Source organism: Coregonus clupeaformis, chromosome 15 (assembly GCF_020615455.1).
Source record: "Coregonus clupeaformis isolate EN_2021a chromosome 15, ASM2061545v1, whole genome shotgun sequence".
NCBI classification, from domain to species: Eukaryota; Metazoa; Chordata; class Actinopteri; order Salmoniformes; family Salmonidae; genus Coregonus; species Coregonus clupeaformis.
In genome coordinates, this window is record NC_059206.1 from 44,362,731 (window position 1) to 44,506,909 (window position 144,179).

General features: G+C 42.7%; 4 protein-coding genes across 4 annotated transcripts; 3 read left to right on the plus strand and 1 right to left on the minus strand.

Annotated features, from left to right (window-relative positions):
- Positions 1–18,433: 18,433 nt before the first annotated feature.
- Positions 18,434–20,270, plus strand: LOC121582365 (heat shock protein beta-1). The gene is made up of 3 exons (XM_041898099.2): positions 18,434–19,180; positions 19,336–19,399; positions 19,662–20,270. Exons 1-3 carry the CDS (start codon positions 18,793–18,795, stop codon positions 19,819–19,821), a joined length of 612 nt encoding a protein of 203 aa, XP_041754033.1. The 5' UTR covers positions 18,434–18,792; the 3' UTR covers positions 19,822–20,270.
- Positions 20,271–35,283: 15,013 nt separating this feature from the next.
- On the plus strand, positions 35,284–41,166 carry LOC121582359 (serine/threonine-protein kinase TAO3). The gene is made up of 8 exons (XM_041898092.2): positions 35,284–35,688; positions 36,798–37,034; positions 37,234–37,362; positions 37,479–37,682; positions 37,848–38,087; positions 38,278–38,490; positions 38,604–38,786; positions 38,871–41,166. The coding sequence occupies exons 2-8, from the start codon at positions 36,849–36,851 to the stop codon at positions 39,030–39,032; spliced, it is 1,317 nt and encodes a 438-aa protein (XP_041754026.1). The 5' UTR covers positions 35,284–35,688; positions 36,798–36,848; the 3' UTR covers positions 39,033–41,166.
- Positions 41,167–51,480: 10,314 nt separating this feature from the next.
- Positions 51,481–53,041, plus strand: m17 (IL-6 subfamily cytokine M17). The gene is made up of 3 exons (XM_041899464.1): positions 51,481–51,559; positions 51,941–52,089; positions 52,303–53,041. The coding sequence occupies exons 1-3, from the start codon at positions 51,502–51,504 to the stop codon at positions 52,777–52,779; spliced, it is 684 nt and encodes a 227-aa protein (XP_041755398.1). The 5' UTR covers positions 51,481–51,501; the 3' UTR covers positions 52,780–53,041.
- A 17,370-nt stretch (positions 53,042–70,411) lies between these two features.
- LOC121583281 (calcineurin B homologous protein 3-like) lies at positions 70,412–82,759 on the minus strand. Its single transcript, XM_041899463.2, has 8 exons — positions 82,469–82,759; positions 75,791–75,860; positions 75,442–75,522; positions 73,229–73,368; positions 72,076–72,137; positions 71,870–71,977; positions 71,691–71,738; positions 70,412–70,958 (listed from the first exon to the last, which is right to left on the minus strand). The coding sequence occupies exons 1-8, from the start codon at positions 82,530–82,532 to the stop codon at positions 70,881–70,883; spliced, it is 651 nt and encodes a 216-aa protein (XP_041755397.1). The 5' UTR covers positions 82,533–82,759; the 3' UTR covers positions 70,412–70,880.
- Between the last annotated feature and the right edge of the window lie 61,420 nt (positions 82,760–144,179).

The window sequence follows — 144,179 nt, forward strand, 5'->3', positions numbered from 1 at the left end:
TCGGGCTGTTCATGAAATTGAATGGCCTCTGCTCTATATTACTGCTGGAGGCTATGAAGAGAGTGGAATCATTTGAATGACAAACTTGTCAGAACAGCTTGCACTTGGTGAATGTACTTAATCCATTACAATATCAAAATAAATGTTTATTTCCACATTATCAGTATTAATGAGATTTCCTTGCTGAAGGCAACAGTTACCCTGAATAAATGGAATTCATAATCTCCAAGGTGATGGATGGGCCATCACTGTTAGTGTCACTTCCATGTTGCCATATTTCTGCGAATGTGGAGGTAGCTGATAATAAAGTATGTGGGAACAAGTTGAATGTAGCAGATTTGATTACATTAGCTGTGCTCAATGATCTTACTTTATTTCCCTTAGATAAGATATTGAATAAATGACACATTCACATGCAAATCTTGTCTAAATCTTTAAAACCTAATTGAATATATTAGCATATTTTCAGCTACATTTGGAAAGCTAACATGTGATTTGCCAGTGTGGTGTAATTGCATCTTCTTGCCTTTGTGTAAGTGAGCAGAGCAGTTTGGCATAAGCTTTTTGTACTCTGAATCCCTCTTTACAAGAGCAGTAGAGGGTCATACTTACGAAGTTCGCTGTTGTGCATCTTCAGCCATGCCTCTTTTGAATCAGACTAAACTAAACTGTCAAAGTGATTAATCCAAGCAATAATTATCACACAAAAATAAGTCTCTCAGTATTTCTAAGGGGGAGTTCATTAGCTATTCACTGGTAATTACATATATCATCATTGTGTTTTAATTCAGAGTCAGGTTTTTGAGTCTGAGAACTATACCTCCCACCAGGTCTGTCTCAAGGGGGCTCTCTGCCCCCAGAGGTTACCAAGGCAACTAACTGACTCCCAGGTGGCACTGTTATGATCAATAATGGATATTGTACATAAATCTAGGAGCTGAGAGACAAAATGTGACTGGAAGGTGGGCATTTGATGCTAGTTCCTACTTAGTAGGGCCGTTTGAATTTTTTGTTTTAAACAACAAACGGGTATGTGATCTGTAGGCCTAAATATGAATAAAACTGTTAAATTATGAGCCTTGTTTAGCCAAGGTGAAAGCACTGAGCTATATAGGGAGAAAGAGAGGATCCTTTCTGGCTTGCCATGATTGGCTGAGATAATGGAGGGACTGGACATGCCAAGAGATGAGTCCTGAGTGGTCATGTCACAGGTTTCTGTCTATAACAGAATGGGGCCTTCCCTGGTCAGAATAGATAATCTTGCTACATTTTTTTAAATATAAAGATATAGCTATGGACTAAAGGTCTTCTCGGGTCCCGAAAAATGAGACCCGAACCGAAATGGACCCGTGAAATTCCCACGCAACCCGACCAGGATTATTATTTTTTAAATTAATACCTGACCAAATTGGATCCTAGGTGGACCAGATCCATCTCGAAACATGTCCAAAATGAGAGCAACTCAGATCCAAGTTGGGTCGGGTCTGTATTGGACCCAAATGGATCCGCAATATTTAAAATGCAGCTTTATTGCCGTGCAAGCCAGCAAAATGTATTTGTCTGGCAGTGAAGTATCATGAGTGCATTTTCTGTGTATCATGAGTACATTTTCTGTTGTATCAAAAATAATGGATGTGTGGTCTACAGCTTAGTATTTTTATAATGGCATCCCTATAGTTTGATGGAGAATATTATGAGGTTTTCCTTATTTCTGTTGACCAAATATTTGAGTTGGAGGATTTTTTTATGTGAGGCATGATCGCGTGCCAGACAGAGCATCGCATAATTCAGTTTTGTCTGTAACCAAATATTCTGTATTCTTTTACTGTGTGCAACATGAAAATCTAGCCTATTTAACTGTTTTGAAAAAAATGACATCTGCATTCCTGTGTCATTTCCAACAATTGGGATTACAGTGCCTTGTAAAAGTATTCCTCCCCCTTGGTGTTTTTCCTATTTTGTTGCATTACAACCTGTAATTTAAATGGATTTGGATTTCATGTAATGGACATACACAAAATAGTCCATATTGGTAAAGTGAAATGAAAAAAATAACTTGTTTCAAAATATTCTAAAAAATAAATAACAGAAAAGTGGTGCATGCATATGTATTCACCCCCTTTGCTGTGAAGCCCCTAAATAAGATCTGGTGCAACCAATTACCTTCAGAAGTCACATAATTAGTTAAATAAAGTCCACCTGTGTGCAATCTAAGTGTCACATGATCTGTCACATGATCTCAGTATATATACACCTGTTCTGAAAGGCCCCAGAGTCTCCAACACCACTAAGCAAGGGGCACCACCAAGCAAGCGGCACCATGAAGACCAAGGAGCTCTCCAAACAGGTCAGGGACAAAGTTGTGGAGAAGTACAGATCAGGGTTTGGTTATAAAACAATATCCGTAACTTTGAACATCCCATGGAACACCATTAAATCCATTATTAAAAAATGGAAAGAATATGGCACCACAACAAACCTGCCAAGAGAGGGCCGCCCACCAAAACTCACGGACTAGGCAAGGAGGACATTAATCAGAGAGGCAACAAAGAGATCAAAGATAGGAGCTGCAAAGCTCCACAGCGGAGATTGGAGTATCTGTCCATAGGACCACTTTAAGCCGTACACTCCACAGAGCTGGGCTTTATGGGAGAGTGGCCAGAAAAAAGCCATTGCTTAAAGAAAAAAATAAGCAAACAGGTTGTAAGGCAACAAAATAGGAAAAATGCAAAGGGGGGTGAATACTTTCGCAAGCAACTGTAGGTCTACATGGTTTAGTATTTCGTTATGACAATACTATAGTTGGATGAAGAATATTTTGATGTTTTCAGAGATCCCTTTTTTTTGTTGGACCAAATTCTTGAGATTAGAGGATTTTTATGTGGGGATTTTAGGATGCTAAAAACAGTCAGCGATGGCCTAGCGATTAGTGCTGTGTGTTGTAAACATACGTAAATTGTTTTTGGTAGGCTATTTCGATTTCTAACTCATATTAGCCTAATATCTTTTGTTCTAAATTAAATATAGATATATATCCTTTATATAATTAGCCTATACAGCCTTGAGTTTGGTTTGGATGGGGTTGATAGAAAATGAAGCTGAGGTCAGCCGGGTTACAACAGCCTCTCTTATACCAATTAAAAACTATATCAAAGCCTTTCTTACAGCTTTTGAAAACTACAATAAATGTGTTGATCCCTGGCTATTGCCTGCTAAAAACGACTGGCTAAAGAGATTAATACATTTGACAGATGATGACGATCAAGACGCAATCTAGCACTGAATGATACATCTCTATTATAGATGGGAGTTATACTGAAATGCCCCAGTGTTGGTGGTGCTAAATAACCACCATCAATCACAAAGGAGACAGATGGCTTAACAGCCCAGCAGTTATGAATCAACCATATAGTGATTTTAAATGAGAACATTTGAATAACTTGAGTTACATTTTACTGGTAGTAGCACAGGCCAATAGAATAATGTATTATATTCTCACTGTTGTGTCTAATTAATGCATCACATTGGAAAAAGAGGATGACTTGTCAGCTCCACGGTTTGTAATGATATTCCTGATCAGCTCACTCACAGTTCAAGGTGCTGATGAAGGGTCTTATGTTTTATTTTGTGAAGTATTTCATCTGTATGGCAGCTAGAGCCATCTGCAGGCAAAGCTTCCACAAAACAGCCTTATTCCTCAATGGTAAAAATAGGATCCAAATAAATACACAGGCACTGTTAAGTGAATTAATCAGCGGAGGGCAAGCCTGCAGAAATGTGTTAACGCAATGACCTTTGCTACCATTACTCAACAGAGATGCCTGTAATGCAAGTGACTGAAAGGTTATGGGACACTGGACTGTTGAGCACAAACCATAACTCATTTAAAGAAAATAAAAAAAATATTGGATGAAACATTACATTTGGCCTTAATGCTATAAACCCATAGAAACACATTGAATAGCACATTCATACATGGTAAAACAGATAGTAAAACATTTAAGTAACAGGAAGTATGTTTTGAAGTGTCTGTCCTATATCTGAGAGATCTAAGAAAGATCTAGTGCAGTTGCAAAAACCATCAAGCGCTATGATGAACCTGGCTCTCATGAGGACCACCACAGGAATGGAAGACCCAGAGTTACCTCTTCTGCAGAGGATAAGTTCATTAGAGTTACCAGCCCAAATAAATGCTTCACAGAGTTCAAGTCACAGACACATCTCAACATCAACTGTTCAGAGTGGACTGTGTGAATCAGGCCGTCATGGTCGAATTGCTGCAAAGAAACCACTACAAAAGGACACCAATAATAAGAAGAGACCTGATTGGGCCAAGAAACACGAGCAATGGACATTAGACCGGTGGAAATGTGTCCTTTGGTCTGGAGTCCAAATGTGAGATTTTTTGCTCCAACCGCTGTGTCTTTGTGAGACGCGGTGTGGGTGAATGGATGATCTCCGCATGTGTAGTTCCCACCGTAAAGCATGGAGAAGGAGGTGTCATGGTGTGGGGGTGCTTTGCTGGTGACACTGTCTGTGATTTATTTAGAATTCAAGGCACACTTAACCAGCATGGCTACCACAGCATTCTGCAGCGATACGCCATCCCATCTGGTTTAGGCTTAGTGGGACTATCATTTGTTTTTCAACAGGACAATGACCCAACACACCTGATGGAGTGCTGCATCAGATGATCTGGCCTCCACAATCCCCCGACCTCAACCGAAATGAGATGGTTTGGGATGAGTCGGACGGCAGAGTGAAGGAAAAGCAGCCAATAAGTGCTCAGCATATGTGGGAACTCCTTCAAGACTGTTGGAAAAGCATTCCAGGTGAAGCTGGTTGATAGAATGCCAAGAGTGTGCAAAGCTGTCATCAAGGCAAAGGGTGGCTATTTGAAGAATCTCAAATATAAAATATATTTTCATTTGTTTAACACTTTTTTGGTTACTACATGATTCCATATGTGTTATTTCATAGTTTTGATGTCTTCACCATTATTCTACAATGTAGAACATAGTAAAAACAAAGAAAAACCCTTGAATGAGTAGGTGTGTCCAAACTTTTGACTGGTACTGTATATATTTATATAAAATTAAACTCAGCAAAAAAAGAAACGTCCTCTCAATGTCAACTGTGTTTATTTTCAGCAAACTTAACATGTGTAAATATTTGTATGAACATAACAAGATTCAACAACTGAGACACAAACTGAACAAGTTTCACAGACATGTGAGTAACAGAAATTGAATAATGTGTCCCTGAACAAAGGAGGGGTCAAAATCAAAAGTAACAGTCAGTATCTGGTGTGGCCACCAGCTGTATTAAGTACTGCACTGCATCTCCTCCTCACGGACTGCACCAGATTTGCCATTTCTTGCTGTGAAATGTTACCCCACTCTTCCACCAAGGCACCTGCAAGTTCCCGGACATTTCTGTGGGGAATGACCCTAACCCTCACCCTCCGATCCAACAGGTTCCAGACGTGCTCAATGGGATTGAGATCCGTGCTCTTCGCTGGCCATGGCAGAACACTGACAACCCTGTCTTGCAGGAAATCACGCACAGAACGAGCAGTATGGCTGGTGGCATTGTCATGCTGGAGGGTCATGTCAGGATGAGCCACATGAGGGAGGAAAATGTCTTCCTTGTAACGCACAGTGTTGCGATTGCCTGCAATGACAACAAGCTCAGTCTGATGATGCTGTGACACACCGCCCCAGACCATGACGGACCCTCCACCTCCAACTCGATCCCGCTCCAGAGTACAGGCCTCTGTGTAACGCTCATTCCTTCGACTATAAACGCGAATACAACCATCACCCATTTACATTTACATTTACGTCATTTAGCAGACGCTCTTATCCAGAGCGACTTACAGTTAGTGAATACATATATATTTAAAAAATAAAAAATAATACTGGCCCCCCGTGGGAATCGAACCCACAACCCTGGCGTTGCAAACGCCATGCTCTATCAACTGAGCTACATCCCTGCCGGCCATTCCCTCCCCTACCCTGGACGACGCTGGGCCAATTGCCCATGAGTCTCCCGGTCGCGGCCGGCTGGACAGAGCCTGGATTCGAACCAGGATCTCTAGTGGCACAGTTAGCACTGCGATGCAGTGCCTTAGACCACTGCGCCCCTGGTGAGACAAAACCGAAACTCGTCTGTGAAGAGCACTTTTTGCCAGTCCTGTCTGGTCCAGTGACAATGGGTTTGTGCCCATAGGCGACGTTGTTGCCGGTGATGTCTGGTGAGGACCTGCCTTACAACAGGCCTACAAGCCCTCAGACCAGCCTATCTCAGCCTATTGCGGACAGTCTGAGCACTGATGGAGGGATTGTGCATTCCTGGTGTAACTCAGGCAGTTGTTGTTTCCATCCTGTACCTGTCCCGCAGGTGTGATGTTCGGATGTACCGATCCTGTGCAGGTGTTGTTACACGTGGTCTGCCACTGCGAGGACGATCAGCTGTCCGTCCTGTCTCCCTGAAGCGCTGTCTTAGGCATCTCACAGTACGGACATTGCAATTTATTGCCCTGGCCACATCTGTAGTCATCATGCCTCTTTGCAGCACGCCTAAGGCACGTTCACGCAGATGAGCAGGGACCCTGGGCATCTTTCTTTTGGTGTTTTTCAGAGTCAGGAGAAAGGCCTCTTTAGTGTCCTAAGTTTTCGTATCTGTGACCTTAATTGCCTACCGTCTGTAAGCTGTTAGTGTCTTAACGACCGTTCCACATGGGGACTGTTCATTAATTGTTTATGGTTCATTGAACAAGCATGGGAAACAGTGTTTAAACCCTTTACAATTAAGATCTGTGAAGTTATTTGGATTTTTACGAATTATCTTTGAAAGACAGGGTCCTGAAAAAGGGACGTTTCTTTTTTTGCTGAGTTTATATATAATGAAAACAACACACTCTCGCTCACACACATACCCCTAGCAGTATAAACAAAACCAATGCAAGTCAGTGAAGAGTGAGGCATGCTACAGCTAGTGCTCAAAGATGACCTATTTTGCATACCCCACTCTACCATGAGACATCCATGCACACCCACATGTGCGTATGTCTGTAGTATGTGTGTACACACGTGTGCTTGTGAGAGAGGGAAAGAAAGATGGAGAATGTTGCAGGAGGGGGTCGCAGTTCCGGAGCAAACCACTAGGTGTCATCCTCCAACAACCGTAAGCACCTCCTCACTCACAGTCTGGACTAATCATTATCCTATTGGTGTCACCTGTGTACCTGTGTATTTATGCCCTCACTTCCCTGTGTTCCCTTGCTTTGTTTTCTCTGTTAGTTTCCCGATGCCAAACAGTACTGCTCAGTGTCTGATTGCGAGACGTATGTACAGGTACTTGAGAATTGTTCTCCCTGTTTCATTGTTGTTTTCAGTCGTAGTTAGTATTTCGTATGTTTGCTGTCAGCCTGTTTTTGGAGACCAATTTGCTCCTCCTTTATTTTTTAGTGACAAGTCTGTTATTTTGTATCCTGGTTTTGGGACCACCAGTAAAGATCCTTGTTTCACCAGCTCTGCCTACTGCCTACTGTCTATCCTGCACCGCACCTGGGACACACCAACCCATACAGGAGAATGCTGTAGCATGCCTCACTCTTCATTGACTTCGATTGGATTAGCTTTTACTGTATAATATATAATAATATGCCATTTAGCAGACGCTTTTATCCAAAGCGACTTACAGTCATGCGTGCATACATGTTTTTTTTTTTTTGTGTATGGGTGGTCCCGGGGATCGAACCCACTACCTTGGCGTTACAAGCGCCGTGCTCTACCAGCTGAGCTACAGAGGACCACATACTCTAGGAGTGTGTGTGTGTGTGTGTGTGTGTGTGGATTTCTTTAGATATTGTTTTTATATACAGTATATTGGTCCAGACAATTAAAAAAATTTGAACATGTTTAAGATCTGAGAAAAATAGAAAATGCTGTAAAATGACTCACTCTCCAGTCTCCAATTAATTTGCTTATACTGCATATACTCTAGGGGCGTGTGTGTGTGAGAGAGAGTGTGTGGCTTTCTTTACATATTGTTTCTATATATGCAGTGCATTCGGAAAGTATTTTGTAACGTTACAGCCTTATTCTAAACAGGATTAAATTGTCACCTCCCTGACCAAGGCCCTTCTCCACCGATTGCTCAGTTTGGCTGGGCGGCCAGCTCTAGGAAGAGTCTTGGTGGTTCCAAACTTCTTCCATTTAAGAAAGATGGAGGCCAATGTGTTCTTGGGGACCTTCAATGCTGCAGAAATGTTTTGGTACCCTTCCCCAGATCTCTGCCTCGACACAATCCTGTCTCAGAGCTCTACGGACAGTTCCTTTGACCTCATGGCTTGGTTTTTACTCTGACATGCACTGTCAACTGTGGGACTTTATATAGACAGGTGTGTGCCTTTCCAAATCATGTCCAATCAATTGAATTTACCACAGGTGGACTCCAATCAAGTTGTAGAAACATCTCAAGGATGATCAATGGAAACAGGATGCATCTGAGTTCAATTTTGAGTCTCATTGCAAAGGGTCTGAATACTTATGTAAATAAGGTATTTTTTGTTTTTATTTTGAATACATTTGCAACCCTGTTTTCGCATTGTCATTATGGGGTATTGTTTGTAGAAAAAATAACATTTAATCAATTTTAGAATAAGGCTGTAGAAAAAATCAAAGGGTCTGATTACTTTCCGAATGTACTGTGTGTGATATATATATATATATATATATATATATATATATATATATATATATATATATATATACTGTATATACACACTGAGTATACGCTGCTCTTTCCATGACATCAATCAATTTTATTTTATATAGCCCTTCTTACATCAGCTAATATCTCGAAGTGCTGTACAGAAACCCAGCCTAAAACCCCAAACAGCTAGTAATGCAGGTGTAGAAGCACGGTGTAGAAGCACGGGCTGACCAGGTGAATCCAGGTGAAAGCTATGATCCCTTTTTGATGTCACCTGTTAAATCCACTTTAATCAGTGTAGATGAAGCAGAGGAGACAGGTTAAATAAGGATTTTAAGCCTTGAGACAATTGAGACATGGATTGTGTATGTGTGCCATTCAGAGGGTGAATAGGCAAGACAAAATATTTAAGTGCCTTTGAACGGGGTATGGTAGTAGGTGCCAGGCGCAACGGTTTGTGTCAAGAACTGCAACGCTGATGGGTTTTTCACGCTCAACAGTTTCCCGTGGGTATCAAGAATCGTCCACCACCCAAAGGTCCTCCAGCCAACTTGACACAACTGTGGAAAGCATTGGAGTCAACATGGTCCAGCATTCCTGTGGAACGCTTTCGACACCTTGTAGAGTCCATGGCCCGACGAATTGAGGCAGTTCTGAGGGCAAAGGTGTTCCTAATGTTTGCTATACTCAGTGTATATTCAGTGACCTCCATAAGTATTGGGACAGTGACACATTTTTGGTTGTTTTGGCTTGAAATTAGACAATGACTATGAGGTTAAAGTGCAGATTGTCATCTTTAATTTTATGCTATTTTCATACATATCGGGTGAACTGTTTAGAAATTACAGCACTTTTTGTACGTAGTCCCCCCATTTCATGGGACCAAAAGTATTGGTACAAATTCACTTATATGTGTATTAAAGTAGTCAAAAGTGTAGTATTTGGTCCCATATTCCTAGCATGCAATGATTACGTCAAGCTTGTGACTCTACAAACTTGTTGGATGAATTTGCTGTTTGTTTTGGTTGTGTATCAGATTATGAATGGTAAATGAATGGTAAATCATGTACTGTGTCATTTTGGAGTCACTTTTATTGTAAATAATAGAATATGTTTCTAAACACTTCTACATTCATGAGAAAGTTACAGACGCTCAAATATCATACCCACAAGACATGCTTACCTCTCATCATTACAATAACAGGGGAGGTTATCATTTTTTGGGTGGTATGATATTTATGGCTCTGTAACTTTCTCACTCATCATTATTAACTATTCATTCACCCATGCATTTTTTTCTTGATGTATTCCAGGGGTATCACAAACAAGTCTACGCTCTTCACGTACGATTCTGAACACTTGTTGAACAAATATCTCCATGCCCCAAAACATATATATATATATATATAAATAAAAAGAACACATTTGCGTCATTAGTCCTATAATTTATATAGCAGGCAATTAAGCTTATCTCTTTGTCTGCAGTGGTGTCCTGTTGCTGGCTTTCTCCACCCACAAATGGGAAGGAGGTGACCCGATATCTCCAGGAAGCTGTGGTGAAACTGTCCTGTGATTCCGGTAATGTCCTTAGGGGGTCAGAGGAGCGCACATGCCAGGGGACTGGTCAGTGTTCTGGTGAAACCACGACCTGCGTGGCTAGTATGGACCATCGCTGAAATTAAAAGCAAAATGTTTTATAATTCTGGTACAAATGATCACTAAAATCAACAGCAAAAGTGTCTGTGCTACTACGCTATGACCTGTTATGTTACTGCAAAATGAACTCAGTAAGGCTGAGGATCAACATCATGGCCATATTTCCAGTGGGGTCACATCAACTTTATCATGCTTTATGTTTGAAATCAGTTGCTTTTCTATGTACTGCCAGTCCTGTCTTCTCTTGATTTCCCCAAATCTTTAAAAGGCGTTACTATACCACTCATCCATCACTCTGGGCACAGACATCAATTCAACGTCTATTACACGATTGGTTCAATCAATGTCATTTCTTTGAAGTGATGTGGAAACAACATTGATTCAACTAGTGTGTGCCCAGTGGGATGTGCTTTGTTTCAAACCCACCAATGCCTTTGACATGAGTTGACAGGGACAGATATGGGGGAATATTGCTATGGCAGTGAGACCAGACTGAATTTGAGTCATGAAGAGCACACATCATTGCCAATTGATTTCAATAATATTTATAGCGTAGGCTACTGTTATGCTACTGACGGTTACTGTAGCCGCTATACTGTTATTTACGTACGTGTGAGGCCCCCATCATGAATAACATAAGGGTCAAATTGAGTACCTGGAAATCAAAAATGTGCATTCTCCTTTTCAACTGTGGACAAGCCGATGATGGCTCCCCTCTGGGCACAGATGCCAATTCAACGTCTATTCCACGTTGAAACGACGTTGATTCAACCAGTGTGTGCCAAATGGGTCCCTCTTAAACCACAATGAAGTGACAGTACATGCTCTTCGTTTTGCAGATCATCTCGTGGGAATTGTGATTTGTTCAGTTATTGGCGCAATATCATCAATCCTAATGATAGTAACACTCAATCAACAGCAGGAAAAAATTAAATGTATCGCATAGTGATCTTCATGCCTTTTATTTTCCTTTACACACTTCCTCTGAAAGATACAGCTTTTATACTATATGTAGTTATGCATTCAAGGTTGTGAGCTCCATGCTAGAGCAGTTACACATTTCTGTTTTCTTTCTGGTTTTTATTTGTTCAGTGAAACTGCAGCGTCTGCGATGTCGGATGATGGACAAGATCAGATCATGTCTGATGATGGACAAGATAATATCAGCTTTTTCCAATAGACATTCTGCAGGATCCAGACATACATACCAGACATACTGGAACCATGTCGTCCAAAAATATATACCTTTGAATCATCTGTCCATAGAACGTTCTTCCAAGAGTCTTTATGATCATCCAGGTGCTTTTTGGCAAACTTAAGTCAACTTTTTGGACGAGATGGGTCCCATTATGCCTGGCGAAAACCAAACACTGCATTCCACAGTAAGAACATCATACCAAAGGTCAAGCATGGTGGTGGTGGTGTGATGGTTTGGGGATGCTTTGCTGCCTCAGGACCTGGACGACTTGCCTTAATAGAAGGAACCATGAATTCTGCTCTGTATCAGAGAATTCTACAGGAGAATGTCAGACCATCCGTCTGTGAGCTGAAGCTGAAGCGCAGCTGGGTCATGCAGCAAGACAATGATCCAAAACACACAATCAAGTCTACATGTAAATTGCTAAAAAGCAACAAATTGGAAGTTTTGGAATGGCCTAGTCAAAGTTCAGACCTAATCCCAATTGAGATGTTGTGGCAGGACTTGAAATGAGCAGTTCATGCTTGAAAACCCACACGTCACTGAGTTAAAGCAGTTCTGCATGGAAGAGTGGGCCAAAATTCCTCCACAGCGACGTGAGAGACTGATCAACAGCTACAGGAAGCATTTGGTTGGAGTCATTGCAGCTAAAGGTGGCACAACCAGTTATTGAGTGTAAGGGGGCAATTACTTTTTCACACAGGGGAATTGGGTGTTGCATAACTTTGTTTATGAAATAAATGAAATAAATATGTAATTGTTGTGTTATTTGTTCACTTATGTTCCCTTTATCTAATATTAGGTTTTGGTTGAAGATCTGATAACATTCAGTATCACAAATATGCAAAAGTAGAGAAAATTAGAAAGGGGGCAAATACTTTTTCATAGCACTGTATCTCTTTACAACCACTTCTACAGTACATTGGTCAAGAATTCCAGTACAGAGAATGACTGCCTCACCGAAAGCCTTGACTGCCTCACAGAAAACCTTTCAGTTAACTTCAGTATTATATTCTTCAATAGACACACTTCATAACTGTTTGTATGTAACCCACTTCAGCACTTTTGCATAAAGGACTCAGGTATGACTATGCCTCAAGGTCAGAGTTGCAAAAATATAAATGTGTTCTACTGCTGACAGTGAAAGTAAAGTTAATAACACCATAATGTATCTAGTTCTATAACAAAACACAATACTGTTGAGATAAAACAGTATTGTACCAAATGACATGTATATATTTGCACTTCTAACTGTAATGCAAAATGTGAATGTGCTGGCATGTAAGAATCATTTTAGTAATGATGTCTCTTCCACTACCAAACGAATAAATGGTATCATGGTACTGATTGAGTCAGGTGTGAGGTTCATTGTTTGAATGATTTATGACAGATAGGTTTTGGACTTTGTTTGAGCTGTAAAGATTAAGATGATTTATGTCACATTCATAATCTATTTACTCTGTAATAAATGGAGCCCTCTGGCATAATATTGACACACAATTCCCTACTACAGCACTACAGTCTCAACCAAAGTGCAGTAGTGGTCCACCATGTGGTTATTCTAGGAAACTGCTACCACCACTGATACATAAAATACATAAAATAAATGGTGTTTTGATGTTTTTGTATTATGTTGTTCATTTATTTAATCACATCAAATCAAACAGGACTGCCTGGCCCTTTTCCGGGGGACCCATCATCGTGCGACTCTCTTCTCCGGCCTTCACCTAGTGCACCTGACGACAAAAATATATTTATTAACGTCTTCAATATCTGGGTTGGGAGCGCGCGCGTGGGAGTGAGAGTGGGTGTCCGGGGGAAGAGCCGAGCAGCATCACTTGAGAGACCAGTGCAATCAACGTTGACATATGAGATGAATGTGTGGATGTCTTTGTATTTGACCATGTCACCACTACAGAACTCATTTTTTTGTATTTTATTTATTTCCATCGTTATTGAAAATCAATGTTACCCATACTTGCGTTCTAAATAGTAGGCATTTTAGGTATGTGAAAATATAACGTTTTATAGTATGTGACATTTCTAAAATCAAGTATGCTTTAAATGCCAGGATGTTATACTCATTTCGGCTTTTCATCTAGTAGAATTCACTGCATACTTTTGAAGAAGAGAATCGTCTTTCCAGACTCACGTGTGTTTGACAACCGCTGATAATCAGCTGATAATGAACGAATGGTGGGAATCAACGCAATTGTGCATTAGATTACGCATTCTCAGGATGGGCGAGTCTTGCATGTTGATCTGTTGCTTACTGCATTCGTCTTTACTAAACAGTAAATTCAAAATAGCATGTAGTAAGATCAGTACACAGTATATACAGTGGTGGTCAAAAGTTTTGAGAATGACACAAGTATTGGTCTTCACAAAGTTCGCTGCTTCAGTGTTATGAGATATTTTTGTCAGATGTTACTATGGTATACTGAAGTATAATTACAAGCGTTCCATAAGTGTCAAAGGCTTTTATTGACAATTACATTAAGTTTATGCAAAGAGTCAATATTTGCAGTGTTGACCCATCTTTTTCAAGACCTCTGCAATCCGCTCTGGCATGCTGTCAATTAACTTCTGGGCCACATCCTGACTGATGGCAGCCCATTCTTGCATAATCAATGCTTGGAGTTTGTCAGAATTTGTGGGGTTTTGTTTGTCCACCCGCCTCTTGAGGATCGACCACAAGTTCTCAATGGGATTAAGGTCTGGGGAGTTTCCTGGCCATGGTCCCAACATTTCGATGTTTTGTTCCCCGAGCCACTTAGTTATCACTTTTGCCTTATGGCAAGGTGCTCCATCATGTTGAAAAATGCATTGGTCGTCACCAAACTGTTCTTGGATGGTTGGGAGAAGTTGCTCTTGGAGGAAGTGTTGGTACCATTCTTTATTCATGGCTGTGTTCTTAGGCAGAATTGTGAGTGAGCCCACTCCCTTGGCTGAGAAGCAACCCCACACATGAATGGTCTCAGGATGCTTTACTGTTGGCATGACACAGGACTGATGGTAGCGCTCACCTTGTCTTCTCCGGACAAGGTGTTTTCCGGATGCCCCAAACAATCGGAAAGGGGATTCATCAGAGAAAATGACTTAACCCCAGTCCTCAGCAGTCCAATCCCTGTACCTTTTGCAGAATATCAGTCTGTCCCTGATGTTTTTCCTGGAGAGAAGTGGCTTCTTTGCTGCCATTCTTGACACCAGGCCATCCTCCAAAAGTCTTCACCTCACTATGCGTGCAGATGCACTCACACCTGCCTGCTGCCATTCCTGAGCAAGCTCTGCACTGGTGGTGCCCCGATCCCGCAGCTGAATCAACTTTAGGAGACGGTCCTGGCGCTTACTGGACTTTCTTGGGCGCCCTGACGCCTTCTTCACAACAATTGAACCTCTCTCCTTGAAGTTCTTGATGATCCGATAAATGGTTGATTTAGGTCAAATCAAATCAAATCAAATTTTATTTGCCACATGCGCCGAATACAACAGGTGTAGACATTACAGTGAAATGCTTACTTACAAGCCCTTAACCAACAATGCATTTTTAAAAGAGATTTTATTTTGTAAATTGTTAAGTAAAAAAATATAAAAGCAAATAACTAAAGAGCAGCAGTAAAATAAAATAACAGTAGGGAGGCTATATACAGGTGGGTACCGGTGCAGAGTCAATGTGCGGGGGCACCAGCTAGTCGAGGTAATTGAGGTAATATGTACATGTGGGTAGAGTTAAAGTGACTATGCATAAATAATAAACAGAGTAGCAGCAGCGTAAAAGAGGAAAGAGGGGGGTGGGGCTGTTGAGAAGCCTTTTGGACCTAGACTTGGCGCTCCGGTACCGCTTGCCATGCGGTAGCAGAGAGAACAGTCTATGACTAGGGTGGCTGGAGTCTTTGACAATTTTTAGGGCCTTCCTCTGACACTGCCTGGTATAGAGGTCCTGGATGGCAGGTAGCTTGGCCCCAGTGATGTACTGGGCCGTACGCACTACCCTTTGTAGTGCCTTGCGGTCGGAGGCCGAGCAGTTGCCATATCAGGCGTTGATGCAACCAGTCAAGATGCTCTCGATGGTGCAGTTGTAGATCCTTTTGAGGATCTGAGGACCCATGCCAAATCTTTTCAGTCTCCTGAGGGAGAATAGGCTTTGTCGTGCCCTCTTCACGACTGTCTTGGTGTGTTTGGACCATGATAGTTCGTTGGTGATGTGGACACCAAGGAACTTGAAGCTCTCAACCTGTTCCACTACAGCCCCGTCGATGAGAATGGGGGCGTGCTCAGTCCCCTTTTTTTTCCTGTAGTCCTCAATCATCTCCTTTGTCTTGATCACGTTGAGGGAGAGGTTGTTATCCTGGCACCACACGGCCAGGTCTCGGACCTCCTCCCTATAGGCTGTCTCATCGTTGTCGGTGATCAGGCCTATCACTGTTGTGTCGTCAGCAAACTTAATGATGGTGTTGGAGTCGTGCCTGGCCATGCAGTCATGGGTGAACAGGGAGTACAGGAGGGGACTGAGCATGCACCCCTGAGGGCCCCCGTGTTGAGGATCAGCGTGGCAGATGTGTTGTTACCTACCCTTACCACCTGGGGGTGGCCCTTCAGGAAGTCCAGGATCCAGTTGCAGAGGGAGGTGTTTAGTCCCAGGATCCTTAGCTTAGTGATGAGCTTTGAGGGCACTATGGTGTTGAACGCTGAGCTGTAGTCAATGAACAGCATTCTCACGTAGGTGTTCCTCTTGTCCAGGTGGGAAACGGCAGTGTGGAGTGCAATAAAGATTGCATCATCTGTGGATCTGTTGGGGCGGTATGCAAATTGGAGTGGGTCTAGGGTTCCTGGGATAATGGTGTTGATGTGAGCCATGACCAGCCTTTCAAAGCCCTTCATGGCTACAGACGTGAGTGCTACGCGTCGGTAGTCATTTAGGCAGGTTATCTTAGTGTCCTTGGGCACAGGGACTATGATGGTCTGCTTGAAACATGTTGCTATTACAGACTCAGTCAGGGACATGTTGAAAATGTCAGTGAAGACACTTGCCAGTTGGTCAGCACATGCTCGGAGTACTGGTAATCCGTCTGGCCCTGCGGCCTTGTGAATGTTGACCTGCTTAAAAGTCTTACTCACATCGGCTACGGAGAGAGTGATCACATAGTCATCCGAAACAGCTGGTGTTCTCACGCATGCTTCAGTGTTGCTTGCCTCGAAGTGAGCATAGAAGTGATTTAGCTCATCTGGTAGGCTTGTGTCACTGGGCAGCTCAAGGCTGTGCTTCCTTTTGTAGTCTGTAATAGTTTTCAAGCCCTGCCACATCCGACGAGTGTTAGAGCCGGTGTAGTACGATTCAATCTTAGTCCGGTATTGACTCTTTGCCTGTTTGATGGTTTGTCGGAGGGCATAGCAGGATTTCTTACAAGCGTCCGGGTTAGAGTCCCGCTCCTTGAAAGTGGCAGCTCTAGCCTTTAGCTCAGTGAGGATGTTGCCTGTAATCCATGGCTTCTGGTTGGGGTATGTACGTACGGTCACGTTATCGATGCACTTATTGATGAAGCCAGTGACTGATGTGGTGTACTCCTCAATGCTATCTGAAGAATCCCGGAACATATTCCAGTCTGTGCTAGCAAAACAGTCCTGTAGCTTATTAAGGTGCAATCTTACTAGCAGCAATATCCTTGCCTGTGAAGCCCTTTTTGTGCAAGCAATGATGACGGCACGTGTTTCCTTGCAGGTAACCATGGTTAACAGAGGAAGAACAATGATTTCCAGCACCACCCTCCTTTTAAAGCTTCCAGTCTGTTATTCTAACTCAATCAGCATGACAGAGTGATCTACAGCCTTGTCCTCGTCAACACTCTCACCTGTGTTAACGAGAGAATCACAGACATGTTGGCAGCTGGTCCTTTTGTGGCAGGGCTGAAATGCAGTGGAAATGTTTTTTGGGGATTAAGTTCAATTTCATGGCAAAGAGGGACTTTGCAATTAATAATCTGATCACTCTTCATAACATTCTGGAGTATATGCAAATTACCATCATCAAAACTGAGGCAGCAGACTTTGTGAAAATTAGTATTTGTGTCATTCTCAAAACTTTTGACCACGACTGTAGTTTTAGTCAGTAGTAGGATAACTAAGTGGGACTTCACCCCTTCACCCCAGGGAGTTGTGCACCCTTGGCATAAGAAATGTTGAATGGAGAGAGCCTGAGTTGTTGACATTATGTAGATAATCCCTTTCATGACCCTCCTAAAACACATTGGCGCAGGCTTATTAGATCCATTCCCCTCTGACAGTGAGTGAGGAGACAGAGAGTCGCACCCAGGGGTAAAGAATGGGCAACCCAGAGGATAGGCCTACAGGCTCTTCATATAAAAATTCCTCACTACCTCTCTATTGCGTCAATCTTTCTATTAGAACTCCATCACTCCCCTCAGATGCAGGAGCCACAGTGTCAACATGTAAGTGAATGTTATATGCCCATAGATGTACGTAGAAGTTGAAGTCACATCAAAATAACCTTATGAACATATCAGGTATCAGTAAACCATGGCTCCGACAGTGGGGTAACCAGAAAGGTCATGTTTTGGAGTTTGGGTCTGGAACTAAAAGTTTACCCCTCGTTCATACAGTAGCTGAGGAGTTGCTTAGCAGTTTCTGCGGTGAATGTACATGCTGTCCCTGCACATAGCTGAGCGGTGCGATTACTATGGAGAAGACAAAGCGCACCAGTATGTGACAAGACTGCAGAGGCCAAGCTCTGAATAAACCCCATCGTTGCCGCGCCCAGAGTCATCCACCAACTACTTGCCATTTACGTCTTAGAGCTATAAATACAGATAATTAAGATTTACCCTCTCCAGGTCCCAGGGCAACAGAGGAGCAACACCACTGCCCCAACCATGCTAATGAACTACTTCTCATCCCATGGATAAGGCTTACTGCTTGATAAGTTCTAGAATGGATCAGCTGGGTGTATAAAGGGTGTGAGTGATGCTCCACAGCGGAACAAAGTCTGATTGTCCAGAGCAATCCTTCCCACTATGACGCAGCCTTCCTGAACTGTTTGGGGGAAAATATTGCTGCCCTTTTGTGTGGTGAGGCTAAGTCATTAAACCTGACTTAGTAATTGTAATTAGACAGAGATTGGATTAAATTATCCAGTCAGGGGAAAACCAAGAGAGGAAACAGGTTTCCCCCCCCTAGTACCACTCTCGGGCCATTCTGAAGTCATGGCTGACCACAACAAGGTATTACCGCGTCCTCTTTTCCGCCGAGATGCAAACTGGGATCCTTTCCGTGAGTGGACACGGCCTAGCCGCATGATCATGGAGCAGGACTTTGGCCTCCCTCCTTTCCTGGATCCAGGCGATGTGAGCTGGATAGACTGGGCTAGGAGGAGACTGGCATCATCCTCCTGGCCAGGGTACACACGCCATGGCACTGCTCCCCCTGTTGCAGTGGCACCCCAGACCTCAGCCAGACTTCAGAGACAACTGTCTGGAGGAGTGTCAGAGATCAGGACAGGACAGGACAGCTGGAGGATCACACTGGATGTCAATCACTTCTCACCAGAGGAGATATCAATCAAAACCAAGGGGGGCTTCCTGGAGATTACAGGTACGAACGTTATTTCTCTGATCTGAGACAGCAGAATATGGTAGCAGTTTGAACATTCATTGTTACTTAAAAGGTTTGACAATTAACTGTTGAAATATTTTATAGCGGTCTCAAGTCCACACTACTTCAATTATTGTCTCAACTTATATTTTAAGGTCAACATGAAGAAAGGGAGGACGAACATGGATCAGTCTCAAGGTGCTTTACAAGAAAATACAAGTAAGTTGTAATGGTGGAATAGAAAATAAGGTCCCTCACAATGCTATGACAAAGACATACCGGCAATGAAACTAAGAACTCAAAAAATAATGTGTGGAATTGAAAGTCTTTGCTGTTGATTGCTATAGGAAGACATTCTAAATAGTTTCCCACGGTTTACTTACATTTGTAAAAACAGATGACAAGCAGTCTATTGTATCACAGTAAACAAGTCCTTGCCTGTCTGTGTTGTAAACAGATTATTGTTGTTTGTTTGTTGAAGGCTGCCCCCTGGTGTGGACTTGCAGCACGTCAGCTCGTCTCTGTCTGGTGAAGGGGTTCTCTTAGTAGAAGCACCCCTCCCAGGCTCAACCACCACCATCCTCCCCAGTGACATGGTCATCCCCATTCAGATCAAGCACAAGCAGGAAGGGAAAGAGTGAATCCAGTTGACCAGAAGTCATGATCCATTACAATTAGATGTAAAGCTTGGGGTAGAGCTTAAAAGTTGATGTCGGTGTTGACAACTTTTGACAAAAAAATTGAATTAAGTCTTGGTCATTTAAAATGACAAATGTAGTGGCTTCTATAGCTATTGAAACACCATAACTTTATTTACTCTCACTGTAACCACAAGCGTGGCATGTTTTTCTATGTATTATGTTAAATCATTTCCCACAAGGACTAGCAAAACCAAGATAAACTGAAAAATCAAGACTGTTGAAATGTACTTTCTCATTTGTCAAATTATAGATAATCTGGGAGGAAACATGACCATGCTTAAGAATGCTGGAACAGTTCTGCAAAGCATACATTTCAACGTTATTTATTTCTATGAATATAATCTCTTTTGAATCAAAGCAATAAACATTCCATGGCAAAATGACCCATATTGAGGGGGGCTGGGGCTCTTATGTATGCAGTGTCTGTCTTTGTATAAAAACTGCTGCCTGTGCACACACATTACTTACTCTAAAAACTGGAAGAATCTACTGGGAATTAGACCTGGAAGTAGTAGAACGTTTTTTAATTAGCCCAAACCAAAAGAGCTACTGTGTAAAAACAGTGTAAAGTGAAGTCATTTCCATTTTAGTTATTTATCAGACACTCTTATCCAGAGGAACTTACTGTTAGTGCATTCACTAACTGAATGCACTAGGTACAACGACCACATCAGTCAAAGTAAGTAAACTTCCTCAAACTTCCTCAATAAAGCAGGTGAGTGTTAGTGCAAGAAAGGTAAGTACAACGCTAGGGTGTGGGTTTCCCCCCATTCTCTTCTCTCATTTCCCTCAAACTCTTGCTTACTTGACCCAAATTGACCCTAAAGGACTTGGCAAATGTTCCCGATTGTGTCAATGTTGCCCTGCATTTGCCTTCAAGTTTGACAGCTTTATGATAAGAACTCTGTTTAAATACAAATCAGAGATATACTTGTGCTTGATGTGTGCTCCAAAATCTTATTTCATTGGCGTAGGCGTGTAGACACGTCAGAGGCCACAACGTCCAGTCGTCCACTAAGAGGTGTTGAAACCCTCTCAGGGCATCCCTTACAAAAAGGCATGAGTGTACACAGCGTTTGGTCAGTAGAGACGGTGAGCAACATCGATGGATACCTCCAGCCTGAAATCATCTAATGGTACTGTACAACCTCAGATTTCGGCTGAGGCTGTTAAATGTGTTTACTATGGCACCACAAAAAAATATTTTCTATTGTATTAATGAATTCATGTTAAAGACAGTGCAAGTAATCTATTCTCTGAATTTTCACATGACAGTTTTACAATGGTCTGCAATCTCTGGAAAATATTTAATCTCTCCTGTACTTGTACTAGGTGTCACATCAAATCAACAAATAGGGATTTACACCCATTAACCACTGGAAGTCCCAGGAGTGCAGTCTGTGTCAGCTGAATATCATGTTTGCATTAGTTATCCTTTCCAAATATGACTGACTATTTCTGGCAGTATAAGAATCCATAAGACTTGTGGAACCTTGCCAAGGTGTGGCCGTTTCTCTCTCAGGCTGATACAGAGAGACTCATCCATGCTTTTATTACAAGCAGGATTGACTACTGTAATGCTCTCCTGTCTGGTCAACCTAAGAAAGCCATTGGTCAACTGCAAAACATACAGAATGCTGCAGCACTGGTACTGACCAAGACCAGACGGAGAGCACACATTACACCGGTTTTAAGGTCTCTACACTGGCTGCCTAGAATTCATTTTAAGATTATTATTTTGGTTTTAAAACAATCCATGACTGTGTGTGTGTGTGAATTGGGGGCGGGGGGGGTGTGTAGCAAATATTTCACTGTTGGAAAAATGAATTGTGTCATGCACAAAGGAGATGTCCTAACCGACTTACCAAAACTAGTTTTAATGACTCCAACCTAAGTGTATGTAAACTTCCGACTTCAACTGTACATATATGGACAAGCAATGACAGAGCGGCATGGACTAAGATACAGTAGAATATTATAGAATAGAATGCAGTATATACATATGAGATGAGTAGTGCAAGATATGTAAACATTATTAAAGTGACTAGTGTTCCATTTCTTAAAGTGGCCAGTGATTTCAATAGGCAGCAGCAGCCTCTAATGTGCTAGTGATGGCTATTTAACAGTCTGATGGCCTTGAGATAGAAGCTGTTTTTCATTCTCTCGGTCCCAGCTTTGATGCACCTGTACTGACCTCGCCTTATGGACGATAACGGGGTGAACAGGCAGTGCTCGGGTGGTTGATGTCCTTGATGATCTTTTTGGCCTTCCTGTGACATTGGGTGCTGTATGTGTCTTGGAGGGCGGGTAGTTTGCCCCCGGTAATGCGTTCGGCAGACCGCACCACCCTCTGGAGAGCCCTGCGGTTGCGGGCGGTGCAGTTGCCGTACCAGGTGGTGATACAGCCCGACAGGATGCTCTCAATTGTGCATCTGTAAAAGTTTGTGAGGGTTTTAGGTGCTATGCCGAATTTCTTCAGCCTCCAGAGGTTGAAGAGGCTCTGTTCGCCTTCTTCACCACATTGTCTGCGTGGGTGGACAATTTCAGTTTGTCGTGATGTGTACGCCAAGGAACTTGAAGCTTTCCACCTTCTCCACTGCGGTCCCGTTGATGTGGATAGGGGGGTGCACCCTCTGCTGTTTCCTGAAGTCCACGATCATCTCGTTTATTTTGTTGATGTTGAGTGAGTGGTTTTTTTCCTGGCACCACACTCCCAGAGCCCTCACCTCCTCCCTGTAGGCGGTCTCGTCATTGTTGGTAATCAAGCCTACTATTGTTGTGTCGTCTGCAAACTTGATGATTGAGTTGGAGGCGTGCTAGGCCACGCAGTCATGGGTGAACAGGGAGTACAGGAGGGGGCTGAGCACGCACCCTTGTGGGGCCCCAGTGTTGAGGATCAGCGAAGTGGAGATGTTGTTTCCTACCTTCACCACCTGGGGGCGGCCCGTCAGGAAGTCCAGGACCCAGTTGCACAGGGCGGGGTTCAGACCCAGGGCCTCAAGCTTAATGATGAGCTTGGAGGGTACTATGGTGTTGAATGCTGAGCTATAGTCAATGAACAACATTCTTACATAGGTATTCCTCTTGTCCAGATGGGATAGGGCAGTGTGCAGTGTGATGGCGATTGCATCGTCTGTGGATCTATTGGGGTGGTAAGCAAATTGAAGTGGCTCTAGGGTGACAGGTAAGGTAGAGGTGATATGATCCTTGACTAGTCTCTCAAAGCACTTCATGATAATAGAGGTGAGTGCTACAGGGCGATAGTCATTTAGTTCCGTTACCTTTGCTTTCTTGGGTACAGGAACAATGGTGGCCATCTTGAAGCATGTGGAAACAGCAGACTGGGAAAGGGAGAGATTGAATATGTCCATAAACACACCAGCCAGCTGGTCTGCGCATGCTTTGAGGATGCGGCTAGGAATGCCGTCTGGGCCGGCAGCCTTGCGGGGGTTAACATGCTTAAATGTCTTAATCACGTCGGCCATGGAGAAGGAGAGGCCACAGTCCTTGGTAGTGGGCCTCGTCAGTGGCACTGTGTTATCCTCAAAGCAGGCGAAGAAGGTGTTTAGCTTGTCTGGAAGCGAGACGTCGGTGTCGTCGACGTGGCTGGTTTTCCTTTTGTAGTCCGTGATTGTCTGTAGACCCTGCCACATACGTCTCGTGTCTGAGCCGTTGAATTGCGACTCCACTTTGTCTCTATACTGATGTTTTGCCAGTTTAATTGCCTTACGGAGTGAGTAGCTACACTGTTTGCATTCTGCCATATTCCCAGTCACCTTGCCATAGTTGAATGCGGTAGTTCGCGCTTTCAGATTTGTGCGAATGTTGCCATCTATCCACGGTTTCTGGTTAGGGTAGGTTTTAATAGTCACAGTGGGCACAACATCACCTATACACTTCCTGATAAACTCAGTCTCCGTTTCAGTGTATTCATCTACCCGGAACATATCCCAGTCCGCGTGATCAAAACAATCTTGAAGCGTGGATTCCGATTTGTCAGGCCAGCGTTGAATAGTCCTTAGCACGGGTACTTCCTGTTTGAGTTTCTGCCTATAGGAAGGGAGAAGCAAAATGGAGTCGTGGTCAGATTTGCCGAAAGGAGGGCGGGGGAGGGCCTTATAACCATCCCGGAAGTTCGAATAGCAATGGTCGAGGATTTTGGCAGCGCGAGTACAACAGTCGATATGTTGATAGAACTTCGGCAGCCTAGTCCTCAAGTTTGCTTTGTTAAAATCCCCGGCTACAATAAATGCAGCCTCAGGATATGTGGTTTCCAGTTTGCATAAGGTCCAGTGAAGTTCTTTGAGGGCAGTCGTGGTATCGGCTTGAGGGGGGATATACATGGCCGTGACTATAACCTAAGAAAATTATCTTGGGAGATAATACGGTCGGCATTTGATTGTGAGATATTCTAGGTCGGGTGAACAGAAGGAGTGTGTGGAAGGAAAAGCAGCCAACAAGTGATCAGCATATGTGAGAACTCCTTCAAGACTGTTGGAAAAGCATTCCAGGTGAAGCTGGTTGAGAGAATGCCAAGAGTGTGCAAAGCTGTGATCAAGGCAAAGGTTGGCTATTTGAAGAATCTCAAATATAACATATATTTTGATTTGTTTAACACTTTTTTGGTTACTACATGATTCCATATGTGTTATTTCATAGTGTTGATGTCTTCACTATTATTCTACAATGTAGAAAATAGTAAAAATAAAGAAAAACCTTTGAATGAGTAGGTGTGTCCAAACTTTTGACTGGTACTGTATATATATATATATATATATATATGTGTGTGTGTGTGTGTGTGTGTGTGTGTTGCTTCAATGGCCTGGGCTATTGTTTGTTTAAATTCAAACCAGATTAATCTCAGTTTGTCAGTGTCAGAGTAGCCACTCATTTCAGTCATTTGTGTGGTATTAAAAAAGAGTCAGCTAATGTCTTCTGTCATGTAAATGAGGTAGAACTGCAGCAAATGTGTTTTTAAAAGCCAGATTTTATTCCAGAACCTGCTAATCCAAAAAATGCCTTTGCTCAACTGTAGTCTATACCACATTGCAAATGTTATTATGGGTTTATTATAAAGGGGCTTTTTCTTCAACAGTAAATTCACCATGCATCGAATTGCATATTGGTTCACGGATTAGTTTACAGAAAATGTTGGTGTGTTTTTTTATGATAAAAAAAAAAAAACTCAGTATATTTAGTGTTACATTTAGAAAAGGTTTATATTAGGCCTCCTGAGCGGTGAAGCGGTCTAAGGCACTGCATCGCAGTGCTTGAGGTGTCACTACAGACCTGTGTTCGATCCCAGGCTGTGTCACAACTGGCCGTGACCGGGAGTCCCATAGGGCGGCACACAATTGGCCCAGCATCAATGTAGTTCTGGGCTGATTCCTCACTGTTCTCATGATCATTGCAACTCCACGAGGTGAGATCTTGCATGGAGCCCCAGGCCGAGGGAGATTGACAGTTCTTTTGTGTTTCTTCCATTTGCGAATAATCGCACCAACTGTTGTCACCTTCTCACCAAGCTGCTTGGCGATGGTCTTGTAGCCCAATCCAGCCTTGTGTAGGTCTACAATCTTGTCCCTGACATCCTTGGAGAGCTCTTTGGTCTTGGCCATGGTGGAGAGTTTGGAATCTGATTGATTAATTGCTTCTGTGGACAGGTGTCTTTTATACAGGTAACAAGCTGAGATTAGGAGCACTCCCTTTAAGAGTGTGCTCCTAATCTCAGCTCGTTACCTGTATAAAAGACACCTGGGAGCCAGAAATCTTTCTGATTGAGAGGGGGTCAAATATTTATTTCCCTCATTGAAATGCAAATCAATTTCTAACATTTTTGACATGCGTTTTTCTGGATTTTGTTGTTGTTATTCTGTCTCTCACTGTTCAAATAAACCTACCATTAAAATTATAGACTGATAATTTCTTTGTCAGTAGGCAAACGTACAAAATCAGCAGGGGATCAAATACTTTTTTCCCTCACTGTAAGTTAGTCTAGTCATCTAAACCTTGTAGTAATCATGGCTGAATTACCAACCAGGCACGAAGGGCACCTCCAGTGGGCCCCCCTCTAGCCTTTAGGCCCCCCCCCCCGACCTTTTGTTAGTCAACCAGATTTAAATTTTAGTCATTTAGCAGACGCTCTTATCCAGAGCGACTTACATGAGCAATTAGGGTTAAGTGCCTTGCTCAAGGGCACATCGACAGATTTTTCAACTAGTCGGCTCGGGGATTAGAACCAGCGACCTTTCTGTTACTGGCACAATGCTCTTAACCACTAAGCTACCTACCGCCCTGAACATGGCATAAGTCAATGCAAAATGTGCAGACTTGCAGGAAATTAGCTTCAAAACTGCACAATTTTCTCAAGGGAACATCGACAGATTATTCACCTTTTCAGCTCAGGTATTCAAACCAGCAACCTTTCGGTTACTGGCCCAACACTCTAACCGCTAGGCTACCTGACACCTAGCAAGCTCATTTTCAGCTCATTGTATCTTGTTAGGCCATGTCTACACTTACATGCGACTTCTGCTATCAGAATACAAAAATCTCATTAGAAAGACAGGTCTAGATACACAAAAGTCGCATTGTGGTCGGATTGTGTTCAGATTGTGTGTCGGATTTCTCCTCAGTCTGGACGCAATCATGCTACCGCAAGCACATACACTGGGCGACATCACCAAGTCTCCAGAAAACTTGTATTTTAGGAGCGAGAGGCACCTTTTTTAATTAAACGTTATCCTAACCTGCTTGCAATCCCTTTAGTTTTGATAGCTAGCTTGCTGGCTAGTTACAGAGGTTAGCTGGCTAGTTAGCTACAGTAGTTGGCAACTGCCATCAAGTTGTTGTTGTGTTATTATCAGATTTAGCCTGTCCACCGTTGACAGAATGCATACTGCATTTGAATATAGCACGGAAAAAGGGAATCCAGACACAACGTGGACACGGTAGACACATTTAAATGTAGGTGTAGACGCATGACTGGTTCGGAATTCCATGATCAGAACTCCATGATCAGAATATAATATATATAATATAATTAGGCAATAAATTCTTCTAATCATTCATATCAAACATAAAAATAGACAATACATATTTGACTCATATCAGTGATGACCTTCTTTGCCTTCTCTGCATTTCTGACTTCCTGAACAGTGTCTTCCACTTCACCTTGTATCTGAACCAAGTCAGCCTCAAGCTTCTTCTTGGTGCTCAGAAGGCTTGTGTTCTACACAAATCATGTAAAGAATAAGTTCCTGTGTTCATAAAAATTAGGACAAACGTCAACAAACGGTATGAACAAAATGACTCTTCCTGAGAGTGCAGCAGTCCAACACGTTCACTGGCATCCACCAGCTCCTGCTCAGCCACTTTGCGGCCTCTCTCTGTCTGGTCCAGAGCAGCCCTCAGCTCCTCAATCTCAGCCAACATCAAGATGTTCCTGCGCTCCACCATGGCTGTCTGTTCCTTCATGTTATCCTGTCCTCTGATTGCATCATCAAGGTGCAGTTGGGCATCCTAATAATAAATAGGTTATAGACTATTTAGCAAACGTGGGAAGTCATTAAGTTATTGACTTCGTAAACACATTTTGACTGAAAAAAAATGAAGCTTAAAGTGGCAATATGTAACTTTTTGGACGACCCGATCAAATGCACATAGAAATGTGAGTTATAGATCTATCATTCTACTTGAAAGCAAATCTACGAAGCGGTATATCTGTTCTATGTGCGCTATTTCTATGCTTCCCATTACTTTTACTTTCGGTTTTGTACACCAACTTCAAACAGCTGAAACAACAATATTTTGGGTTATGGAAAATATATTTCACAGCAGTTTAGATGGTAAAATGATTCTCTACACTATACTAGTTTATTTTGTCACATAAACTGAAATTAGGCGAACTATTAGCGTTTTAGCAACCAGGAAATGGCAGAGCGATTTCTGCATAGTTCAACTTTAAGCAGCTTGTCGGTTGGCATGACTTAGCTGGATCTCCATCTCATTGAGATCTCCCTTCACCTTCTTCTTGACTCTCAGGGCATCATTTCTGCTCCTGATCTCAGAGTCCAGATTGCTCTGCATGGTGTCAATCACCCTCTGGCTGTTCCTCTTGATCTGATCCATCTCCTAATCCTTCTCTGCAAGCTTTCTGTTGACTTCACCCTTGACCTGGTTGACCTCCAGCTGAACACGCAGAATCTTGGATTTCTCATGTTCCGTAGCTTTTTATTACACAAGAAACAAAGAAGTTTGTCAGTATGGTACCGATGTGGATGTGATGAGGAGTCAGGCGCAGGACACAGAGGTTTAGTCCAACAAACTTTACTATTAGTAAAGTGTACAATAATCCATACACGACCTCGAAAATACAGAGGCGAGAAACAGTACGCAACATGCGTAAAACAAATACCATGAAGAGCGCAAAACACGCAGCTCAAAAGACACGCGGACAACAACACACAATATAACTAACACAAAACAGGGAACTTATAGGACACGTAATTAGGACACAAACAGACACAGGTGTACCAGACAGACCAAAGCAATCAACACACGAAACATACAACGGTGGCAGCTAGTATTCCGGGGACGGCGAACGCCAAGCCTGCCCGAACCAGGAGGAGGAGCAGCCTCGGCCGAAACCGTGACAGTACCCCCCTTGACGCGCGGCTCCAGCCGTGCGCCGACCCCGGTCTCGGGGACGGCCAGGGAGGACGCAGACCCGGGCGCGTGGGATGCCCATGGTGGAACTCTGTCAGGAGGGATGGGTCGAGGATGTCCCTCCTAGGCACCCAGCACCGTTCCTCCGGACCGTACCCTCCCACTCCACGAGATACTGGAGACCACTCCTCCGGCGCCTCGAGTCCAATATAGTCCGGACCCTGTACGCCGGTGCCCCTCGATGTCCAAAGGGGGTGGAGGGGTCTCTCCTATCTCCTCCTCTTGGAGTGGACCAGCTACCACCGGCCTGAGAAGAGACACATGGAACGAGGGGTTAATATTTTTGTACTCAACAGGCAGTTGTAATCTGTAACACACCTCGTTCAATCTTCTCAGGACTTTGAAGGGCCCCACAAACCGCCGACCCAGCTTCCGGCAGGGCAGGCGGAGGGGCAGGTTTCGAGTCGAGAGCCAGACTCGATCTCCCGGTGCGTACACCGGCCCCTCACTGCGGTGGCGATCGGCGCTCGCCTTCTGTTGACGGATGGCACGCTGCAGATGGACATGGGCAGCGTCCCACGTCTCTTCCGAGCGCCGAATCCACTCGTCCACCGCAGGGGCCTCGGTCTGGCTCTCGTGCCACGGTGCCAGGACCGGCTGATACCCTAAAATACACTGGAAAGGTGTTAATCCGGTGGAGGAGTGGCGGAGAGAGTTCTGGGCCATCTCTGCCCAGGGATATACCTCGACCACTCCTCCGGCCGGTCCCGGCAATAGGACCTCAAAAACCTACCCACATCCTGGTTCACACGTTCAACCTGCCCATTGCTCTCTGGGTGGTACCCCGAGGTAAGGCTAACCGAGACCCCCAGGCGTTCCATGAAAGCCCCCAGACTCTGGAGGTGAACTGGGGACCTCGGTCGGACACAATATCCTCGGGGACCCCATAGTGCCGGAACACGTGGGTAAAGAGGGCCTCGGCGGTCTGTAGGGCAGTAGGGAGACCTGGCAGTGGGAGGAGACGACAGGCCTTAGAAAACCGATCCACAACGACCAAAATGGTGGTATTACCCTGGGAAGGGGGTAGATCGGTCACAAAATCTACCGAGAGGTGGGACCATGGTCGTTGTGGAACGGGCAGAGGATGTAACTTACCCCTGGGCAAATGTCTAGGTGCCTTACACTGGGCACACACCGAGCAGGAGGAGACATAAACCCTCACATCCCTGGCTAACGTTGGCCACCAGTATTTCACGCTAAGGCAGTGCACCGTCCGACCAATACCAGGATGTCCAGAGGAGGGTGATGTATGAGCCCAAGAAATAAGCCGATCACGAACCTCGACGCGGAACGTACGTCCGCCCCACAGGACACTCGGGGGGAGTAGGGTCGGTACGCAGCGCCCGCTCGATTTCCGCATCGACCTCCCATACTACCGGAGCCACCAGACAAGACTCCGGCAGTATGGAAGTAGGCTCAATGGACCTCTCCTCCGTGTCATACTGCCGGGACAGTGCGTCTGCCTTACCGTTCTGGGACCCAGGGATGTATGTGATCTTAAAAACAAACCGGGTCAGGAACATGTTCCACCTAGCCTGACGAGGGTTCAATCTCCTAGCTGCCCGGATGTACTCCAGGTTACGGTGATCAGTCAGAATGAGAAAAGGGTGTTGAGCCCCCTCAAGCCAATGCCTCCACACCTTTAGGGCCTGGACTACAGCTAACAGCTCCCTGTCCCCAACGTCATAATTGCGCTCCGCCGAGCTGAGCTTCTTGGAGTAGAACGCACAGGGGCGGAGCTTAGGTGGCGTGCCGGACCGTTGTGACAGGACTGCCCCAATACCGGTCTCGGACGCGTCCACCTCTACTTGGAAAGGCAAAGAGGGATCCGGATGCGCCAGCACCGGGGCCGAGGCGAACAGGTTCTTCAGCTTGACAAATGCCCTGTCCGCCTCAGCTGACCACTGCAAGCGCACCGACCCCCCTTTAGCAGGGGACGTAATGGGAGCTGCAACCTGTCCAAAGCCCCGGATAAACCTCCGGTAGTAATTAGCAAAACCCAAGAACCGCTGCACCTCTTTACGGTGGTTGGAGTTTGCCAATTACGCACAGGCCGATACCCGATCTACCTCTATCTCCACGCCAGACGCGGACAACCGATAACCCAAAAAAGAGACGGACTCCTGGAAGAACAGGCATTTCTCTGCCTTGACATACAAGTCATGCTCCAACAGTCGTCTCAATACTCGGCGCACCTGGGCTACATGCTCGGCTCGTGTAGAAGAATACACTAGAATGTCGTCAATGTACACCACTACACCCTGCCCATGCATGTCCCGGAAAATCTCATCAACAAAGGATTGGAAGACTGAAGGAGCATTCATTAACCCGTACGGCATGACGAGATACTCGTAATGACCCGAGGTGGTGCTAAATGCTGTTTTCCATTCATCCCCCTCCCTAATGCGCACCAAATTGTACGCGCTCCTGAGATCCAACTTTGTGAAGAACCGCGCTCCGCGTAATGACTCCGTCATTGTCGCAATCAGTGGAAGTGGGTAACTGTATTTTACTGTGATCTGATTGAGACTACGGTAATCAATACACGGGCGCAATCCCCCGTCCTTCTTCTTCACAAAGAAGAAACTCAAGGAGACCGGAGAAGTAGAGGGCCGTATGTATCCCTGTGCCAAGGACTCGGCTATGTAAGTCTCCATAGCCGCAGTTTCCTCTTGAGACAGGGGATACACATGACTCCTGGGAAAAGCTGCTCCGGTCTGGAGATTTATCGCACAGTTCCCCTGTCTATGAGGAGGTAGCCGTGCTGCCCTCGATTTGCTAAACGCTAGTGCTAAATCCTCATACTCGGGGGGAATGCGCAGTGCAGGCACTTGGTTCGGACTCTCTACTGAGGTCGCCCCTATGGAAACACCTAGACATCTCCCTACACACTGGGCAGACCACTCCATAAGAGCCCTCTGTTGCCACGCTATGGTAGGATCGTGGGTGCTTAACCAGGAAGCCCCAACACCACTGGGTACGCAGGAGAGTCAATCAGATAGAACTGAATGATTTCCTCATGACCCCCTGCGTAGTCATCGTCAAAGCGGTGCTGTGACATCCCTGATCAGACCCGACCCCAACGGCCGGCTGTCTAATGCATGGACAGGGAATGGAACTTCTACCGGCCGAAGGGGGAATTCCTAACCTAGCACAAAATGCCCGATCAATAAAGTTCCCAGCTGCGCCTGAATCTACTAGCGCCTTATGCTGGGAATGAGGTGCCACCTGTGGAAAACGCACAGGAATACTCATGTGACCAACAGAGAGCTCTGGGTAAGTGGGGCGCCTACTCACCTGAAATGACTCCCCAGTGCGTGACCTGTTGTCCCCTCTCTCAGAAGACCCTCCCCAGCACCTGGCCGCGGTGTGTCCTCCACGGCCACAGTTGGTGCAGGGGGTGGCCCTCCTCGGGTTCTCCCTCCTCCTCTCTCTAAGCGCCAGCACCCCCGAGCTCCATAGGAATTGGCTCGGAGGTGCTGGAGGATGGAATGGACGAACCCCCACTCGGGGACGTCCGCGGGTGGCCAGCAGGGTGTCAAGCCGGATGGAGATGTCCACCAGCTGGTCGAAGCATAGGTTGGTGTCCCTGCAGGCCAGCTCACGACGAACGTCCTCTCGCAGGCTACACCGGTACTGGTCGATGAGGGCCCTCTCATTCCATCCCGCATCCGCAGCTAACGTCCGGAACTCCAGTGCGAACTCCTGTGCGCTCCTCTTCTCCTGTCGGAGGTAGAACAGACGCTCCCCCGCCGCCTTCCCTTCAGGTGGGTGATCGAAGACTGCCCGGAAGCGGCGGGAGAACTCAGCGTAGGTGATGGTAGCTGCGTCTATTCTCCTCCATTCGGCGTTGGCCCATTCCAACGCCTTACCGGATAGACAGGAGATGAGGGCGGAGACGCTCTCGTATCCCGAGGGCGCTGGGTGTATAGTAGCCAGGTATAGTTCTATCTGCAGGAGGAACCCCTGACACCCGGCTGCAGAACCGTCATATGCCCTCGGGAGCGAGAGCCGAATACCACTGGGTTCCGGCGCTGAGAGAGGAGGATTGACCGGTGGCGATGGGATGGTGTATGTGGACGTGGGCACCTCTCCACTAGCCAACCGGTGCAGAGTGTTGGACACCTCACCTAGAACGGCCTCCAGTTTCCGGATCATGGAGTCCTGCTGACTGAGCCGTTCTTCTAGTGACCAGGCTGTCATCGCTGATCCTGCTGACTCCATAAGTGGTGTGTTGTTCTGTCAGTATGGTACCGATGTGGATGTGATGAGGAGTCAGGCGCAGGACACAGAGGTTTAGTCCAACAAACTTTACTATTAGTAAAGTGTACAATAATCCATACACGACCTCGAAAATACAGAGGCGAGAAACAGTACGCAACATGCGTAAAACAAATACCATGAAGAGCGCAAAACACGCAGCTCAAAAGACACGCGGACAACAACACACAATATAACTAACACAAAACAGGGAACTTATAGGACACGTAATTAGGACACAAACAGACACAGGTGTACCAGACAGACCAAAGCAATCAACACACGAAACATACAACGGTGGCAGCTAGTATTCCGGGGACGGCGAACGCCGAAGCCTGCCCGAACCAGGAGGAGGAGCAGCCTCGGCCGAAACCGTGACAAAGTTGAACAAAATGATATACATTTTTGACTAAGCTTGCTCGGCCTATTCATGCAAATGTTTTTATATTTAATATTTCACAATATTAAAGTGTTGGACACTGTTAAACATATAGGTCATAGAAAGTAGTACCAGCAGTGTGGCAGCTTCTTCAGAAGTGGTTGAATAAGCGCAAGCCTGATGTCAGGTAACAAGTTATAGGCACAGAAGAGGAAATCACTGACTTGAAGAAGATCTATAAGTCCGTCAGGGAACACAAACATGAGCATGACAGTTAAAATAAATAGTGTTTGAGTTAAGGATTACATTTTACATTTCAGTCATACCTTATTCGGGCATAGTAATAGGTTATCCATTTAGATAGAGAATTAGAGGACTGTTTGCTTGGTTCTTAGCTCTATTGCAGTTGACTGAGGATGTTGACTTGAAATGTATTCTCTTTGATCACTGCTATGATTGTGGGTCACTGAAACCCCTGTTTAGAGACCGTTATGCTACGCTATTGACCCATCCAGTGGTTTGTTGTGACAAGCGTTGCTACTTGGGGCCTTCACATGCTCCCGGTAGTAATTTAATTGGCCATTTGTACCACAAAGTGAGTAACATAATATGAAATTGCAATATGTAGAGTAATTGTTAACACTGTGTGATGCGTGATTTGAAGGAGTCAGGCGCAGGAGGGTAAATCACAGTATACAGAGTTTATTCCGTAATCCAGTGTAACCAGTCCAGTGCGCAAAACAGGCGCATTGGAACAAACATGCACACCGGGACAATACAAAATACTGAGCTCAACCGAGCTACTAATCCTCACAATGAACAATCACCCACAAGGACAAGGGGGCAGAGGGAACACTTATACATGGACTAATGAGGGGATATGCACCAGGTGTGTGTAATAGACAAGACAAGACAAATGGAATTATGAGATATGGAGCGGCAGTGGCTAGAAGGCCGGTGACGACGAACGCCGAAGCCTGCTCGAACAAGGAGGGGAGGCAGCTTTGGAGGAAGTCGTGACACACTGTATAATCATTTTAATGAATAAGCATGCATAGATATTATACATATTTATAAATAGTGTACCTACAATTTCATTATTTATAAACATTTATAATAATTTATAAACATTATAAGAACCACAATTTATAAGCAATTATGGCATGTATAATAATTTATAAAACATGTATAAGCATTTACAATGGCTTATTCAGTAAAGTTATTGTAAAGGATAATATGTACAGTAGTTTACCTATTAGCCAGTCCTCTGAACTAGTATTAATTTTAAGTCGTTTTTACAATACTACTATTGTATTACTCTTTTATAATGACCTTGTTGATTATTCAGACATTTTTACAAATCTGTTTCAAGAATCAACATCATTTGAGCAAATTCATTATTTTAAGGAAGCCACACTAGATAATGAATGTAATCAAATAAAATGAAATGTTATTTGTCACATGCGCCGAGTACAACAGGTGTAGACCTTACTGTGAAATGCTTATTTACAAGCCCTTAACCAACAATGCAGTTCAAGAAATAGAGTTAAGAAAATATTTACAAAATAACTAAAGTAAAAAATAAAATAAAAAGTAACACAATAAAATAACAATAACGAGTAATTTGTACATGTAGGTAGGGGTAATGTTCAGGATTGGTATCGTTGTAAAGTATCCATCCAGTATTTGAAACATTGTAGTGTCTTTTTAGAGAGCTGGAGAGATGAATAGAAGGCACTAGAAACAATTAATTGGAATATATAAGAATTATCTAGCTGATTAGTAATGTCACAGGAGAATAATGCCTTGGATGGATCTGTGTTTGATTTGCATATTTTCACAGATCACATAATATATCATCATGGGAATACAGGAAAATGAATACCTCTCCAAATCTTTTTATTGTAATTTATTTGGAGGCAGGAGAGAAGGAGTGCAACAATCTCTCTGTCATTTTCCTCCTCTTCTTTTTGTCTTGATTGTCTGTGATAGGCATTGCATAATTCACCCTTTCCCACCGGATCCATTTGGTTCCTCCTCCTCAGGAAGTGGAGACGCCAGAGACAAGGACTGCCTTCAGCTGCTGCCTTCCTGACGGTGCCTGCGATCGCTCTGCGATGCCCTGTTCATTTCTAGTGAGGAGCTGCAGGCAGTAGCGAGGGACCACGCAGGGGAAGGATGCATTTAAAGCAGGATGTGTGCTGGATGCTGGGAGACACGGCAGCGATAGCAGCAGCAGCAGCGAGCACGGAGGGCCTGGGAAGCGTCCACCCCCTCTCTCTCCTCCTTTTCCTCCCCCCCTGCAGGACCATGCTTGCGTGAGGGATGAGGCTGTGCACAGGGACGCCAGGCCAGAGCTGCGGCCTACTTCTTCTCACAAGAGCCGGGCTCTCGACTGCAAGATCTGTGAACGCTTTGCCACCATCAAATCAGCATCTTTGGTAGGCAGGCTCCCTCTCCCGCTGGGAGGGTCTCTCTCGCCATCCTCTCAGCTGCACATCTGTAGTCATGGCAACCGGATCCCGTTAATAAGTGTAATTTTTTCCATCCTCAGGTTCCCCCCTCTGCTTTTATGTGTGTGTAATTGTTTGGATTTCTATCAAATCTCTTTCTATATCTGTTTATCGTGATGTGTTTTTGTTATTGATTTACAAGCTGTGTGTAGACGTACCTTTAGCATTTTCATCCCAGAATAGTAGGCCTGCAAAACAGGCTCATACCTATTGAGCTCTCCATTTGTGGCTACATACAGTATGTACGTGACAGATGTATTAGCATGAAGAACACCACATTGACATTCAAGACACCCTTGCTATGTTCATGTATGTATTTATCGTAATTGATGATGCATGTGCTATGTTACTAGCATGAAATCTGAGCTGAGCAGCCATGATCATTTAGTGAAGAGGAGCAGTGTACATTATTTCCTGCCCTGGCTAATACTATCCACAGATACTGTAGCTAATAACCCTCAAGAATGTCCACCAATTAACAACTGTGCGTGTTTGTGTGTTTGCGTGTGCGTGTGCATGTTTGTATGTGTGAAAGTTATGACAGGATTTGTGACAGGTGGTCGGTCATAGAGGCCTTTTTAGTTATAATTGATTGGACTTTACACATGTTGGACTTGAATGCTAATGAGATTATATTGAGTAAATTCTGGATGAATTTACTGTAGTTATACTACATTAAGGGTGATATTCAGAGACTGTGATCTAGAGTACGAGCAAATACATAGAACCAAATGAATACTGTAGTTACCCTTAGGTGTACAGTACATAGTCTTCGTGAGGTCTCTCTTCTCTATTTCACTTAAGGTATCCTTGCAAAGATAATCAAATATGTCAAGTTATGTGTCAGATTCACAAAGGACATTGTTCTACTATATTTTACAGTCTATTACTGAGTGCGACTAGGGTACTCGTGTTTCTCCCTTTGTGAGTCCATATTTAACATACATTTTAATTGTACAGCAGTCTTCTCAGGCCCTCTTGCTTTTCACCCCTGACTGTTCTCTCTGTGCCCTCCGACCCCTGACCCCTGTGTCCAGGTCACCAGGTAGATCCAGGAGCATGAGCAGGACTCTGAGCTGCGGGAGCAGATGTCTGGGTATAAGCGCACGCGGCGGCAGCACCAGAAGCAGCTGATCGCCCTGGAGAACAGGCTGAAGGCGGAGATGGACGAGCATAGGCTCCGGTTGCAGAAGGAAGTAGAGACCCACGCCAACAACACTTACATTGAACTGGAGAGACTGGCTAAACGGCACGCCGTTCACACAGACAAAGAGGTGAATAATGATGTTGCCTGGTAGGACAGTAGGTCCTGGTTGCTATGAATGAGATGTAAACTGAAGATGTTCCAGCCCCTTAATTATATAGCATCCTTAGCATTTTTCCCTTTCAGCATAATGTCAGAATTTTAAACAGTACATCAAAGGGAGGTGGTAAACAAAATAATTCTGGAACATTTCATATGTTCCCGTACAGATAAAGGCAGCTACAGCAGAGGAGAAGAGGATCCAGCAACAGATCATTGCCCAGCAAAAGAAGGAGCTGACCACCTTCATAGACAACCAGAAAAAAGAGTACAGGCTCTGTAAAGATAAGATCAAAGAGGTAAATGTACAAATCATTTACACATTTTTCCACTTTGTCTGTGATGAAACTGTTTGCATTTTCCATTGATTCCATGCATGACCCACTAAGCCCTGGTTCTTATCTGGATGTTGCAGGAGATGAATGAGGACCCCATTACGCCCAAGGAGGAGAAGCAGGAGCGTCTTTCCAGGCACAAGGAGACGGTGCAGCGCTCACAGGCTGAGGATGAGGCCCACCTCCTAGACCAGCAGAGGCTGGTCTATGACAGGAGCTGCCGGGCTCTGAAACGCAGGACACTGGTCAAGAGGCACGAGTTTGAACAGGAGCAAATGAGAGAGGTACAGTTCCTCTCTGATATTTAGTTTGCCAATGATGCTGATAGAATTGCCTCTAGAATTGTCACCCCAACCTCTTTTGTTAAATGGCCTAATTTGCATTGTAGAAATCTGAAGTACTGTATATTCGAAATGAAATGGGAAGATGAGGAATATGTCCCACCTCAGGAGCTGAATAAGAAGAAGACCCAGAAGGAGATGGAGCAGGCCCTGATGATCCGACAGGACGAGTCCACTCAGGAGCTGGAGCGCAGGCAGCTGCAGACGCTGCAGAGGCTCCGTGTTGAGCTGATCCGCCTGCAGCACCAGACCGAGTTGGAGAACCAGGAGGAGTACAACGGCCGGCGGCAGAGAGAGCTGCACAGAAAGCACGCCCTGGAGCAGCGGCAGCAGCCCCAGAACCTCAAGGTGCATAGAATCTATACTGCAGCTGCTGCGCTGTACATTTGGTTTAGTGTGTCTGCACATCTATGCAAAGACCCTTGAATTAAAGTCACACCCCTGGTCAGACTGAAGCTCAGCCGGTCATAACCGGCAAAATGATTGTTTCTTACTGTATGTTTCTTACGATTGTTTCTTTCTATTTGTCCTTCTGGAGATGTTGGAGATGCAGATCAAGAAACAGTTCCAGGACACATGTAAGGTGCAGAACAAGCAGTACAAAGCCCTGAGGAACCATCAGCTTGAGGTTTCTCCTAAGAGCGAGCACAAGGCCATCCTAAAGTCTCTGAAGGAGGAGCAGACACGCAAGCTCGCTGTGCTGGCCGAGCAGTACGAGCAGAGCATCAACGAGATGATGGCCTCACAAGCGGTAAGGGCACTACTCACCCTTAACCTCCAAACAGCTACACAATGCTTACTGGTACATGTATTATTTAACCCCCTCTCTCTCTCTCTCTCTCGCTTGTCTCTTTGGTCCCCCAGATGCATCTGGAGGAAGAGCAGGAAGGGGAGTGCCAGGCGTTGAAGCAGCAGCTGCAGCAGGAGATGGAGCTCCTGGATGCCTACCAGAGCAAGACCAAGGCCCAGACAGAAGCCCAACATGAGAGGGAGCTGCAGATGCTGGAGCAGAAGATCTCCTTATGCAGGTCCCACCTGGAACAGAAGGTATGTTTTGGTTATGTTGTAACACAGACTCACCTCTTTAGACTGAAACCGTCACTTATTTGATTATCACTATTGTGGATTCAGATTGAAGAGGAGCTGGCCTCACTTCAGAAGGAACGCACTGAAAGGATCAAGCAGCTTTTTGAACGGCAGGAGAGGGAGATGGACGCTTTCGATGCAGAGAGTGCTAGGCTGGGGTTTGGGAGCTTAGGTTCGCTGGACTTCCCCAAGGAGGACGACAGATGAAAATGGATGTGTGTGTGGAGGACTCTTCCCTTCTGGTGTATGGTGTAGACACATGTGCCTGCACTCTCACTGTTGACTTGACCATCGTCATCTCTACAGTGACAACGCTGGATAACCCTCTTTCTCTCTTTCTCTTTAGAGTCTTTTAGATACCACATCACAGCATAGAGCTGACATTTGCCATGGGAACTACTTTTCTTAAACTTAAAAAAATGGGAAAATTAAACAAGATTAATTCACAACACAAGTTAAACCAAGTGTGTGTAACTCAAAAGTCATGCGTTGGAGATTACAAGAATAGAATACTTATAAAAAATAAGAACGGACTCTTTCCTCCATGCCATCATCCTCCTTTTGGTATGAATTCATTAAATTCAGGAAATGTTAGTAAAGATTTGCACTTTGATATGTTTAAGTATTAACCCATCATGTTCATATGATGCTTAATGCGTATGTTACATGGAGGGCATTGTAATTGTGGAATGTGAGCTGCGGACTACACCGTGGTGTTTAGCTGCTTCTTCTTTATTTTTTTCCTCGCAGAATGTGAATAATACTGGATGTGAATACTGTAAGCTAAAAGAAGGTATCGGGACGGTGTCAGATCTTAAACAGTTTTATAGAGAGATTTTACTTAATTCCATATTGTGCATATGGTCTTTCACTTTTTAAACTATTCCGGTACTTAATTTTTCATTGTTCAGTATTTAGGATTTATTGGCATCAGTTTGATCAAGCTGTGTATTTTATCAGAATGATGAAACTCCGTAAAACTGCTTATTATTGCATGCACTTTAAAGACACATTCAGGTTGTGAAGTAAAGCATGACTGTCAAGAGATTTTAGCCGTTTGTAAATAAAAGTGGTCATTGCATTTTTGTTTTAATGCCTATTGATAAGCGCCATATTTGATATGAAAATGTCACAAATGCCTTTATTTAAGTTGTGCCTATGAAGCTGTTTTGATTTGTCGTTGTTGTTCTTTCATGTTTGTTTAGCACGGCCAATACCATTGTTTGTTCCATCCAAATTTGTGAATCATTTAATGTTCACTAATCAAAGGTGAGAATTGTGTTGTATAACTTTTGATATAAATATTTGTATTTGAGAACATAAATAGGAGATACAGAAGCATTGGTCGATTACTGATGACAGAACTTCACATTATACTTGGAAATCTGTTTTTTTCTTACAAATAGAACTGACATGGTAATACGGTAGATCAACATACTGAAAACTCGAATCACTGAAGACTTTTATCAGATTGTATAAAAACAAAGTTAAATGGTATCACAGAATTACTGTAAATGCATTTATAAAATTTTTTGCTGTCTGGTAATAGTTAACCAGGCAGGTGGTTGCTTTGTCTGGGTTGCATTCAAGTCATAGCTGTTTAGTAACCAGATGTACAATGTTTTGCAGTGTTCACTGTTGTTATTGAACATAAGGTTGCAAAATGTGCCCATTACAGTGACTGGGAAGGAAATTGTTTGGTGCTTGATTTCTAATATCACCATCAGCCTTCATAGTCCTTTGACACAGACAGAAGACCAGATTGAATGCCTGTCTGGATGTTACAAACTATTTCAAAATGTCCAGGGTTAACAGTTTTGAAAGATTGTTTTATGTTGAGATCTTGAATGCAACACTGGTATTTTGACAGTTGCCTCCAAACCCACTCCCCAGTCCTGTTCCTCATACATTGATATCATTTAAGTGATGGAAATAATGCCCTTCCAAGTGATGGGCTGGGCAAGTGAGATTAAGAATGTTGAAATATCTGACACATAAATGCAACAAAGCTATGAAATTCGAAATACATTAATAAACAACTAATATTTTAAATGTAAGAAACCCAGTACGGCATTATTTATACCTCCAGACTCATGACTTGTGGCAAGACTTCAAGTGCCAAAGTTATACAGTAGGCCACAGTTTTGGAATTATTTGTTGTAAATTACTCCTTTGAACAGGGCATATTTTGAGGTTGGAAGGTTTTGGAGATTTATTGACGAATGGTTTAGATCCATTTGCTCTTTTCTCTGGGTTGGTTGAACTTGAGACTGGTTCAAACCTGTTATGAACCAAACTGTTTATGTGGACTTATGTTATCAAAAAAGGGGACTTCCCTAAACTAAACCACACAGCGTTTCCTGTGTGGTACAGAGATGAAATAAAATAGATTCTCTTGAAACAAGAGTTCTGCATCAACATCTTGCATCCAATGTCAGTGCTCCCCTGAATGAATGTGCAATTATTTTCTCATTTCCTGTATTATTACCGTATATGCTTTACATAAAGTATACACCCTGACAATTATGTAAGAAATACAAAAATAGTTACAGCATATTAGATTCACTAGAAGTGACAGTCCATATTCCCCACAGTGCTGTGTATGTGAACTGGTGGTGAGGGAAGTTACACGGCAGTGCTTCCTGTTTCCTCAATGCCCTGTGGTCTACCATCTTACCATGCAGACTGTGTATCTGTTTGATCTGGCTGTTGGGTAAGGACACTCATATGGTAGAGGGGTTGTGGCAGATCCGGTCTACCCTCACCTGAGTTGTGCTGACAGGGATGTGGTCGTATGAATTCCCCCGGACATTTCTCAAGCGGTCAGTCATCTGCTCCCCTCCAGAAACACTTCTGAGTTGAAAGGAGGAAATGTGGATCATAATCATGAAAAGTGAAATGAGTGTACTCTTTATATATAAGTGCATGTATTCTCACATAGCACAATGACTATACAGGAACCGAACCAGGATTCATGTTATTCATATTGAGTAAAGAAAGCAATGATGTGTAGGTGATTATGACACCCACAGGGAGGTCAAGGGAGCAAGTCCACACATCAAAGTCTGAGTCAAGCAGAAATGGAGCAACATACATAATTATACATTATGTCTTAGGTTAGCAAAATGGTTCTGTTAAAAATAACTGTTTTCAGTATTGACTGTTGCCGATGTAAGACCTTTAAACAGGTTAACATTCACAAGGCCACGGTGCCAGACAGATTACATTTTAGTCATTTAGCAGACACTCTTATCCAGAGCGACTTACAGGAGCAATTAGGGTTAAGTGCCTTGCTCAAGGGCACATCGACAGATTTTTCACCTAGTTGGCTCGGGGATTAGAAACAGCAACCTTTCGGTTACTGGCACAACGCTCTTAACCACTAAGCTACCTGCCGCCCCAATTAGCAGGACGCGTACTCAGAGAATGCGCTGACCAGCTGGCAAGTGTCTTCACTGAAGTGTTCAACCTTTCCCTGACCCAGTCTGTAATACCTACATGTTTCAAGCAGACCACCATAGTCCCTGTGCCGAAGAACGCCAAGGTAACCTGCCTAAATGACTATCGCCCCGTAGCACTCACATCTATAGCCATGAAATGCTTTGAAAGGCTTGTCATGGCTCACATCAATACCATCATCCCAGACACCCTAGACCCACTCCAATTCATATACCACCAATGTTCCCTCAAATAATGTTTGGCACTAAGACATTTTTGGGTCTGCTGAGCGCAAACTTCAACGATGTGAAAATTCTGTTCAACTTCCAGCTCGCATTTACTGTGAACACTGAGGCTGTACCCGCTTTAAGTTACAGTTTCAGACAGTGGTCAAGTAGGCTACTTTGGCTATTTGATCATAATGTAGGCCTACCAGAGTGGCCTACCATCAAAAACAATGGAAAAAATGCATCCCATAACACTTTAACATGGAAATAGCTGTTCTATCATTCAGCCTACAGAAGCAGCCAATGTGTTGTGTTCAATGTAGGTCTACATTCCATGAGACTTTTGAAAAACCCCACTAAGGAATGAATATGGTCCACACACACCAACACAGTCGTGAAGAGGGCACGACAATGCCTCTTCCCCCTGAGGAGGCTGAAAAAATGTGGCATGGACCCTCAGATCGTCAACAAGTTCTACAGACGCACCATCGAGAGCATCTTGACTGGCTGCATCACCACTTGGTATGGAAATTGCTTGGCATCCGACCGCAAGGCGCTACAGAGGGTAGTGCGTACAGCCCAGTACATCACTGGGGCCGAGCTCCCTGCCATCCAGGACCTCTATACTAGGCAGTGTCAGAGGAAGGCCCTAAAAATTGTCAAAGACTCCAGCCACCCAAGTCATAGACTGTTCTAGTGGTGAATTATTATTAATGAACTGTAGAGTTTAATGGACTATGAGGTAGAACTGGGTGGTCCTCTGTAGCATCGATGATGTCGTCCCCACAGTGACCGTACGTACATACCCCAACCAGAAGCCATGGATTACAGGCAACATCCGCACTGAGCTAAAGGGTAGAGCTGCCGCTTTCAAGGAGTGGGACTCTAACCCGGACGCTTATAAGAAATCCCGCTATGCCCTCCGACGAACCATCAAACAGGCAAAGAGTCAATACAGGACTAAGATTGAATCGTACTACACCGGCTCTGACGCTCGTCGGATGTGGCAGGGCTTGAAAACTATTACAGACTACAAAGGGAAGCACAGCCGCGAGCTGCCCAGTGACACAAGACTTCCAGACGAGCTAAACCACTTCTATGCTCGCTTTGAGGCAAGCAACACTGAAGCATACATGAGAGCACCAGCTGTTCCGGATGACTATGTGATCACGCTCTCCGTAGCCGATGTGAGTAAGACTTTTAAGCAGGTCAACATTCACAAGGCCGCAGGGCCAGACGGATTACCAGGACGTGTACTCCGAGCATGTGTTGACCAACTGGCAAGTGTCTTCACTGACATTTTCAACATGTCCCTCACTGAGTCTGTAATACCAACATGTTTCAAACAGACCACCATAGTCCCCGTGCCCAAGGACTCTAAGATAACCTGCCTAAATGACTACCGACCCGTAGCACTGACGTCTGTAGCCATGAAGTGCTTTGAAAGGCTGGTCATGGCTCACATCAACACCATTATCCCAGAAACCCTAGACCCACTCCAATTTGCATACCGCCCCCAACAGATCCACAGATGATGCAATCTCTATTGCACTCCACACTGCCCTTTCCCACCTGGACAAGAGGAACACCTACGTGAGAATGCTATTCATTGACTACAGCTCAGCATTCAACACCATAGTGCCCTCAAAGCTCATCACTAAGCTAAGGATCCTGGGACTAAACACCTCCCTCTGCAACTGGATCCTGGACTTCCTGACGGGCCGCCCCCAGGTGGTAAGGGTAGGTAACAACACATCTGCCACACTGATCCTCAACACGGGGGCCCCTCAGGGGTGCGTGCTCAGTCCCCTCCTGTACTCCCTGTTCACCCATGACTGCATGGCCAGGCACGACTCCAACACCATCATTAAGTTTTCCGACACAACAGTGGTAGGCCTGATCACCGACAACGATGAGACAGCCTATAGGGAGAAGGTCAGAGACCTGGCCATGTGGTGCCAGGATAACAACCTCTCCCTCAGCGTGACCAAGACAAAGGAGATGATTATGGACTACAGGAAAAAAAAAGAGGACTGAGCACGCCCCCATTCTCATCGACGGGGCTGTAGTGAAACAGGTTGAGAGCTTCAAGTTCTTTGGTGTCCACATCACCAACGAACTATCATGGTCCAAACACACCAAGACAGTCGTGAAGAGGGCACGACAAAGCCTATTCCCCTTCAGGAGACTGAAAAGATTTGGCATGGGTCCTCAGATCCTCCAAAAATTATACAGCTGCATCATCGAGAGCATCCTGACTGGTTGCATCACCGCCTGGTATGGCAACTGCTTGGCCTCCGACCGTAAGGCACTACAGAGGGTAGTGCGTACGGCCCAGTACATCACTGGGGCCAAGCTTCCTGCCATCCAGGACCTCTATACCAGGCGGTGTCAGAGGAAGGCCCTCAAAATTGTCAAAGACTCCAGCCACCCTAGTCATAGACTGTTCTCTCTGCTACCGCACGGCAAGTGGTACCGGAGTGCCAAGTCTAGGTCCAAAAGACTTCTCAACAGCTTCTACCCCCAAGCCATAAGACTCCTAAACAGCTAATCATGGCTACCCGGACTATTTGCACTGCCCCCCCCACCCCATCTTTTTACGCTGCTGCTACTCTGTTAATTATTTATGCATAGTCACTTTAACTATACCCACATGTACATATTACTTCAACTACCTCAACTAGCCGGTGCCCCCGCACATTGACTCTGCACCGGTACCCCCCTGACTGCTCTTCTCTGTGTCACGGAGGCTCTCCGCACTGCTAAAGCTAACTCTCTCTCCTCTGCTCTTGTCCTTCTAGACCTGTCTGCTGCCTTTGATACTGTGAACCATCAGATCCTCCTCTCCACCCTCTCCGAGCTGGGCATCTCCGGCGCGGCTCACTCCTGGATCGCGTCCTACCTGACCGGTCGCTCCTACCAAGTGGCGTGGCGAGAAGCTGTCTCCGCACCACGTGCTCTCACCACTGGTGTCCCCCAGGGCTCAGTTCTAGGCCCTCTCCTATTCTCCCTATACACCAAGTCACTTGGCTCTGTCATATCCTCACATGGCCTCTCCTATCATTGCTACGCTGACGATACACAACTAATCTTCTCCTTTCCCCCTTCTGATAACCAGGTGGCGAATCGCATCTCTGCATGTCTGGCAGACATATCAGTATGGATGACGGATCACCACCTCAAGCTGAACCTTGGCAAGACGGAGCTGCTCTTCCTCCCGGGGAAGGACTGCCCGTTCCATGATCTCGCCATCACGGTTGACAACTCCATTGTGTCCTCCTCCCAGAGTGCGAAGAGCCTTGGCGTGACCCTGGACAACACCCTGTCGTTCTCCGCTAACATCAAGGCGGTGACCCGATCCTGCAGGTTCATGCTCTACAACATTCGGAGAGTACGACCCTGCCTTACACAGGAAGCGGCACAGGTCCTAATCCAGGCACTTGTCATCTCCCCGTCTGGATTACTGCAACTCGCTGTTGGCTGGGCTCCCTGCCTGTGCCATTAAACCCCTACAACTCATCCAGAATGCCGCAGCCCGTCTGGTGTTCAACCTTCCCAAGTTCTCTCACGTCACCCCGCTCCTCCGCACACTCCACTGGCTTCCAGTTGAAGCTCGCATCTGTTACAAGACCATGGTGCTTGCCTATGGAGCTGTGAGGGGATCGGCACCTCTGTACCTTCAGGCTCTGATCAGTCCCTACATCCAAACGAGGGCATTGCGTTCATCCACCTCTGGCCTGCTGGCTCCCCTTCCTCTGCGGAAGCATAGTTCCCGCTCAGCCCAGTCAAAACTGTTCGCTGCTCTGGCACCCCAATGGTGGAACAAGCTCCCTCACGACGCCAGGACAGCGGAGTCACTCACCACCTTCCGGAGACATTTGAAACCCCACCTCTTTAAGGAATACCTGGGATAGGATAAAGTAATCCTTCTACCCCCCTAAAAAAAGAAAAAAAAAAAGAAAAAAAAAGATATTGTAAAGTGGTTATCCCACTGGCTATAGGGTGAATGCACCTATTTGTAAGTCGCACTAGATAAGAGCGTCTGCTAAATGACGTAAATGTAAATGTATATATAGCCTCCCTACTGTTATTGTATTTTACTTCTGCTCTTTTTTTCTCTTCCCAACACTTTTTTGTTTTATTCTATTTTCTTATAAAAAATAAATGCACTGTTGGTTAAGGGCTGTAAGTAAGCATTTCACTGTAATGTCTGCACCTGTTGTATTCGGTGCATGTGGCCAATACAATTTGATTTGATTTGATTTGATTTGATTTGATTAGCTCAATTGGTAGAGCATGGCGCTTGTAACGCCAGGGTAGTAGGTTCGATCCCCGGGACCACCCATACATAAAAATGTATGCACACATGACTGTAAGTTGCTTTGGATAAAAGCGTCTGCTAAATGGCATATTATTATTATTACTATTAATCAAGAGCATAGAGTTAGATTTCTTTGTTACTGGGCCAGGGATTGAATTGGGTCATTTCACTGTGTGTGTGTGGGGTTTGTGTATGTTTCAAGGATTTAGGGCCTTGTCATGTTTAAACTAAACATGAGTGTGTGTGCAAGACAGGGGAGTGAGTGATTGGTTGGAGTACTATGTGCATAATAAAAGTCGAGTTTAGCCGCCCTCAGAGACAAAGGAAGTGGGCGGAGCAATAAAAGAGCGGGAAACTGAAGAGGGGAATATATAAGATGGAGGGAGAGAGTAAGAGGGGGTTCCAATCTGCAGATTGACCTGGCTTTGTTGAATAAAAAATTAAGTCATTCTTGATGCAACAAAAACTCTGTAAGACCTTTGATTTTTAATAAAGTATAGTGGTTATTTTCCACAACATTCTCTCTGCTACTGCATGGCAAGCGGTACCGAAGCATCAAGTCTGGAACCGACAGGACCCTGTACAGCTTCTACCCCCAAGCCAAAAGACTGCTAAATAGTTAACCAAAAAGCTACCTGGACTATCTGCATTGAACCTTTTTGCACTGACTCTTTTTGACTCTATGCACACATACACTGGACTCTACCCACACACTCACACATACTTACACTTACACTCCAACCCACACACACTTACACACTCATCACATTCGCTGCTGCTACTGTTTATCTATCCTGTTGCCTAGTCACTTTATCCCTACCTACTGTATATGCACAGTACATACAGAATATACCTCAATTATCTCGTACCTCTGCACATCGACTTGGTACTGGTACCCCGTGATATAGCCAAGTTATCGTTACTCAATGTGTATTTATTCCTTGTGTTATTATTTTTATATTATTATTATTATTTATTTAATTTTATTCTGCATTGTTGGGAATTTCACTGTTAGTCTACACCTGTTGTTTACGAAGCATGTGACCAATAACATTTGATTTAATTTGGCCCCACCTTGGTAATTAATTTCACAAATGTCATCACTGATCATTCATCATTGTTTTGGTCATGGTTGGTTCAATCAAATAGATGGGGATTGTGGTTGAAAATGGAGCAGCATGTTTATTAGTTATAAACAACACCATAGTTGGACCATCCTCATCTGATGAAAAGTGGGCCTCTCTGAAACACAGATTAAACAAACAGGAGTTTCCTGACAAAATCAAGAGCCTTTTAGGTGTGGCTTGGTTTGATGCTGGGGACAGAGAACTACAGGGTGTGGTACTGTTGTCTCCTGGCCTACTTTGGTGACTCTGACCCTTTCTTTACACTGTCTTTTACACACTGGTGAAAGTCTCCTCTTGAGAAACTCTCTTCCTGTGCATTGACAAGTTCTCATCAGCCCACATGCAACGGTTTCTCATGAACCTGAAAATGGGTACAGGATCTTAACTGACGTATGTAACCACTGTGAGCTCACTCTGTTTTGTTTCCTCTATTGACAAGAGCACAGTTATACAGTATTTTCTATACTGAACAAAAATATAAACACAACATGTAAAGTGTTGGTCCCATGTTTCATGGGCTGAAATAAAAGATCCCAGAAATGTGTTTACATCCCTGTTAGTGAGCATTTCTCTTTTGCCAAGATAATCCATCCACCTGACAGGTGTAGTATATAAAGAAACGGATTAAACAGGATGATCCTTACACAGACGCACCTTGTGCTGGGGACAATAAAAGGCCACTCTAAAATGTGCAGTTTTGTCACACAATACAATGCCACAGATGTCTCAAGTTTTGAGGCAGCGTGCAATTGGCATGCTGACTGCAGGAATGTCCACCAGAGCTTTTGCCAGAGAATTGAATGTTAATTTCTCAACCATAAACCACCTCCAACGTCATTTTAGAGAATTTGGCAGTACGTCCAACCGGCCTCACAGTCGCAGACCACGTGTAACCACGCCAGCCCAGGACCTCCACATCCGGCTTCTTCATCTGCGGAATCGTCTGAGACCAGCCACCCGGACAGATTATGAAACTGAGGAGTATTTCTGTCTGTAATAAACCCCCCTTCTGATTGGCTGGCTCCCCAGTGGGTGGGCCTGGCTCTCAAGTGAGTGGGCCTATGCCCTCCCAGGCCCACCCATGGCTGCGCCCCTGCCTAGTCACGTGAAATCCATAGATTAGGGCCTAATTAATTAATTTCAATTGACTGATTTCCTTAAATGAACTGTAACTCAGTCAAATCGCTGACATTGTTGCATGTTGCGTTTATGTTGTTGTTCAGTATATATTCCATGCACCTACTGTGTGTAATTATGTTGTTCTCTAGAGCGCATAAAAATAACTCTGATGATTTAACCATATGTACTTTGGATGGTGTCCATATTGATGGTGTCCATATTGATGGTGTCCATATTGATGGTGTCCCTGCTTATAAATATCTGGGCATCTGGATAGATGAAAACTGCCTTTTAAAAATCATATTGATAAGTTAGTTAAGAAGCTGAGAAGACAAATGGGCTTCTTCTACAGAAATAGGTCCTGCCTCTCGCTAAATAGTAGAAAGCAAATTATTCAGTTGTCGTTCCTTTCAGTCCTAGACTATGGCGACATCATCTATATGAACACAGCTGCCACTTCATTAAAGCCGTTAGATGCAGTTTATCATAGCACACTGCACTTTATTATGGACAACAATTTTAGTGCTCATCACTGCATTCTCTACCAGAAAGTTGGTTGACCCTCTTTGATGTCACGTATGTTGATATATTGCTATGTTTTCATTTATAAAGCCCTATTACAAAAAGTCCCACTGTATCTAACATCTTTACTAAACTTTTGACATACGAGTTACCACACCCGGTCTCAGGGATGGCTAACTCTGGAAATTCCTTTGGTCTCTACTGAGTTAGATAAATCAGCTTTTCATTTTCTTGCACCTTATTTGTGGAACAATCTTCAAAAAGTTCTTAAATTTGATGTTCTGGTTCCTCTAGGGCAATTCAGAAAGCTGATTGAGGACCTTATTACTGATGAATGTGTTTGTTTTTTATGACCGGGTTTTTCTTTCTGCTTGCATTTTGTATTTATAATTTCTGTATTTTCTGTAATTTCTGAAATTCAGGGCTCATCTGTAAAAGAGACATTGGTCTCAGTATGACTCTCTGATACAATAAAGGTAAAAAAAGTAAATTAAATGAACTATAAGGTAATCAAAACGATATCATCATATGATACCCCAACGGAACAGATTGCAACACTGCATTAACTTATTTTAAAACTTCACAATCACTTACTCTAGGAGGCGACAGCACTACTACAATGAATTGTGTCAGAGTAGGTTGACATTTACATTTACGTCATTTAGCAGACGCTCTTATCCAGAGCGACTTACAAGTTGGTGCATTCAACTTATGATAGCCAGTGGGACAACCACTTTTTCCCCTTTTTTTTATGGGGGGGTGGGGGAGGGGGGGTACAAGGATTACTTTTACACTATTCCAGGTATTCCTTAAAGAGGTAGGGTTTCAAGTGTCTCCGGAAGGTGGTCAGTGACTCCGCTGTCCTGGCGTCGTGAGGGAGCTTGTACCACCATTGGGGTGCCAGAGCAGCGAATAGTTTTGACTGGGATGAGCGGGAACTGTGCTTCCGTAGAGGTAGGGGGGCTAGCAGGCCAGAGGTGGATGAACGTAGTGCCCTCGTTTGGGTGTAGGGTCTGATCAAATCAAATCAAATCAAATCAAATTTTATTGGTCACATGCGCCGAATACAACAGGTGCAGACATTACAGTGAAATGCTTACTTACAGCCCTTAACCAACAGTGCATTTATTTTTAACAAAAAAATAAAAATAAAACAACCAACAAAAAAAGTGTTGAGAAAAAAAGAGCAGAAGTAAAATTAAATAACAGTAGGGAGGCTATATATACAGGGGGGTACCGGTGCAGAGTCAATGTGCGGGGGCACCGGCTAGTTGAAGTAATATGTACATGTGAGCCTGAAGGTAAGGAGTTGCCGTTCCCCTCACAGCTCCGTAGGCAAGCACCATGGTTTTATAATAATATGCCATTTAGCAGACGCTTTTATCCAAAGCGACTTACAATATGCATACATTTTATTTTATTTATATTTATTTTTTTGTATGGGTGGTCCCGGGGATCGAACCCACTACCTTGGCGTTACAAGCGCCGTGCTCTACCAGCTGAGCTACAGAGGACCACAGTTTTGACCTCTTGTGACTGGTATAAAACAAATGACCTCACATATGCATAGGTTATTACATGTATTTGTAATAATGTATGTGCTCAATCCAAATATACAAATGAATATACCTGCAATGCTGTAATATTTACTGTAGATAAATCTGGTATCTGTGAACCTTGTGGGAGTGAGTTCAGACCGCAGACAGTGGTGAACATACACATTCATTTAGATTTGGTATATCAAAGAAAGTAATTCAGGTCTGAAAAACATTTCTGGGAAATGTAGTTGCTTCACAAAGAAAGAGCTGAGCACGTCATTTCCTCCAATGACAAATGCATGGTTTCAGTCTTTTAAAAGTTTTTCAGGGGAGTGATCATGACTAGTCTGTGTCTGACACTTGGCCTGTGTCACTGTATGGGAAATGAGTGGTCATGTAAAGAATATGTGTCCTCAGCTGTCCATATCACAAGCAGCAAGAAGTAAGTAAAATACAATTTTAAAACCATTATTGCGATATTTCATATACTGTGAATAACTATATATTCAACCATCTGGATACTGTAATTTACTTGCTGTAATGTCACCAGTATCAATGTGCAGACATTGAATGAATGATGCTGTGCACATGATTGGATATTGATTTTTGTTTTTGTGTATGAATGATTGTACTCAGTGCACAGCTACAAACTTAGTATATTTCCACTCAACTTTTATTGTGTCCTGTTACCACAGCTACTTATCGCAACATATATATTTCAGAACTTCTTCATACTTCTAATTTAGATTGTCATGTAACAATGCTAAGGTCTGTGATATAGGTGTTAGTGTCATGGTTTTAATTGTCTCACCTTGATCCTCAGCATTGCTCTCTCTGTTACTGGTTGCTGCCATTGATTCAGTTAGTGCTGGAGTAGTATGTAGGAAGCAACCGTGTGGGAGTTCCCTACAAAGAAGTTTGAAGCTAACCAAACTCATACACAAGGAATCTGTGGACCTCTTAAAAACATACGTAAGTAGAAAATTCAAGGCATAATATTGTCCAGTATTATAGCCTCATGTAGCATGCATATGAAGGAATCATGCCCAGTCTAATGGGAAATGTAAAACTACTTTTAAGCTACATTATGGCCAAATCATAATGGATTATAAGCTACCTGTTGGCTTTTGTAAAAGTGCTACCAAGAACTTCTACTAATTTGATATTTTTTTCATTGATATCCAGAAGGTCAGTCAAGGAGACATGTCAGAGCTGTTCTGCCAGATGTCAATCAACAACGTTCCTGACCCAAACATCTCTGGCCTTGATCCCTCAGAGCGGATGTTGAGCATCTACTCCCACTGTAAGGCTTTCCTACCACACCTGAAGAGGGTCACTGAGCAACAGACAGACTTACAGCCACCCTCCAGCGCACTGCTGAGCAAACTCTCTACTGCCCAGAACCGCACCAATGGTCTGGCCAATCAAATAAACTGCATTTACCAAACCTTCTTTCCAAACCTGCCCATCCCACCTGAACCTGTAGACGGACCGACTTCAGTACCCCCCTCCCAGAACGTGTTCCAGCAGAAGGTCTATGGCTGTGTGGTTCTAAAGAGATTCAAGGAGTTCCTGTCACGGGTCACACGTGAATTAAGGACCCTAAAGAGCCAAGTGTGCACTAGGAGGACATCATTTGCAGACACAAATGCACTGTTCTGAGGCCGACTTCCTATTTATTTTATTTATTATTTATTGTACACTTGTTTAGAACTTATGGAAGCTTATTGCTGCCACTGAAAAAAAACTGGCCGGCCAATATTTTTCAGTGGCAGCAATAATTCACTTGGCATACTACGTCATTTCAACATCGTCATTTGTGTAATATTTGGTTGTGACGTTCAATCTTTAATCATCCACTCAAAAAGACAGCCAGAAGTTGGTTGAATTCCCAATGTGTTATCGATATGCCTTCAACCATCTAAAAGCGCAACCAAATTCCAATGAAAAACAGATTATACTTTTTTTGTCATCTAAATGTGTTATCGCTGCACTTTCAACTATTTAAAAGCACAACAAAGCTCAAATGGGAATAAAATGTCAGATATTTTGTATTTATGCAACAACTTAATGTGTTATCACTGTGCTTCATCTAATAGCACAACCAAATGACCTGTATTGCAGTTGAGATTACATTAAAAGTACATAGTGCAAGTGATTGATGCTGTTTGAGATTCTGTGCAGATTATAATAGCAATTGTGAAGATCTCCACAGACCTGGGATCTTTGCATGCTATCTTGAACATGAATGCTTTCTATGATTGTAGAAGACATTTATAGTTAGAGTAACCTCAACGTGGCCATGGGTGTGTTACTCATTTTAAGGTTGAATAAATACTGTTACATTAGTTTGTAAGACAGCCTTACATTTGGGCTATATACTGTATTGCAAAAGTCACACAACCAAATATCAGCATTTGAAGGAGATGTATCTTCTGCTTGGATAGTTCCATCTGTGCCACCGACTTAGTATGGCTTTAACTCTAGTTTGTCTACAAATTAATAATTTATATGTTGGATTCACGTCTCCATCTAAACCAAAAATCTAAGTTAAAGAATAGGACTACATAAAATCAAACTGCACAGATGGATCTATCCAAGCAGAATATACATCTTCTTACAATGTTGATATTTGGTTGTGTTGACAACTAAACACAATTTAATATCCAGTTTGTCTACAAATTAATAATTGATATGTTGGATTCACACACCATCTCAACCAACAATCTAAGTGAAAGAATTGGATTAAATCAAATAAAATCAAACTTAAATGCATTTTAAATTAGCTGAGCTACAGAGTGGTCCTCTGTAGCTCAGCTGGTAAAGCACGGCGCTTGTAACGCTAAGGTAGTGGGTTTGATCCCCGGGACCACCCATACACAAAAAAAGATGTATGCACGCATGACTGTAAGTCGCTTTGGATAAAAGCGTCTGCTAAATGGCATATTATTATAATAAATTTGACCTGATTAAGTCCTATTCTTTAACTTAAATTTTTGGTTGAGATGGAGACGTGAATCCAACATATGAATTATTGACTTGAAGATTCAATTTGAAATCAACCAAAGCTTGAAACCCTAGGTGTATATGTATTGTCTATTTTTAGTTGAACCCTTGGTTGAATTTAAACAATAGCTGTTGATGACTTCACAAATTCTATACACTGAGTGTACAAAACATTAAGAACACTTTCAATTCGTCGGGGCATGGACTCTACAACATTCTTAATGTTTTGTACGCTCAGTGTATATAGGCCTAAATAGTGTCATTGGTGATATACACTGAGTGTACAAAACATTAGGAACACCTTCTCTTTCCATGACATAGACTGACCAGGTGAATCCAGATTAAAGCTATGATCCCTTATTGACGTCACTTGCTAAATCCACTTCAATCAGTGTAGTTGAAGGGGAGGAGACAGGTTAAAGAAGGATTTTTAAGCCTTGAGACAATTGAGACATGGATTGTGTATGTGTGCCATTCAGAGGGTGAATGGGCAAGACAAAATATTTAAGTGTCTTTGAATGGGGTATGGTAGCAAGTGCCAGGCACACCGGTTGGAGTGTGTCAAGAACAGCAACGCTGCTGGGTTTTTCACACTCAACAGTTTCCCTTGCGTATCAAGAATGGTCCACCACCCAAAGGACACCCAGCCAAACTTGACACAACTGTGGGAAGCATTGGAGTCAACATGGGCCAGCATCCCTGTGGAACACTTTCGACACCGTGTAGAGTACATGCCCCGACGAATTGAGGCTGTTCTGAGGGCAAAAGGGGGTGCAACTCAATATTAGCAAGGTGTTCCTAATGTTTTGTACACTCAGTGTATGACAAAGGTACAAATTCAACATATTTTACACAAGGTTTGTCTATGTTGAAAATTGGTTACCATGATGACATAATCCTGTGGTTGAAATTTCACCCTCAAAACAACAGTTAATGTTGATTACATTTTTCAAATCGAATGTATTTTCCATGTTGAACCCACGTCACAATACGTTGACAAATTACGTTGAAACAACGTTGATTCAACCAGTTTGTGCCAAGTGGGAAGCTTCCGTTGGGAGTAATATAAACTTTGACTAACATATGTAGTTATATTATTTGTGTGGAGAATGTATTAACTTGTGTTAATATTGCCCTGCAGTATTATTGTAAATACTGTGAGATTTTAAAATGAATGTCTTTTGTCAAATCTGAGTCACTTTTATAGTTTTGTAAGCTAATTTCACTTAATGTTTTTCGCAGGCTGTGCTCAAGTAAAGTCTGTGATATTAACTTTAGACTGCAAAACTTCAACACAGTAGTCCGAACATGAGAGATTGTTCTAAACCAGGAAGCAATTGAGACACTGAGTCTGTGATCTCATCTCACAATGACGCATGTCTTGAAGACAGCACAGCATCTGATAGGAAAGATTTTGTGAAACTGGCGGGCTTCTGTCTGGCCAGTCACAAGGTGTGGGTGTGTATGGGTCAGATTATCTGTGTGTTCTGGGGTGATGTGTTCACATAGATGTAATGGTTAATTGCATCACACCATATAAGGCACATCTGTACTGGCACGCAATACAAGAGTTTATATTATTATTCAAACATTCTATATCAAACTAATTATCAATAGACTGTCAGTTTACTTTATCAGGTGCCAATTACAACCAAAGTATGTTGCGTGAGTGTTACTTGGGTGGATAAAGGTTGTTAAGTAAATGTGTTTGCAGTTGACACATGAATGAATGTAACTGATAGTTTGGTAACAGTGAGCATCTGTCGAAAACAATCCGAAAAAGCGGTATAGACAAATGCCATCAGAAATATTCTAGGCTTTCCTTAGATCACGAGCTCATGCAAAACTGGAAGTTGAGGAGGGATACACTCTAGGTCATGAATCAAGTTCCCTGTTTTAACCCAGAACTTTATTTAAAGAGACAAGTGGCTAAGTCTGGGCAACAAATCCTAAAACGTTACTGGAATAAAAGGTTATTAACACAGATTCCCTTTGTGATGGAAACATACTTGATAATCATCATTCTTTAGGTGAACCTAAGCACTAACTAGCTTTCTATTTATTATGTTATTTTCTATATCCAAAATGAGGCAAAAAGTCATATATATACAGGGAAAATGGGAGGATGATAAAAGCTGCTACAGTCAGCTAAAAGTCACTCAGCTCACAAGGAACAGACAGAGAAAAACTCCCTTCAGATACATTTGGCAAATTTTATGGGAGAACCAGGAAGTCTGCAGGAGTATTCTCCTTTGGGAGAGTTGTTCATGTAAATGTAATGTACTGTGCTGAAAACTACAAATAAAACCAAATTACAGTCAACTATGGTAAATCCCTGCTCATTTACAAGAATGCACACAATACAATTAGGTCAGTATGTTCAAGTTCAACTTTCAACTTTCAACTTTATTGTCCCAGAGGGCATTTGGTTTTGCAGCAAAGGAGGATAAAAAACAACATTGAACATACAGTATAAAATCCACATGGATCACAATGACACACAGTTATAGTGAATACAATGGTCTAGCTAGTCCATCAAGTCATAGGGCTCACAGCCATCAATACTAATATATAGAGTAGTCCTACTAGTGATCCACATTAGCAGCAGCACAAAAGTAAAGCAAGCCAAAGTTGCCTAATAAGTAAAGTGCTCTGTGCAATCTTAGGTCATCTCGTCAACAACATATCATCAATGTGCTGACAAAAACCAAAAAACATTAACGGCAACATCACCTTCATCATCATCAACAACATATTACCATTGTCATCCTTAACATCACCCCTACCTCCTTATCTTCCCTGTATTCAAAAGGGCAATGGCCATAAGGGAGTGCTTGTACCCTGTTAGTCTTAACAGTGGGGAATCTATTTTAATGGGTGACTTTCACTTTTACTTGAGTAACTTTCTATTAAGGTATCTATACTTTTACTCAAGTATGACAATTAGGTACTTTTTCCACCACTGGTGTAGAGGATGGGCACAGTCAGACAGGATGGATTCTGCCTTCTTCACCACTTATCTGTTCTGTTGTACAGGTGAGACAGACTACTCTGCTGGACTTCTGCGATCTTACTGCCCACTTTCACTATTCTAGCTAGGGCATGTTTTGCTTTTACACCAAGGTTGCCGTAGCAGCAAATAAAATTTTAAGACAAGACTCTATGAATGACATAAAACAGAGTCATCAAGGCCCTGTCTACCTGGAACTTTGCCAGTTTCCTGAGACAGAAAAGGTGTTGCTGGCCCTTCTTACACAACATGTCAGTGTTACACTCAAAGTTCACTTTATTGTCAATCAATGTGCCAAGATACTTGTAGTTGTCTACACTGTCTACCACCTGGCCTTTGATGATAGTGTTCTGAGGGTAGGGGATTGATGCCTGAAATTCATACACCTATCTTTGTTTTTTGTCACATTCAACTGTAAGAATGCACTGTCACAGCAATGTACAAAATCATCAACAACAGGGGCCATGGGAAAATTCATTGGACTGAAGGAGACTGACTATTACAGAGTCGTCCCCAAACTTCAGGATGTGTCGGTTCTCGTACTGGCTACGTCAATCATAAGTGTACAGGATATAGAGGAGTGGTGAGAGGACACAACCCTGGGTTGAGCCTGTTGACGATGACAGCTCCCCTGACAGTCACCCATTCACCCTCACCCTCTGGGTTCTGCTGGTTAGAAAGTCAAGGATCCAGCCCACTACATGAGAGTCTACACCAAAATTATTAGTGAGTTGGTTCACTAACAGGTGGGGTTGAATGGTGTTAAAATCAGATGAGAAATCAACAAAGAATAACTTGGCATCAGTTTTGCTACCCTAGATGTTTGCATAGAAGGTAAATTAGGGTGACAGTAGCATCTATGCAAATATGCAAACTGAAACAGATCAAGAAGATGCTGTGTCTTGTCCAGAAGCTCTTTCTTAATCAGCTTCTCAAAGGACTTCATGACCAAGGAGGTCAAGGTGACTGGTCTGTAGTCATTAAAAACCTTTGGGTGGTTGTTCTTGGCAACTGGGATCACAGTAGACTGTTTCCATAGATTTGGCACCCTCTGCTGGCTGAGTGACAACTTAAAGATGTAATTAAAGATAGGGCCTAGTTGCTCTGCACAGGAGGTGAGCAGGCGGCTACCTATATTGTCAGGTCCCGGTGTAAAACTAACTAACTTGACCTCCTGTGCCAGTTGCTTATCAGAATTAAAACCATCTAGTGACACTTTCTTCTTACTTTTATCCTGCAACCCCACAATAGTTCTCATACCCTCCCAGGCTGAGACTAAATTGTTACCAAGATCTCTTTGAATTTTGTCCTTATACATCTGTTTAGCTCTCCTGATTTCACCTCTTTCTGCAGCCTATTTAACTCAGTAAGGTTACCATTATAAATGTATCTTACTGTTTAACATAACCCTGAGAGACTTGCTAACCCGTAGCTTATTATTGGGGGTACGTACACCTTCACCACCTTATCTGGGATGACTACATCTTCACAATATGAAACCCAGGAGCTAACAGCATCAGTGAGATCCTCAATATCGGCAAGAGTCTTTAAACATGTCCCAATCAGTACACTCAGTCAATACACTCCTGTAGGGTCAGGGAGGAATCGTCAGTCCAGTTCTTAATCCGCTAAGTAAGCACTTCACCCCTCCGCAGGGCTGTGCGATACACTGGGATAAGGGCCATGCAGTTATGGTCAGCTGTGCCCAGCGGGGGTAAGGGGGGGTCTTGTTATTTCTGGTAGGGCATGTGACGTACTGATGGAAGTTCTCAAAGTTAGGTTCCCCAAGGATGATGTTTGGGGCATCTGGAAATGTTGTTTGTAATTTCTGCGTAGCCTGGAGTATTACCTTTGCGGCATTACTCTCATTTGCCTTAGGGTGGATGCAAACCACGATGACAAATATTTAACGAAATTCCCAGGACAGAAAGTGGGGCCACAATGACACGGATAACAGTTCAACATCCTTCGTGGATAGTCTTTCCCTAACCAGTAGGCTACCGTTTTGTACCAGTGCTCATTCACATAAAGACACTCCATCACCAGTGCTTAATTTGTACATCGGGATGTCCCGGAACACATAGTGAGGGGGGAGTTGGGTGGTTATCCGTGGGGCTCTGAGGTACCGGAATACATTGAGAAGAAAAGTGTCAAACAAGACGTAGCAGCCAGGTAGCCTACTATCTATGTGAAACGGACAGCACTTTCCAAGGTGCTAATTAATTCAAAGCATTTTAGACATCACTGCAGTATGCCCACATACTTGAGTGTAGCTGCGGGGCTTACACAAGTCCGAATTTCTTATGGCCTAATTTTCTAGACATCAATGTACAGCAACATTTTTAGATGACACTGCAGAACACCCGCTGTGGGGCTTACAAGACCTGAATTTCATATAATTTTCAACAAACATCACAATATTGGAATATAACTTCCAATAAATCAATATAGGCTACAGCAGAACACACATATGAGGATACAGTATATATGCCTCCTGCCTATGTGATAATATGAAGCACATATTCAGATTACAGACTTGTTCTGTGCTGTGAAGGTAAAGGAAAAAAAAAAGTCCTACCTTAGTTTTCAAAACCTCCCACAATGACTCTCCCCATGTCAAGTCCATTTAACTCCTGAGAGTCAACTTCTTGCTCAAAGCCATGAGCGGGCATGTGTTTAGCCTCCTTCTAAGGCTGTTCTGAAGACTCTGGCTGTAGTGTCTATGTTCTTTCTCCATTTTGAGTGTTAACCTGGGTGTCATCTTTAGCCTTGTCTACAAGGCTTACTGCCACCAAATGCGCCTTGATTCAGGCATTTTCTGAGGGCTCTTTGTTTTTTTTGTTTTTTTTTACATCTGATGCATAGGATGTTAATTGACTGTACATTCCACCCACTCTTTTGCTAGTTTAATCCCTCCAGTCGTTTGTAGACCACAGCTCCCTAGCTTTTTGCATGTTGTACAGCCCAACTTTGAATTCTGTATGACAAGCCAGGGGTTATACGTTTGCTTGTTCTTGAACTGCAAATTGCACCTGCTCTGAGCACTTCGTCGGTGGATGCATTGTCCCCCTCTCCCCCAGCTCCCCGTCTCCCTCTCCCGCTGAGTCTGACTCGCTAGTAGGCCTACTAGCTAGTGGAGGTTCCGGTGGTGATGCTGAACTGGCGGGATTAACATCGCCATCAGGCTCAGCGGGAGAGGGAGACGGGGAGCTGTGGGGCAGTGCACTCCTCTCCCCCAGCACTGACAGTTCTCTGGCTCGTTCTGGGTTCCATTCACCATCTTTCTCTGGATTTTTGGACTCTGGATTTTTGAAACTTGATTGCCTTTTCTTATCAATGGTTTATTTGGCTTTCCCACGATTCAAATTCTGTAGGGAGACGACTAGGCTACATTTACATTTTAGTCATTTAGCAGAGGCTCTTATTCAGAGCGACTTACAGTTAGGGAATGCATACATTATTTATTTTCATACTGGCCCCCCATGGGAATCGAACCCACAACCCTGGCGTTGCAAACACCATGCCCTACCAACTGAGCTACACGTGATGTGATTACGAAGGGACCTCTTCACTAGCTGACCACCACTACCAAGACCTGTGTAAAGATCAGTTACTTACCCCACTGGCCCTCCCCATAACCTCTATGTACAAATAAGAGAGCAGGTCTGGAATCAGTGTGGCAGGATAGGATGATTACAAAAAAGGATCACCGCGCATTTACATGATGGTCTTTCTGGGGGGCGGGAGAAATAATGAGGAGGCAACTTGATTTAATGCTGATCGCTTTTATAAGAATGTTTACAGTTTGAACAGTGAAATAATTAATAAATCATGCCGTGAGAGGTACCGGATCTGGGCAAATAGGTGACGGAACAAACAAAGCCAAATCTGAGAGGTGCAGGATCCGGCTCAAATTAAGCACTGTCAGACCACCACCCAGTGTTTTACTGGTAACATCGGCCTCTCGGTCCAAGCGTATAGGCGCCCCAAACCTGTCAGTCACCAGCTCAGAGTCCAAATCCATATTCTTAAACCATGTCTCCGTGAGATCCAGTATACAGGGATTTCTGAATTCATGTTGGAAACGAACATGGGCTTGCAGTTCATCAGTTTTGTAACGAAGAGACTGGGCATTTGCTAGAATGATAGAGGGTAGGAGAATGCGTGACAGAGACTGACGCTTTGCCCTTTCCTGAACTCCACTCTTTCCCCACTTCTCACCTGCTGGTAGAATCCCATTGCCCATTATTATGATCAAATGCATCGACGTTTGGGTAGATTAGATCCAAGGGAGGATTGGCATTGTAGGGATTATTCCATTGAAGAAGAAAACTTCCTGCTGTACTGGATCCATTTATTGTGAATGGGAAAGATCTTGCAAACTTTGTACCAGGTGAAACACCATCCACTATAAAAACAAGGCTGCTATGCCATGTTCCCGAAAGCAATTAGAGGAAGAGTTCAACACTGCCCTTTCTATTGAATGTATCTACTACATCATTGTATTCAGTGATTTAAAACAGATAATCTAAAACTGGTAAAATTCAAAATAACAAAAACAAATGGAGAAACACTTTGCTGCTGGTCGCTGCAATAGCATGCGCACTATGAGAGAACAACCTGAGATGAATGGAAAAAAGTTTAGATGGGCAGTGACGTCTGTGGTGTTTGTCATGTTTGGCTAAGGTAAGGGAGACCCCCCTCACCACAGTATAAGCACTATGATTGAGGGAGTAATGCTATGACTGATGTCTGGGAATACAGTATATGAGGTATGTGGGAGTTAAAGGTTTTTGAGAAGGTTAATTACATACAGTACCAATCAAAAGTTTGGACACACCTACTCGTTCAACAGTTTTTCTGTATTTTTACTATTTTCTACATTGTAGAATAATAGTGACAACATCAAAACTATTAAATAACACATATGGAATCATGTAGTAACCAAAAAAGTGTTAAACTAATCAAAATATAATATATTTTTGAGATTCTTAAAAGTAGCCACCCTTTGCCTTGATGACAGCTTTGCACACTCTTGGCATTCTCTCAACCAGCTTCACCTGGAATGCTTTTCCAACAGTCTTGAAGGAGTTACCACATATGCTGAGCACTTGTTGGTTGCTTTTCCTTCACTCTGCGGTTCAACTCATCCCAAACCATCTCAATTGGGTTGAGGTCGGGTGATTGTGAAGACCAGGTCATCTGATGCAGCACTCCATCACTCTCCTTCTTGGTCAAATAGCCCTTACACAGCCTGGAGGTGTGTTTTGGGTCATTGTCCTGTTGAAAAACAAATGATAGTCCCACTAAGCGCAAACCAGATGGGATGGCGTATCGCTGCAGAATGCTGTAGTAGCCATGCTGGTTAAGTGTGCCTTGAATTCTAAATAAATCACTGACAGTGTCACCAGCAAAGCACCCCCACACCACATTCTCCATGCTTCACGGTGGGACCCACACATGCAGAGATCATCCGTTCACCTACTCTGCGTCTCACAAAGACACGGCGGTTGGAACCAAAAATCTCAGACCAAAGGACAGATTTCCACCGGTCTAAAGTCCATTGCTCATGTTTCTTTGCCCAAGCAAGTCTCTTCTTCTTATTGGTGTCCTTTAGTAGAGATTTATTTGCAGCAATTCAACCATGAAGGCCTGATTCACACAGACTCCTTTGAACAGTTGATGTTGAGATGTGTCTGTTACTTGAACTCTGTGAAGCATTTATTTGGGCTGCAATTTCTGAGGCTGGTAACTCTAATGAACTTATCCTCTGCAGCAGAGGTAACTCTGGGTCTTACTTTCCTGTGGCGGTCCTCATGAGAGCCAGTCATTGCGCTTGATGGGTTTTGCGACTGCACACAAAGTTCTTGAAATGTTCCGTATTGACTGACCTTCATGTCTTAAAGTAATGATGGACTGTCATTTCTCTTTGCTTATTTGAGCTGTTCTTGCCATAATATGGACTTGGTCTTTTACCAAATAGGGCTATCTTCTGTATACCACCCCTACCTGTATACCACCCCTACCACAACACAACTGATTGGCTGAAACGCATTAAGAAGGAAATAAATTCCACAAATTAACTTTTAACAAGGCACACCTGTTAATTGAAATGCATTCCAGGTGACTACTGAATGAAGCTGGTTGAGAGAATGCCAAGAGTGTGCAAATCTGTCATCAAGGCAAAGGGTGGCTACTTTGAAGAATCTCAAATATAAAATATATTTGGATTTGTTTAACACTTATTTGGTTACTACATGATTCCATATGTGTTATTTCATAGTTTAGGTGTGTCCAAACTTTTGACTGGTACTGTAACTGTGACCTGTTTCAGGAAACTAGGCGTATGTTGCGGGTCACTACTTCACAGGAGAGCCGTTTGAATGTAAACTTTTTTTTTTTATCAAAATGCGTTTTTTGGCAGAAATGTCTTCTCGATCATGTGAACTTTATTGTGCCTTAGTAACAAACTTGTATGCCATCTGTAAATACAAATAAAATTGTAAAATTAAGAGCCTAGTTGGTTTAGCCAAAGAAAAAGACAGCAACCTCCCCGCTAGCCATGATTGGCTGAGATAATGAGTGGGCTGGACATGCCGAGAAATGAGTTTGGATTGGTCTGCCATATAGCACGCTTCTGTCTATTTGAGTCAGTATGTCTAGCGTTAGAAATTGCGTAATTCAAATCTGGTATTGGAATAAGAGAAAACATAATCAAGAGATTCAATCCAAGCTACATTTATTATATGCAAAATGTATGTATGATAAGTATGATGGTTCTTATACGGGCTCACTGAAATACCACGCAGGGCAGACAGAGAACTGATCCATTGTTACAGGCTCTTCTTCAAATACTCTGACAGAGATAGTTCCCGCTCCCTGCTGGCCAATCAGAGTAGAGATTGAGCGTGGTTTAGACTTACTCTGCCTATCCGTTGGCGCACAGGCTGGTCCCAGCCCCTTGGCGCTTCACTGTTGCACACTGTTGCCAGGCATAAGTTGTTATCATCACAACTTGTAGAGTCAGCACCTTTTTGCAGTACATGTCCTTGAGCGCAGTTTAACAAAGAGGCAGTGTTCGTGTATGTGTCTGTGAGAATCACAAGTTCTTATCTCATCCTACCCCCTAACGTTCCTCACATAATTCACAGCTTGTTATGTGAAACAATTTATATCAGTACAGTACAAACCCATTATGTTTAATCATGAATGCATTCCTTCTAAGATAGGCATCACATCTAGATCCCCACACTAGGTAATCCTGTCTAACGCAGCTTTAATTTTTGCTCTCCACTTTCTGGAGGACCGTGTTTTGAAATCAGTGGAATTAGAGTATGATAGCTAAGGAGATGGAGAAAACACCCGTCTCCGGATTACATCTTCAAACTAAGGGCAACCATGGCATTCGACAGGAGACGCGTCCATCCATGAATGATGTATACGGGTAAAATAGTCTAGCTAGCTACATTTTCAGATATTACACGTTTCTAATTTTGACATAAAGAGCCATTTGCTTGGCTAGCTATAGCCTACTGTTAGCTAGCTAACATTGAACTTGGTTGGTTAGCTACCTGCAGGGTAGAAACGTAATGAGTTGTGATTATGGTTAATTGTTTAGCTAGCTAGCTAACGTTAGGTGCCTGGCTCGCTAGCTAACATTACGTGTATGACCTTATTATTCGTATATCAGTGTTAGAAATTGCGTAATTCAAATCTGGTATTGGAATAAGAATCAAGAGATCTTCAATCCAAGCTAAATTTATTATATGCAAAATGTATGTATGATAAGTATGTTGGTTCGTATACGGGCTCCCTGAAATACCTCGCAGGGCAGACAGAGAACTAATCCATTGTTACAGATTATTCCTCAAATACTCTGACAGTTCTCAGTTCCCGCTCTCTGCTGGGCCTATCAGAGTAGAGACTGAGCGTGGTTTAGACTTACTCAGCCAATCCGTTGGCGCACCCCTGTTGCCAGGCATAAGTTCTTATCATAACAACCTGTCATGGTGAGAAGAGCCAGCTCCCCTAGACACCATTCCTACGTCCAAGGATGGTTCACAGATCACAAAGGACTAGTATAGTCTAGTATTTGGAGACACAAATTATTATCTTATCTTACCCCCTAAAACAGCTCTTCACATCAATCACAGCTTGCCAGGTGACAAAACCTACATCAGCCCAGTCTAGAATGCATTCTTTCTAAGTTAGTCATCCCATCAATTATGAGAATAATAAATCCCCCACATCAGAGCCATTGGCTTAGCTAGCTATAGCCTAATGGTTGCTAGATTACATTGAACCTGGTTGGTTAGCTACCTGCAGATTCATGCAGGGTAGTAACGTCATGAGTCGTGATTATGGTTCATTGTTTATCTAGCTAGCTAGCTAACGTTAGCTGGCTGGCTCCCTAGCTAACGTTACGTGTATGACCTTATTATTTGTTTCTCAGAGCCATTTGCTGCATGTCTTAACAAAAGGCTCCACTATGCAAGTAACCATTTCGGGTGAGTTCGGAAATTCAGTCTGGCCATCTACTCCGATTTCAGAGCACACTCGTCTGAGTGTGCCAGAGCGCAGAATAACTAATGAATTTACGAACGCTCAACATCCGTTGAATATGGCCGGTGTCAGTAAAAGTCGGCAAAAAAGCATAATTAAATTGTTGCCAGCAGCACAGTTACAGTCACCAACGCTCTCGATAACATGAAAACAGCCTGTCCAGCTCTGCTAGGGAGAGTAAAATGGTCAGAGTGGGATGTTCTCTCATTATGTGTCTGGAAGTCGCTAGCAGCCAATGTTAGCCAGTTAGCTTGGGTGCTTGACTGCCATTGTGAGGTCAGAACGTTCGGATCAACCCTACTCATCGGCCAGAGCGTCCGGTGTGCGCTCCGAGAGCGACACGTTTTGAATTTACGAACAGACAATCTGACAGCACAGTTGCAGTCACGAACGCTCTGGATAACATAACAGCCTTACCAGCTCTGCTAGGGCGAGTAATGTTCAGTGAGCTGTTCTGTTCATTTGTGTCTGGAAGTAGCTAGCAAGTTAGCTTGGGTGCTTGACTTCTGTTGTTAGTAGAGAAAGCTCGGATCAAACCTTAAAGATATGGGTGGGGCTAAAGCTTGAGAGGGTGTGAACGATGCTGAATGGGTGTACACAAAGAAGGGCTCTAGTAGTAGTACAAAAAGATTCAAAGGCCATTTTCTGAAAAGTGAGTTTACAACTTTATCAACTTTCAAAGCAAAATTACTTTCCCATTGTTCCTCAACTATAGTGTATGATATACCATTTTGTAGTTCTGAGTCTCTACTTTTATCCAATGTAAAAAACACAATTTAAAATTATGCTACATAAGACCGATTTGAGCCTGTCGGTCACAAATGCACATTGATGTCGATTAAGCTTAAAGCTAATTCAAGTTTCATTCTAGATCTCTCTCCAAGGCTATCTGAGAATTGTAAAAACCTGTAATTCCTACATTATCATTCAAATTAATACCAAAATCATACACCTTTTTAGTGAGTGGTTTTCTATTTTAATGTTATCCCAATAAAAAGAGAAGGTCAAATCATTTACATTATTCCTCGCTACAATAACATCCCAAAAAAAGGAATTAAAATATTTTATTTTACAGTACAAACATACAATATATGGATATTCAAATGCTAAGACAGCTAACATGCATAGCTAACATTCATATATATGGGGGGGATTATCATTGTTCCCATTTCTAACAGTCAACAAATGCTTGTCTGCGAAGGTTTCATTCTTTGTAAAAGTCGGATGCACATTTGACTTGAAAGTACCATCTCAATATCAGGAAGGTGTTGCCATAGCTCAAGTAAATTTGCAGTATGCTATGTTGTATACCAGTACCAGTATGCTAGGCTGGTTAGTTAAACATGGCATTGGCAATAAGTACTTTGTTTCTATTGGTCAGTAACCTTTTAATGCACATGGAAATCGAACCTTTGATTCCAAATTGATGGCAGTGGCAGCACAACAGTTTTGTGATGGTATAGATAGAAGATGCATGCTCTTGGTTTTCCTTGTGCAAATGTTTGTAGCTCATTCCACACAGTGTCATAGATACAGTATACTAGGAGATGAATTGCATGCACTTTAATCATAGAGCTGCATGATTGGCTATTGCTTGTTTATTGCGATATTATTACTGGTTTATTGCATTGCTATTTAATTGATTATTGATTGATAGCATTTATTGCATTGTTTATATTCTTGCATAAAAAAATATATTGTGACAGATACAGGTTGTCACCAAAACAGCATGCTAAATTCATAACATACCTACTGTTAATCTGTGTATATTTGCATAGTTACTCATCCATATTTTCAATGCAATCCATTTGTAGCTACTAGATAGTAGAAGCTTAAACCTTCACCTGATCAAAAGCTCATAACAACCCAAAATCAAACCATAAACAGAGCTTTCTAATAGTTTGTCAGAGAACGTAGTCAGTGACGTGCAGTCAGTGTAGGCAGGGTAGGCCTTGTTTACCCTGTGATAATCTAATAAAAAAAAGCTGTTATGAAAAGCCCAAAAGAAAATCATAATTTTTTGTTATCTAATGTTTTTCTCAGTGATTCTGGTGTTTTTTATGCAAAACCTCAGGAAAGGCGCCAGGGTATTCATGTCTTCCTTTCCAGCCATTCAAATCGCTGACGCTGTGGCCGTTCCTGTCTCCAGTCACTGTTAATAGACAGGGTCAGCATAGGCATCGCTGCTTTGCCTAGCTTGAAGTAGCTTCATGTGTTGCATTGAGCCGATTTCATATTTTGCGCATGCGTATTGCCTAAACATGTTGTGTGGGTATTGCCTGGGTCTAACTGTGCATATTTGGGCGTCTACATAATTTGGCGCTCACATCCCTTGAACTGAACAAAGCTAGCTAGCTAGCAAAAACAACCTGACAAATTTACACTATACTGCACCTCAAACAATTTTCCAAGTTGGAATAATGTAACGCACTGTTTGGAGGGTTCAAAGAGTGGAACGTCAACTAAAATGAAAGTTAAGACCATATAGAGGCAGCATACAAGACGTGGCATGACAGGCAACCACCATCTGACACACTGCTAGCTGTCGGGCAGGCGAACAGTGAATACTGGACTGTCCATTTGTCTGAAACGTCATTACCAATCAAGCCTTTTTACCCTTCTACACATCTTGGATATTTACTTTAGCTTTGTGGACGTAATGGGAATGGGAATGGGAATTACTTTTTGTGTCAGTGTGAAAATGGAACCAAAGGAGGCCTTGGGGATGCGTATCCCACACGACCATGGGCACAGTGTGCATGCAGAATAAAATAATGGACATCAGGTTCTGCTGTGACTGCTACAACACTGTCACTGAGAGGTTCAACCTGAAGGACTGAGAAATGGAATAAAGGTAGTCTTAAATGCAATTTCCTTTGCAATTTGAGGGTTATTCTACTGTTGAGAATACACTACCGGTCAACTTTTAGAACACCTACTCATTCAAGGGTTTTTCTTAATTTTTACTATTTTCTACATTATAGAATAATAGTGAGACATGAAAAATATGAAATAACACATATGGAATCATGTAGTAACCAAAGAAGTGTTAAACAAATCAAAATATATTTTATATTTGAGATTCTTCAAATAGCCACCCTTTGCCTTGATGACAGCTTTGCACACATGCCGAGAGATGAATTCAGATATGTCTGCCATGTAGCCCGCTTCTGTCTATAACATTAGCTGCTCAGTATGTGTAGGTAATCCTTTCTAACGCTGCTTTTGTTAAAGATATCACAAAAGACTGCAAAAGTGTTGCTAATGCTATCCACTTTCTGGAGGACCAAGTTTTGAAATCAGTGGAATGTCTGGTGAAAGCAGAGTGATAGCTAAGGAGATGGAGAAAATTCTGGCGTTTGATTGCAAATATGCGGAGGTAGTCGAAAAGAGAACACACAGAAGGCTGTTGTGTAAAACACCTGTCTCCGGATTACATCTTCAAACTAAGAGCAACCATGGCATCAGTGACAGAGAGGGAGAAGCGTTCATCCATGTACACACATTTTCACATTTTCGTAATTTAGCAGACGCTCTTATCCAGAGCGACTTACAAATTGGGTAAGAGAGTCTAGCTAGCTACATTTTCAGATATTATATGTTTCTCATTTTGTCAGAAAGTCGTTTTTATTGCAAGTTAAAGCGTACTGTTAGCTAGCTAACTAACGTTAGCTGGCTGGCTCGCTAGCTAACATTACGTGTATGATCTGTGTAGTAATATTAATTTATTTATCTCAGAGCCATTTGCATTGCTAGTTATAGCCTAATGTTAGCTAGCTAGCTAACATTGAATGAACCTAGTTGGTTAGTTTTAGCTACCAGCAGATTCATCCAGGGTAGTAACGTTATGAGTTGGGATTATGGTTAATTGTTTAGCTAGCTAGCTACATGTCTAAACAAAAGACTCCACTATGCAAGTAATCATTTCACTGTACCGTTTACACCTTCTGTATCCTGTGCATGTGACAAATAAACTTAGATTTTATTTGATATAATGTGTGTTTACCAGAGACGGTAACGTGAAGAACAACATGACCTGCACCAAAGTCAAATTAGGATATAACGTTAGGCCAAGTTCAAAAGCTCTCCAGTAGAATGCCCTGCTTTTATTTCGTCACACTCACAACCTTAAGCTATTTTCTGTAATTAGCCCGCCATTAACTTGTAAATAATGATCTTGTTGTGAGTTTATTTTCCTGTAATAAAGAATATAAATTAGTTAAAGTTAAGACGTTGTCAGCTATATGATATGGTCATTATTTGAACTGGCTAGCCAGCTAACTCAACGTTAGATAGCTAGCCAACAAGCTAGGAACGAACCAAAACATTGTTTAGAAAGTTGCTTTTAGTTGCCTGCTTTGCTAGATTGACATATACTAAATACATTTTTAAACGGATGGGTTTATTGGTGTTAAAATACACCAGTTATGCTATTTTGGACCACCAGGCTGCTGATGTCGTTTTTGTGTTTATACTTTTTCATAACAACAACAACAAGTTTGATGTCGGACAACAATAGAATGTTCATGATGTCACTGCGACAACTCTCTACAGACATGTCGATAGATGTAGTATAAACCAGCCTTTAGTCTTGAAATCTTTGGTTGTTTAGTACACTACCATACTCACTCTGTTTAGCACATGGCCTCACATGTGAATCCTTAAAGAGATGGGTGGGGCTAAGGCTTAAGAGGGTGTGAACGATTCTGAATTGGTGTAGACAAAGAAGAGGTCTCCAGTAGGTTTACCAAAACATTCAAGGGCTGTTTTCTCAAAAGTGGGGTAATAAGTTGATCAACTTTCTAAGCAGAATTACCTTCCCATTGTTCCTCAACTGTAGTGTATGATATACAATTTTCTCTACTTTTATCCAATGTAAAAAAACACAATTTCAAATGTTGATACATAAGACCGAATTGAGCCGGTCGGTCAGTCACATTTGGTGAACATTTTTGTCAATTTCGGTTAATAGCCTATGTCACTCTGGTTGTTGGCGCTATCTGTTGTATGGTGAACTTGGGCTTCATTAAGGTTTATTTGTGAGCAAATCTGGCTTTGATAATAGCCAGTGCTTACCCAGATACCGACCGCACGTCACTGCTTAAAGTGTGCCCTAAATGGCCACTAAATAAAATACCATAAAAGAGTGCTGGTGCTGCATAGTAATAAAAAAGGTGGAAGATCCTCACTTGCACAGGTTCGTCGTGTCCATATTCAAAAAGCGAATGTTCATTCTTGTCTCGATCTCAATATCTTTCAGTATCTGAAAATAAATTGTTGTTTTACTACCAGTATATTACTTAGTTACTAAACTCTGATGATGCCTTCAACTATGTGTCCTCTAATAACAAGACAACAGCAGAGGGATGGGGCTGGAGAAATGTAACCACTTAAAAATTCTAAGACAGAGCTATAGATGCAAGGGCAGACCATCCATCAGATCAGTTTTAACCATGTTTTGAAGCTATACAGTGTTTGTTTGCAATATCAGTGTTAACAAACAATGGTGTAAAACAAGCGTATATTTTAGGTTCTAATGGGGTACGCCAATTGAACTAAGTTCATGAGGCAGATATAAGTTATATTCTTCAAGAATCAATGGGTATATATCGTTACGGCTCTATTCAATCCGTATCGCGGAAGTTCAGCGTTACAGCGTGATTTAAATTTAAAGGCAATATTCCCGCGTTAGCGGAGACTGCATTCACGGTAAACACTGCATATGTCGGCTCAATCAGAAATTACCTTTACATTTATATCACACAATCTGCAACACTCCAGTGATACAGATTGAATAGAGCCTTAAATTTAAAAGTCAAATTGTTTCTTTTGAATCACAGATGTTCCCTTTAAAGAACAACGATGATTCAATGGGCTCTCCAGGAGGCTCACTTAAATAATCTATACTTATTATTTTTATAGTAAAAACATTTGAAAAAAGAAAAGCTAAAGCCATGACTTTTTCTTAGACACAACATAATGTTTTATTACAAACCTTTAGGAAATGTTCAAAAGTGATCCCCTCGTAAAACTCATCTGGTTCCTGAGAATGAAGAATGAGATTATTGAATATAATAAAAAAAAAAAAAACATAATAGTTGGATGTCTTTATAGTAGATGGTTCCAGATCTAACACTCAGAGTGAGGAATAAAATGTTTATAAAGCAGCCGTACCATGTGACCCACGGAGATACTGGCTACCTCCAGCATGGCAGCGTCTGCTATACCTTTAGCCGTTTCCTTCCCCAGGGCTCCGCTCCGAGACAGCAGCTCCTCCACTACCTACAGTACATACAGAGGCAAGGCAGTCATGGTAACAACAGTGATAGGTAGATAGAGTATTTTTGTATTTTGAAAGACAGGGCTGGGCAGTGGCTTACATGTCGGTACTCCTCCAGAGTGATTGTTCCATCGTTGTCTGTGTCGTGCATGTTAAACAGGACTGGGAAAAAATAAGAAAGTGTTCAACTTAAACTATTTTCTATCGGTCTGTCTTTACAAATATTTCCTTACCAAAGATCTGCAAGTGTCATGAGGCATCACTGTAATGTATTTGCTGAGTAATGCTGTATATTGAGATATATTGTTTATTGTTTATTTATTTAGCTTTTGCAGCAGCAGCAGCTACTTTTCCTGGGGTCCACAAAAAACACAAAACATGACAAGTAACAAAACACTGATACACTGTGAGGAAAAATATATAGTCTGGAGGGACAGCCTTGAATTGTACATCTTGTATCATACAATCATTGGTTCCTGTAGGTGCTGGGTAGAGATATGAGGGGGAGACGGTCATGACCCCCTCCTCAGACCTTTTGGCAGAACGCCCAGAATATGTTCTATAAGTTAAGATAGGAGACGGTGCCAGTCACATGCAGGAACCAACCCTATGAATCATACCTATGTAGCTTGTCTGTGTAAGCAGTATATAAGAGAACTAACGGGACTGCCCCGGCAGAGCTCACTTCATACCGGTACTTTATGCATCTATGTTTGACTGTAACCTCTCCAGCTTGCTGACAATAAAGAGTGATTCATTTAATATTGACTTTGAGTGTCCCTGTGTTGAATTTCCATGACAACTGATAGACAAGGACAGTCACACAAATTTAAAATACAACGCTATACAAACAATACAACAACAAAAATTATACAAACAATACAACGACTAAATAATGTGCGTGTTTCTGTGTGTGCGTGTATGCCCTCACAGTCCCTATTGTTCCATGAGAAGTTGTTTAATCCATTTTGTAAAGGTAATTTTTAATAAAGATCTGTTGTATCCCAGCAGAAAGTTGACAGATAATTGAGTCTAGTATTGATTCAAGTCACAGTGTGAGCCATTGTACACATCAAACGGTATACAGTATCTTGTACAACCGATGTTTTCAATGTCATTGTAGTAAGTACACAAGCTAACAATAATGTTGGGTATCCATTTCAACATAGTGTAACATTTTGCCAGTGATACTGTACTGCAATACATCTATCTTAACGCCAGTCCATGCAGAACATTTTAATGATGGCACTCACAGCGGAGTTTTTCCCTCCTGATGTTCTCTCTCTGTTCCTCTGTCATGTTCAGTGCTGGAGGTCTGAAGTGGGACATGACCACCAGGAACTCCTCAAAGCTGATCTCCTGGACTGTCCCCTCACCATTCTGATGGAAGTTTCTATAGAGGCATACGAGCAAAGAACATAAATATCTTCATTGAGTGGACAGATGAGGTCATTGCATGTTTTCTGTATTGCTCATTAGAAAGTAACCATGTCTCATTCTAGAAACAACCCATAGGCCCTACATCCTAGGCACTTCCCATAAATGTGAAAGAAATTGATACTGTATACAATATGGTAGTAGCTCCAACTTGCCTATTGATATCTTAGGTTGTATGACTGCCATATAGAGTATACAGTGGGGAGAACAAGTATTTGATACACTGCCGATTTTGCAGGTTTTCCTACTTAAAGCATGTAGAGGTCTGGCATTTTTATCATAGGTACACTTCAACTGCGAGAGATGGAATCTAAAACAAAAATCCAGAAAATCACAATGTATGATTTTTAAGTAATTAATTTGCATTTTATTGCATGACATAAGTATTTGATACATCAGAAAAGCAGAACTTAATATTTGGTACAGAAACTTTTGTTTGCAATTACAGAGATCATACGTTTCCTGTAGGTCTTGAACAGGTTTGCACACACTGCAGCAGGGATTTTGGCCCACTCCTCCATACAGACCTTCTCCAGATCCTTCAGGTTTCGGGGCTGTCGCTGGGCAATACGGACTTTCAGCCCCCTCCAAAGATTTTCTATTGGGTTCAGGTCTGGAGACTGGCTAGGCCACTCCAGGACCTTGAGATGCTTCTTACAGAGCCACTCCTTAGTTGCCCTGGCTGTGTGTTTCGGGTCGTTGTCATGCTGGAAGACCCAGCCACGACCCATCTTCAATGCTCTTACTGAGGGAAGGAGGTTGTTGGCCAAGATCTTGCGATACATGGCCCCATCCATCCTCCCCTCAATACGGTGCAGTCGACCTGTCCCCTTTGCAGAAAAGCATCCCCAAAGAATGATGTTTCCACCTCCATGCTTCACGGTTGGGATGGTGTTCTTGGGGTTGTACTCATCCTTCTTCTTCCTCCAAACACGGCGAGTGGAGTTTAGACCAAAAAGCTCTATTTTTGTCTCATCAACCACATGACCTTCTCCCATTCTTCCTCTGGATCATCCAGATGGTCATTGGTAAACTTCAGACGGGCCTGGACATGCGGTGGCTTGAGCAGGGGGACCTTGCGTGCGCTGCAGGATTTCAATCCATGACGGCGTAGTGTGTTACTAATGGTTTTCTTTGAGACTGTGGTCCAAGCTCTCTTCAGGTCATTGACCAGGTCCTGCCGTGTAGTTCTGGTCTGATCCCTCACCTTCCTCATGATCATTGATGGCCCATGAGGTGAGATCTTGCATGGAGCCCCAGACCGAGGGTGATTGACCGTCATCTTGAACTTCTTCCATTTTCTAATAATTGCGCCAACAGTTGTTGCCTTCTCACCAAGCTGCTTGCCTATTGTCCTGTAGCCCATCCCAGCCTTGTGCAGGTCTACAATTTTATCCCTGATGTCCTTACACAGCTCTCTGGTCTTGGCCATTGTGGAGAGGTTGGAGTCTGTTTGATTGAGTGTGTAGACAGGTGTCTTTTATACAGGTAACGAGTTCAAACAGGTGCAGTTAATACAGGTAATGAGTGGAGAACAGGAGGGCTTCTTAAAGAAAAACTAACAGGTCTGTGAGAGACGGAATTCTTACTGGTTGGTAGGTGATCAAATACTTATGTCATGCAATAAAATGCAAATTAATTACTTAAAAATCATACAATGTGATTTTCTGGATTTTTTTTTTAGATTCCGTCTCTCACAGTTGAAGTGTACCTAGGATAAAAATGACAGACCTCTACATGCTTTGTAAGTAGGAAAACCTGCAAAATCGGCAGTGTAGTATCAAATACTTGCTCTCCCCACTGTACATATTCAACCCTTTCCGATCTACACAAATGCTAGCGGGTAGGGGCTAAAGGCTAGGGGTTGTTTCTGGATCAGGCTCACATTTGACTAATCCCTGTGAGGCACCACCAAACCTACTGTATAATGAAAATCATACTATGTAGGTTAAAGCTAGGGGCATCTTGAGAGCAGTTAACCTTTAGTCTTGTTCTTTTTGAGGTACTTAACAGAAACACGATAACCAACCTTTTGTCAAAGAAGGCCTCTATAATTTGGGTTCGGATCGGATTGCATGCCAGGTCTGGAATTGTGTTGAGGTCATCTCGTCTACAGGTGAAAAGACAAGAAGATGATTAGGTTTGCAGCAGGAAGCTGGCCAATTATAATACATGCTAAACAAAATGCAAAACAAAAGCCTAAACAAAAGCTGTTAGGCTTGTTTATGCTAAAGAAATGGGAAGAACCACCTAATCAGAAATTGATTATGCCAGGATTACACCCATGTGTGTCTAAAAACCCCAAAGTAACAAAGTACAACAGCACAAGTTAAAAAATAAAGTGTGTTAGAATGCCAAAAATAATTAGGGAGTTCTACCTCAGCGTGTCTTCATTGTGGCTCAACTGCTTGAATCTTTTGTGAAGGATTCCAATTTGCTCGAAGGAAACTGAGGAACAAAAAAGGGACTGTCATGAGTCCAAGACAGAGCGGTACATCCTGCCAGCCTACCACAGCAGGTTACAGACCTAGATGGATGGAAGAGAAATCATGTGCATCTTCAAGAGGCATCTCCAATTAGCAAAATGCCAGGCAGCACATCAGTTACCACTGAATGGGCAGGAAACCATGACAAACTGCAGAGTAATGCTGTTAATGGAACTCAATTGTTTTTTAACCTTTGCAAATACAATTTATGTTTGTGTCCTGTTCTTATCTCTAATTGATCATTTAGGCTGCCTGATTTGATATCCTCAGACCTAACACATTATATACTCGGTGTAAGCAGAGAGCAGTGCTGAATGTTTATATATTTTCCGTTGATGGCATCTTTCCTCATATGAAAAGTGGATTTGTATATTCAGATGTAAAAACTATTTCACTTTGCATTCTCTCATTGTCTATGTGAGTGCATAGAATTTAGAGAAATACATTGTTTTTAAAAGTTTATTTCTAATATAACTTAAATAAACTGTATATTACATGTAGTCTGAAAGAAAAAAAAACTGGTTCTGTCTGAACAACATGTCACACCCTGATCTGTTTCACCTGTCTTTGTGCTTGTCCCGTCAAGTCCTTCCAGCATATTCCCGTGTTTCCAGTGCTCTAGTTTTTGTTTTTCCCAGTCTTCACCGTTCTGACCTTTCTGCCTGTCCTGACCCTGATCCTGCCTGCTGTCATGTACCTGCCTGACTCTGATTTGGCTTATGACTCTGCCTGCCTTGACTTACCGATTGCCTGCCCCTTGTACTGTAATAAACTCTGAGACTTGTACTATCCGCCTCCTGTGTCTGCATCTGGGTTTTAGCCTGAGCTGTGATACAACAGGGATAAGCTCAAAGTATTCAAATTCATTCAAACAAGGACTAACAATCGCCACAATATTTGAATTGAGAGCGAGTGAGTGTGTGTGAGTGAGTGTGTGAGTGAGTGAGTGAGTGAGTGAATGAGTGAGTGAGTGAGTGAGTGAGTGAGTGAGTGAGTGAGTGAGTGAGTGAGTGAGTGAGTGAGTGAGTGAGTGAGTGAGTGAGTGAGTGACTGACTGACTGACTGACTGACTGACTGAATGAGTGAGTGAGACAAAAGTGGGTGAGTGAGTGTTTTTCAGTGTGTACAAACAATACATTCCTCAGGTTATTGTATAGGCAAACTAGTATGTGAAGAGCTAATATTGGATTACCAGTGGTATGAGGAAACTCACTGAGGGTGGGGATTTCAGACAATGTTAGAGACAGAGATAAAAACAACTCTCTGTTCATGGCCTCATTGCTTGCATGTTTTTCTGAAGCTATACACACAATGTCTAATCTATTATTCATGGTGGTTCAGTCAAGCCTACACTGTAAACTTACATAAGATACCTGGAGAAAAAAGTTGCTACTCCACATGCAATTTGCAGTTTGAATATTTCATAGCCACTGCATGGAGATACAGTACTTGGCCTACACTAGTGTCTTTCTATCATCATGTCAGAATACAGCCTTTAAACAAATATAGGAGATTCATCTGGTCTAATACTATTACCAAGTCTTATTTCCAAGGACATTCCATAGTTGGTGAAACAGTCTTCTCCTTGTTCTGCTTTTAATTTAGACATGGTAGTGTGATAGAATGAAATGTGCCTTAGTACCATAACGAATACAATAATACAGTATCATAATGTGTACCAGCAAGCAATATGCTAATCATTTAATGGTATATGAATGTTGATAATACGATCTGTTTGCTCTAGTGATGTCTGTTTGTGCTGAGTTTGATTGGTTATGCCTAGGAATTCCTATAGGGGCAGGAGAGGCTATATGGACACGCCTGGTGCCCAAATTGATGATAACATACAAATCAAATCAAAACAAATGTAATTGCCACATGCGCCGAATACAACAGGTGTAGACCTTACAGTGAAATGCTTATTTACAAGCCCTTAACCAACAATGCATTTTAAGAAAATAAAAAAAAGTACGCAAATAGTCCGGGTAGCCATGATTAGCTGTTCAGGAGTCTAATGGCTTGGGGGTAGAAGCTGTTAAGAAGCCTTTTGGACCTAGACTTGGCGCTCCGGTACCGCTTGCCGTGCGGTAGCAGAGAGAACAGTCTATGACTAGGGTGGCTGGAGTCTTTGACAATTTTTAGGGCCTTCCTCTGACACCGCCTGGTATAGAGGTCCTGGATGGCAGGTAGCTTGGCCCCAGTGATGTACTGGGCCGTACGCACTACCCTCTGTAGTGCCTTGCAGTCAGAGGCCGAGCAGTTGCCATACCAGGCGGTAATACAACCAGACAGGATGCTCTCGATGGTGCAGCTGTATAACTTTTTGAGGATCTGAGGACCCATGCCAAATCTTTTCAGTCTCCTGAAGGGGAATAGGCTTTATCGTGCCCTCTTCACGACTGTCTTGGTGTGTTTGGACCATGATAGTTTGTTGGTGATGTGGACACCAAGGAACTTGAAGCTCTCAACCTGTTCCACTACAGCCCCATCGATGAGAATGGGGGCGTGCTCAGTCCTCTTTTTTTCCCTGTAGTCCACAATCATCTCCTTTGTCTTGATCACGTTGAGGGAGGTTGTTATCCTGGCACCACACGGCCAGGTCTCTGACCTCCTCCATATAGGCTGTCTCATTGTTGTCGATGATCACTGAGTGTACTAAACATTAGGAACACCTGTCTTTCCATGACAAAGACTGACCAGGTGAATCCAGGTGAAAGCTATGATCCCTTAGTGATGTCACCTGTTAAATCCACTTCAATCAGTGTAGATGAAGGGGAAGAGACAGGTTAAAGAATGATTTTTAAGCCTTGAGACATGGATTGTGTATGTGTGCCATTCAGAGGGTGAATGGGCAAGGCAAAATATTTAAGCCCCTTTGAACAGGGTATGGTAGTAGGTGCCAGGCGCACCGGTTTGAGTGTGTCAAGAACTGCAACGCTGCCGGGTTTTTCACACTCAACAGTTTCCTGTGTGTATCAAGAATGGTCCACCACCCAAAGGTCATCCAGCCAACTGTGGGAAGCATTGGACTCAATATTTACATTTTAGTCATTTAGCAGACGCTCTTATCCAGAGCGACTTACAGTTAGTGAGTGCATAAATTTTTCATACTGGCCCCCCGTGGGAATCGAACCCACAACCCTGGCATTGCAAGCGCCATGCTCTACCAACTGAGCTAATATGAGCCAGCATCCCTGTGGAACGCTTTCAACACTTTGTAGAGTCCATGCCCAACGAATTGAGGCTGTTCTTAGGGCAAAAGGGGGTGCAACTCAATATTAAGAAGGTGTTCCGAATGTTTATACACTCAAAGTATGTCGCGCAGCTGAGAGTCGAGTGGAGCTGAATGGATTTGGTTCAGTCGTCCTGATGAGCCCTTCCCGGATAGCTACACTGAACTAAAATATAAACGCAACATAAAGTGTTGGTCCCATGTTTCATGAGCTGAAATAAAAGATCCCAGAAATGTTCCATACGCACAAAAAGCGTATTTCTCTCATATTTTGTGCAAAAAAATTGTTTACATCCCTGTTAGTGAGCATTTCTCCTTTGCCAAGATAATCCATCCACCTGACAGGTGTAGCATATCAAGAAGCTGATTAAGTTTTGAGGGAGCGTGCAATTTGCATGCTGACTGCAGGAATGTCCACCAGAGCTGTTGCGAGATAATTGAATGTTAATTTCTCTACCATAAGCCGCCTCCAACGCTGTTTTAGAGAATTTGGCAGTCCGTTCAACCGGCCTCACAACCGCAGACCATTTGTATGGCGTTGTATGGGCGAGTGGTTTGCTGATGTCAACGTTGCAAACAGAGTGCTCCATGGTGGCGGTGGGGTTATGGAATGGGCAGACATAAGATACGGACAACAAACACAGTTGCATTTTATCGCTGGAAATGTTAATGCACAGAGATACCGTGACGAGATCTTGAGGCCCATTGTCGTGCCATTCATCCGCCGCCATCACCTCATGTTTCACCATGATAATGCACAGCCCCATGTTGCAAGGATCTGTACACAATTCCTGGAAGCTGAAAATGTCCCAGTTCTACCATGGTCTGCATACACATCAGACATGTCACCCATTGACTCTGAATCAATGTGTAGGACAGCGTGTTCCAGTTCCCGCCAATATCCAGCAACTGAAGAGGAGTGGGACAACATTCCACAGGCCACAATCAACAGCCTGGTCAACTCTATGCAAAGGAGATGTGTTGCGCTGCATGAGGCAAATTGTGGTCACAACAGATACTAACTGGTTTTCAGATCTACGCGCCTAACAACAGAGGCATATCTGTATTCCCAGTCATGTGAAATCCATAGATTAGGGCCTGATTATTTTATTTCAATTGACTGAGGAACCTGTAACTCAGTAAAATATTTGAAATTGTTGCATTTTGCGTTAATATTTTTGTTCAGGATAGTTTATGCTGGCAACAACAGCAGCATGGCACTAGTTAAAATAAAATGATGTTAATTTCAATGGGAGAAATAACTTGTAGTATTGGTCACCTTGACCTGCCGATTAGCTAACGTAACGAAAAGCCGACGCGAATGACCAGTGCAACGGTGTATCAAGGTGCTTGCCGACGTGGCGGTAGCTAACGTGGCCAATTTGTTCCATCCCACTTGATTTTATTTTGAATAGGATAGCAGCCTACACGAGAAATAACTTGTAATATTGCATAGTAACCATCTGGATGTCACCGTGATACAGTCTAACTACAATGGGGAGAGTTTGCGCTGCAAGCCGGCAACACAACAACACGGGGCACAGTGTCCTTCGCTCCCGCTTGTCAAGAACTGCTATCCGGCAGTAATGTGAGGGGAAGTAGCTAGATAGTGTAGCCAATATAAGGCCAGGGTGAGAGCTAAAGCACATTTATTGTAGTGATTTTCACTGAAAATGTACAACTACGGCATTAACGTCTACATTTTAGTTGATAAAAACTGAAGAATTACTCCGATTAAAAACGGAATGGTTCTGAACACTCTCCCAAGTCCCAACTTCGGAAGCCAAGTTTCAAATTCTCGCTGAAGTTTCTAGCCACAAGCATAAACTAGCTAGCTGGGAAGGGCTCATCAGGATGACTGACTGAATCAAATCCGTTTGTCTCCACGCGACTCTCAGTTGTGCGACATACGTCATCAGTTTGGGCACAGGCGTGTCCTTATAGCTTCTCCCATAGGGGGCTCACGGAGCTTCCCAGTTCATTCATTACACTGACGTGAAGCTGAAGCAACTTCTCTGTGTGATTCATTTCTATATTTCTCCCCTTTCAGGTACGAATTCGATTTAGAATATCTTTCAAATCCAATCAAATAAAATGTTATTTGTCACATGTTTTGTAGACAACAGGGGTAGACTAACAGTGAAATGCATACTTACGGGTCCTTTTCCGACAATGCAGAGTTAAAGATAATAAACATTAAAAATAAAATAGAAATTATGACATGAGGAATAAATACACAGTGAATAATGAATACAAACAACGAGTAAAAATAGCATGGCTATATATAGGTAGAAGAAAATAACATGGCTATATACAGGGAGTACATTGTTCATTCTTCATGTCAGAATGTTACAGATATTAACTGTGTGTTATTCATTAGCTAATGTGCTATTTGGATGTTAAGAACCACTCTGAAATTTGCCATTAGCCCTTTTGCTTGCTAGCTACCTAGGAGGCTAATCACGAGTTTCACGAGGCATCTGCGTGATCAGAGCGTTCCCGGTGCAGCTGTGAGTGAGAGAAGGACCATGCACATCTCCTGTGTGTGTGTGTGTTTGTGTGTGTGTTTGTGTCTGAATTAATGAGTGAGAGAACTTTTGGGAAATGTGAAGAAGATGATATATGTTATTACAAAGTAGAGCGCTAAGACGAATGTATACATGCTCATACATGTTGTCTTTGTTTATTGAAGTGAGTTTATATAGGGATGACAATGGATAACAATGGTATAAAGATGGAAACGATACAAGGATAGTTAATAGTGATAATTCATAAAGGGGTGTCTCATGCATTTAAAAAGGTTAAAAGGTTTGTCATCGCATTTCATAATGTCAATTTAAAAAAGCATAATAAATAAGAATACATTGATAAATGTAGCATACTGGTTATTGAATAATACTAAAAGCTATACAAATTGAAAGAAGATATTGATTTGTGCACCTGAGAAATGTATGTATATTGTTGATGATTTTATGAAAAATATTAATTACATTGATGTGAAGCTGAACCAACCTCTGTGTGATTAATTTCTATATTTCCCCCCTTCAGGGGTATAACAGTACCTCATCTCCTTGCAGGGCATCAGGAAAAACACTGCAATAGGCTACTTGCAAACATCCTCATTCAGTAGTGCTGTAGCCTACAGCAATCTGTTTTGCTCTGGAAATAGCCCCCAGAACACCTACCACACACGATGACGTTTGTTATGGGGATCCTGTATTGTGGGGCGTTTCATTTCACAATGATGATACACTTTAGCGCAGGATTACATAAACCCAGAAATATGACTCTTCTCAACAATTATAATCGTATCCTACAGGAAAAAACGTAATACTCACAGCCCGTCTTCTCTGAGAGATCTCTGTATTCGGGTTCATCAGGTAACGACTGTAATGCGCCCATAACTCAATAAACGCGCCTGCCGACCAATCTAGACGCATGAAAATACCGATTGGTCTCGCTCAGGACAACGCAGGTAGGCTATTGAAATCGAAACGGTGTCAGTTCAGTGGAACATATATTCTTTCATTAGCACATCCCCAACACCAACTCATGTTACAGGTCGATATGTTGGCTGCAAGGTCCTAATGCAAATGCGTTTCAAGCTGTCAGCCTTTGCACAGCGTGCACTTCCGCAACTTGGCTATCTGACGACACCACACTTTCTTCAACAGTGCATTATTTAGGCTCCTGTGATGTAGTTATCTTAACTACAGTCAGCAGTGTCCTACTTAGGCTACATTGTAGTACAGTACTACATTCAATCTTTAACGCTTTATTGCATGGGCTGCATTCATATCACCTGCCCTGCAGTGTCTATAATGTAACCCAGTCACATAAAAGACCAAGCAATATTCCATATTTTTCCATATTCCACACAGATGTTGAAATTGACCAATGTCATGCAACTAAAGTCTACCTTGAAGCCAAACCTTCCTAAAACAGCTGTTTTCTTGGGGAGAAGTGTCTTGAAAAACAACCTGGTCTTAGAACATTTTGTATTATTGTGTAAGTAAATCCGAGACATTCCATTTAGTATGAAATGTTATGTTTGGTATGGTTACATAAGACAGATGGTTAATTAAGGCAAAAATGAAAGTAGGAAGCGAACGTCTAGCAACTCAAAGATTGCGAGTTTGACTCTCATCACTGACAACGTTAGCATTTTAGCAAATTAGCAACTTTCCAACTACAACTACTCAGCATGTTAGCTAATCCTTCCCCTAACCCTAACCCTAACCCTAACCCTTTTGGCTAACCCTTCCCTTAACTCTAACCTTAACCATTTAACCTAACTCCTAAACTTAACCCTAACCCTAACGTTAGCCACCTAGCTAGAATTCGACATATCATACGTTTTGCAAATTTGTAACATATTGTACATTTAGCAAATTCTTATTATATTGTACATTTAGCAAATTCATAACATATAATATGAATTGTAATTCGTAACATATCGTACGTAATAGCTGATGGACATCCACAAAATAATACCTACATTACGAAACGTAACATATCATACTATAAGAATTATCTCGGATTTTCATACAGAATAGTACAAAATGCTCTGAGACCAGGTTGCAACCAGGAAAATAGAAAGCAGAAAGACTAAGAAACTGAAAATAGATGAAAAAGAGGACCCTGGGGGATTACAGAGGAAGTACTAATAAAGATACAACTTTTTTTTTTTTTATGTATAAGAACAAAAATAATGTAATGAATAAAGAAAACATACACTACCGGTCAAAAGATTTAGAACACCTACTCATTCAAGTGTTTTTCTTTATTTTTACTATTTTCAACTTTGTAGAATAATAGTGAAGACAAATCAAAATATATTTGATTCTTAAACAAATCAAAATATATTTGAGATTCTTCAAATAGCCACCCTTTGCCTTGATGACAGCTTTGCACACTCTTGGCATTCTCTCAACCAGCTTCATGAGGTAGTTACCTGGAAAGCATTTCAATTAACAGGTGTGCCTTCTTAAAACTTAATTTGTGGAATTTCTTTCCTTCTTAATGTGTTTGAGCCAATCAAGTGTATTGTGACAAGGTATACAGACGATAGCCCTATTTGGTAAAATACCAAGTACATATTATGGTAAGAACAGCTCAAATAAGCAAAGAGAAACGACAGTCCATCATTACTTTAAGACATTAAGGACAGTCAATCCGGAACATTTCAAGAACTTTGAAAGTTTCTTCAAGTGCAGTCGCAAAAACCATCAAGCACGATGATGAAACTGGCTCTCATGAGGACCGCCACAGGAATGGAAGACCCAGAGTTACCTCTGCTGCAGAGGATATGTTCATTAGAGTTAACTGCACCTCAGATTGCAGCCCAAATAAATGCTTCACAGAGTTCAAGGAACAGACGCATCACAACATCAACTGTTCAGAGGAGACTGCTTGAATCAGGCCTTCATGGTCGAATTGCTGCAAAGAAATCACTACTAAAGGACACCAATACATTTATTTATTTATTTTTCTTTGGGGGGGGGATGGATCAGCTTAATATTGCAGATAGATTGTATCTTCTATCAATGTAATTGTCTGCATCACTTCCAATCCCCCATGTTTTTTATATATATACTCCCCTTTATTACTTTTCAACCCCGCCATCCTTTCCCTACTTGGAGTAAATGAGTGAACAACAATGCCCAGGCCTCTACTTCCGGTCTATACTTACTATCTACACCTTATGGACACAGTTAATTTTACAATAATTCTATTATATATATATATATTATTTTTTTTCTCCTGAACTTCTTCTACTCTCAACCTCTCCGATCATTTTCATGATGTCCATCCGGTTTGCTTCTATATGCCATATCTTTCTAACTGTGCTCTTTCCCAAAAGCTCCCAACATACAACCTATATACTTATTATGGACACAGTATGCTTACATTATTAGCTATCTTTGTTATTATTTGTTGTTATTTGTTATTAGTCCCATCCTTCAACTCTATTCAATACCTCCCATCTATCTCTTAACACCATCCAAATTGGATTTCTATTTGCCATATATATTTCAACCGTACTGTGATGTTTTACAAAAGTTCTGAACCTTTCTATTCTCATTGCTTCTACAGATTGTGAATTAAAACATTTTTGCTAAAAGTTTTTTGCTAAAAGTATTATTATATTATTGATCGATTGACTATGACTTTTCAGATCACCCAGTAATGCTATCTGCAAGGTTAGCTCCAGGTAAATATTGCAATCCTTTAACCATTCCTGGACCTGTGTCCAAAAACAAGTTACAAATGGACAGAACCAAAACAAATGATCTAATGATTCTGTCTCTTCACAGCAAAATCTGCAGAGCTGGGAAGATTGTATCCCCTATATAAATAACATTCTATTGGTAGCAATAATTTTATAAAATAATTTCAATTGAAAGATTCTAATTTTTGAATCCGGTGTCGTTTTGCGTGTCAGTTCATAAACCATGCCATGGGATCGGTATGTCAAAGATCTCTTCCCAACTATTTATATGGGACGGCTGTCAATCCTTTGGTCCTTAAGTGAAACTGATATACTTTTTTATTTATCACAGTTTTCCTTAACCAATTATGTTCTTTAATGCAAGGCCGACAGACAAGTTCCTTCCTTTCTCCCCCTTCCACTTTCCTCTTCCACTTTTGCGGTAAGGCTGCAATTATTTGGTTGTAATTTTGGGTAAAGCAGACATTTCCATATGTTATTGTTAGCTGCATGTGCGACATAACTCCACCAGTCCTACCGATGATATCATTTACGAAGATTATACCTTTTTTTAATATTCTGTCAAAAAATAAAGGTTTTTTGTCAATTAGTATATTTGAATTTAACCACAATATTTGTTGCATTATTTATTCTGTAGTTTCTGGAGGATTAAATTGAAATTGCAACCAACTTTCTATGGCTTGTTTTAGAAATAGTGATATTTGGGAGATGATTTCCTTTTCAAATAACTGCAAATGAGTTGTTGTAATCTGAATAAAGGGGAAAAGGCCTTTCTTGAACATTGGGTGAGACAATCTTACTAATTTGCTTGAGAACCAGTTCGGATTTAAGTATAACTTTTGTATGACTGAAGCTTTTAGTGATAGGTTTAATGCTTTAATATTTAATAATTTCTGTCCTCCGAATTCATATTCATTATATAAATATGCCCTTTTAATTTTGTCTGGCTTGCCGTTCCAAATAAAATTGAAAATGTTTTTCTCATATAATTTAAAAAACTGTTCGCTAGGCGTAGGCAAGACCATAAGCAAATAGGTAAACTGGGATAGTACTAAAGAGTTAATCAGGGTGATTTTTCCACAAATTGACAGGTATTTTCCTTTCCATGCTAGTAAGATCTTATCTATTTTTGCTAACTTTCTATTAAAATGTATTGAAGTGAGATCATTTATTTCCTTTGGGATATCTATTCCGAATATATCCACATCACCATCAGACCATTTTATTGTTAAACTACATGGTAATGTAAAAATTGAATTTTTTAGTGATCCAATACGTAATATACTATCTGTCATAATTTGGTTGTAATCCAGAGAGGTTAGAAAATGTATCTAGATCCTCTATGAGGCTGTGGAGGGATTCTAGTTGTGGATTTAAAAGAAAACATGAATCATCAGCGTACAATGACACCTTTGTTTTAAACCCTGTATTTCTAATCCTCTGATATTATTATTGGATCTGATTTTAATAGCTAACATCTCGATGGCCACAATAAATAGATATGCCGATAGTGGACAACTTTGTTACACTCCTCTTGACAGTTAAAAACTTTCTGAGAAATAGCCATTATTTACTATTTTACACCTAGGGTTACTATACATGATTTTGACCCATTTTATAAGAGATTCTCCGAAATTGAAATGCTCCAGGCATTTATATATAAACCCCAGTCGAACTTTATCAAATGCCTTTTCGAAGTCTGCTATGAATAGCAGGCCTGGTTTCCCATATTTTCCATAGTGTTCTATTGTTTCCAATACTTGCCTTATATTATCTCCAATGTATCTTCCATGTAAAAAACCTGTCTGATTAGAATAAATAATATCCGACAATACCTTTTTAATTCTATGCACTATACATTTTGCTAGGATTTTTGCATCACAACACTGAAGTGTAAGGGGCCTCCAATTTTGTAAATGGACTGGATCTTGATATTTTCCACTTGTATCCTGTTTCAGTAATAATGAGATCAGACCTTCTTTCATTGAGTGTCAGATAATCTACCATTTACATAGGAGTGGTTAAAACATGATAATAACGGTCCTCTTAGTATATCAAAAAAGGTTTGGTATACCTCGACTGGTATGCCATCCAACCCTGGAGTTTTCCCAGACTTAAAGTCTTTAATTGCATCCAGAAGTTCCTCCTCTGTAATTTCACCTTCACATGAGTCTTTCTGTGTGGCTGTTAATTTGACATTATCAATAGAAAAAAAATCTCTACAATTAGCTTCAGTTAGAGGAGATGGAGGCGACTGAAAAGAAAACATATGCTTAAAGTACTTTGTTTCTTCCTTCAAAATATCATTTGGTGAATTATGGGTGACTCCGTCAATTGTAACCAGTTTCATTAAGTTATTTTTGGTAGCATTCCTATGTTGAAGATTAAAAAATAATTTTGTGCATTTTTTCCCCATATTCCATCCAGTTTGCTTTATTTTTATAATATATTACACTTGATCTTTCTTGAATAAGTTTCTCCATTTATTTTTGTTTTTCCTCTAATTTATTCTGAGCCTCTATGTTACAGTTTTTATTGCCATCTATCTGTTCTGTTAGACTTTCTATTTCCTTTCTTAGTATAAACTCTTTTGACCTAAATTGCTTTTGTTTTCGAGATGAGTACTGAATTGCATGGCCTCTAAAGGCACATTTAAAGGTGTCCCATACAATAAGGGGATTCGCTGTACCTATGTTATGTTGGAAAAAGTCAGTTATAAATTCCTTTGTTCTAATTATAAATAAATTATCATCCAATAGGCTTTGATTACATTTCCAATATCCTCACCCACGTGGAAATTCAGTAAGAGTAATGTATATGCCTATTATTGTCACGGTTTCGGCCGAGGCTGCCTCTCTTCCTTGCTCGGGCAGGCTTCGGCGTTCGTCGTCTCCGGAATACTAGCTGCCACCGTTGCATGTTTCTATGTTCGTTTGCTTTTGTCTGATTGTTGTCACACCTGTTATCATTTAGTGTCATTAGTGTCCTATGTAGTTCTCGTTGTGTTTGTCAGGTGTTGTGTGTGATTGTTTTACTGTCGTGCCGGTAGGCTGGATATTTACTGTTTGCTCGGTTGAGCTAGTTTGCTCCTTAGTTTTGGAGTATTTTGTCGCACCTGTTTGTGCGCTTGTGTTTACGCCTACGTGCGGAGCTTTTGCCTCAGGGCATTTATTTCGTGTTTGTTTTGCTGTGCCTCACTAAAGTCTGTTGGACTAACGTACTGCGTCCTGCGCCTGATTCCACCCACACCCACCTACATCTACCTTGACAGAATCACACACCATACTCGATGGAATCAGCAGGAGCCGCAGCAGCACAGGCGACGTTGGAGGACAGGATCCGTGAGCAGGATGACCAGATCCTGCGGATGGGGTCCGCACTGCAGGAGGTGATCACCACCATCCGAGGCTGGGAGACCCGAGGGACACCTCCACCGCCATCCTCCCTGCCCGCACCATCGGCCACTCAGCCCATTCCCGCTCCGGAACCCAGAGGAGTTCGACTCTCGCTCCCGAGGGCCTATGATGGGACCGCGGCCGGGTGTCAGGGATTCCTTCTCCAGGTGGAGCTTTACCTGGCCACCGTGCACCCGGCGCCCTCGGGACATGAGAGTGTGTCCGCCCTGATCTCCTGCCTTTCCGGGAAGGCGTTGGAATGGGCCAACACAGAGTGGAGGAGGATCGACGCTAACACCATCACCTACAACGAGTTCTCCCGCCGCTTCAGGGCGGTGTTTGACCATCCCCCGGAGGGGAAAGCGGCGGGGGAGCGTCTGGTCGGCCTCAGGCAGGGGAAGAGGAGTGCCCAGGAGTTCGCCTTGGAGTTCCGTACCCTAGCGGCGGATGCAGGGTGGAATGAGCGGGCTCTCATCGATCACTACAGATGTAGTCTACGCGAGGACGTCCGTAGGGAGCTGGCCTGTAGGGACACCAGCCTCTCGTTCGACCAGTTGGTCGACATGTCCATCAGGCTGGATACCCTGCTAGCTACCCGCGGACGTTCCGAGGGGGGTCCGTCCATTTCACCCTCCAGCGCCTCCGAGCCGTGCCCCATGGAGCTCGGGGCGCTGGCGCTAGAGAGAGGAGGGGTCGGCTTACGAGGGGGTCCATCTCCTGCACCAACTGTGGTCGGGGAGGACACACCGCGGCTAGGTGCTGGGGATGGCCTCCTCGGGAGAGGACGACAGGTCCCGCACTGGGGAGTCCTTCCAGGTGAGTAGGCGCCCCACTCACCCAGAGCTCTCTGTTGCACATTTCTGTATATCTGTGCGTTTTCCACAGGTAGCACCTCATTCCCAGCATAAGGCGCTGGTAGATTCAGGCGCGGCTGGGAATTTTGTTGATAAGAAGTTTTGTTTAGCCTTAGGGATTCCCCTTCTCCCTGTTGACGTTCCCTTTCCCGTTCATGCCCTAGATAGCCGTCCGTTGGGTGCGGGCTTGATCAGGGAGGTCACTGCGCCACTTAGGATGTGTGCGCAGGGGGGTCATCAGGAGATGATCCAGCTATTTCTGATTGACTCGCCTGCGTATCCGGTGGTGCTGGGCATGCCCTGGTTGAGTACCCATAACCCATCTATTTCGTGGCAGGAGAGGGCTCTGATGGAGTGGTCTGCCCAGTGTGTGGAGTCGATGTTTAGGCGTTTCCATAGGGGCTACCTCGGTGGAGAGTCCAAACCAGGTGCCCGCATTGCACGTTCCCCCTGAGTATGGGGATTTGGCTATTGTGTTCAGTAAGTCGAGGGCGACGCAGTTGCCTCCCCCATAGGCAGGGAGATTGTGCGATAGACCTCCAGGCAGGAGCTGCGCTCCCACGGAACCATGTGTATCCTCTGTCTCAGGAGGAGAAGAGAGCTATGGAGACGTACATAGACGAATCTCTGAGACAAGGATACATACGGCCTTCCACTTCCCCTGCGTCCTCGGGTTTCTTTTTTGTGAAGAAAAAGGATGGAGGATTACGCCCGTGCATTGATTACCGTGGTCTCAATCAGATCACGGTGAAGTACAGTTATCCACTCCCGCTGATTGCGACCATGACGGAGTCATTGCACGGGGCGCGTTTCTTCACTAAATTAGATCTCAGGAGCGCGTACAACTTGGTGCGCATTAGGGAGGGCGATGAATGGAAGACAGCCTTTAGTACCACCTCGGGCCATTACGAGTATCTTGTCATGCCATACGGGTTGATGAACGCTCCTTCAGTTTTCCAATCATTCGTTGATGAGATCTTCAGGGACATGCAGGGGCAGGGGGTGGTCGTGTACATAGATGACATTCTCGTGTACTCGCCTACCCGAGTCGAGCATGTGGCCCTGGTGCGCAGAGTGTTGCGGAGGCTGTTGGAGCACGACCTGTATGTCAAGGCAGAGAAGTGTCTGTTTTTCCAGGAGTCGGTCTCCTTTTTTGGGTTATCAGTTGTCTGCGTCAGGGGTGAAGATGGAGGTAGACCGGGTGTCGGCCGTGCGTAATTGGCAAACGCCAACCACTGTGAAGGAGGTGCAGCAGTTCTTGGGGTTTGCGAATTACTACCGGAGGTTTATCCGGGGGTTTTGGACAGGTGGCAGCTCCCATAACGTCTCTTTTGAAGGGGGGTCCGGTGCGTCTGCAGTGGTCAGCCGAGGCGGACAGGGCGTTTGGGAGGTTGAAGGACCTGTTTACCTCGGCCCCGGTGCTGGCGCATCCGGATCCCTCTTTGCCATTTCAGGTAGAGGTGGACGCGTCAGAGGCCGGTATAGGAGCCGTGCTTAGCGGTCCGGCGCGCCACCTAAACTCCGCCCCTGTGCTTTTTATTCCAAGAAGCTCAGTCCGGGCGGAGCGAAACTATGACGTAGGGGACAGGGAGCTGTTAGCCGTGGTACAGGCCCTAAAGGTGTGGAGGCACTGGCTTGAGGGGGCTCAACACCCTTTCCTCATTTTGACGGACCACCGTAACCTGGAGTACATCCGGGCAGCGAGGAGGCTGAACCCTCGCCAGGCGAGGTGGAATATGTTTTTGACTCGGTTCACATTTAAGATCACATACATCCCTGGGTCACAGAATGGTAAGGCAGACGCACTGTCTCGGCGGTATGACACGGAGGAGAGGTCCGTGAAGCCCACTCCCATACTGCCGGAGTCTTGTCTGGTGGCACCGGTAGTGTGGGAGGTCGATGCTGAACTCGAGCGAGCGTTACGCACCGACCCTAGTCCACCTCAATGTCCGGAGGGTCGGAAGTACGTTCCGCTCGAGGTTCGGGATCGATCGATCTATTGGGCTCACACGTCACCCTCCTCTGGACACCCTGGTATCGGCCGGACAGTGCACTGTCTTAGTGCCAAGTACTGGTGGCCCACGTTGGCGAGGGATGTGAGGGTTTATGTTTCCTCCTGCTCGGTGTGCGCCCAGTGTAAGGCGCCTAGACATCTGCCTAGGGGTAAGTTACTACCCCTGCCCGTTCCACAACGACCATGGTCTCACCTCTCGGTGGATTTCCTCACTGACCTTCCTCCTTCACAGGGGAATACCACTATACTGGTCGTTGTGGACCGGTTTTCTAAGGCCTGTCGTTTGCTCCCCATGCCGGGCCTTCCTACGGCCCTGCAAACTGCCGAAGCACTATTCACCCATGTGTTCCGGCACTACGGGGTACCCGAGGATATTGTGTCTGATCGAGGTCCCCAATTTACCTCCAGAGTCTGGAGAGCTTTTATGGAGCGGTTGGGGGTCTCGGTGAGCCTCACCTCGGGTTACCACCCGGAGAGTAATGGGCAGGTGGAACGTGTGAACCAGGATGTGGGTAGGTTTCTTAGAACATACTGCCAGGACCGGCCGGAGGAGTGGGCAAGGTACGTTCCCTGGGCCGAAATGGCCCAGAATTCCCCTACGCCATTCCTCCACTAACCTAACCCCTTTCCAATGTGTGTTAGGTTACCAGCCGGTTCTGGCACCTTGGCAGCAGAGCCAGATCGAGGCTCCTGCGGTGGATGAGTGGGTGCGGCGCTCGGAGGAGACATGGAACGCTGCACACGTCCACCTGCAGCGGGCCATCCGTCGTCATAAGGCGAGCGCCGATCTCCACCGCAGTGAGGGACCGGTGTACGCACCTGGTGATCGAGTCTGGCTCTCTACCAGAAACCTGCCCCTCCGCCTGCCCTGTCGGAAACTGGGTCGGCGGTTTGTAGGGCCATTTAAAGTCCTGAGAAGGTTGAACGAGGTGTGTTACAAATTACAACTGCCTGTGGAGTATAAAAGTATTAACCCCTCGTTCCATGTGTCTCTTCTCAGGCCGGGTGGTAGCTGGCCCACTCCAAGAAAGTGAGATCAGGGAGACTCCTCCGCCCCCATTGGACATCGAGGGGGCACCGGCGTACTCTGTGCGGTCCATCTTGGATTCAAGACGTCGGATGGGGGGTCTCCAATATCTAGTGGAGTGGGAGGGGTACGGCCCGGAGGAACGGTGCTGGGTGCCGAGGAGAGACATTTTGGACCCGTCTCTCCTGACGGAATTCCATCGTGGGCACCCGACGATCCTGCTCCGCGTCCTCCTGGTCGTCCCCCGAGGCCGGAGTCGGCGCACGTCTGGAGCCGCGCGTCAAGGGGGGGTACTGTCACGGTTTCGGCCGAGGCTGCCTCTCTTCCTTGCTCGGGCAGGCTTCGGCGTTCGTCGTCTCCGAATACTAGCTGCCACCGTTGCATGTTTCTATGTTCGTTTGCTTTTGTCTGATTGTTGTCACACCTGTTATCATTTAGTGTCATTAGTGTCCTATTTAGTTCTCGTTGTGTTTGTCAGGTGTTGTGTGTGATTGTTTTACTGTCGTGCCGGTAGGCTGGATATTTACTGTTTGCTCGGTTGAGCTAGTTTGCTCCTTAGTTTTGGAGTATTTTGTCGCACCTGTTTGTGCGCTTGTGTTTACGCCTACGTGCGGAGCTTTTGCCTCAGGGCATTTATTTCGTGTTTGTTTTGCTGTGCCTCACTAAAGTCTGTTGGACTAACGTACTGCGTCCTGCGCCTGATTCCACCCACACCCACCTACATCTACCTTGACAATTATATGATGGTCCGACCGCATTCTGTCCCCTATCAACACTTTTTAAAACTTTTGGTGCCAACGAGAATGAGATAAGAAAGAAGTCAAGACGACTAGCTTGATTCAGTCTCCGCCATGTACAGTGGGGAGAACAAGTATTTGATACACTGCCGATTTTGCAGGTTTTCCTACTTACAAAGCATGTAGAGGTCTGTAATTTTTATCATAGGTACACTTCAACTGTGAGAGACTATTTTTGGCATTCTAACACACTTTATTTTTTAACTTGTGCTGTTGTACTTTGTTACTTTGGGGTTTTTAGACACACATGGGTGTAATCCTGGCATAATCAATTTCTGATTAAGTGGTTCTTCCCATTTCTTTAGCATAAACCAGCCTAAAAGGTTTTGTTTAGGCTTTTGTTTTGCATTTTGTTTAGCATGTATTATAATTGGCCAGCTTCCTGCTGCAAACCTAATAATTTTCTTGTCTTTTCACCTGTAGACGAGATGACCTCAACACAATTCCAGACCTGGCATGCAATCCGATCCGAACCCAAATTATAGAGGCCTTCTTTGACAAAAGGTTGGTTATCGTGTTTCTGTTAAGTACCTCAAAAAGAACAAGACTAAAGGTTAACTGCTCTCAAGATGCCCATAGCTTTAACCTACATAGTATGATTTTCATTATACAGTAGGTTTGGTGGTGCCTCACAGGGATTAGTCAAATGTGAGCCTGGTCCAGAAACAACCCCTAGCCTTTAGCCCCTACCCGCTAGCATTTGTGTAGATCGGAAAGGGTTGAATATGTATAGTGGGGAGAACAAGTATTTGATACACTGCCAATTTTGCAGGTTTTCCTACTTACAAAGCATGTAGAGGTCTGTCATTTTTATCCTAGGTACACTTCAACTGTGAGAGATGGAATCTAAAACAAAAATCCAGAAGATCACATTGTATGATTTTTAAGTAATTAATTTGCATTTTATTGCATGACATAAGTATTTGATCACCTACCAACCAGTAAGAATTCCGTCTCTCACAGACCTGTTAGTTTTTCTTTAAGAAGCCCTCCTGTTCTCCACTCATTACCTGTATTAACTGCACCTGTTTGAACTCGTTACCTGTATAAAAGACACCTGTCTACACACTCAATCAAACAGACTCCAACCTCTCCACAATGGCCAAGACCAGAGAGATGTGTAAGGACATCAGGGATAAAATTGTAGACCTGCACAAGGCTGGAATGGGCTACAGGACAATAGGCAAGCAGCTTGGTGAGAAGGCAACAACTGTTGGCGCAATTATTAGAAAATGGAAGAAGTTCAAGATGACGGTCAATCACCCTCGGTCTGGGGCTCCATGCAAGATCTCACCTTGTGGGGCATCAATGATCATGAGGAAGGTGAGGGATCAGCCCAGAGCTACACGGCAGGACCTGGTCAATGACCTGAAGAGAGCTGGGACCACAGTCTCAAAGAAAACCATTAGTAACACACTACGCCGTCATGGATTGAAATCCTGCAGCGCACGCAAGGTCCCCCTGCTCAAGCCACCACATGTCCAGGCCCGTCTGAAGTTTGCTAATGACCATCTGGATGATCCAGAGGAGGAATGGGAGAAGGTCATGTGGTCTGATGAGACAAAAATAGAGCTTTTTGGTCTAAACTCCACTCGCCGTGTTTGGAGGAAGAAGAAGGATGAGTACAACCCCAAGAACACCATCCCAACCGTGAAGTATGGAGGTGGAAACATCATTCTTTGGGGATGCTTTTCTGCAAAGGGGACAGGACGACTGCACCGTATTGAGGGGAGGATGGATGGGGCCATGTATCGCGAGATCTTGGCCAACAACCTCCTTCCCTCAGTAAGAGCATTGAAGATGGGTCGTGGCTGGGTCTTCCAGCATGACAACGACCCGAAACACACAGCCAGGGAAACTAAGGAGTGGCTCCGTAAGAAGCATCTCAAGGTTCTGGAGTGGCCTAGCCAGTCTCCAGACCTGAACCCAATAGAAAATCTTTGGAGGGAGCTGAAAGTCCGTATTGCCCAGCGACAGCCCCGAAACCTGAAGGATCTGGAGAGGGTCTTTATGGAGGAGTGGGCCAAAATCCCTGCTGCAGTGTGTGCAAACCTGGTCAAGACCTACAGGAAACATATGATCTCTGTAATTGCAAACAAAGGTTTCTGTACCAAATATTATGTTCTGCTTTTCTGATGTATCAAATACTTATGTCATGCAATAAAATGCAAATTAATTACTTAAAAATCATACAATGTGATTTTCTGGATTTTTGTTTTAGATTCTGTCTCTCACAGTTGAAGTGTACCTATGATAAAAATTACAGACCTCTAACATGCTTTGTAAGTAGGAAAACCTGCAAAATCTGCAGTATATCAAATACTTGTTCTCCCCACTGTATGTCAAGTCCTAGGTGATGGAGATCAGATCCACCCTCTTCACCTGAGACACAAACACTCTGATCCCCTGTTGTAACCATTTTCCCAAGCATCTCCGTGCGGTCAGACCTTTGATTATTTTGTGCCACCTGGGCCACAATGATAAACCCCCTCTCTGATTGTCCGAGTGTGACCCCCTCCCCATGGGTTACTGCAACCAGTGTTGCCAGCACTGCCACTACCTGGGTGGGCGTACCCCACCGGAATCCCCACCGGCTAGGTAAAAGGTCGTCAAGGTTCTCATTAGCAGCTTTGAGAATTTCCTTGTATATTATGCTCTCCCATCAGGGGGCTCTGGCTTTGTAGGACCAACCCTGCCAGGCAGGCTCAGAATCTTGAGGGGGCGGTGCTGCTCAAGTAGGTCTCTGACCGCATTTATTTCTCTGTTTAGGCTGCATACTCACAGCAGGTCCATAAAAGAGATGGGAACTTCTCTTTGGTGTATGGGTCGCTCAGGTGGGTGTCCAGGTTATAGGGTTAGGGATCTTTCCATCATGATAGGACAATGAAAAATTAGATTAGATGTATACTATATTTAAAAATGTATTTCCCTCATCTACACAAATATATCCCTCATCTACACAAAATTGAAAGCTCTCTCTCACTACCCCTGCTCATAGACCCCCGGTCGGCTCTGGGATATGCAGACTTGCTTGGGCCAAGAAACACGAGCAATGGACATTAAACCAGTGGAAATGTGTCCTTTGGTCTGGAGTCCAAATTTGACATTTTTGGTTCCAACCGCCGTGTCTTTGTGAGATGCGCTGTGGGTGAACAGATTATTTCTGCATGTGTATTTCCCACTGTAAAGCATGGAGGAGGAGGTGTTATGGTGTGGGGGTGCTTTGCTGGTGACACTGTCTGTGATTTATTTAGAATTCAAGGCACACTTAACCAGCATGGCTGCCACAGCATTCTGCAGCGATACGCCATCCCATCTTGTTTGGGCTTAGTGGGACTATCATTTGTTTTTCAACAGGACAATGACCCAAAAACACACCTCCAGGCTGTGTAAGGGCTATTTGACCAAGAAGGAGAGTGATGGAGTGCTGCATCAGATGACCTGGCCTCCACAATCACCCGAACTCAACCAAATTGAGATGGTTTGGGATGAGTCGGCCCACAGAGTGAAGGAAAAGCAGCCAACAAGTGCTCAGCATATGTGGGAACTCCTTCAAGACTGTTGGAAAAGCATTCCAGGTGAAGCTGGTTGAGAGAATGCCAAGAGTGTGCAAAGCTGTCATCAAGGCAAAGGGTGTATATTTGAAGAATCTCAAATATAAAACATATTTGTTTAACACTTTTTTTTGGTTACTACATGATTTCATGTGTTATTCCATAGTTGGGATGTCTTCAGGATTATTCTACAATGTAGAAAATAGTCAAAATAAAGAAAAACCCTTGAATGAGAAGGTGGCGGCAGGTAGCTTAGTGGTTAAGAGCATTGTGCCAGTAACCGAAAGGTCGCTGGTTCTAATCCCAGAGCCGACTAGGTGAAAAATCTGTCTGTGCCCTTGAGCAAGGCACTTAACCCTAATTGCTCATGTAAGTCGCTCTGGATAAGAGCGTCTGCTAAATGACGTAAATGTAAAATGTGTTCTAAAACTTTTGACCGGTAGTGTAAGTAGGCCCCAATTGAAGGATTCATGAGTAAAACATATATTCATATCTAGACAGATTAGGTTATTGGGGTTGTTGAGACTTGAATTGACTGATTACTTGTTGCTTGACTATTTGGTGTGAAATATGCAATAGCCATTATGGCCTATAGCCTACATAAACTTATGTTACCACTATTGAACAAAATCTGATGAGTTGGTTTATTCAAGTGAAACCACATTGTATTCTATTACTCAGGCTTCATGCCACTCAAAATGCACTGTCACAGTGAATGAGGATCTGGGAACTGTGGTGACCTTGATATGCTGCAGTCATCATTCACAATGTATTAACTTTGGAACAGATACAAGATGCACTTGTAGGATATTTTATCAAATACACTAGTAACCCCCTTATAACATAATATTTTATTTTAGAAAGATATACAATAGATGTGAAGTGTTTCACAAAATTAATTCATTTTTTATTATTTAATAATAAGGAGAGCAAAAATATACCACACTTGTCTCTGTATTCTCTGTTTCAACTTGTATTTATTGAAGGATACCACATAATAACCACAGGCAGCGGTTATTTAACTATAGAAAGCATTTCCTGGGACCCAGCTCTAACCAAATGACTGAAAAGTAATTACTTGTACAGTAGATGGCATTGTTGGACCCTCAGACCATCTTCACAGAGGCACACTGGGTTTTGTGTATGTATTTTATGCTTTATAAAGACATAATGTTTATTATACAAGAGCACTATACATACGGTATGTTGTGTTATAAGCATGTTGTAGGCTATAGTTACACTGTTATAACATGCCTGCGTGTTAGTGTCAAATAGAAAGCAGTGTGTGGGGGGAGGGAGGCGTGCGTGTGCAGATGTGGGTGTATGTGTGTCTACCATCTTTTGATGAATGCACTTGTGTTTTACATAATGGCTACTAATGCTGATGATTTTAGTCACTGACGCATTCCATGATAATTCACGGCAGCTTAAACAGACACTTTTTTCTTATGCACATTAACAAATCTTAAATGAATTAGTCTAGCTGCCACTTAACTGACTAAGGAACAGGTGCACACTAAGTGCCGTGTTGTGACTAGCTTATTTGGCAACAGTTTGCCCACAGGGAAAGGTAACATTGTCATTCTGTATGGAGGAGATTTTGAACTCTTTTTAAAAATACATATCCATTGCTGTTGTGTGCATATTGAATGTAGATGGGCAAATGTTGTACAAACAGCAAACAACCAATCCAAACCTGTCACAGACAGCGTGAGTGCATTGTAAATGTTGTGGTTCTGACAAGATAACTCGGCCTGCTCGCTATCTAGAATCTCATACACTTGCATTTACTTGAAATTAAAAAGCCAATCTGAAAATCTGAAAGCTCTATAGTGGAAGCTATTACACAATGTCACAGTCCTGAGATTACAGCCTGGCTCAAGACTGCAATCTCCTCAGCCGACAGGCACCCAACCCTGACACCTCTGTGGTTGCTTAACAGAAAGTTTACAAATCCATATATTCACCATCTCCCATCTCATTCTGAGACAGAGGCGGGTGTCTTGTTATGCACACATTGTACAAAATAATAAAATGCAGGACGACAGGATCTTTATAAACTAACTTTATTAGCTAGACTCAGGCATGTTCGTGTCTCCGGCCATGATGAACTGCAATGACCTCATGACATAGGTGGTCTTAACCAATCATAGCACACTATGTTATGACAGTAGAATGTAACCAATAGTAATTCAGTACACAAGCACATTTACGTTTTACAGTGGGTTACCGTTTAAATATTTAGCTCCTGTGTCCGTTTGAACAGGTTCTTTATTATATTCCACACTCACTCATTTATGGATGGCCCTCTGTTGGAAAATGGCTTTTTAAATGATCCTGTACTCTCAGTGGAACAGAGAGCACATTAGAGTGGGTAGGTCAAAGAGGGGAGAGTAGCGGACGTGCATGGGCGTCTATATATCCGGAAACAGTAAAGTAAATCCACTGAAACGACCACACACGTCCATCCACTACCAGGACACATCTTGAAATTCCAGTCCACATTTGATGTCAGTTGCATTACATCTCCGTCCATGTCCGCCAATGTCTCTCCAATAAATGACCCTGCGCTTGCTCAAGGTTACGCATGCTTATTCCCCCCCCCCGAATGCTAATGCTAGTCACTGCTAGCTTGCCTTAATGGCTGTCACTGGTATATTAAAAACACAATTAATTATTGAATTAATTAATTAATTACAGTGAATTATGAATAAAATAATAATTGTTATTTTATTGTATTATTATTAATATCACACATCAGGGTTCCTACACCTTTTCAGAATTTTTTTTGCACCACTTTCAAGGTTTTCCCAGCATCTCACGACATCGCTATACTATACTATACTATACTATACTATACTAGCGCTAAACATCTCTTAGTTCCTTGAATAAAACACACAAATCCACTTCTTGAAAGATGATAATTCATTTCAGTAGATCAGGATAATGTGGGTAAAAGTATCTGCATTTAGGCTAAGCAGGGCCTGAAACTAAAGTAACCAACATGGAGACACGACCTGGGCCAAGCTGGACGACTTCTGCCAGTACTCTGCTTTAGGGCTGACCCCAATTAGTTGACTGGTCGATTGTTTGGTAGTTAGGCTGTTGGTCGCCGAGATTGTTTTAGTCAAGCAATAACAAATATATACAGTACCAGTCAAAAGTTTAGACACCTACTCATTCCAGGGTTTTTCTTTATTTTTACTATGTTCTACATTCTAAAATAACAGTGAAAACATAAAAACTATGAAATAACACATGTGGAATCATGTAGTAACCAAATAAGTGTTAAACAAATCAAAATATATTTGAGATTCTTCAAAGTAGCCACCCTTTGCCTTGATGACAGCTTTGCACACTCTAGGCATTCTCTCAACCAGCTTCATGAGGTAGTAACCTGGAATGCATTTCAATTAACAGGTGTGCCTTGTTCAAAGTTAATTTGTGGAATTTATTTCCTTCTTAATGCGTTTGAGCCAATCAGTTGTGTTGTGACAAGGTAGGGGTGGTATACAGAAGATAGCCCTATTTGCTAAAAGACCAAGTCCATATTATGGCAAGAACTGCTCAAATAAGCAAAGAGAAATGACAGTCCATCATTACTTTAAGACATGAAGGTCAGTCAATCCGGAAAATTTCAAGAACTTTGAAAGTTTCTTCAAGTGCAGTCTCAAAACCAATCAAGCGCTAGGATGAAACTGGCTCTCATGAGGACCGCCACAGGAAAGGAAGACCCAGAGTTACCTCTGCTGCAGAGGATATGTTCATTAGAGTTAACTGCACCTCAGATTGCAGCCCAAATAAATGCTTCACAGAGTTCAAGTAACAGACACATCTCAACATCAACTGTTCAGAGGAGACTGCTTGAATCAGGCCTTCATGGTCAAATTGCTGCAAAGAAACCTCTGCTAAAGGACACCAATAAGAAGAAGAGACTTGCTTGGGCCAAGAAACACGAGCAATTGACATTAGACCGGTGGAAATCTGTCATTTGGTCTGATGAGTCCAAATTTGAGATTTTTGGTTCCAACCAGCTTGTCTTTGTGAGACGCAGAGTAGGTGAACGGATTATCTCCGCATATGTGGTTCCCACCGTGAAGCATGGAGGAGAAGGTGTGATGGTGTGGGGGTGCTTTGCTGGTGACACTGTCTGTGATTTATTTAGAATTCAAAGCACACTTAACCAGCATGGCTACCACAGCATTCTGCAGCGATACGCCATCCCATCTAGTTTGCGCTTAGTGGGATTATCATTTTTTTTATTCAACAGGACAATGACCCAAAACACACCTCCAGGCTGTGTAAGGGCTATTTGACCAAGGAGAGTGATGGAGTGCTGCTTCAGATGACCTGGCCTCCACAATCACCCAACCTCAACCCAATTGAGATGGTTTGGGATGAGTTGGACTGCAGAGTTAAAGAAAAGCAGCCAACAAGTGCTCAGCATATGTGGGAACTCCTTCAAGACTGTTGGAAAAGTATTCCGCACTAAGCTGGTTGAGAGAATGCCAAGAGTGTGCAAAGCTGTCATCAAGGCAAATGGTGGCTACTTTGAATAACCTTTTTGGTTACTACATGATTCCGTATGTGTTATTTCATAGTTTATTCTACAATGTAGAAAATAGTAAAAATAAAGAAAAACCCTTGAATGAGTAGGTGTGTCCAAACTTTTAACTGGTACTATATGTCAAAGGTTGGAATTACCCTTTAATATCTCTCAATCTGGGGTTGGTGGGGCTTGAATTATATGAATATACATGACTTGAGACTGATGCATTTGTTTACTGTGTTCTATTGTTTTCTTATCTTTTTGCTTCTAGATGCATGGCCGAGAGTGCTTTCAGAGGATGAGAGAGACATTTGGACAGGAGTTAATGTTGACCTGATGACAGGAGGATGGCCTGCAAAATGGTAAACCAGTGTGGTTCGTCTAGCCCCCCTACTTCTGGAGTGAGGTGCTCATTGCCCTTTGTCAAGAACTACAGTGCCGCTTGGAGAGGGACCAGAGCTACTTGGCGAGCCACACCACACGGATCATGTCTGGGGAGTTTTCGTCAAAGAAACCTAGATCACATGGACCCCTCAACACTATAGCACCACAGTAACCCCAATGGAGGCTCGCCCTGGGCCAAGCCGAATGACTCCTGTCAGTACTGTGCTTGATTCTTTTGAATAGGCTCATTCATATTTCCTTCATTTGGGGCTTACCAGTTTACACCCATGTAAGCAGGTAAGCACTGCATTTGAAATTCAAAGATTAATGAGGCACACTGGGTTTTGTGTCATAATGACATAATGTTTAGCGTTCAACACCATAGTGCCCTCACTAAGCGATGCACCCTGGGACTAAACACCTCCCTCTGCAACTGGATCCTGGACTTCCAGATGGGCCGCTCCCAGGTGGTAAGGGTAGGTAACAACACATCTGCCACGCTGATCCTCAACACGGGGGCCCCTCAGGGGTGCGTGCTCAATCCCCTCCTGTACTCCCTGTTCACCCATGACAGCATGGCCAAGCACAACTCCAACACCATCTTTAAGTTTGCCGACAACACAACAGCGGTAGGCCTGATCACCGACAATGATGAGACAGCCTATAGGGAGGAGGTCAGAGACCTAGTGGGATGGTGCCAGGATAACAACCTCTCCCTCAATGTGATCAAGCCAAAGGAGAAGATTGTGGACTACAGGAAAAGGAGGACCGAGCACGCCCCCATTCTCATCGACAGGGCTGTAGTGGAGCAGGTTTAGAGTTTCAAGTTCCTTGGTGTCCACATCACCAACAAACTATCATGGTCCAAACACACCAAGACAGTCATGAAGAGGGCACGACAAAGCCTAGTCCCCTTCAGGAGACTGAAAAGATTTGGCATGGGTCCTCAGATCCTCAAAAAGTTATACAGCTGCACCATCGAGAGCATCCTGACTGGTTGTATCACTGCCTGGTATGGCAAATGCTCGGCCTCCGACCACAAGGCACTACAGAGGGTAGTGCGTATGACCCAGTACATCACTGGGGCCAAGCTTCCTGCCATCCAGGACCTCTATACCAGGCGGTGTCAGAGGAAGGCCCTAGAAATTGCCAAAGACTCCAGCCACCCTAGTCATAGACTAGGTCCAAAAGGCTTCTTAACAGCTTCTACCCCCAAGCCATAAGACTCCTGAACATCCCCCCCAAAAAAAAAAAGACTCCTGAACAGCTAATCAAATGTCTTCCCAGACTATTTGCATTGTCCGCCCCTCCCCCACCCCCTATTTTTACGCTGCTGCTACTCTCTGTTTATTATCTATGGATAGTCACTTTACCTCTACCTACATGTACATATTACCTCAATTACCTCGACTAACCTGTGCCCCCCCCACATTGACTCTGTACCGGTGCCCCCTGCATTTAGCCTCGCTACTGTTATTTTACTGTTGCTATTTAATTAGTTGTTATTTTTCAATTTTTCTTATTTTTCTATTTTTACTTAACTATTTTTTACTTAACACTGCATTGTTGGTTAAGGGCTTGTAAGTAAGCATTTCACCGTAAGGTCTACACCTGTTGTATTTGGCGCATGTTGACAAATAAAATCTGATTTCATTAGATTTTACTAAAGGAAACCAATAATAAGAAGAGACTTGCTTGGGCCAAGAAACACGAGCAATGGACATTAGACCGGTGGAAATCTGTCCTTTGGTCTGATGAGTCCAAATTTGAGATTTTCCGTTCCAACCGGCTTGTCTTTGTGAGACGCAGAGTAGGTGGATGGATGTCCTGGAGGAGGAGGTGTGATGGTGTGGGGGTGCTTTGCTGGTGACACTGTCAGTGATTTATTTTGAATTCAAGGCACACTTAACCAGCATGGCTAACACAGCATTCTGCAGCGATACGCCATCCCGTCTGGTTTGCACTTAGTGGGACTATCATTTGTTTTTCAATATACATGACTTGAGACTGATGCATTTGTTTAATGTGTTCTATTGTTTTCTTATATTTTTTCTTAACCGCTAAACCTGAGACATACGCCCGCCTCACAGTTTCATAATAGGTGGCACAAGCACCTGCAATGGATATAAGCAAAAGGTACATTTTATGTTGTTTTGTTGGCCAGGACACCGGTGCATCGCCTTGCTATCGAATGTAAAAAGGGCATTAAACATACCTTTGAGAGTTTCACTCTTTTTCTCCTGCGTAAACAAAGCCTTGTTTCAGTAGATGTGTATGTAGCTATGACACCCATGCATTGTATGGGCAACAACAGTACATCTCATTCACTCTATTTATACAGTACTAATTGTACAAGCAAATTATAGATGAGGCCTGTGTATTAAATGTAATAAAAAAAAAAAACATGAACAGCTAGCTAACAACAACATCAGCTAGCTAGTGGTAGGCTAGCTAGCACCTAGCGCTGAGCTAGCTAACGTTAGTGGTTAGCAATTAGCATGCAACTGTAAGATACAATTTTCATGAAAAGTAAACTTTTAAAATACATAGAATTTGCATGGTTCATATGTACACATGTAAATACACTTAATTTGAGCCATCCTTTGTAAAAAATACAAACATTTAAGAGCCAAAATATTTATAACAGAAATATAAATCACCCGATACGCCATCTTCTTCTCATTAACTTAACTACATACAAAGTTAGCTAGCTTAGCTAGCTCACTCGTTTTTTTCACTCGGTCAAAACACTTAAATTATCCATCAAAATGACCAGAAAACTCATAACAGTTTGATTTTGAAAACTAAACCATGGTTATAAATGTTACAAACCTGAAAACAGGATAAATATGCAGATACTGAGAGTTGGCTTCTTTTCATTGTGCTTCTCTTCCACCACATGACGAAATAGGGAGTCACACGCCTGCAGCCTTTGAACATTTACGTGACATGCAAAGTCTGGACATTTTCTGAAACTTGTTAATGTATAATTGGAAATGTACTATCCCAGATATTCCCATATCACGCAAGTGTTCGGGGATGGGTGGGAGTTTGCAGGAATGCATACGAAATTTCCACCTACGACCGTGCACCTTAAATTTCATGGGAATATAGTAGATCCGATTTCACCCAGAAACTCAGCTTTTCATACAGTGTATGAGCTCTGAACAGATCCATCTTCGTGAAATCAGATGAGTTCATTTTCTACTGCAACTACCCCACTTGTTTCTCACAGTGCCTTTATATAGCACTCCTAACAACTTCCATGCAGTAACCTATCACTCGTATGGATATACACACTATACAAACAACCTGTTTGTAAAAACAAAACGAAATCAGAAAAGTCACCAAATGTGTAAAACAAATGGTGAAATGGACACGATAGTGGTTATAGTCCAATTCTGGTGCCTTGTATTTTAACTTCATACATTGCATGACTGATGTAGTTCGTACCAATGAGAGACTCCATTTAAATTGATGCCTTGAAGCCCGGAGAATAGTTTGACATGGTTTAATTCTCCTCTCGCAAATGGCTTCTGACAGCTGAGGCGAGCCGAGAACATTACAAGCTGCACAGGTCAATCAATTTAGGACATGTTCATTCATTTTCTTATATAGGGAAATGTCTTAGAGGTGCTGTTTATTTAATCCATAGTCAATCTGGTCTGATAAATGAGTGGTTTCACCTCTTTGCTTTTGTGTGTGTCCTGCCCTCTGTCCTTGACATGTCTGGCTCATACACTAAATAATGTCCTATGTTTTGTTTGTGTGTATAATGAGAGAATGTGACATCATGCAAGAGAGAGAGAGGGGGGAGGGAGGGGGGGGGGCAGTGTGTAACTGTTTTGCATGCACAAGGCTTTCACAGGAAAATAAGTTGACAGGTTGCCGCAGCCCTGCCTCGAGCTCTCAGACAACAGCTGCTCAGAGAGAGAGGACGTCCTGGAGGTGCCGAGGCACAGAGCGTCTCTCTCTTTCTCTGTCTTTATCTCTTACTGTCCTTTTATGTCTCTCCTTCTCCTTCTCACTTCATCCCATACAGGGACAGGTGTGGTGTGAGACGCATGGCAAGTTGACCGATTGCCAGTTGTGAACACCCAAAATGAGGCAGGTTAAGCAGATTATGTTTTTTATAATTGAGGTCAAATCCTGTGTTTGTTGTTCAGGGTTGGGAAATAAATGTTTTGGAGACAGCTAATGAAGGTATAATTCTGAGGCCTGAACATTTTCCAAATGGCCCTCCTAGCGAAGAGAAGGCGCTCTGTGTTAAAAATTCTATGAGAAACAGTGGCATACTCTGAATGACCTAAAATGATAAATCCCATATTGGTCTTTCACAGTCAGGCCAACCCAAGCTGTACTGTGCAAGTAGGCTTATGGTAGGCCTACTATTGAAATAGATGAATGAGGCTGTCAACTGAGTCAGAAATTCACAGGTTTCTGATTTTATCCCCCCCCCCGCTCTCAAAGTCACACGTTTTTCATAGAAAAACAAAAACAAATTATGTTCTAAGTCAACAACAATGCTTAAACCATATCAGGAGACCACTTTTGAGGTCTGGGAAAATCTAGGACTGTAGTGCACATGAGATGGAGTTTGCAAAACAAATGGCCACTGGCAAATAATCATTTTATTATTCTGCCAGGTAGGCATAGGCTACTTTGTAGCTAGTTGACATTTAATTGAGAAGATTTTTGGGGAAGCCTTTCCATCTACCAGAAGACAGTTAGGCCTATCATTAGCATAGCTATACTTTTTCTGTTGCTTAATTGTTTGAAACCTGGACATATTATGAGTCATGCCTTACCTTGCTTTAAAGTAGCCAAACCAAAATACAACCATAGAAATGTTCAGGGAAATCTTTAAAAAAAATACATAATTAGTTAAATAAAGTCCACCTGTGTGCAATCTAAGTGTCACATGATCTGTCACATGATCTCAGTATATATACACCTGTTCTGAAAGGCCCCAGAGTCTGCAACACCACTAATCAAGGGGCACCACCAAGCAAGTGGCACCATGAAGACCAAGGAGCTCTCCAAACAGGTCAGGGACAAAGTTGTGGAGAAGTACAGATCAGTGTTGGGTTCTAAAAGAATATCCGACACTTTGAACATCCCACGGAGCACCATTAAATCCATTATTAAAAAATGAAAAGAATATGTCACCACAACAAACCTGCCAAGAGAGGGCCGCCCACCAAAACTCACAGACCAGGCAAGGAAGGCATTAATCAGAGAGGCAACAAAGAGACCAAAGATAACCCTGAAGGAGCTACAAAGCTCCACAGCGGAGATTGGAGTTTCTCTCGTTAGGACCACTTTAAGCTGCACACTCCACAGAGCTGGGCATTAACGGAAGAGGGGCCAGAAAAATGTGGGACACTCCCAAAAAACATATGGAAGAAGGTACTCTGGTCAGATGAGACTAATTTTGAGCTTTTTTGCCATCAAGGAAAATACTATGTCTGGCGCAAACCCAACACCTCTCATCACCCCGAGAACACCATCCCCACAGTGAAGCATGGTGGTGGCAGCATCATGCTGTGGGGATGTTTTTCATCGGCAGGGACTGGGAAACTGGTCAGAATTGAAGGAATGATGGATGGCGCTAAATACAGGGAAATTATTGAGGGAAACCTGTTTCAGTCTTCCAGAGATTTGAGACTGGGACGGAGGTTCACCTTCCAGCAGGACAATGACCCAAAGCATACTGCTAAAGCAACACTCGAGTGGTTTAAGGGGAAACATTTAAATGTCTTGGAATGGCCTAGTCAAAGCCCAGACCTCAATCCAATTGAGAATCTGTGGTATGACTTAAAGATTTCTGTACACCAACGGAACCCATCCAACTTGAAGGAGCTGGAGAAATTTTGCCTTGAAGAATGGGCAAAAGTCCCAGTGGCTAGATGTGCCAAGCTTATAGAGACATACCCCAAGAGACTTGCAGCTGTAATTGCTGCAGAAGGTTTCAGTTTTTTGTTTTATATGCCAAGGGGGGTGAATACTTTCGCAAGTCACTGTATTAGCAACCCATGGATAGATGTTCCATTTTTATATCTCCCCTCCCCTCTTTCAAAATTTCTAACAGATATTTCCATCTCTGTCCATGAACCCACTCACATGTGCGGTGCGCATTTTAGAACTGTGTTTTCCTGAAAATTGCATTTTGGAACATTCACGGGTAGGCCTACCTCCGTGTGCACATAGCTGCGCCTAAAATGTGAAGAAATAATAGTGTATCAACGTTTTCAGCTAAACATTCTGATCTGTAAATTCTCTACTCCTTACGAAAGAGGGAGGAAAAGAGAGTGAGGGGGAGAGGGCAAGAGAGGTTGAGATAGGAGAGAGAGAAATGAGAGAGAGATGCCATAAGACAGCAGCAGACATCTGCCCCTCTTCCCTGTGGTTGAAAAGGCAGGAAAATATCAGGTTTGACTATTCCAGGGTTTCAGGGCGAAAGCAGTTAACTCAAACACACACACTCAATGGCGTTGATCTTGTTCTACAAACTGCAGTGTTCCCCCATGGTCCCCAGATTAGCTCTGCCTGACAGACTAGTGTTTTCTCCATGCCAACTTAATTCACCTCGACAACAATATCCGAGGGGGGACTAGTGGGGGGATCAACAATGATTCATTTGAGTGCTTGGAAATGCATTTATAGAAGGTTCATCATTTACATAGCCTACTATTTACATACTGTATTAATCATAGTGTTAAACTATAGTGCTGTAGTACAGTATGCTTGGCTTAGTCAGTAAACAATATAATGTATAGAAATGCCCTTCACAACCTACTTTACTATTTGTAGGCAGCAGGGGGTTGATTTTCCTGCTCCGTCACATCAAAGAGGGGAAATAAAAAAGACTAAATCCAAAGGCTGTTTGTGGTATACAGATGCATTTGCATGGTTCCACAGCTCGTTGCTCAGAGTCACAGGGGGAGAGAAAGAGATTCCATTAGGGCTGTCAGCAAAGGTCTCCTAACCATGGGATTAAATAGCTGTATTTTAAGAATGGCGGGTTTGTGAGAATGTCCTCAATGATGTGCAGAGGGAACCCACAGTGTGTAAAACATGACTCATGGTAGCTTGTGTACCTCCGTGTGCAGTAATGTACAGATGGATTAACACTTCCTGGTATGTAACTAGCATATTTCATTCCATGCGTCATGCTTAATTTCCCATTTTATACAGAAAGAAATGGAATTCTTACAGGGCAAGGCAGACCTGGATGAGTGTGATGTGGGAAAACAATTAGAACCGTATTTTTCATTTGAGTTAGAAACGCTTTGTTGCTCAGGCTAATCCAATCTTTGCAGGAAGGGATTTTCTCCCTAGAATGCTGCCAATGGAAACATGAAAACATTGAGAATGGCATAATTTGTCTCCATAAACATTCACATTGGGGATGTGTCACATCAACATATTCACATATTCAGTCTGGCCATTACACTCCATCGTGTACTAAAATATTATATTGCAGTTACATTTGAAGTGTGGCTATTCTTGAAACTTAATAGTGGTCTTCTGTGGGTGTTTTACTGTAGCATCAGGTGTATTACTGATAAGACATTATAATTAGGGAGTGTATCTCTGGGGAAGAATACAGTTAGTGGAGTCCCATCGATAACAACTAATCTTTCACATAATAGCAAAATAAATCTGAAGAATGTTCAAGCATTAAACAAAAAGTGGGGCAAGAAGTTAGTCATCGTCATTTCCATCATTGATGCATTAAAGCATGGTGCATTGTTGAGGAACTATTATCTATTTATCATGATGCTGGTTTTTGACATCCATATCATATCTCAAGCTCCTGGAAACACTTCCAGTTAATGAGTAATACTATCATCAACTATGATTTAATCATGTCAATGTATTCAGTAGCACTGATTAAATGTTTTGCACTGCTCTAGTGCAAGTGCAGTAAAACATGCTTGAAGTGAAAGATAGGGGAAGATACAATGCTTCTTTGCTAAAATAACACTACAGAATAGGTTACTAAGGAACATATACACGTTTAACTTACGACCTTTTACCTTCTATTTCCCAGATCTTCTCCCTGTCTATTTTATGTATCTTTCCTCTACCCTGGCCTCGCACCCTTCCTTAGATTTACACCTGCCTTCTTCCTCTAGATCTGTCACTCCTGTGATGGAGGAAAAGTACAAATGGCCGATGAACCCTGCTGGGTCCGTCCCTCTACAACCCTGACTCCGAGCCCCATGGGCAGGCCACTGTCAAACCCTTATCAAATCAAACCGACAGAAGGCAGGTGCCCACAATATACACCACCTGTTCCTTACTCTCCCCTGACTCCATGTCTGTGCTTACTGCTGCAGACCCATTACTCAGGATTTGAAGCAGCCATTTGTAATGTCAGTAGGTGAGTGTCTGCTCTCATTTTAAAATGAATCGTATCTTTAGCCTTCAAAATGAATCTTGCTACAAACGTGCCATTTTCACTTCCACCTGTTAAGTCTGTTGTACTTTACTTTATGCCCATATTCTACAGCACCAACAGCTGCCAATTCCCTTGGCCGCCTCCCAATACTAGTGTAATAGATAGCAAAACTTGGGCAGGGCTTGCCCACAAGTGACGAGAGTGTGAAATAACACAAGCTTAGACCAAGATGAACCTATCTCCAGGGAAACGACCAAGGACTTTTATTGAGGAAAATAAACAACAGAATGTGCCACAGCGCTGGGTAATGTCGTGACGTGACTTGCATTAATGTGATGACTGTTATTTATCGAATCAACTAACTATGTTTAATTGTCACTCTATTCAATTAATAATGTAACAATTAACTCATCAGGAATTTGGGGCACCACGGAAGAAATTGTTTAACGAGTTACCATCTCCCAAATTAAACTCTTAGAAGATATATATACACTACCGGTCAAACGTTTTAGAACACCTACTCATTCAAGTTTTTTTTTAAAGTTTTTTACTATTTTCTACATTGTAGAATAATAGTGAAGACATCAAAACTATGAAATAAAACATATCGATTCATGTAGTAACCAAAAAAGTATTCAACAAATCAAAACTTATTTTATATTTGAGCACCCTTTGCCTTGATCACAGCTTTGCACACTCTTGGCATTCTCTCAACCAGCTTCACCTGGAATGCTTTTCCAACAGTCTTGAAGGAGTTCCCACATATGCTGAGCACTTGTTGGCTGCTTTTCCTTCACTCTGCCGTCCGACTCATCCCAAACCATATCAATTGGGTTGAGGTCGGGGGATTGTAGAGGCCAGGTCATCTGATCCAGCACTCCATCAGTCTCCTTCTTGGTCAAATAGCCCTTACACAGCCTGGAGGTGTGTTTTGGTTCATTGTCCTGTTGAAAAATAAATGATAGTCCCACTAAGCCCAAACCAGATGGGATGGCGTATCGCTGCAGAATGCTGTGGTAGCCATGCTGGTTAAGTGTGCCTTCATTCTAAATAAATCACAGACAGTGTTACCAGCAAAGCACCCCCACACCATAACACCTCCTCCTCCATGCTTTACGGTGGGAACAACACATGCAGAGATTATCTGTTCACCCACACCGCGTCTCACAAAGAGGCAGAGGTTTGAACCAAAAATATCCAATTTGGTCTCCAGACCGAAGGAAAAATGTCCACCGGTCTAATGTCCATTGCTCATGTTTCTTGGCCCAAGCAGGTCTCTTCTTCTTATTGGTGTCCTTAGGTAGTGGTTTCTTTGCAGCAATTCGACCATGAAGGCCTGCTTCACACAGTCCCCTCTGAACAGTTGATGTTGAGATGTGTCTGTTACTTGAACTTTGTGAAGCATTTATTTGGGCTGCAATTTCTGAGGCTGGTAACTCTAATGAACTGATCCTCTGCAGCAGAGGTAACTCTGGGTCTTCCATTCCTGTGGCGGTCCTCATGAGAGCCAGTTTCATCATAGCACTTGATGGTTTTTGCGACTGTACTTTAAGAAACTTTCAAAGTTCTTGAAATGTTCCCTATTGACTGACCTTCATGTCTTAAAGTAATTTAGTTTCTCTTTGCTTATTTGAGCTGTTCTTGCCATAATATGGACTTTTACCAAATAGGGCTATCTTCTGTATACCCCCTCTACATTTTAATTTTAAATTTTCGTCATTTAGCAGACGCTCTTATCCAGAGCGACTTACAAATTGGTGCATTCACCTTATGATAGCCAGTGGGACAACCACTTTACAATTGTTATTATTTTTTATTTTTTTTGGGGGGTGGGGTAAGGGGGGGTAGAAGGATTACTTTATCCTATCCCAGGTATTCCTTGAAGAGGTGGGGTTTCAAGTGTCTCCGGAAGGTGGTGAGTGACTCCGCTGTCCTTGCGTCGTGAGGGAGCTTGTTCCACCATTGGGGTGCCAGAGCAGCGAACAGTTTTGACTGGGCTGAGCGGGAACTGTGCTTCCGCAGAGGTAGGGGAGCCAGCAGGCCAGAGGTGGATGAACGCAATGCCCTCGTTTGGGTGTAGGGACCCCTACCTTGTCACAACACAACTGATTGGCACACACACATTAAGAAGGAAAGAAATTCCACAAATTAACTTTTAAGAAGGCACACCTGTTAATTGAAATGCATTCCAGATGACTACCTCGTGAAGCTGGTTGAGAGAATGCTAAGCGTGTGCAAAGCTGTCATCAAGGCAAAGGGTGGCTATTTGAATAATCTCATATTTTGATTTGTTTAACACTTTTTGGGTTACTACATGATTCCATGTGTGTTATTTCATAGATTTGATGTATTCACTGTTATTCTACAATGTAGGAAATAATAAAAAAATTAAGAAAAACCCTTGAATGAGTAGGTGTTCTAAAACTTTTGAACAGTAGTGTATGTTATATATCGATAACAGTCACTTATTAAATCATTACCTCATCAGTCTCATTCTGAACGTTGCATAATCCTTGAACCTGCAAGAACCCTAACCTTATTGATAAATCAGCAATTCACAAATTGGCTTAATCATTTACTAACTAACTAAATAATAACACAGAATACATAAACACACACACACGGTTTAGGTTATCAAAAAGGGAGGGGCAATGGAAAGAGAGTGAAAGGGAGAGACAAAGAGATTCAAACTATCGTTGTTACATTTGGAAACTACGCAGTAATCACAATACTTAGCACCCTAACCACCGCTCATTTGGATAAGAAATTCAATGCATATTTACGCGTAGTTGTCCTTGATCATCGTCTCTCTGTTGAACCACTTTCTCAAAAAAGTTCTTTACCTGTCTGACTCTGCCCTGGATTATCAACCTCTGCCTGCCCTTGACCTGTCGTCTGCCTGCCCCCTGTTTTGTTAATAAACATCTGTGATTCAAACTGTCTGCATCTGGGTCTAATCCTGAGTTCTTATACACATACAGACATACACACACAGGCACGCACGCACACACACACACTGCCTTTCAGTCAAAGAAGCACCTCTGCCTGTTGCTGACAGCAGATACAAGACTGAAAAAGTCCAATCACTTCCTTCCTGCTGAGCCAATAAGAGCTCCTGTCTGGCAGGAGAAAGTAGGAGAGGAGACTTTCAACTCTAGGAGAAAGCACCTGTATACCTAGCCACAGACGTCACTGCATTTCCCTGGTATACACCTTAATCAGATGCTCACACGTCGTTGTCTCCTCAGCAGCCTTCCCTAGAGGCACCACAAACCTCATCTGATAGCACACAGAGAGAGCTGCTTGTTGGGAAGCTGTCAGACAGTGACAGCCTGTCAATGGAAAAGAGACAACGGGACAGAGTGGGGAGAGGAATGAGGAACATTATTTTGTGTCTGATATGGGAATGCTGTGCAGATGATAGGGGTTCTCTATATACCCTCTGCTATTTGATTAGAACGTTTCTGACTCATAGCCTTAGTGAGGCATAGCTACTGTTGTTGTAGCCATGTGAATGAAACACCTAATCTCAACTCAACCAGAACCCAACTGTGCAAATGAAAGACGTGAAATTTTCGGCCACATAAACAGCTTTGGGAAGGAAATATTTCGTTAAAAAGCATGTTCTCCTCAGTGCATGTTCAAGTAAGCACTGAAAATCAGTATGGATGACTGCGTCTGCTTGTGGTGTTATGTAATGTGGAAGTCGTGCTCCCTGTTCTGATTCTGCCTCTCAGCCCTGCAAATGCAGCCAGAGACTTTCCCAACACTCACAGGAGACCTGAGAGGAGATGAGTTAGGGGGCTTCCTGCTGCCCTGCCTGCAGACACCTGTAATGGAGTTTGGGGTAATTACAGAGGAGTGAAAGCCCTCTACAGGGTGTCTGGGCTCCAGCTCCGACCTGTCACCAATGCACCCCCTTGAGTACCTTGAGAAAAAGTAAAGATACCTTAATAGAAAATGACTCAAGTAAAAGTGAAAGCCACCCAGAGAAATACTACATGAGTAAAAGTCTAAAAGTATTTGGTTTTAAATATACATAAGTATCAAAAGTAAATGTATTTGCTAAAATATAGTTAAAGCTGCAATGTGTAACTTTTTGGGCGACCCGACCAAATTCACATATAAATGAGAGTTATAGATCTGGCAGTCTCATTGAAAGCAAGTCTAAGAAGCGGTAAATCTGTTCTATGTGCTCTATTTCTATGCTTCCCGTTCTTAGGTTTCATTTTTGCTTCTTTTACTTTCATTTTTGTACACCAGCTTCAAACTGCTGAAAATACAAACAATATTTTGTATTTCACATCGTTTTAGATGGCACAATGATTCTCTACACAATGACTGCTTGTTTTGTCACATAAACTGAAATTAGGCAAACTATTAGAATTTTAGGAACCAGGAAATGGCAGAGCGATTTCTGCATATTACACATTTAAGTCTCAAAAGTAAAATTATAAATAATTTCACATTCTTTATATTAGGCAAACCAGACTGGACGATTTTCTTGTTTTTAAAATTTACAGATAGCCAGGGGCACACTCCAACACTCAGACATAATTTACAAACCAAGCATTGTGTTTAGTGAGTCTGCCAGATAAGAGGCAGTAGGGATGACCAGGGATAAGTATTTTAATTGGGCCATTCTGTACTGCCAAGCATTTGAAATGTAATGAGTACTTTTGGGTGTCAGGGAAAATGTATGGAGTAAAAAGTACATTCTTTTATTTAGGAATGTAGTGGCTTAAAAGTAAGTTTTCAAAAATCTAAATAGTAAATTGGAAAATGTATACACTCACTAACGGTAAATTGCTCTGGATAAGAGCATCTGCTAAATGACTAAAAGGTAAAATGTAAAGTAAAGTACAGATACCCCCCAAAACTACTTAAGTAGTACTTTAAAGTATTTTTACCTAAGTACTTGAAAAACTGAGCCCCTGCCTACACAGTGTTCACCCTGCTGTATCCGAGCACCACTCTCACACCAGGGCAGAGCTGTAAAAAGGTAATCACTTCTCAAATGGGCTCTTAGAGTAAGCCAGCCTGAAGGGCTGCCTCGAGGAAACATCAAACCACCTCACTGCAAAATCAAAGAAATGAAAACAGGCAAGCTTAAAATAGAATGTCACTTTCAGTATGGCTTTATAGACTGAGTACGAGGAAAGAATGATGATGAAAGTCCATGATAGGCCACTGTCTGCAGGTGACCAAGTTCCTTGTCTCTCGCTGGCCTTTCTGTGTACTGTAGACCACTTGTGAAATCCAGATTATAGAATACTGCTCAGGCCATGGTGCAGCAGCACTGGGTGAGAAAATGTGTGGGAGAAAATCCCAATGACCATTTCATGGCTCAATAAGTACATGGCTTCAACTCATACTAGTGCCAGTATACTGCTATGATAGTGGACATTTGGTTTGTAGAAACTATTACCTTTAGGTAAGAAATAAGACATTGGCTACTGCATTAGGTTTTCTCTGACATTGGCTACTGCATAAGGTTTTCTCTGACATTAGCTACTCACGTTGGTTACTCAGGACCTGTGAGTGTTGTAGTCTGATTACATTGAACGGGAAGTTTAGATGGAATTGGATGGAATTCCTCATCAGCCTCTCAGCCACCTACCGGTATATACAATCATCTGCAATTTGATAGAGTACACACATTCTATTCCTGTGACAAACCTCTGCAGAGTGCAGACATCCCTGTGCCTGTGCCCTCTCATCTCCTTGCCAAGCTGTGCTCCTGTTGTTGTTTCTAATTACACTCTCATCTCATTCCACTGTCATTGAATCAAATGGCAATTTCAGGTTCAGGACGTGAGCATGTGGCCTTGGTGAGATGCCCCCCTGTACCTCAAGCACTCCAGACCATGAATAACAATGCTGGGGGCTGGGGCCACCGTCATGGCTGTCCTATTAGAATGCTAGTCTCTCTCTCTCTCTCTCTCTCTCTCTCTCTCTCTCTCTCTCGATCTGTCTTTCTCTGGAGCAGCTTACAAATTGTTCGGTGGCACTTTATTTGGATAGTCCATCTGTAGATGCTCTATAGACTATCTACAGACTTTCAGTAACATTTCAACTAACTATCTACTAACTAGCTCTAACCCTAACCTTAACTCTTGTCCTAACCCTAACCATAACCCCTACCCTAACCCTAACCCTTATTCTAAACCTAACCCTAAACCTAACAGTAACCTTAGCAAGCAGTTGCTTATGAACAGATAGTTTGTTGATACCCTACATGACCAAAAGTATGTGGACACCTGCTCGTCGAACATTAATATGGAGTTGGTCCCCCCTTTGCTGCTACAACAGCCTCCACTCTTCTGGGAAGGCTTTCCACTAGATTTTGGAACATTGCTGTAGGGAAGAGCATTAGTGAGGTCGGGCACTGATGTTGGGGCGATTAATCCTGGCTCACAGTCGGCGTTCCAATTCATCCCAAAGGTGTTCGATGGGGTTGAGGTCAGGGCTCTGTGCAGGCCAGTCAAGTTCTTCCACACTGATCTCGACAAACAATTTCTGTATGGACCTCACTTTGTGCACGGGTCATTGTCATGCTGAAACAGGAAAGGGCCTTCCCCAAACTGTTCCCACAAAGTTGGAAGTACAGAATCGTCTAGAATGTCATTGTATGCTGTAGCGTTAAGATTTCCCTTCACTGGAACTAAGGGGCCTAGTGAACCTTGAAAAACAGCCCCAGACCATTATTCCTCCTCGATCAAACTTTACAGTTGGCACTATGCATTCGGGCAGGTAGTCGTTCTCTTGGCATCCGCCAAACCCAGATTTGTCCGTCAGACTGCCAGATGGTGAAGCGTGATTCATCACTCCAGAGAACGCGTTTCCACTGCTCCAGAGTCCAATGGCAGCGAGCTTTACACCACTCCAGCCGACGCTTGGCATTGCGTATGGTGCTCTTAGGCTTGTGTGCGGCCATGGAAACGCATTTCATGAAGCTCCCGACGAACAGTTCTTGTGCTGACGTTGCTTCCAGAGGCAGTTTGGAACTCGGTAGTGAGTGTTGCAACCGAGGACAGACGATTACGTACTTCAGCATTCGGCGGTCCCGTTCTGTGAGCTTGTGTGGCCTACCACTTCGCAGCTGAGCCGTAGTTGCTCCTAGACTTTTCCACTTCACAATAACAGCACTTACAGTTGACCAGGGCAGCTCTAGCAGGGCAGAAATTTGACGAACTGACTTGTTGGAAAGGTGGCATCCTATGACGGTGCCACATTGAAAATCACTGAGCGCTTCAGTAAGGCCATTCTACTGCCAATGTTTGTCTATGGAGATTGCATGGCCGTGTGCTCGATTTTATACACCTGTCATCAACAGGTGTGGCTGAAATAGCCGCATCCACTCATTTGAAGGGGTGTCCACATACTTTTTTAAATATAGTGTAGTATGACCAGCATTTACAGATGGAAAATCCGGAATATCCAAATAAAGTGTGACCAATTGTTCTTCTGCTTTCTGTTTCTTTCTTTTTTCTTTGTCCCAGATATATTTCTCGGTCATATACCCACAATACTATTTAGCGCTGTGCAGCAGAGAGATTTTTGGACTTGCATACGTTTACATTCTCCCCATACTGCCCTTCCAATTAAGACGTGACATTGTTTTAGCCAAGGAGGAAGATTTATTACTGGACAGCAGCTGCCTGAATTAGATATATGTGGGCTATTAAAATACTGCTCTGGCCTTTCCTTGGGACTGCCATATTAATCTGCTCTTTACACATTCAGCCCTCTGTGCCTGGCATCACAAGGCTTGTCTGGCATGCAGAGGCAGATTAGTTTCTTAGAGCGCCTCTCTTATGGTAATCTCTCATCCTCCATCTCCCAGAGTGATACTCTGTCTCCCCAGCTGGACCAATGGTGCGGCAGGCAGCAGCTAGGAATTCCCATCCTGCTTTAACCCAGTAATTGGAATTGTTATGGTCTAACACGGTAACGGTAACTCAATGCTGGGGTAATTCATTGGTACAGAGGACAGATTTTACCTGACCTACTTCTGGTATACCTACCATTGTACAGACTTATTGGGGTGTTCTGGAAGCCATTTGGAAATAATGGAGAGGCTGATCGATTGGGTACCATGATAGTTAAGTCCCTCAAGAATCCTCATTCTCCCTTCTTGGGTAATGTCCAGACCTAGAGAAGTAATGTCCAGACCTAGAGAAGTAATGTCCAGACTTAGAGGAGTAATGTCCAGACTTAGAGGAGTAATGTCCAGACCTAGAGGAGTAATGTCCAGACCTAGAGGAGTAATGTCCAGACCTAGAGGAGTAATGTCCAGACCTAGAGAAGTAATGTCCAGACCTAGAGGAGTAATGTCCAGACCTAGAGGAGTAATGTCCAGACCTAGAGGAGTAATGTCCAGACCTAGAGAAGTAATGTCCAGACCTAGAGGAGTAATGTCCAGACCTAGAGGAGTAATGTCCAGACCTAGAGGAGTAATGTCCAGACCTAGAGAAGTAATGTCCAGACCTAGAGAAGTAATGTCCAGACCTAGAGGAGTAATGTCCAGACCTAGAGGAGTAATGTCCAGACCTAGAGGAGTAATGTCCAGACCTAGAGGAGTAATGTCCAGACCTAGAGAAGTAATATCCAGACGTAGAGAAGTAATGTCCAGACCTAGAGAAGTAATGTCCAGACCTAGAGGAGTAATGTCCAGACCTAGAGAAGTAATATCCAGACCTAAATAAGTAATGTGCAGACCTAGAGGAGTAATGTCCAGACCTAGAGGAGTAATGTCCAGAACTGACCTACAGCTAGAGGAGTAGCTAATGTCCAGAATCATAGAGGTCAAGAGGCCAGGGTCTAACTTTGATGGTGATTCATCTTTATGTCCAGTGCCTCACCTTTTGCCATAACAAACTTCAAACAGTGCCAAAGCAATTGTTGTTAGATAAATTGACAGACAGATGAAGTTAAAACCCGTAAACTAAGCATTTAATAATTAACTTCATAATAACAGATTAATAATGCATTCGTGGAATCATTGTATAATGGTGAAAAACAACAGGGATTTTATTGGACTATTAAAGAGGGTGAAGTTTTATGAGCATGGTGTGAGATGTTGACAGAGAACAGCCTTTTAAAAGCGATTTAGACTTAAACTGTTTGGAATGCTACAGTCGTAGTTCAAATCAAATCAAATCAAATCAAATTTTATTGGTCACATGCGCCGAATACAACAGGTGCAGACATTACAGTGAAATGCTTACTTACAGCCCTTAACCAACAGTGCATTTATTTTAAACAAAAAAAGTAAAAATAAAACAACAACAAAAAAAAAGTGTTGAGAAAAAAAAAGAGCAGAAGTAAAATAAAGTGACAGTAGGGAGGCTATATATACAGGGGGGTACCGTTGCAGAGTCAATGTGCGGGGGCACCGGCTAGTTGAGGTAGTTGAGGTAATATGTACATGTGGGTAGAGTTAAAGTGACTATGCATAAATACTTAACAGAGTAGCAGCAGCGTAAAAGGATGGGGTGGGGGGCAGTGCAAATAGTCCGGGTAGCCATGATTAGCTGTTCAGGAGTCTTATGGCTTGGGGGTAGAAGCTGTTGAGAAGTCTTTTGGACCTAGACTTGGCACTCCGGTACCGCTTGCCGTGCGGTAGCAGAGAGAACAGTCTATGACTAGGGTGGCTGGAGTCTTTGACAATTTTGAGGGCCTTCCTCTGACACCGCCTGGTATAGAGGTCCTGGATGGCAGGAAGCTTGGCCCCAGTGATGTACTGGGCCGTACGCACTACCCTCTGTAGTGCCTTGCGGTCGGAGGCCAAGCAGTTGCCATACCAGGTGGTGATGCAACCAGTCAGGATGCTCTCGATGGTGCAGCTGTATAATTTTTTGAGGATCTGAGGACCCATGCCAAATCTTTTTAGTCTCCTGAGGGGGAATAGGCTTTGTCGTGCCCTCTTCACGACTGTCTTGGTGTGTTTGGACCATGATAGTTCGTTGGTGATGTGGACACCAAGGAACTTGAAGCTCTCAACCTGTTCCACTACAGCCCCGTCGATGAGAATGGGGGCGTGCTCAGTCCTCTTTTTTTTCCTGTAGTCCACAATCATCTCCTTTGTCTTGGTCACGTTGAGGGAGAGGTTGTTGTCCTGGCACCACACGGTCAGATCTCTGACCTCCTCCCTATAGGCTGTCTCATCGTTGTCGGTGATCAGGCCTACCACTGTTGTGTCGTCGGCAAACTTAATGATGGTGTTGGAGTCGTGCCTGGCCATGCAGTCATGGGTGAACAGAGAGTACAGGAGGGGGACTGAGCACGCACCCCTGAGGGGGCCCCCGTGTTGAGGATCAGTGTGGCAGATGTGTTGTTACCTACCCTTACCACCTGGGGGCGGCCCGTCAGGAAGTCCAGGATCCAGTTGCAGAGGGAGGTGTTTAGTCCCAGGATCCTTAGCTTAGTGATGAGCTTAGAGGGCACTATGGTGTTGAATGCTGAGCTGTAGTCAATGAATAGCATTCTCACGTAGGTGTTCCTCTTGTCCAGGTGGGAAAGGGCAGTGTGGAGTGCAATAGAGATTGCATCATCTGTGGATCTGTTGGGGCGGTATGCAAATTGGAGTGGGTCTAGGGTTTCTGGGATAATGCTGTTGATGTGAGCCATGACCAGCCTTTCAAAGCACTTCATGGCTACAGACGTCAGTGCTACGGGTCGGTAGTCATTTAGGCAGGTTATCTTAGAGTCCTTGGGCACGGGGACTATGGTGGTCTGCTTGAAACATGTTGGTATTACAGACTCAGTCAGGGACATGTTGAAAATGTCAGTGAAGACACTTGCCAGTTGGTCAGCACATGCTCGGAGTACACGTCCTGGTAATCCGTCTGGCCCTGCGGCCTTGTGAATGTTGACCTGCTTAAAAGTCTTACTCACATCGGCTACGGAGAGCGTGATCACATAGTCATCCGGAACAGCTGGTGCTCTCATGCATGCTTGAGTGTTGCTTGCCTCGAAGCGAGTATAGAAGTGGTTTAGCTCGTCTGGTAGGCTTGTGTCACTGGGCAGCTCGCGGCTGTGCTTCCCTTTGTAGTCTGTAATAGTTTTCAAGCCCTGCCACATCCGACGAGCGTCAGAGCCAGTGTAGTACGATTCAATCTTAGACCTGTATTGACTCTTTGCCTGTTTGATGGTTCGTCGGAGGTCATAGCGGGATTTCTTATAAGCGTCCGGGTTAGAGTCCTGTTCCTTGAAAGCGGCAGCTCTACCCTTTAGCTCAGTGCGGATGTTTCCTGTAATCCATGGCTTCTGGTTGGGGTATGTACGTACGGTCACTGTGGGGACGACATCATCGATGCACTTATTGATGAAGCCAGTGACTGATGTGGTGTACTCCTCAATGCTGTCTGAAGAATCCCGGAACATGTTCCAGTCTGTGCTAGCAAAACAGTCCTGTAGCTTAGCATCTGCGTCATCTGACCACTTTTTTATTAACCGAGTCACTGGCGCTTCCTGCTTTAGTTTTTGCTTATAAGCAGGAATCAGGAGGATAGAGTTATGGTCAGATTTGCCAAATGGAGGGCGAGGGAGAGCTTTGTATGCGTCTCTGTGTGTGGAGTAAAGGTGGTCTAGAGTTTTTTTCCCTCTGGTTGCACATTTAACATGCTGGTAGAAATTAGGTAGAACGGATTTAAGTTTCCCTGCATTAAAGTCCCCGGCCACTAGGAGCGCTGCATCTGGATGAGCGTTTTCCTGTTGATTAATGGCCTTGTACAACTCATTCAGTGCAATCTTAATGCCAGCATTGGTTTGTGGTGGTAAATAGACAGCTATGAAAAATATAGATGAAAACTCTCTTGGTAAATAGTGTGGTCTACAGCTTATCATAAGATACTCTACCTCAGGCGAGCAAAACCTCGAGACTTCCTTAGTATTTGGTTTTGTGCACCAGCTGTTGTTTACAAATATACACAGACCGCCACCCCTTGTCTTACCGGAGTCAGCCGTTCTGTCCTGCCGATGTAGCGTATAGCCTGCTAGCTGAATGTTATCATTGTCGTCGTTCAGCCACGACTCGGTGAAACATAATATATTACAGTTTTTAATGTCCCGTTGGTAGGATAACCGTAATCTTAAATCGTCCACTTTATTTTCAAAAGATTGAACGTTGGCTAATAGGATTGATGGAAGAGGCAGTTTACTCGCTCGCCGTCGGATCCTTACAAGGCACCCCGATCTGCGTCCACGATATCTCCGTCTCTTCTTCACGCGAATGACGGGATTTGGGCCTTGTCGGGTGTCTGTATGATATCCTTCGCGGCCGCCTCGTTGAAGAAAAAATCTTCGTCCAATACGAGGTGAGTAATCGCTGTCCTGATATCCAGAAGCTCTTTTTGGTTATAAGAGACGATGGCAGAAACATTATGTACAAAATAAATTACAAATAACGCGGAAAAACACACATAATAGTACAATTGGTTAGAGGGCTGTAAAACGGCAGCCATCTTCTCCGGCGCTGTGTTATTCGAACTACATGACTCAATGCTTCCCTGCAACGATCCTCATTTACTCACTCTATCATGAGGTGATACATACCTAATGTTGTTAGTTTTTGCCTTAAGTACCTATTGGTCTTATGTAACCATACCAAACATAACATATCATACTAATTTTAGTGTCCCAGATTTACATTTACTATGTTACGTCTAGTCTATGAGACCAGGCTGGAGGGGGAGACAGACTTAAAAGTGGCCTTTTCTTCTCTGAACAATGAGCTGTCTAGTTCATTTATGTTTGAAATACAGAGGAGGCGACTGGCCTTAGTAATTAACTTGCGGCACCTCACTATGCCTATAATGGTCTACTGATTTCTCCCTCCTAAGGAAAATGAGTGGAAGAACCGTAGTTTGAGATGGCTTTTACTGTTGCGTTGTGCCAATAAGCTCACACATACACATAGAGACCACAGTCAGGCCATATCTGCTGATAGATTGATGCAGGGAAGCATTGAGTCATGTAGTTCGGATATCTCTACGCCTCGGAGCCAACTCTCTCCACTTACGGGAAGGAAACAGAGTGTCGTGAGTGGAATATCAAGTGTCACACTGACCGACCGCCGGCACTTAAGTGACTATCACTACCACTACGCTCTGCTAAATTAATCACAGACCATTCATTAGGAAACATCTTAGCAAATCGAACATCTTAGCAAGTCTCGCAAGATAGAGATTTCATTAACGGGATAAGATTTACTGCTGCATCCTTTCAAATTGACAATGGAGCGAGGTGCATTGACATTGACCTTGTGTTTGGCTGTTTGTTTTCAGTTCATGTTTGACTGCAAAGGGCAGGTTGGAGGTTGATGTGTGACTCTGGGGTGGCGGCTATCTTCAATAACATGCCTCCCAACACTCTGCTCCTGTCTGACATGAGGGACAGGGCAACTTCACTTGCCCTTTCTACATAGTGTCCAAACATCCCCATGAGACTAACCTAGTCTTGAATGTTAATGATTTTCTATTATGTGGTATATTGAAAAATGTACATTGATGAGGATGAACTTCATGAAGCGATTATGTTTCATGAATATTAGTGTCACTCCTTATTAAATGTAACATCAAATGTCAGCATCTCATTATCTTTCTCGTCATTGACATTACACAAATACAAATAGAATACATGCATGTGGGCATACAAATTAAGAGACACAGCAATTTTCAAATGGCATGGCTTTATGATGCCCGTCACGTAACCTGTTGGGAGCACAACATGTCTGCAAAACAAAGACACTATTTTTATTAACACTATGTCGGATTAGACTTATCCCATTGAGTTTGGTTTTCCAGCAGGAGGATAACCTTTTATAAGCTTCTCTACAGCTAAAGGAAAAGTTGGGTCAACATTAGTATTCAAAACGGGGAACTTGGTTTGATTTTCTGTTTGGTCATAACTATCAACTATGCTACCTCCTCTCTAATAAAATTGTCCTGGAGTTGTAACCCATCGTTAATTAGTCTGGAGTCTGCAACTGGCACAGGCATAATGGATCATGAAAAGCTTATTCCACTCGGTGTCAACGGGGGAGATAGACTTTGATTCAGTCCAAATCTGCATACCCAATTTACATTTCAAAAGGCACCCAGCCCTTAATTTCCATGAAATTGGGTGTGTATTAGAGAGAGTTGGATACATGGATTAAGAAAATAGGTCCAATATGATTTTCACTCGGAGGACATCACACATGGGAAATCATCGGAGAGATTACTGTTGCGTATAACTTCCCCTTAAAGTATTTCTTAGCTTCCAAATCATATCCAAATAGTTTACCTGACTCATGTTATTTAAAAAGGTCATATTCTAAACCCCTGTATATTTTGGTGACCCATGCATGTGATGTCTGGTGACGAAGATATTGCAATTCTCCAATACTGTACATCTTTTATTTATTATTCAAACTTTTTTCAGCTTTAATATTGCAGATTGATATGTGACTTCCATCAACGTAATTGTCTGCATCACTTCCAATCCCCCATGTTTTTTTTCTCGCAAATATATATATATATATATACAAATACATACACACACATACATATACACATACACATACAGTTGAAGTCGGAAGTTTACATACACTTAGGTTGGAGTCATTAAAACTTGTTTTTCAACCACTCCACGAATTTCTTGTTAACAAACTATAGTTTTGGCAAGTCGGTTAGGACATCTACTTTGTGCATGACACAAATCATTTATCCAACAATTGTTTACAGACAGATTATTTCACTTATAATTCACTGTATCACAATTCCAGTGGGTCAGAAGTTTACATACACTAAGTTGACTGTGCCTTTAAACAGCTTGGAAAATTCCAGAAAATGATGTCTTGGCTTTAGAAGCTTCTGATAGGCTAATTGACATCATTTGAGTCAATTGGAGGTGTACCTGTGGATGTATTTCAAGGCCTACCTTCAAACTCAGTGCCTCTTTGCTTGACATCATGGGAAAATCAAAAGAAACAGCCAAGACCTCAGAAAAAAAATTGTAGACCTCCACAAGTCTGGTTCATCCTTGGGAGCAATTTCCAAATGCCTGAAGGTACCACGTTCATCTGTACAAACAATAGTATGCAAGTATAAACACCATGGGACCACGCAGCCGTCATACCGCTCAGGAAGGAGACGCGTTCTGTCTCCTAGAGATGAATATACTTTGGTGCGAAAAGTGTAAATCAATCCCAGAACAACAGCAAAGGACCTTGTGAAGATGCTGGAGGAAACAGGTACAAAAGTAGCTATATCCACAGTAAAACGAGTCCTATATCGACATGGGGACAAAGATCGTACTTTTTGGAGAAATGTCCTCTGGTCTGATGAAACAACAATAGAACAGTTTGGCCATAATGACCATCGTTATGTTTGGAGGAAAAAGGGGGTTGCTTGCAAGCCGAAGAACACCATCCCAACCGTGAAGCACGGGGGTGGCAGCATCATGCTGTGGGGGTGCTTTGCTGCAGGAGGGACTGGTGCACTTCACAAAATAGATGGCATCATGAGGAAGGAAAATTATGTGGATATATTGAAGCAACATCTCAAGACATCAGTCAGGAAGTTAAAGCTTGGTCGCAAATGGGTCTTCCAAATGGACAATGACCCCAAGCATACTTCCAAAGTTGTGGCAAAATGGCTTAAGGACAACAAAGTCAAGGTATTGGAGTGGCCATCACAAAGCCCTGACTTCAATCCTATAGAAAATTTGTGGGCAGAACTGAAAAAGCGTGTGCGAGCAAGGAGGCCTACAAACCTGACTCAGTTACACCAGCTCTGTCAGGAGGAATGGGCCAAAATTCACCCAACTTATTGTGGGAAGCTTGTGGAAGGCTACCCGAAACGTTTGACCCAAGTTAAACAATTTAAAGGCAATGCTACCAAATACTAATTGAGTGTATGTAAACTTCTGACCCACTGGGAATGTGATGAAAGCTGAAATAAATCATTCTCTCTACTATTATTCACATTCTTAAAATAAAGTGGTGATCCTAACTGACCTAAAACAGGGAATTTTTTACTAGGATTAAATGTCAGGAATTGTGAAAAACTGAGTTTAAATGTATTTGGCTAAGGTGTATGTAAACTTCCGACTTCAACTGTACATATAAATGCATATGCATGCATATATATATAAATATCCTTAAAAAAAATATTTGTCCCTTTATTACTTTCCAACCCCACCTCCCCTTCCCTAATTGGAGTAAACTAGTGAACAACAACGCTTAGGCCTCTACTTCCAGCTGATGCATACTATATTTGCTTTTATTTTTTACTTATCTATTTGTTACTTAACACTTTTTTTCTTCATTTTTTTCTTTAAAAAACTGCATTGTTGGTTAAGGGCTTGTAAGTAACCATTTCACTGTAATGTCTACACCTGTTGTATTCGGCGCATGTGGCAAATAACATTTGATTTGATTTGATATACATTTTATGGACACAGTCAATTTTACAATAATTATATGTTGTTTGTTTTTACTCCTGAACTTCCTCTACCCTCAACCTCATCAGATAATTTTCATGATGTCCATCCGGTTTGCTTCTATATGCCATATCTCTCCAACTGTGCTCCTTCACAAAAGCTCTCAACCTATAACCTATATACTTATTATGGACACAGCATGCCCTACATTAGTTATCTTGCTATTATTAGTTGTTGTTAGTTGTTATTAGTCCCATCTTGCAGCTCTATTCAACACCTCCCATCTATCTCTTAACACCATCCATATTGGATTTCTATTTGCCATATATTTTTCAACTGTACTGTGATGTTTCACAAAGGTTCTGAACCTTTCTATTCTCATTGTTTCTACAGACTGTAAATTGAAAATAAACATTTTTGCTAAAAGTATTATTATATTATTGATCGATTGACTATGACTTTTCAGATCACCCAGTAGTGCTATCTGCAAGGTTTGCTCCAGGTAAATATTGCAATCCTTCAGCCATTCCTGGACCTCTGACCTAAAACAAGCCACAAGTGGACAGTACCAAAACAAATGATCTAATGATTCTGTCTCTTGGCTGCAAAATCTGCAGGGCTGGGAAGATTGTATCCCCCATATAAATAACATTCTATTGGTAGCAAGAATTTTGTATAATAATTTAAATTGAAAAATTCTAAGTTTTGAATCCGCTGTTGTTTTGCGTATCAGTTCATAACCACTATGCCATGGAATCGGTACATCAAAAATCTCTTCCCAACTATTTTGCAATCTATATGGGACGGCTGTCAATCCTTTGGTCCTTAAATGAAACTGGTATACTTTTTTATTTATCACAATTTTCTTTAACCAATTATGTTCTTTAATGCAGGGCTGACAGACAAGTGCCTTACTTTTTCCCCCTTCAACTTTCCTCTTCCATTTTTGCGGTAATGCTGCAATTATTTGGTTGCAATTTTGGGTAGAGCAGACATTTCCATATGTTTTTGTTAGCTGCATGTGCGAGCGACATAACTCCACCAGTCCTACCTATGATATCATTTACGAAGATTATACTTATTAATTTTTTTATTCAAAAATACTGGCTTTTTATCAATTACTATATTTGAGTTTAACCACAATATTTGTTGCATTATTTGTTCTGTAGTTTCTGGAGGATTAAATTGAAATTGCAACCGACTTTCTATGGCTTGTTTTAGAAATAGTGATATTTCTGAGATTTCCTTTTCAAATAACTGAAAGTGAGAGGTTGTAATCTGAAAGGGAAAAAGGCCATTCTTGAACATGGGGTGAGACAATCTTACTAATTTGCTAGAGAACCAGTTCGGATTTAAGTATAACTTTTGTATGGCTGATAGGTCTAATGCTTTAATTTTTAATAATTTCAGTCTTCCGAATTCATATTCATTATATAAATAGGCCTGTTTAATTTTGTCTGGCTTACTGTTCCAAATAAAATAGATTTTTTTTTCTCATATAATTTAGAAAACTGTTCGCTAGGCGTAGGCAAGACCATAAGCAAATAGGTAAACTGGGATAATACTAAAGAGTTAATCAGGGTGATTTTTCAACAAATAGACAGGTATTTACCTTTCCATGGTAGCAAGATCTTATCTATTTTTGCCAACTTTCTATTAAAATGTATTGGAGTGAGATCATTTATTTCATTTGGGATATCTATTCCGAGTATGTCCACATCACCATCAGACCATTTTATTGGTAAACTACATGGTAATGTAATTCTTTTATTTTTTAGTGATCCAATACGTAATATGGTACATTTATCATAATTTGGTTATAATCCAGAGAGGTTAGAAAATGTATCTAGATCCTCTATGAGGCTGTGGAGGGATTCAAGTTGTGGATTTAAAAGAAAACATGAATCATCAGCGTACAATGACACCTTTGTTTTTAAGCCCTGGATTTCTAATCCCTTGATATTATTGTTGGATCTGATTTTAATAGCTAATGTTTCGTTGGCCATAATAAATAGATATGCTGATAGTGGACAACCTTGTTTTACTCCTCTTGACAGTTTAAAACTGTCTGAGAAATAGCCATTATTTACTATTTTACACCTAGGGTTACTATACAGTACATGATTTTAACCCATTTTATAAGAGATTCTCCAAAATTGAAATGCTCCAGGCATTTATATATGAACTCCAGTTGTACTTTATCAAATGCCTTTTCAAAGTCTGCTATGAATAGCAGGCCTGGTTTCCCAGATTTTTCATAGTGTTCTATTGTTTCCAGTACTTGCCTTATATTATGTCCAATGTATCGTCCATGTAAAAAAACTTGTCTGATTAGAATGAATAATGTCCAACAATACGTTTTTTATTCTATGCGCTATATATTTTGCTAGAATTTTTGCATCACAACACTGAATTGTAAGGGGCCTCCAATTTTCTAAATGGACTGGATCTTTATATTTCCCACTTGTATCCTGTTTCAGTAATAATGAAATCAGACCTTCTTCTTGAGTGTCTGATAATCTACCATTTACATAGGAGTGGTTAAAACATGCTAATAACGGTCCTCTGAGTATATCAAAAAAGGTTTGGTATACTTCAACTGGTATGCCATCCAACCCTGGAGTTTTCCCGGACTTAAAGTCTTTAATTGCATCCAGAAGTTCCTCCTCTGTAATTTCACCTTCACATGAGTCTTTCGGTATGGCTGTTAATTTTACATTATCAATAGAAAAAAATCCCTACAATTAGCTTCAGTTAGAGGAGCGACTGAAATGAAAACATATGCTTAAAGTACTTTGCTTCCTACTTCAAAATATCATTTGGTGAATCATGGGTGACTCCATCATTTGTAACCAGTTTCAGTAAAACAAATTGGTAGCATTTCTATGTTGACGATAAAAAAACATTCCCCATATTCCATCCAGTTTGCTTTATTTTTATAATATATTACACTTGATCTTTCTTGAATAAGTTCCTCCATTTCTTTTAGTTTTTCCTCTAATTTATTCTGAGCCTCTATGTTACAGTTTTTATTGCTATCTATCTGTTCTGTTAGACCTTCTATTTCCTTTGTTAGTATGGACTCTTTTTACCTAAATTGCTTTTGTTTTCGAGATGAGTACTGAATTGCATGGCCTCTAAAGGCACATTTAAAAGTGTCCCATACAATAAGGGGATTTCTGTACCTATGTTACAGTGGGGGAAAAAAGTATTTAGTCAGCCACCAATTGTGCAAGTTCTCCCACTTAAAAAGATGAGAGAGGCCTGTAATTTTCATCATAGGTACACGTCAACTATGACAGACAAATCACATTGTAGGATTTTTAATGAATTTATTTGCAAATGATGGTGGAAAATAAGTATTTGGTCACCTACAAACAAGCAAAATTTCTGGCTCTCACAGACCTGTAACTTCTTCTTTAAGAGGCTCCTCTGTCCTCCACTCGTTACCTGTATTAATGGCACCTGTTTGAACTTGTTATCAGTATAAAAGACACCTGTCCACAACCTCAACCAGTCACACTCCAAACTCCACTATGGCCAAGACCAAAGAGCTGTCAAAGGACACCAGAAACAAAATTGTAGACCTGCACCAGGCTGGGAAGACTGAATCTGCAATAGGTAATCAGCTTGGTTTGAAGAAATCAACTGTGGGAGCAATTATTAGGAAATGGAAGACATACAAGACCACTGATAATCTCCCTCGATCTGGGGCTCCACGCAAGATATCACCCCGTGGGGTCAAAATGATCACAAGAACGGTCTTTGGAGGGAGTTGAAAGTCCGTGTTGCCCAGCGACACCCCCAAAACATCACTGCTCTAGAGGAGATCTGCATAGAGGAATGGGCCAAAATACCAGCAACAGTGTGTGAAAACCTTGTGAAGTCTTACAGAAAACATTTGACCTGTGTCATTGCCAACAAAGGGTATATAACAAAGTATTGAGAAACTTTTGTTATTGACCAAATACTTATTTTCCACCATAATTTGCAAATAAATTCATAAAAAATCCTACAATGTGATTTTCTGGATTTTTTTCCCTCATTTTGTCTGTCATAGTTGACGTGTACCTATGATGAAAATTACAGGCCTCTCTCATCTTTTTAAGTTGGAGAACTTGCACAATTGGTGGCTGACTAAATACTTTTTTTCCCCACTGTATGTCGGAAAAAATCAGTTATAAATTCCTCTGTCCTAGTTGAAAACAAGTTATCATCCAATAGGCTTTGATTATATTTCCAATATCCTCGCCCACGTGGAAATTAAGTAAGAGTAATGTACATGCCAATTATATGATGGTCCGACCTCATTCTGTCCCCTATCAACACTTTTTAAACTTTTGGTGCCAACGAGAATGACATAAGAAAGAAGTCAACACGACTAGCTTGATTGAGACTCCGCCATGTATATCTCACTCAGGATATTTAAGCCTCCATATATCTACTAGTTCTAATGTATCCATGACATTCATGATTTCCTCAAGAGCATGAGGGTGATAGTTTGTAGTGTGATTACCTTTACGGTCCATTGAGGTTTTTAAAACAGTATTATAATCTCCCACCATAATAATATAGTCTTGTATTGCTTGTAGTGTTGATAATTTATGATATATATTGTCAAAGAAGTGTGGATCATCATTATTTGGTCCGTAAAGGTTAATGTTTATGGTCCAATAACATAATTAAAATCATCCATCTACATGGGGATCTGTTTGGACAATTTGCACATTCGGATGGAAATTACTGTTAATGAATATCATCACCCCTTTTGAGTTCCTTTGCCTATGGGAAAAGTATGCCCAGTCCTTTTTCCACACAACTTCATCTAGAATTGTTGAATGAGTTTCCTGTAAACAATAGATATTATATTCCTCTCTTTGAGCCATGTAAATATTGTTGTTATTGTTATTATCTGCTAAGCCATTACAATTATAACTGGCTATACTTATTTCACCCCTGACCATAATGAGATACAATTTTGAAATCTATTCATCATAATATATGTTTGTAAATTTACCAATAAAAAATACCGTAGTGATTGAGTGTCCATATACAGTGAGGGAAAAAAGTATTTGATCCCCTGCTGATTTTGTACGTTTGCCCACTGACAATGAAATGATCAGTCTATAATTTTAATGGTAGCTTTATTTGAACAGTGAGAGACAGAATAACAACAAGAAAATCCAGAAAAACGCATGTCAAAAATGTTATAAATTGATTTGCATTTTAATGAGGGAAATAAGTATTTGACCCCTCTTCAAAACATTACTTAGTACTTGATGGTAAAACCCTTGTTGGCAATCACAGAGGTCAGACGTTTCTTGTAGTTGGCCACCAGGTTTGCACACATCTCAGGAAGGATTTTGTCCCACTCCTCTTTGCAGATCTTCTCCAAGTCGTTAAGGTTTCGAGGCTGACGTTTGGCAACTCAAACCTTCAGCTCCCTCCACAGATTTTCTCTGGGATTAAGGTCTGGAGACTGGCTAGGCCACTCCAGGACCTTAATGTGCTTCTTCTTGAGCCACTATTTTGTTGCCTTGGTGTGTTTTGGGTCATTGTCATGCTGGAATACCCATCCACGACCCATTTTCAATGCTCTGGCTGAGGGAAGGAGGTTCTCACCCAAGATTTGACGGTACATGGCCCCGTCCATCGTCCCTTTGATGCGGTGAAGTTGTCCTGTCCCCTTAGCAGAAAAACACCCCCAAAGCATAATGTTTCCACCTCCATGTTTGACGGTGGGGATGGTGTTCTTGGGGTCATGGGCAGAATTCCTCCTCCTCCAAACTCGGCGAGTTGAGTTGATGCCAAAGAGCTCGATTTTGGTCTCATCTGACCACAACACTTTCACCCAGTTCTCCTCTGAATCATTCAGATGTTCATTGGCAAACTTCAGATGGGCATGCATATGTGCTTTCTTGAGCAGGGGGACCTTGCGGGCACTGCAGGATTTCAGTCCTTCACGGCGTAGTGTGTTACCAATTGTTTTCTTGGTGAATATGGTCCCAGCTGCCTTGAGATCATTGACAAGATCCTCCTGTGTAGTTCTGAGCTGATTCCTCACCGTTCTCATGATCATTGCAACTCCACGAGGTGAGATCTTGCATGGAGCCCCAGGCCGAGGAAGATTGACAGTTCTTTTGTGTTTCTTCCATTTGCGAATAATCACACCAACTGTTGTCACCTTCTCACCAAGCTGCTTGGCGATGGTCTTGTAGCCCATTCCAGCCTTGTGTAGGTCTACAATCTTGTCCCTGACATCCTTGGAGAGCTCTTTGGTCTTGGCCATGGTGGAGAGTTTGGAATCTGATTGATTAATTGCTTCTGTGGTCAGGTGTCTTTTATACAGGTAACAAGCTGAGATTAGGAGCACTCCCTTTAAGAGTGTGCTCCTAATCTCAGCTCGTTACCTGTATAAAAGACACCTGGGAGCCAGAAATCTTTCTGATTGAGAGGGGGTCAAATACTTATTTCCCTCATTAAAATGCAAATCAATTTATAACATTTTTGACATGCGTTTTTCTGAATTTTTTTGTTGTTATTCTGTCTCTCACTGTTCAAATAAACCTACCATTAAAATTATAGACTGATCATTTCTTTTTCAGTGGGCAAATGTACAAAATCAGCAGGGGATCAAATACTTTTTTCCCTCACTGTAGCTGTACCAAGATATTTGCAACCCTCCAATTGTTCTCCACTACCCCCCCCCCCCACAATGTTAAGGTCATGTCACTTCCTATTTGGTATGGTTACATAAGACAGAAGTTTACTTAAGGCAAAAAAACGAAAGGAGGGTGGTTGGTCGGGGTGGATGGGTAGGTATATAACGCGAACATCTAGCAAACCAAAGGATGCGTGTTCGAATCTCATCACGGACAACTTTGCTGCTACTTTCTACTTAGCAACTACTTAGCATGTTAGCTAACCCTAACATTAACCCTAACCTTAACCCTTTTAGCTAACCCTTCCCCTAACCCTAACCCTAATCCTTTAACCTAACTCCTAACCTTAATCCTAATGAAACTAAATGGAGTGTCTTGGATTTACGTACAGAATAATACGAAATGCTCTGAGACCAGGTTGGATGTAGACACTGGACATACTTCCAGGAATAGGACCTACCATGACCTAACCAACCAAATTCCCTGACCCTGAGGGAATTCAAACTGTATTGAGGGTTATGTGACTTCATGTTAATTAAATCAGACCAGGGCCCGGTTTCCCAAAAGCCTCTTAAGGCTAAATTGAAATCTTGACTGGCTGAGATTTGCTACAGCGGCTGCCTGGCTGGAAGAAAAAGTTTGCTCTGTGCCCTCACTTGAACTTCCAAGGAGAGACCATGACTCCCAGCCTGACACCTAGTCATCATTACTGACATCAATACTGTAGGCTGGAAATGTTATGTGCCCTTCCAACTCACTGGCTTTGTCTGATGATTTCAGGGCTTTGAGTAAAGCTTTGACCTTTAATTCCAACCTAAAACCATTTAACTGTTAACTTAATTTTCTACCACTAACCTCTAGCTCCAGTACCCAACCCCTAACCCACATCCACATTTTATGTTGCTCATTCGTACACACATCGTAGAACAAAGTAAGTTAATGATAAAGTTGATGAAATACAGACCTGATCGAAATATGAATATACCTTAAAGATCAGTGTTGTGTAATCTTTTACCATCAATGCCATTTCCTCTCTATAGTATCTATAAGTTGAACCCGCTTAGAAGTGAACGGCTTCATTACTTGAGAGGTGGACTACCCACAGAACTGTAAAATTGGTCTCAGAGATGGTATTGATCCAGCCTCTCAAAGTAGCACAGTTGTGACCAGACTCTCAACACTCTCTGTGATAGTTCCTCTGTGCTATCCTCCTCCTTCTGCTGTTCTCTGAACCAAGACTCCAGACAATGCATTGATCATAGAAACTTATGGGACTGTACATTCTTGGCCGATGAGGATAATTAAGGAAGAATAATCTCACCCTCTGTTCTATCAGCTTGGTAGAGGTTCTGCGTTCATCTAGGATTGATCTCACTGAGCCTAACTGTCCCGTACATACAATTTGAAGTATTTTGCGCTGTTGGAATCTTTGCCTTTGAAAGGTATTGTGCAAGTCCTCTCAGTCATGAGCAATGCATGAACAGTGAAATTCAAATATGGGAAGCAGAATGTTCTGTCTGTTATCGTGATAGTGATGGAGCAGCACACATGGCATAATTTAATATTCTTCCATTGAAACAAATCGATATTCTTGAAGAAGAACATAACAACTGCAATGCTAATTTGAGTGGACATGAGATTACACGAATTGGACACATGCAGACAATTATACCCCTGTGAAAGTATGCTGGTTTCAGGAAATCACACGAGTGCTAGGACTCAGCTTCCATCAATAATATAGAGTTGTGTAATCGTAAATAAACACCGGACTGTCTTGTCGCCTTGGATACGTCTCCACAGGGTCACCTTGGAGGAAGCGGAGAAGCGGGGATGGTCCCTACGCATATCCCCACCTAGGCTGGGCTGTAATGGGATGGTAGATGAGTGGGATGAGGCGGACAGTGCAACTGGTTCTTGTGGACAATGACTGATTGCCTGGGGAATGCAACCATACGTGTTGCATTACTGCTACATAATTGACTTTAGTGGCAGACAAGATCCCCAAGGGCTAACGGTTTATCCACAAGGTCACTTTTTTGCGCAGGAAGCAACATTCTTATGAGGATGTTCATGTCAAGATGTCCCAATATGCAGACCAAAAGGTAAAAAAGGTAAAGCCATTATACATGACATTGTGTGGAGTAGCATCTGTAAGAGGCCAACACTCTCACTAACCCAGGGCCCTCTTCATTTAAAAGCTGTAACCTGTAATGTTATAAGTCAATGACTGTTCTCCCTGTGTTAAGAGAATGCAGGTTTATATTGACCTGCTGTTCATGCTTTATTTGTTTCACCTTGTAAACATTGTTTTGGCCTACTCCATGATGAATTGAATTTGGCCCACAGTTCTGTATGTTCTCTTAAACTTGAAAAGCTAACACTTGTAAACCCTTATGAAGGTCTACTGACCAAAATATAGTTTTAAAGTGATGTCAGCCAGTGTGTAGGAGTTTCTGTTTTAAATTATTCAATGTGCCTCGCCAAACACCTCAAGGTGTGCCAACCTTTCCTTCTCTAACTCATGAAAACACTTGAAAATGTGAAAAGTTGTGATAAACAACATAACACACAGGGAATATAACACGGAAATAGAAATAAAAGGAAATAGAGTTATTAGCTAACCCTCCAGGCATATATACTGAGTATACCAAACACTAGGAACTCTCTTTTGCCTTCAGAACATACTCAATTTGTCAGAGCATGGACTCTACAGGGATGCTGGCCCATGTTGACTCCAACGCTTCCCACAGTTGGGTCAAATTGGCTGGATGTCCTTTGGGTGGTGGACCATTCTTGATACACACAGGAAACTGTTGAGCGTGAAAAACCCAGCAGCGTTGCAGTTCTTGAAACAAACCGGTGCGCCTGGCACCTACTACCATACCCCGTTTAAAGGCATTGAAATCTTTTGTCTTGCCCATTCACCCTCGGAATGGCACACATACACTACCGGTCCAAAGTTTTAGAACACCTACTCATTCAAGGGTTTTTCTTTATTTGTACTATTTTCTACATTGTAAAAAAACTATGAAATAACACTTATGGAATCATGTAGTAACCAAAAAAGTGTTAAACAAATGAAAATATATTTTGATTCTTCAAATAGCCACCCTTTGCCTTGATGACAGCTTTGCACACTCTTGGCAGTCTCTCAACCAGCTTCATGAGGTAGTCACCTGGAACGCATTTCAATTAACAGGTGTGCCTTCTTAAAAGTTAATTTGTGGAATTTCTTTCCTTCTTAATGCATTTGAGCCAATCAGTTGTGTTGTGACAAGGTAGGGGAAGATAACCCTATTTGGTAAAAGACCAAGTCCATATTATGGCAAGAACAGCTCAAATAAGTAAAGAGAAACAACAGTCCATCATTACTTTAAGACATGAAGGTCAGTCAATACGGAACGTTTCAAGAACTTTGAAAGTTTCTTCAAGTGCAGTTGCAAAAACCATCAAGCGCTGTGATGAAACTGGCTCTCATGAGGACTGCCACAGGAATGGCAGACGTAGAGTTAATTCTGCTGCAGAGGATAAATTAATTAGAGTTAGCAGCCTCAGAAATTGCAGCCCAAATAAATGTTCAAGTAACAGACCCATCTCAACATCAATTGTTCAGAGGAGACTGTGTGAATCAGGCCTTCATGGTCAAATTGCTGCAAAGAAAGCACTACTAAAGGATACCAATAAGAAGAAGAGATTTGCTTGTGCCAAGAAACACGAGCAATGGAGATTAGACCGGTGGAAATGTATCCTTTGGTCTGGAGTCCAAATTTGAGATTTTTGGTTCCAACTGCTGTGTCTTTGTGAGAACGGATGATTTCCGCATGCTGCATCAGATGACCTGGCCTCCACAATCCCCCGACCTTAAAAATGAGATGGTTTGGGCTTAGTCGGACTGCAGAGTGAAGGAAAAGCAGCCAACAAGTGCTCAGCATATGTGGGAACTCCTTCAACACTGCTTGAAAAGCATTCCAGGTGAAGCTAGTTGAGAGAATGCCAAGTGTGTGCAAAGCTGTCATCAGGGCAAAGGGTGGCTATTTGAAGAATCTCAAATATAAAATATATTTGGATTTGTTTAACAATTTTTTGGTTACTACATGATTCCATATGTGTTATTTCATAGTTTTGATGTCTTCACTATTATTCTACAATGTAGAAAATAGTAAAAATAAAGAAAAACCCTTGAATGAGTAGGTGTTTAAAACTTTTGACCGGTAGTGTACACAATCCGTGTCTCAATTGTCTCAAGGCTTAAAAATCCTTCTTTAACCTGTCTCCTCCCCTTCATCTACACTGATTGAAGTGGATTTAACAAGTGACATCAATAAGGGATCATAGCTTTCACCTGGATTCACCTGGTCAGTCTATGTCATGGAAAGAGCAAGTGTTCTTAATGTTTTGTCCACTCAGTGTATTCCTCCAGTCCATCAGAAAACAAAGAGGTGCATAGCAGGAACCAGGGAGAAGTGAACTTGGCTCTGACTCTTTGGGGAGGCTGGTTAATTGAGCTTGGCTCTCTTTCCTGGCCCAATGACAGCGTATTTAGTGTCAGCACCCATCAAGCATCTGTCGGTCTGTTGTGTCTCTTACCATGACTGACTGTCACACACAGGCGTCCAGTGGCTCGACAGAGACAGCCTACCACTCTGTCCCTCTCAGTGGTTAATAGCCCCATCAAGGGATGTGACAGGAATACTAGAAGAATGTCCAGCCTGACCCTTGGCCGCATATGACCATCCCCACCAAAACACTGACACAAACACTGTCATAAAATGATCAGAGTACTAGAGAAATCCTTTAAATCCTTGTGGCAGTTTTGTAGTCTCTAATCTCTGTGTCAAATGGGCAAATTATGTCCCCCATATTGTGCATTTATGACTTAAATTTTGCCATTTGTTTTCCTGTGTGACAAGGGATGATGGTTCATCCACCGAGACACAGGGTCAAACACATCTGTATAGTGTTTAATGTATCCCAGCTATGTAACCTGAAATACCCTGGGATGCCATGGTGCCACACAACCTAGCATAATGATTTATTTAACCGTTTTTGTTCTGAGAAAGCCCTGGGATGCTTTTTGAGCATCCTGAGACCTAACAATGAGTGTGCCGTCTGAGTGTAACGATGCTGCCGCTTTGTGACACACACTGGTCAAGGTCACTGACTGTTAATGTTTAGTTGCCTCAGCTATCAACATAATCACTTCGGAAATGCACTGGAGACTTTATATTGCTGAACGTGTCAATAACTCATAGTATAGACACTGTCTGTGTTGCATCAATATGCCTCTATCTATTGAATGTGCTGGGGTAGTTTCATAAAGCACATGGGGTCTCCTACACACCCATCAGCCAGGATCCATAAGAGGAGGAGAGGCATTGAGAGACTTCCCAAGGCCTTAATGTCCAGCATGCTGCCATGCATGTGACATGGTAGTGATGAGTGGCGAGGCTGTGGAATCACCTGCAGGGGTCACACAGAAATCTGTCAGGGCATCTGTTAGAGCCTGCCCTGTTCTGTGTTCCCCTCTGGTTGAGACCCATTTACATTTACATTTTAGTCATTTAGCAGACGCTCTTATCCAGAGCGACTTACAGTTAGTGAATACATATTTTTTTATACTGGCCCCCCGTGGGAATCGAACCCACAACCCTGGCGTTGCAAACGCCATGCTCTACCAACTGAGCTACATCCCTGCCGGCCATTCCCTCCCCTACCCTGGACGACGCTAGGCCAATTGTGCGCCGCCCAAGACCCCTATCTTTCTCTCCTCTCCCGCCAGGGATACACCATCCATGGATTTCACATGGATCCACAGAGAAGGTCACAAGTGGAATTTCAATGGAAAGTATGTGGCAGATGGGGATTTTCCATTACACCTCCATTAAGACTGACACAACCTGAGAGAAAGCCAGGAATGGAAGAGCTGCACTGTTGCAGGAAAAGAGGGGAAAACAGCTGCTTATAGGCTACAGCTAGATAGAGACGGCGGAAACACACATACACGCAGAGGCACGCACACACACACACACACACACACACACACACACACACACACACACACACACACACACACACACACACACACACACACACACACACACACACACACACACACACACACACACACACACACACACACAGACACACACAAACACTTAATGTAGGGTTCATACACCAACCAACAGAGTGAGATAAATAAGCTACATCACAGCTCTTGGTCTCTGAACAATATGTTTTTAGCTCAGAGAAACAAAACAAACTGAGCTAGAGAAAAACACACTCATAGCCCTTGTCAAAACAAAACTAAGAATTTAACTTTGAGGTGTCTATACCTTGAGGCAGGTTACCAAAAGGTTCCCTCAAACAACCTACTCCATTTTGACTTATTCTTTTTTTGCAGGTCACTATTTACTTGTTATTCAATTACACAGCCAAATGGTAATGACATAATCCTTACCTACAGTAATAATGTCACTTTTGTTTTAAAACAAGGAACATTCCATTTAATTGTCTACCAAGTAGTTACCATCATAGATATCCTATTAAATTATTCTAATTCCTAATAATACGGTTACCATTGTATTCTATATTATTTAAGGTAAAGTACCCATGGTTGCCAAGTAATTTATTGTAAAATATCAGGTAAATACCAGGTGAAACAGGACTGTGTTACCTTGATTGTAATCTGGCAGCACCAGACGAGTGTGTCTCTGAATATGGAATGTATTCCATAAAGCCTGTCAGGCTTGAGGGTGAAATGCTCAGAGAGATCGAGGGAGATAGAGAGAGAGGGAGAGAAGGCGAGAGAACGGTAGAGATGCAGGAACATGTTTCTCATTCCAGGCAGACTCTCCAAGTGCCCCTACGAGACCAGTCTTTCATGAGGGGCTGGCCATTGAACATGAAGGGTCCCCTTAGAGCTCGTTTCCACCTGTCAGGAAGTGTTCATGTCCAGGCTGCCTGTACCAGGCATGCATTCTTGATAAAGAGATGAAGCAGAGGGATAGCTTGTGCACTTTCATGACCAGCGTGGCACTGGCGTACCCCACCCTCCTGCAGCCCCCATCCCCCCCAAAAATGGATTTTTAAAGCTACCCAAACCCCCCCTACCCCATCCCAGATAGCTTACGAACACATAATAAGCCATGGCAACAACAACAAAATAGAATTACAGGAAATTAGCTGAAAAACTGCAAAATGTTCTCTCAGCCTTATTGCAAAATGTGTAGAAAAGCAGGAAATTTGCTTTAAAAATGCAAAATTCTCTTAGCTTCATTGAAAAATGTATAGAATAGCATAAGACTAGCTGTAAAACTGCACATTTTTGTCTCTGCTGCCCCACTGCAAAATGTGTAGAATTGTAGGAAGTTAGCAGTTTCTTCCCCCCCCAAAAGAAATATCAAGGCGGGCCCTGCTCAGACCTTGCGGGGGGCTCCGTGAAACTGCGGTATGCCACTGCCGCGTGGGCCTTGTAGATAACATGATGGCGGAGATCCCACTCTTATCCAGAGCGATTTACAGTTAGTGCATTCATCTTAAGATAGCTAGGTGGGACAACCACATATCTCAGTCATAGTAAGTAAATGTTTCCTCAATAAAGTAGCTATCAGCAAAGTCAGTGCTAGTAAGGGAGAAAAAATATACTCTTTAAAGAGCTAGGGTTTCAGATGTTTTCGGAAGATGGGCGTCTGCTATCCTAACTTCAGGGAGAAGCTGGTTCATTGGGGTACCAGGACAGAGAAGAGTCTGGGCTGGACGGGAGCTGCCCTCCCGTAGGGGTGGGAGAGCCAAGAGACCAGAGGTGGCAGAACTGAGTACTCGGGTCGGGGTGTAGTGTTTGAGCATAGCCTGAAGGTAGGGAGGGGCACTTCCTCTTGCTGCTCCGTTGGCAAGTACCATGGTCTTGTAGTGGATGCGAGCTTCGACTGGAAGCCAGTGGAGTGGGAGCGGGGTGACATGGGAGAACTTGGAAAGGTTCAACACCAGGCGGGAAGCAGCGTTATGGATAAGTTGCAGGGGTTTGATGGCACAAGCCAACAGCAAATTGCAGTAGTCCAGAAGTGAGTGTCTTGGATTAGAACCTGTGTCATTGCCTGTGTGAGGTAGGGTCGTACTCTACGGATGTTGTAGAGCATAAACCTACAGGAGCGAGTCACTACTTTTATGTTTGCAGAGAATGACAGGGTGTTGTCCAGGGTCACGCCAAGGTTCTTTGCACTCTGGGAGGGGGGCACCTTGGAGTTGTCAACCGTGATGGAGAGGACTTGGATTGGGCAGGCCTTCCCGGTAGGAAGAGCAGTTCCGTCTTGTCGAGGTTGAACTTGAGGTGGTGGGCTGGCATCCAAGCTGAGATATCTGCCATGTCGCCACCTGGGTGTCAGAAGGGGGGAAGGAGAAAAGTAGTTGAGTGTCATCCGCATAACCATGTCTTGACATATCGTCATATGTGTGTGAAACCATCTTGTCAACCACATTAGAGAAACCAGAATCATATATTTATTTAGAATTTTCTTTCACTTGTTTCAAAAATATCACTTCACAGAAGAGATAGATAGATAATTTCAGGGAAAGAAAGAAGATAACATCCAAATTGAGGTTAATACAGATGTGCCTGTATTTGACTTTAAAGCAGCCTAACGAGCAGCAATTAGGAAATCACACATCCCTCATTAGTTCCTCTCTGACTGTGCATTCAGCAATATTTTAATACGTACATCACTTTAACACTGGAAGCTTTATTTGTCTCTGTTGGCCTTTTATCTGTCCTCGCAGGATGGAGGAACAAATTATTTACACAGCCATTAGTCATGAACATCTAATGTTATTTTCCTGCGTTTGTGTTAATGACAAAGGCTGGCATCTGCTGCAGCAACAGGTCATTTAAGAGTTACGTTTCACAACCATCTCTTGGCAAATGCTGTTGTCATGGCATGATCTGTGAATGTGAAGAGATGAGCCCTCATACAGTATATACACTCACGTGACTTTATTGACAAAACCAGGCTAACAGTATGTGTGAATCAATGTGTGTGAATAGTTCAATGGAACTGTGTCCAGATCTTTACAGGGGTCATACTTCAGCAAGGCAATTTGCCTAACTGGAAGGAGGTCCATGCTACTTTTTAGATTTAAAGACAATGAGAGAGCAGTCAGTGTGGCTGATGATGGGCATGCAGATAGCTTCCCATCAGTCCCATGTGTACATGAGAAGGCTATTATGGCACCATTAGACAGTTTTACTGACCTCTGAATAATACATGCTGAGGGAGATATAGGAAAGAACTGAATGAATAGTAAATGGATAAGACCTAATTGCAATTGGGAGTGTGAAGTGAGGAGCATGACATGATTAAAATGTCATCACAAAACGCTCTTGGAGTTCCCTTTATGGCCTCTCCTATGGCTACTGACCCTCCCATCCCTTATTCAGGTTGCGATTACGCTCTCTTAAACTATGTATGCTAAGGGTCCTGTTAGTATTCTTTTAGTATTCCCAGCTGGTGCCACCAACTCTTCAATCTTTGTGAAGTTCCCGTGTGCCTGTTCAAAAAAGATTATTCATAAATATGTGTGTGTGTGCGTGCAGGCATGCGTGTGTATGCTCATATGCCTTTGTATGTGTGCCTCTGTGTGTATGTCTGTCTGTGTGTATCTGCCTTTATGCCAATGTATCTTTGTTTTGTATAATTTGTGCTGCAGGCAGTGACTGGGCTGTTTGCCCCATGCTCAAGGTGAAGTGCAGTCTGGGTCTCCAGTAATTATATTACTCTGCCTGAGCCTGGTCCTCCTCTGGTAAGAGGGGCTAGCAGGAGGGCTGCCGCTTCACCATCAGCACAGGGATGTGAATGGTGATGAAAGAATTTCATGTGGAGAGATGCCTCACATGAAGGACATGCAATAGGATGACCCTGTTACTTATGACTGGCTGACGGATACGACATATTTTATTGTTTCGCACCTTCAGCAAACAGCAGCGATGACCAGTCGTGAGCTCAATGACAACGAGACCTAACGACAGAATGTTTTGTCTGTGATAATAGCTTATTTTTCCAAGAGATTACTGTCAAACATTACTATCATTCTTTTTTCAGGATATAATTAATAGAATCACTCATGTGGTTTAAAGAGGGCTTAACACATTTTAAAGGGACAGGGTCAATCCTTTAGTGCATGATAGGAACCCAGGCTAATGATGTAATGGTTGATGAGTTGGTCAGTCCTCTGACGTGGACAGTGGTCAATACCTCTTGAGGTTGAAAGGACTGCAAGAGTTTCTTAAAAGTGAATAACAATATCATAACTAAAAACAAATCTACCACCCACTGCTTTAACTGAAAACACAACTATGAGCTGATAAACAGAGAAATGAAGATAACTGCTTGTAGGATGCAACAGAATGAAAAAGCAATCGTCAACAATCATAGCAAAATACAAGCTTATAAAAATAGATAAAATAGGAATGTTCTCCAAGTACTGTACTGGCATGAGGATATATTCATGGGTTGATTAAGTGTTTGTAAGTAAGGTTGAACTAAAACAGGAATACAGCAGATTAGTTATAGCCAGCTACCTGGGGTTAATGCTCTACCCTGGGATAATGCTCTAACCTGGGATAATGCTCAGTGACAGATTGTGCATCTCAAACTAATGTGAAACCAGGCGTATCATCTCTTTCTTCACACAGAGGGCCTGCATAATGAAAATCAATACCTATGCTGAAACATAAGCTGGTGCAAAAGCCTGTGT

What these genes read in the sequence shown, in the direction of transcription:
- LOC121582359 (XM_041898092.2), top strand. Translation starts at nt 36,849, where the DNA reads ATGTCTGGGTATAAGCGCACGCGGCGGCAGCACCAGAAGCAGCTGATC. An exon ending in AACAGGAGCAAATGAGAGAG is followed by an intron (nt 37,683 to 37,847) that starts GTACAGTTCCTC and finishes GTCCCACCTCAG; the next exon opens with GAGCTGAATAAGAAGAAGAC. An exon ending in AGATGATGGCCTCACAAGCG is followed by an intron (nt 38,491 to 38,603) that starts GTAAGGGCACTA and finishes TTGGTCCCCCAG; the next exon opens with ATGCATCTGGAGGAAGAGCA.
- LOC121582365 (XM_041898099.2), top strand. Translation starts at nt 18,793, where the DNA reads ATGGCTGACCACAACAAGGTATTACCGCGTCCTCTTTTCCGCCGAGAT. An exon ending in GGGCTTCCTGGAGATTACAG is followed by an intron (nt 19,181 to 19,335) that starts GTACGAACGTTA and finishes TTATATTTTAAG; the next exon opens with GTCAACATGAAGAAAGGGAG. An exon ending in TGCTTTACAAGAAAATACAA is followed by an intron (nt 19,400 to 19,661) that starts GTAAGTTGTAAT and finishes TGTTTGTTGAAG; the next exon opens with GCTGCCCCCTGGTGTGGACT.
- m17 (XM_041899464.1), top strand. Translation starts at nt 51,502, where the DNA reads ATGAGTGGTCATGTAAAGAATATGTGTCCTCAGCTGTCCATATCACAA. An exon ending in CATATCACAAGCAGCAAGAA is followed by an intron (nt 51,560 to 51,940) that starts GTAAGTAAAATA and finishes CTTGATCCTCAG; the next exon opens with CATTGCTCTCTCTGTTACTG. An exon ending in TGGACCTCTTAAAAACATAC is followed by an intron (nt 52,090 to 52,302) that starts GTAAGTAGAAAA and finishes ATTGATATCCAG; the next exon opens with AAGGTCAGTCAAGGAGACAT.
- LOC121583281 (XM_041899463.2), bottom strand. Translation starts at nt 82,532, where the DNA reads ATGGGCGCATTACAGTCGTTACCTGATGAACCCGAATACAGAGATCTC. An exon ending in GAGGCCTTCTTTGACAAAAG is followed by an intron (nt 73,369 to 75,441) that starts GTTGGTTATCGT and finishes ATGCCTCTATAG; the next exon opens with AAACTTCCATCAGAATGGTG. An exon ending in CAGGAGGGAAAAACTCCGCT is followed by an intron (nt 72,138 to 73,228) that starts GTGAGTGCCATC and finishes ATTTTTTCCCAG; the next exon opens with TCCTGTTTAACATGCACGAC.